General features: G+C 36.0%; 7 protein-coding genes and 1 long non-coding RNA gene across 18 annotated transcripts; 3 read left to right on the forward strand and 5 right to left on the reverse strand.

Moving 5' to 3' along the window:
- Positions 1-34,333: 34,333 nt before the first annotated feature.
- Positions 34,334-39,621, reverse strand: LOC113498977. The gene is made up of 2 exons (XM_026879258.1): positions 38,585-39,621; positions 34,334-38,238 (listed from the first exon to the last, which is right to left on the reverse strand). Exons 1-2 carry the CDS (start codon positions 38,663-38,665, stop codon positions 36,967-36,969), a joined length of 1,353 nt encoding a protein of 450 aa, XP_026735059.1. The 5' UTR covers positions 38,666-39,621; the 3' UTR covers positions 34,334-36,966.
- A 145-nt stretch (positions 39,622-39,766) lies between these two features.
- On the reverse strand, positions 39,767-41,215 carry LOC113498764. Of its 2 annotated transcripts, none has more exons than XM_026878907.1 (3): positions 40,922-41,215; positions 40,492-40,561; positions 39,767-40,204 (listed from the first exon to the last, which is right to left on the reverse strand). In XM_026878907.1, exons 1-3 carry the CDS (start codon positions 41,168-41,170, stop codon positions 39,894-39,896), a joined length of 630 nt encoding a protein of 209 aa, XP_026734708.1. In that variant the 5' UTR covers positions 41,171-41,215; the 3' UTR covers positions 39,767-39,893. The 2 variants fall into 2 exon arrangements, with proteins under 2 accessions (XP_026734708.1, XP_026734709.1); XM_026878908.1 differs by having other exon boundaries at positions 39,767-40,195; positions 40,922-41,210.
- A 646-nt stretch (positions 41,216-41,861) lies between these two features.
- LOC113498765 lies at positions 41,862-42,618 on the forward strand. Its single transcript, XM_026878909.1, has one exon. It carries the CDS (start codon positions 41,979-41,981, stop codon positions 42,429-42,431), a length of 453 nt encoding a protein of 150 aa, XP_026734710.1. The 5' UTR covers positions 41,862-41,978; the 3' UTR covers positions 42,432-42,618.
- Positions 42,619-53,378: 10,760 nt separating this feature from the next.
- On the reverse strand, positions 53,379-55,800 carry LOC113499112 (phosphatidylinositol N-acetylglucosaminyltransferase subunit H-like). The gene is made up of 4 exons (XM_026879475.1): positions 55,422-55,800; positions 55,119-55,243; positions 54,240-54,332; positions 53,379-53,867 (listed from the first exon to the last, which is right to left on the reverse strand). Exons 1-4 carry the CDS (start codon positions 55,723-55,725, stop codon positions 53,760-53,762), a joined length of 630 nt encoding a protein of 209 aa, XP_026735276.1. The 5' UTR covers positions 55,726-55,800; the 3' UTR covers positions 53,379-53,759.
- A 497-nt stretch (positions 55,801-56,297) lies between these two features.
- On the forward strand, positions 56,298-58,376 carry LOC113499111 (cilia- and flagella-associated protein 36). Its single transcript, XM_026879474.1, has 7 exons — positions 56,298-56,525; positions 56,734-56,810; positions 56,930-57,133; positions 57,200-57,336; positions 57,472-57,676; positions 57,873-57,996; positions 58,148-58,376. The coding sequence occupies exons 1-7, from the start codon at positions 56,417-56,419 to the stop codon at positions 58,306-58,308; spliced, it is 1,017 nt and encodes a 338-aa protein (XP_026735275.1). The 5' UTR covers positions 56,298-56,416; the 3' UTR covers positions 58,309-58,376.
- A 54-nt stretch (positions 58,377-58,430) lies between these two features.
- LOC113499109 (serine/threonine-protein phosphatase 4 regulatory subunit 3) lies at positions 58,431-69,923 on the reverse strand. 5 transcript variants are annotated; one of them, XM_026879472.1, is made up of 10 exons: positions 69,685-69,923; positions 68,877-69,291; positions 67,671-68,606; positions 67,401-67,593; positions 66,307-66,449; positions 64,767-64,942; positions 64,319-64,509; positions 63,884-64,078; positions 63,186-63,313; positions 58,431-62,719 (listed from the first exon to the last, which is right to left on the reverse strand). In XM_026879472.1, exons 2-10 carry the CDS (start codon positions 69,171-69,173, stop codon positions 62,615-62,617), a joined length of 2,364 nt encoding a protein of 787 aa, XP_026735273.1. In that variant the 5' UTR covers positions 69,174-69,291; positions 69,685-69,923; the 3' UTR covers positions 58,431-62,614. The 5 variants fall into 5 exon arrangements, with proteins under 5 accessions (XP_026735273.1, XP_026735274.1, XP_026735270.1 ...); XM_026879473.1 differs by having other exon boundaries at positions 63,213-63,322; positions 69,685-69,922; XM_026879469.1 differs by having other exon boundaries at positions 63,186-63,322; positions 69,685-69,922.
- Positions 69,924-70,556: 633 nt separating this feature from the next.
- On the forward strand, positions 70,557-82,597 carry LOC113498629. Of its 6 annotated transcripts, none has more exons than XM_026878711.1 (12): positions 70,557-70,948; positions 71,177-71,293; positions 71,983-72,758; positions 72,902-73,123; positions 74,071-74,240; positions 74,737-74,852; positions 75,217-75,496; positions 75,904-76,072; positions 76,547-76,657; positions 76,761-76,856; positions 77,163-77,374; positions 77,646-82,597. In XM_026878711.1, the coding sequence occupies exons 2-12, from the start codon at positions 71,262-71,264 to the stop codon at positions 77,697-77,699; spliced, it is 2,238 nt and encodes a 745-aa protein (XP_026734512.1). In that variant the 5' UTR covers positions 70,557-70,948; positions 71,177-71,261; the 3' UTR covers positions 77,700-82,597. The 6 variants fall into 6 exon arrangements, with proteins under 6 accessions (XP_026734512.1, XP_026734511.1, XP_026734514.1 ...); XM_026878710.1 differs by having other exon boundaries at positions 70,557-70,880; XM_026878713.1 differs by having other exon boundaries at positions 70,557-70,880; positions 74,074-74,240.
- Positions 82,598-85,906: 3,309 nt separating this feature from the next.
- Positions 85,907-119,771, reverse strand: LOC113498433. Its single transcript, XR_003401022.1, has 2 exons — positions 119,483-119,771; positions 85,907-88,074 (listed from the first exon to the last, which is right to left on the reverse strand). It is a non-coding gene; the product is annotated as an uncharacterized LOC113498433 (long non-coding RNA).
- Positions 119,772-127,824: the final 8,053 nt, after the last annotated feature.

Below are 127,824 nucleotides of genomic sequence, written 5' to 3' on the forward strand. Positions count from 1 at the left end.
CCCCAAAATTTTCACTTTGTTTCATAAAGTAATTATTCATTCTTTTGTTGGTGTCCCCGCTCTACTCTCTCTACTGCAAAATTTTATGACACGAAAAGAAATTACTTAAACAAATTAAAGCGCTTTGTAATCTTAGCCGGCTGATAAAGATTTTAAATAAATCCTCCTTAACCAGGTGCTTTAGGGGGATACGATAAGACGCTTTATGTACGCCGCTAAATAAATTCATTTTGTACGCAAATTAATGTTTATTTTGTTCTCTTTAATACTTCTGTGTATGTGGATTGTGGAACCGGTATTAATGTTTTGTTTAAATATTGGCTTACAAGGAGCGACAAATATCCGTCAACCTAGAGGCATGGAATCAAGGAGGGGGATTAAAGTTCAAAAATAATTTAAGTACCATAATGTCTTCGTGGCAGTTCGTGGTATCTTTCTTTTATAATAATATTACTTTCACAGGTGGAAGACTCTTTAGCTCCCTGTTTTGAGTGATCTTACTACAGTTAAAGAGCAATAGTTTAAATTTATTTTAATCCGTTTTCTAATACAAGTTGTCAAACGAAGATTAACCCAACAACCCGTAGACCCTCAGTTAATCGACAGGCCATTCCTTTAATTTGATGAAAGTAAAGGCCGCGCCCGTGTCAAGTTACATTCTAATCAATTATCTGTCAGCTATTTAAATATTTGTCTCCATGGCTTCGCATCCTCCCTAAGCACACGAGATCTGCCTCCCCGCGATAATTCCCCTACAAATGCAAGCTCCCTCGAACAAATACACCAGTTAGATAATTAATCCTCTAAAATAACAGAGTAACCAGATATCTACAAACCCAGTTCATTATATCTGCACTTTAATTACAAAGTTGCGTCCGAAGTGTTGTCGTCACAATCAGCGTTGCATCTCAAATATTTGTATAACGAAGTATAGCCGAAAATGAAAGCAAACTGTTCTCGGCGCGCGTAGTTGTGAAGTGTGAACCAGTGTTCGGAGTCGAGTTGTAAAGGTAAATGAGATGCGCTTGCCTGGGACATTGTTTTAAGTCATACCTATTCTCTTGTTCTGGAAAGTTCACTTTTAATTTCGGAGGGGAGTTTAGGCGCAGTTCATACTAGGGATAATGAACGACAATACTTGTGTTGACTTGGGTATATTAAACCTCTTTGCGTCGTCGACTTTCTGGAGTGCATTGTCTTTAATAAAATGTTGACAAATTATGAACACAACCCTGCTATTCAAACTTAGAACATTTATTGTCATTTTTTTCTAACCTCAAATTGAATAATATAAGGTCTTACAATAGTGGCTTAGTCGGACAATATAAACAATAGCTAGAACGGTAGTCAGAGGTATTTATATTCGAGTTCCTTTCCTCGACCACTTCACAATGAGCTCCCACTAATTAGACACGCGGACAAATTAATGGCGTGTATTCAAAGCTTTTTGTCGCCATGTGAACTGGTGCTAGGTTGCAGTGCCTCGGAAATGGCCCAGACATTCATTTTTAACAAAGAGGAATAAACGCGTGGAGTACTCATCGGTCAAAGGAAATGTAATCCGACTTATTGTTTTGTATTTAAAGTATTAAAAAGATTAAAGGTATAAGTTATGGAAGAATGACAATAATGGCCTTACCTACTCATCGGGTTACAATGGAAATGTAATCCGACTTATTAATTAATATTCAAGTATTAAAAAGATTAAAGGTAGGTATATGTTATGGAAGAATGACTATAATGGCCTTATTAATTACTAGCTTTTGCCCGCGATTTCGTCCCCGTGGGTAGAAGATATAAGTTATGATTTATACCTGCCCTATTTTTTTCACATTTTCCTTTGTATCTTCGCTCCTATTAGTCGCAGCGTGATGGTTTATAGCCTAAAGCCTTCCTCGATGAATGGTCTATTCAACACAAAAATATTTTTTCAATTTGGACCAGTAGTTCCTGAGATTAGCGCGTTCAAACAAACAAACAAACTCTTCAGTTTTATATATTAGTATAGATGTAAAGCATACGTAATTTATATAACAAAAACCTATACTTTCTGATTTTGGAAGTTATTTGTTGCCGGATGAACATAGTTCGCCTGAAAATAGGCTTTGAGTACTCATCACGTATTCATCTGAATATTCAACTTCACAAAATAGTAACAACAGGCTTTATGTTTAAACGTATAGTTCTATTACAGTTAAAAAAATGAAAATAATCATAAAGGTGGGTAACCACTTTATATTGCCATTGACTTCTTAGTTCTCTTTATTTCTTTGTTGCGAGTCCAATTCGCACTTGCCGATTTTTATTTCTGAATGTAATACAATTGAAGTAACTCCATCTACTACATACTCTGTGTTTCGTAGTGGATGCATTGTCCACTCACACCTCTGTGGATTGTTTCGCGCGGATATTTCTCGTCTCGCAAAGTGTTTGAATAACAAGCAGCGGTATTGTGCTGCGGCTTAATGCTGTCTTATTTTAACGGTTTTATGAGTTCATGTTTATTGTTACACTTAAATTTAATTTACATTTTAGTTTAAATATAGAATTAAATGAAACTCCGTGTTCGAAATTTGAAACATGTTGACAGTAGTTCATAAAAAGATTACAGAATTACATGAAAAGTATTCGAAATTTGAAACATGCTGACACTAGTTCGTAAAAGACTTTTTGAATACAAAAAATCAAAATATTCTGGTTATAATTTTTAAGAAGCTTTTCATAAATCTTAATACGCTAAACAGATCAAAACTTTTTTTTAGTTTTGGCTTAGCAAACAGAATTACATTACAACACAATCAAAACAAAATATTTTAGATAGATTCCCAGAAGAAGGAGGATTCTAAGAAAGAAAGTTATGCTACATTAAGTATAGAACAACAAACATTTTTCTTTTTAAACAACTGCCACACTAAGAAACTTATTTTTTAGGTCTCGGGGTTTCAAAAACATTAAAGCAACTTGTAGTATAAGATAACCAGACTCAGGACAAGCGTTCGTGGATCACAAAATGCATATCCTACGAGGGCGATTGAACTCGCGACACGTCACACACAGTGCATTAAAATTTGGCGTTGATCTATACAACCCCGCTAATTCACTTTTACATTGTTTTGTAAAGACGTTTTCAATACAAAACGTAGGACTACTGTAAATAATCTTAATATGACAGCAACAACCAGTGCCACTCAACTGACGTGGCGATTCTAACGACACGACACACGTCGTCATCTATTTATTATCAACAGTTATGAAGAAATAAAATAACTCACACACATGCATACTACACACACACATATTCGTTATTATACTTAAATACATACTCATAACGCTCACACTCACATTTAGGGATACACTCCTTTTTGGGCAGTCGAAAGCGTAAAACACATACCTACCCACCTATAACATACGTACCAGAATTGCGTACCATTTGCAGCACTTATGTCAACAATCAGTCGACGCGCGCTGTGTTCAGCGGTGCGTGAACAACCTACAGGGCAGAGGTCGGGAGAGGCCGATAGAGGCTAATGTTGGCTGATGTAGGCTGATATAGGCCGATAGAAACGTCACAACGAACTAATGCTGGACTAATCAGTTACCTACCTATGTTTAAGTTGTATATTAAAACCTAGATTTATAAAATAATCAACGTTTTTGCGAAAATACTAGTTTAAAAACCTAAGTTTACCCAAACCGTTAAAAAAAACTTTACTTTTAAGAATATTACACTTTTGAATAAGGAAACAAACTAGTTGCCAGTATTAGTAAAAAGTTGTCTTTAAAATTTAAATATAGAACACAAAATTATTTTATAATTCATTGACACGAAAAAAGTTATCCAATGACTCATCGAAAAATTAACGAATCATTAATTCTAAATGAATGTGTAATACGTAATTATTTTTTGACATGTGATGTGTTTTGATGACGAAGAAAAATTTAAATTGACGTCATGTTCTAAACTGAAATAATTAAAAATAGTTTAGTTGCCGTATAGACGTGCCTCGATTATCAAGTTTATAGCAAAGGCATCAAGTAAAAAAGAAAAATACCTATTAAAATGAGGAAAAAACACAATTCCATCATCAACAAAACACGTCGCGAGCCTTTTACCGTCTGCACCTAAACAGGCCGAGTTAAATGAAAGGGGCCGAGATATTACCTTCCTGTCCCGTCATACGTCATGTGGAAGAGTTTCCACAATGGCCGCGCAGTCAAGCGACTTGGCCCGACGTGCCGCGCCTCTACGCGACTTGGCGCGACTTGGCGCGACTTGGCGCTCTGATTAAGATAACACCTCGCGCTTTGCGAGAAAATGTTCCTACGTCAAAAGACAGGCTTCAAAGCCGGCTGTGCTGACTTTTAAATGGTACGCGTACGACTTCCGCGTCAGCGATCTTCAAGACAAGCGACCGAGAAATACTGCTACAAACAAAACTATGTACTACAGTCTTGGAAAGTACTTTTATAAAACAGTTCCCAGACTTTCATCTAATATTAATTCAACTTTATTATCCTTCTAAAAGAGTCTTATGAATTGTTAAGTGGAGCACAAGGTTACGGTGAGCTTAATTATAAAATTAATTTCACTTCCTGACCGTCGGTTTCATAATATATCACTTAAAAGCTTTTTAAGGAAAAAAATAACACTCATTAATTTGACGTAATTTGAGCATTATTACGTGAAAAAGTAACGGTTACGGGAGCCGGGCGGACGTTCCGGTTCGATTATGGACGGGCTTCATTAAAATCGAGATCTCTATCTAATTTAATTACAAACGCTACATTTTCGTAAGTAATACTTTTCTGGAAAATCAAGTTTATGACGTCAGGGAATCGAGTTTGTGTTAGTTGTTTGGCCACGTTGTACCAGGCTAGCAGGGGAGACAGGGGCCAGCGCCAAGCACCATAACGGTCTTTAACAAGCTCTTGGTGCAGTCAAAGCCGAAGCTCAAAGCTTTGTGGTTCGCTAAGGGGTTCCGTTTGCTTATGATATTTTAGACTCCACGGACCAACTTTTGTACGCACGCTGACTTTCGAGGATAGCGCAGTGCAGCGTTGATTGAATTAATATGTACACTATGTACACTCGACTTACAACGAGGCGTTCGCTAATTAGTGCACGTTTTTGCCACTACATCTTCAGTTTCTGTACGCAATTTTAAACAAACATTAAATACCTAAAATAACTTGGTAACTTAATTCGAATTTCCATTTGAGCTGTGATGTCGCGCCGTTAAATATTTACAAAAGTATTGACACTAGACTTGCTAACTTATATGAAAATCTCTCAACGAATTTTAAGAAGAAATTCCTCTTAAAAATTTCGTTGTAGAGAACCTGTTATAAGGTCAGGCGGGGAGGACAATTTGTTTAACTTTTCAGCTTACATTAGCCTAGATGGGTTTCCTCGGTTCTCTTATGAAAGTCGGCCGGCCACTTAGCAGTACCATAAAAGTTAAATGCCCCATAAATCATAGTGGGTGGGGACAGATGAGAGCCGCCTTACTGCCGCCGTAATGAACTGACTTCTTATTAATAATAACTTGTTGACGGTTGGAGCCTTAGGAGCGGGATAATAACGGACCCCGGCGAAACATCTCACCCGCGACGCATAACCTTATTTCACAGAATTTTCGTCTTTCAATGAATTTTCAATTGGACATTAATTTTGTTTCAGCTTTTATTTATTAACATATGCAGGAAACAATGTAAAGAATAAAACAATATGACAGTGCATTTTTGCGTCACCTGAAACAAACATAATTTGTAGAGAAAGCCACGTCATTATGTTCGTGCAAATAAATATACAATAAATAAAATTATGATTTTAATTTTTGGAAGGAACATAATTTCTTTTTACAAAAATATTTTGTTCATTGCACTATCCATAACTATTTTGGTTTTTACATGCACACAGCTGTTTGATACAAAACCATCGATGGTAAGTGAGCAAAATTTCAATTAATACCCTTCTAGTATCAAGCTCTCGACAAACATTGGATGAAAGCTTCCAATCAGTCAGAAACTGGGGGTCTACTACCACTTCGGCAACTAAGAACGTTGAAAACGTAAGAGCGAGACAGCGCTCTACGCCGTCTAACGCGCCATCCCGTTTCCTCAACTGCACCTGTTTAACTGTAAGAAGTGGTAGTCCCTTTGTTTACCGACAAACTCGGCCGTCCAGTTTCTGCCCACAATCCTAAGTACCTAACTTACTTACCGTCACTTATACTTGAACCACTGAATAAGGGTTCAATTAGTCTAGAACTTAACTGACCTTTGAACTATTTTGAAACTGTTTTACCGAGTAAAGATCACGAAGTTCGATTTGCATTTGAGATTCTATTTAGTTCGTATAGTTCTCTTTTTTCTTGTAAATAACGAGTTTTAGTTATTTGAATGTATTAAGAAAAATATTAATATTTACATCAGATGTGTACAGTGCCGTATTATCCATAAGGCACTTTAGGCCAGTGCCTAGGAGCCCACTATGAGCAGGGGCCCAGCAAACCCGATTAAAAAATTAAATAAAAAAGACAGAGATTGTAAAAATTATTAAATTTCGTTGTCGTGGTATGAAAAAGGGGGGTCCGAAACGAACTGTGCCTAGGGGCCCCGAGATGGTTAATCCGGCCCTGGAGGTGTAGTACCTACTCATAATATAGGTTTTCTAGTTTGAGAATAGATACCGCTGAGAATATTTTTTTTTTACATTCTGGTTAACTACATAATTACTAACGGGGTTGCGATATTGGTCCATGAATAATAGTAAAATGTTCGATTTTATTGTACTTACAATCGGCAGCTTGAAAATATTTTGCCTTTTTAATAACATAGGAATATTTCTCGAGTTAACTGACACAAAAAAAACCATCAAACATTTATTTCAGACTCTCACTTTGCAATTTTTCATCAATACCCATGAGTAACAACAGAAACAACTCAACAGTCTACATAAGAAACGCGTAGATTTGTCCCGACTAATCTACACTATCCATGCAAGCTCGCTCAACAGTACACAGTTTGGAATACACAGTACAGTGTACAAGAGTACATAATACACAAAACCGTGTACATTACTCTCAGGCCCTTTCAAGTAGATAGATGAATTCATAACTCAGAGTTGGCGAGGAGTCGCGACGTCGCTAAGATATCGCGGAATTCAGCCATGTCAGATAAACATGGCTTCCAACCATCCGCGAGGACTGATATATACACTAGGCCAGGGGTGGCCAACTTTATAATTGTATGAACTTTTTAGTTATGTTTGAGATAAAGATCATTAAAATTTGATTCAATCGTATTATTTCAATATAAGTATGCTGAAATATTGACTCTTCCTTTTTTCTTTTTGTCAGACAAATCATAATAATTTATATTTCTTTTTCACATATTATAATTTAAAACATGACGTCTTTTTAAAAAAAAACACCAAGCAGGAAAATAAACAAACAATAACATTAAATTATTTTATAAATGTAGATACTACGTCATTTGCGATCTACGAGTTGGCCACCTCTGCTCTACAAAATGAATGAAAACTAAAAGCATCATAGTTTCATAATGAAACGAGATAGTGCTACCCGTTATCTATCTCCATCCTTGTTTAGAACAATAATTATCGTTCTAACACCATGTGACACGGTTGTTTCCGTTCCAATTATAGTGATATACAGGATATGAGGAATATAACTTTCATATTTCGCTAAATATAGACAGTTCGAATGTCAATAGTACTTTAATTGGTAGACATGGTTTGACTATGAATATAACTCGCCTTGATGGATATAGTTCAGGTAATTTTCAGAAAAATGAAGTAAAACCCTTAACGAATAAAATACTCATATTATAGTTATAGAACACTTGGGAAACGATAAAATTAGTTACATTTTACTGTAAAGTTTTAAAACTGAACTGTCTGAAACTGAGGTCTGGTTTTGATTGCCGAGAATAGTGTGATGTACGGACAGTATGTCTAAATCTATATCTTAATCATTTAAATCAGATCAAATCCCTGCAGAAACATATTTTATATTTATAAAAAATACATATTTAATAATGTAAAGAAATGTGCAATTTATGCATGAATTCACTTAAACTTTTTTATAAATACACTAACCAAACTATTTGAAAAGAAACACAAAATTTAAAGAGTACTTATAGCCAATTAATATTCCTCTATCACAATTCTGTTAAACAATGCCAACTCGCTAAGTAAGTTAAACATGCAGTAGTTAAGTTTTCAAATGCTACTAAAATCGGCTTCACGTTCGCAAAATAAAATACTAAAAAAACGTGACTCGAGTAAGAAAGAGGCCTCGGCGCAATACCCAGTCCATTAGACCAATAAAAAGTAAAATAATCACGTACCTTACTAATGTGCTAACGTCTTAGGTTTCAGCGAAAGGAGGCTATCAAGCAAAAGCTTCGCTAAGGAAACTCTAAAAACTGTTTAAAGCAGAGATAACGGCTACTAAAACAAGGTTTCAGGACAACGGTTGTTTTACCCGTTTACTACCACGTGAGGGTATAATGGAGCCCCTTTAAACCTTCATGGTTTTACACGGAGTGAATGCGGCCCCACTTAGGTGACATGTGTTAAAGTACACTAAAAATGTATTAAAAGCACAAGCGCCCTTTTACGCTGAGATTAAAGTAATGATTGGCAGCCATATTGATGTCATTGTATACTAAAAGGAAGTCTGTTTTAAAATGGGGTGTAAATTAATTATTTGCACAAAAATACAAATTTAAAAAAGTAAAAATGTTTCAACAAAAATCAAGAACACATTACATTATTATCACGCGACTTTACTTGAATATATCTACTATATTTAACTAAGTCGGACTTAAATAAATTGTCAACAATGTGCCCGGATTACACGAAGTCGAATACTTGAATCTATTTAACACGCGACACGATACCAAAAACTGTTCTGTTGTTACAATTGTTATGTAACAAAAAGGCATATAAGTTCTTAAAATTTCGTAAATAATATTCTACTGTATGTTCAAGAATTAAGGTGGAAATTTGAGTGAATGTGTATAAAAGAAGACAGTATTTCAGATTATTAAAAGACTGTAGGAACAGAAGTGTTCTTCGTTAGAAAATAATAGCAGGCTGGAAATTTACCTTGTAAGGCCTCATGGAAGAAGTATGCAGTCGGACGACAACCTTGATTTCATACATATTATGTCTTATGTAATAACACTGTCTTAATTGTGCGACAATCAGCACTTATTTTCAAACAAAAACTCATAGTTGCTAATTCATCAATGTCTGCTTCTAACCTACCCGGATTCAGAACGATGTTTAACAAGGAGCAACTCTATCTGATCTATTTAATACTTACGTACATATGAACCTACAAAAAAAATACTGTCGCGTATTCTGATATTTTTACCACTCTTTTATAATTTTTTACCTACTTCTTCTTATCACATCGCATCACCCTTTGGTCGACTGGTAGGAAATGTATTAATCAATCAATGATATTGAATTTGTTGTACCTGTCTATTATAAATAAATAAAGAATCTAGAAAAGGGAGATAATACTAAGTACCATTCTGAGTATATACAATTACTTTATAAATATAATGACTAGAATTCTCTTAAGGAATAATTTTTGTAGCTCTCCTGGGGTTGGTTAAAGTTGTGTAAATTTTGATGAGCGTAAGTGTTAACACAAGTCGATCTCTGACGCAGCACTCTGTTTTATTACTCACTACCTTTCGCACACGGCTTTGTCTACTATACATACATTTGTCTATGTTGCATCATACATAGTGAATTCTTGAAATTCAATCAATTTTGGCCGGTTTGCTTTATATTAGGATGTTCCCAAAAGCGTAAACGGCAACAAACTATAAAGACTATTAAAATACTCCGAATTACTATTTGCCTAATAAAACCATGACTTATATAAGAGTACTTTTCATAACTGTAATAATAAAATGTAAATATTTCTAACTTTTTATTAACTAAAAATTAAATTTATTGACAACAATCGGATTAAAATGAAGGCTATGAAACGGTACAAATTAAGTCCCCGTTTCGCTCCCACTTGAAGCGGACCGCCGTCTAATGAACTAATCATGAAACCGGCACGAAATATCATTCCGCTCCGACATGAACAAATCTAATCCGTGACGTAAAAACCGTTGACGTCCGTACGTCCGGGGATCTGTGTACCGCAGATCCGTAGATCCGTGCATCTTTGTTGCGACCACGGAATATAGAAAACTAGATGTGGTACTCGCGTTATTAATCTACTTAGTCTATCAATCTCGGTTGAGGCACATAATAAACAAAGTCTTAAAATGAAACTTGAGGGCAGTTTTTTTTCTACCAAAACCAATGAGGACTGAGGATGCATAATTTCTACACTATTTTAAAAACAAAGAAAGGTTGGTGCCACTGTTTTTAGAGCTTTGTTTGTTTACTTCTACATATCCGGACTGTTACGGCTATGTCCATATTATAACAGAAAGACAGCGTGCAGCTTTGGAGTTTAAAGCGCCGTTTCTTCTCTCGCAGTAAAAGCACAAGTAAAGTGGGCAAATCTGGGTGTTGACCAATGTAATTTGACCTTTAAAAAGTGATTCTTTGTAGTGTAATTTGAATTGAATTATATGCTCTATGTCTTCTACTCTGTTGTCTCTCTCGCACAACTGCAAAAATCTTACTCAGAGAGAGAGCAAACCCTCAATACGTCAGTAGAACAATTCTCTTCTTTTCTACATCCAACGTTGCAACGTTGCATATTTTGTATTGCGACCACATGACGGCTGTAAGGATTCACACGAGCGAAGGAATGTAAGTAAGTAGGTTTGCAAACAGGATGCCGACAGATCCGCAAATGGGTGCTCAGCTAAAGTCAACGGCGGTATTTGTTTTGTGAAACTAACAAATGACGTGCTAGGCGACGCGGTTGCGTTTGTTATATTAAATCTTGTTGAATTAAATTAGATGCTGAAAAATTCTTGGTGTAACTAGAATTTGGTTTATGTTGTATGACGATGGGACGAGGTATGGTTTTTTTTGGATAACGAGACTCTATCACATCACACATTTTACGGGATATCGAATACAAATACTGAGCATTTTATACTTCAGTAAAAACAAGCATTTATTCAGCGCACCAATTTAGAAAGCCAGAAAAACTCCCCTATTCGCACACTTCGCGCAATTAAATTATGCACAATATAGGTACCATAAAACTTATTTGAATAAATCGTTTATTTAAAAACCATTTCCACGAAACAATTTTAATAGCCTCCAATCACTAAAAGCCACGAATAACTATTGTGTTTCTCTGTCAATAAATCCCATCACGAACAAGTTTACTCATCTTTATTCCAGTCAAGTTTACACCGTAAAGCACTCAGAGCACCACTGTATAATGGTTGCATCCGTCGTTATGGATTGACGTCTTTATTGCATACTTCTACTATGAGACCAACCACCTCTCAACGACCAAACAAGCCAATTTCAACCTTAACGACACATTAACACGACTGGTTTTGTGTTGGGTGGACGTGTTATCTACGCGTTAGGTCTGCAGTCGCATTCACGTAGGATCTTGCCGATACGGGCTGAAATATGAATATCGTCGCGATACCATTTGTGTAGTCCAGTCACGATTACCCTTATGTTCTAAAGAACTGTCTACATTTTGATGCTGAACTGGGTTGTCGTCGACGTAATTGGGTGTAAGAGCGGTTCAGGTTTTTACGCTTTAAGATTTTAACTAGGACAATAACACCAGCCTTACTCACTATTGCTGGAGGCTAAATTATTTACATGTGTTGTGTGTGTGACTGTGTGTGTGTGTTTATGTGTTATGTACAGAAACAGTGATAGACAAACGGACAGCGGAGCCTCATTTACATCTTTCATAATTATATATTTTAGGACAGAGAACTATACGTATGAAAATGCGGTGGTAAACTAGTTAAATGGGCAAAAACTCATGTATTTTATATGTAGTGATGTGAGCTAGAAGGCACTATAAGTTATAAAGGCATAAAGCAATAGAAGTTACGAAGACAACTAGGTATATAAGGCTTTTCCAGGAAATCGGATTACGCGGACGTACACGTTTTGAAAAGGTTTAAAGGTGGGTGTATACTGGGCACTCATTTTAAATATTGCTTAATGTGCCTATTTAATTATATTCAATTTGCTCAGGTACTAAAAAGAAGTCAAAAATCTTTGTGTCTGTTTATTTTAACAGTTTAAAAATAGAAAGCCGTCGAAGCGCTGTAAAATTATTCGTTCAAGTTCGTTATCTAGAATGAAATTTTATCATGCAACGCAAAAATAGGTGCTATAAGTTTGACGTTCTGTCTGTGGTATCTAACATAGCTCCCGAACCGAACTATTACCTATTTCAATTAAATTTGTTTCGTATAGATAATCAATTATATGCATGTATTTTTAGACACATAAAAATTGATCGAACCATTTAAAAATTGTGACGAGTGTCATTTTCTCTTATATCCTTATTGACGAAATACTAGAATCCGGATAGTTTAGTCAGTACTCTGAATTACTCGATAAGATTTCAGAGTCAGCCTTTAAGAAAAATAAAATTAATGATTGGATTTGTTTTCTTACTGACCATTCTATAGCCTACGTGCTCAGTCAGTTGTCACCTCAACGTGTACAAGTCGAGGTGTAAACAAGGGGTAGGGGACGCAAAGAGGTTTTAAACACCGCACAGAGCGATTAATTTTTCAACAGTTTTGTCCTTCAAAAAGGCTTCGAGCTATTCTTTAAATATTAATATAGCTCTTCAGCACTTTGATATTTGTTTAACATTGACCTATAGCTTTTATGTATTATTTTTTTTAGACCAAGGAAAGCTTGAAATAGTGTAAGAGACGAATTAGAAGCCACTGCTAGCTAGTGCAGGTACATAAATGAACAGACGATTTAGATGATATTGTAGTTATTAAAAGTTGTTATTATTAGTAATGTTAGGTGTCCATTATTAATATAAAAAAAGTTTATAAGTAAAAGTAATAAATATAAGAATAAATAATAGAATTTTTACATTTATTTTATAAGACCAATCTCACAAGGTGAAAAAGAAAAAGAAATTTATATTTTAAAGATTTTAGAATAGAGTCGTTGAATATTTTAAAAAAAATACAGATATTTTTACTATTATTAAATGATGTAACGGTTTACTCACGCGTTTTATCGGGGTAGCCCGACTAGTTTCGAACACAACCGGAGTCCTTAATCATGAGCAGACGCGGCGGGATCGCGAGTCGAACGGTCGGAGTTTTTAATAATGAATCAGTCTCACGATAGTTATTATTAAAAAAGATATTTTTACTACAAGCCGTGTAGCGACGGCTAAAGAATACATATGTCGCTACCCCTTCTTCCAGTGGGTGTCGTAGAAGTCGACTAATGGAGTCAAAATGCACCGAACACCAGTGCGAGAGAAGGAAAACTCGGAAAAAAAAAAACCCTCTATCAACCCGTCTGGCCAGCGTGATAGCAGTAGGCTAAATACCTCTATGGGCAGCACACAAAAGCCACGGCCCCTAGTTCCCGGCAGTCCCGCTATTCCCGGTCACGGTGGCGACCGTGGTTACGGCGGGACAGGGGGTGCGAAGAATCTCCGGGTTACGAGAGGCCACCAAACAAATCTGACTCTTGCGACGTACAACGGCCGCACGCTACGGCTTGACTCGCATCTGGCGCAACTCGAGGTGGAACTTGGGAAGATTAGGTGGCACATATTAGGGTTATGTGAAGTTCGAAGAGAGGGGGAGGACACCATAACCCTCGAATCAGGTCACCTAATGTACTTCCGAGAGGGAGACCAACAATCTCAAGGTGGCGTTGGGTTTCTGGTTAATAAGTCCCTAGCTGATAACGTTGTGGAGGTGTCTAGTGTGTCGAACAGGGTAGCGTACCTTATCATAAAGCTCACCGACAGGTATAGCCTTAAGGTCGTGCAAGTGTACGCACCGACCTCGACACATTCAGACGATGAAGTGGAGGATATGTTTGATGATATATCAAGGGCCCTCCACTTCACTACAAATACCCATTACACCGTTGTCATGGGGGACTTTAACGCTAAAGTGGGAGTACAGATTTGCGGCGAATCGGCAGTAGGATCCCATGGATTTGGAAGCAGGAATCATAGGGGGCAAATGCTCGTCAACTTCCTCGAACGCGAGGGACTCTTTTTGATGAACTCCTTTTTCAAAAAGCAGCCTCAAAGGAAGTGGACGTGGCAAAGCCCCGACACTATGACTAAAAATGAGATTGACTTCATCATGACGAACAAGAAGCACATATTCAGAGACGTCTCCGTGATCAATAGGTTTAATACCGGGAGCGATCACCGACTTGTCCGAGGCTCTCTGAATATCAACTTCAAGGCCGAACGTTTCCGTCTGATGAAGGCCAGGCTCCGACCAACACTGCTCCAAACCATGACAGGATCTGAAACGTTCCAGTCAAATTTGGAGAACCGATTTGCCGCCGTGGAAACCACAACAGACGTTAACCAGAACCACGAATATGTGGTTCGGATCCTCAGGGAGGAAGGTTCGAGATTCTGTAACATGCAGCGTAAGGGCAGGAAATCAAAGCTTTCGGAAGAGACATTAGGGCTTATGAAGAAACGACGTGAAAACCCGCCTGTCACTTCGTCAGCTAAGCGGGCTCTAAACCAAGAGATCAACAAGCACGTACGACGCGACCTCCGGTGCTCCAATACTCTAGACATTGAAAGAGCAATTGAGCTGAATCGGGGGTCAAAGGTGTTCGTACAATCTCTTGGAAGAAGCCACTTGACGAAGCTGACCACAACAAGTGGAGAAGTCGTCTCTTCGGTGCCGGCAGTCCTTACGGAAGTGGAAAATTTCTATGGCCGGTTATACGCATCGCATGCATCTCGACCTGATCCCGGAAATGAGGATCCCAGAGCCACATTAACACGCCATTTCACCGAAGACCTGCCAGAAGTCAGCAGTGGCGAAATCGAGATCGCTCTGAGACAGCTCAAAAATGGAAAAGCCCCTGGCGAGGATGGCATTACAACAGAGCTATTAAAAGCAGGAGGAAACCCCTTACTAGGGGAGCTCCAAAAGCTTTTTAATGCCGTCCTGTTTGAAGGGAGAACTCCAGAGGCGTGGAGTAGGAGTGTTGTCGTCCTGTTCTTCAAAAAGGGAGACAAAACCCAGCTGAAGAACTATCGACCCATTTCCCTCCTAAGCCACGTCTATAAGCTGTTCTCAAGAGTGATCACGAACCGACTTGCGCGAAGACTCGACGAATTCCAACCGCCGGAGCAGGCCGGGTTTCGGAGCGGATACGGCACCATAGACCACATCCACACAGTGCGGCAGATTATACAGAAGACCGAAGAGTATAATCAGCCCCTGTGTCTAGCATTTGTGGACTATGAGAAGGCCTTTGACTCGGTGGAAATCTGGTCTGTTCTGGAGTCCCTGCAGCGTTGTCAAGTAGATTGGCGATACATCCAAGTGATGAGATGTCTTTACGAAGCCGCTACAATGTCCGTCCAAGTACAGAATCAGCAAACAAGGCCCATACCGTTGCATCGAGGAGTGAGACAAGGGGATGTTATTTCCCCGAAATTGTTCACTAATGCAATGGAGGATATGTTCAAGACGCTGAACTGGAAAGGACGCGGCATCAACATCAATGGCGAACACATCTCTCACTTGCGATTTGCTGACGATATTGTCATCATGGCGGAAACGCTGCAGGACCTACAACAGATGCTGAACGGCCTGGCTGAATCTTCTCTACGCATCGGCCTACGGATGAACTTGGACAAAACCAAGGTCATGTTCAATGAACATGTTCTACCGGAACCGATTGCGATACACGGCGCCGTTCTCGAAGTTGTTCAGAAATATGTATACCTCGGGCAGACATTGCAGTTAGGTAGAAACAACTTTGAGGACGAGGTGAATAGGAGAATTCAGTTGGGTTGGACTGCATTTGGGAAGTTACGTCGAGTCCTAACATCGTCGATCCCACAGTGCCTAAAGACAAAAGTCTTCAATCAGTGCGTCCTACCTGTCATGACTTACGGAGCCGAAACGTGGACACTGTCGGTACGGCTGGTTCACAAGTTTAAAGTCGCTCAGCGGGCTATGGAAAGGGCTATGCTCGGTATTTCTCTGAGGGACCGCATCAGAAATGAGGTAATCCGTCAGAGAACCAAAGTCATCGACATAGCCCACCGAATCAGCAAGCTGAAGTGGCAGTGGGCTGGCCATATTAGCCGAAGAACCGATAACCGTTGGGGTAAACGAGTTCTAGAGTGGAGACCACGCCTCGGCAAACGTAGTGTAGGACGTCCTCAGGCACGGTGGAGTGATGACTTGCGCAAGACGGCTGGCAGGAGCTGGATGCGAGAAGCCGAAAATCGATCTCAGTGGCGTGCACTTGGAGAGGCCTATGTCCAGCAGTGGACTTCGATAGGCTGATGATGATATTTTTACTGTAAATTAAAACCTTTTAACATTTAATTTGAGAAATAAAATCACTTCAATATTGATTTTAGACAATATCATTGGTTTTTAATTAAAAAAAACTGTCTGGTTTAAGAAACTTAAACTGTCATTGGCAATTTACTACAATAACAGAATTTAAACATGAAAATTCAATTAGAATGATATTTTTAAAAGGTTATTAGACTAATACAATAAATTATTTAAAGCAATTTTTACTTTAATTACAATATCTAAAAGTAAGAAAGAAAAAAGATCTTAAATATGGTAGTGGGGTCTAAACATCACTACCTAGTCAAAGGCGTGCTTGTAAGTGACGTCACACGAGTGAATTAAAAAAAAATAGTTTTAAATCACTGTAACTCTCACTTTGTTAATGAAATAACAGAAAAAAACGTTTCCAATACTTTTTCTGTCTGATGGACAAAACCGTTTTTCTTGTCAAATACACAATTTAAATCTCATTTTCAAACTCATTTTACAATTATCATGAACCGTTCACGCGCTATTAACAACCCAACAAATTTGCAATCTCAACACAATTCTAAGGTCAAACTCCCAGCTCACACTACAAGCTATATTTAGACTTAGGGACATCGTAAGCTTTTCAAATTCTAGCATTTCTAGCCAGCGTTAAGTACCTCCTAGCATAAGAGTCTTACGTCTTGCTTTGACCACCCACCTAACTTTAAATTTCAATTCTGTTCGCCGAGGTAATCAGATTTACTACGTCTATTCTGAAAGTGAATAAATGTTAGCACGTCGACCAGCTTTGAACTTATGTACTGGTAAATACGCCTTTTAAATTCAATTGATAGATTTTGAATTTTAAATTCGATTTATGAGATAAAAATTCAAAAAGGTTTTTGAAAATAGGTTAGTTACATCAATTACCTATGGAAGTCTTCTTCCTCGCTAGCTTTTTTATAACAAGTCCTATAGACCTTTTATTGCCCCGTAGTCAAAGGGCAAATACAGAACGCTATTACTGCGGCAACATTGTCTTTCCACCTATCCGTCATTTGTCTGTATTTCAATAACCGTTAGACAGTTACATTTTCTATAGATTATGTATTTCTGTTGCCACAACATATGAACTGTGAAAAAGCAACTAATTTTCATTATTTAGCCTATTTATCCGGAACCATGAATGTCGTGATACCGACTTTAACTTGACCGGTAAAACTATTAAGAAGACAGTAAAATAAGACTATGACATCAAAAATATGTTATTGGTCGAGCGTAAATGGCTCTGAAAGTGCTAAGAGATAAAATTTTATGATATAGACTGCATTGGAGCATGCATTTACTCTTAGCAGAAATTACAAACAGCAGTTATTACTATACCAGATCTTCAGCATGATATGCACTGGGCAGATAGGACCTTGGGAACCTAACCTGCAATATAGAGGAGATCGGAACGTTAATCGGTGTGTACTCACAATTTTTGACGGTTGCTCGCCTAAAGGTTAAATAGACCTATTGGACGTTGAAGCAATGTTTATTTAGGTCATGATTTTTTTGTATAACAAATAAATTTATGTGTATATACCCACGATCATAATTTATTCATTACCCTAACGATTTTTAGCCTATTTTTACGAAACCCAGGCACCTAGTCCAACTCACACTAGAAAAAAAATATTTCATTCACGATATCACTTTATATATGACTCTTCATATAAAGTGAATAACCTGGTCCTTTTTAAAAGCGTAAACGTGACACAGGTCCAACATGCGTACGCCTTGTTGAGAACTTTAATGTATAAATGCGTTGGAGCATTTACCAGAACCCTAAAGATAGAGACGAGAATATTTCTTGGAAACGTTTTAGATGTTATAAGTACATTTTCGAATACACCTAGATGATGCTAGACTTGTAAGGTCGTATGTTAGTACACTGACATTTCAAAGTAATTGGATACTCGAGACAGCCTACTAATAAAGAATACCTACATGTAATAATTCCATGAAAAACAACATCAGACGTTAAAATGTCAAGTAATTTCTGGTGAGGACACGTCCACACATTCACCCTTACCTTGTTTTGTTAATAAACAGCCTATGCCTTAAATATTAGAAAGCACTAAACTCACAGAACTGAATAATTCGCTAGAAACCAGATTAACTCACCACACCACAACCAAGCATCAATTTAAAAACATCTAAATTCAGGAAATTATAAAATTCGCTGACCATTAATATTCATCAGATCGAAAGAGTCCAGGTGGAGGCAGGGTGCGCTAGCTGTCGCGGCGCGGGATTGCATTAAGCGCAGTCGTCCCCAGCTCCGGTTAATTTGTTGGTCACCGCTCGTTACCATTTAATTCGAGTCCCTCCAGAGCAGATCGCGGCTCACTTTACCAGATTATCATCCAATTTAGTCCACCCGCTCGGATAAACGAAGTCACTCGATATGAAAAATGTTGGAATAAAAAATCAGGTCACCCTTGAGGCTTTGCGGCTTTCAATTTATAATAGACTTTTGGATTGCGGCTAACGAAATTTGTTATCAATCATTATCTCATTTACATAGACGGAGAGGATATTATTAAGGTAAGTGGTTTTAGAGCGAAAGGTATTTTTGTTCGATATTTTTATGAAGGTTTTCGCTTTAATTATGGAAAACGTTGTTACTACCTTTCAAATTCCTTAGTATAACATTTGCATGCTTGAGTTTCAAAGTTGACAAACAAGTGAGATTCTCTGGCACCTGTAACGCTATCACTCAGCCGACATTGGGCTCATTCACCGCGCGTCTGCTTACAACCGTCTAGATAATTCAACAAAGCGTGCGCTCCAATTTTCTTGCAGCACGAAGTCAAAGTTGTGCGATGTCGGGCACAATGGGGCCATCCCGCTCCTGGGTAATGCGACTCCGTATGAGGGATTTCCCGACTCCCACACACGCGACAAAGCAGCCACTTACAGCGTACCGTTTTGCCGTCTCCGAATGCACCAAGAAATCTTTGCGCTGAAGATACCGCTTCACGACATGCATGTTTGTGTATCCATTTGCTTGCACCGAATACCGCGGTAATGGATTTTTTAAGGTGAACGATATTTAAATTGAAAGGATGTTTGCTTGGGAATAAAAACATGCGACTTCAGTACAAAGGTTTGGATCGATAGGATTTGTGAAAGTTTGGTAGAGATTTTGAATACGAAGTTGTAGAATGGATCCGAACATAGTCTTAAGGGCATATATACGTAGGTAAATAATACTTTGTGCGTGGACTTTTTGAATCGTTTTTGAAGATTCTGATTTAGAATGTCACATTCTCTTCAATCAATCATTTGAATCGGCCTGTCAATGTCTGCTTCTAGACACAGGTCAACCCCACGTTTTCTGCAGCATCACATTGTTTATTAGAAGTACCTCAGCTATGATGTTTTAAATGATTTTGCGGTCTTTGTTTAATATGACTGGCTTGTTGGTCTAGCGGTTAGTTGCCCTGACTGCTATACCGGAGGTCGTGGGTTCGATTCCCACTCAGGACAAATGTGTATGTGTGTTTGTGTAATGTTTGCATGAACATTTATTCTTTATCTGGGTGTAATTTATCTGTAATATGTATGTATTTAGAAATATATACGTATGTTTATCAGTTGTCTAGTACTCATAATACAAGCTTTGCTTAGTTTGAGACTAGGTGGTGTTGTGTGAAAGTTGTGGAATATTTATTTATTTATTTAAAATAAAATCAATCTTGACGAGTAAAATCACGAGAACTCTACATTTTTCGTTACTATCTGCCTAGAGATGGCTACCTGAATTTTTTGGTTAGAAAACCTTTTTCTTTGGGTTAAAATAACAGTAATATACCTAGTATTATTTTTCGTTCTGCTACAAACTTTCCGAACACAAACAGTACTGGCTAGTACTAAGAATTCCCTAATTGCAAAACTTATTTGTTCCTAAATTCTTTGCCTAACTTTAATGGAGCGTAGCCTAGATCAATAGAAGTTACATTTTCGTTGATTATTTTCCAATAGAGTATAGAAACTGTATGAGGCATATTGGGACTAATCACACGAGTTGTATTCCGTCCTTTTTGAGACTCAAGGCGTCGGCAAATTTAAGGACACTTCACGGATAACCGTGTGGTATGTAGGTATAGGTGACCAAGGCAAACCCACTGGGCGTGACGTATCGCGGGTTCAACCCCCGCTTAAGACAAGTATGCACAAAGACACCCAGACTCAGAACAAGCATTCGTGGATCACACAAATGCTTGTCCTACGCGGGATCGAACCCGCGACATGACACGCCCAGTGGGTTTGGTGTGGTACCACCTCCATTTAATTTAAACGCTAACATTCTCGTTTACTTGATGCCAGACGCCAGGTCTACCTAAGTTACACAACTAGTATTAAGACAAACAACATCATCTTTCTCAATGATATCCAATTCTAAGTTCGCTAACTTACTAGACATAAATACAAGTCTGTGCCTACAGCTCTGCTTACACAAATATTAGTCTACTTTATTTATCAAACAATAGAGTTTAAATTGCAATAGCTATCACAAAAATGATAAAATTTGTGCTGTGAATAGATAATTCAAATTCCGATTTTCCCTTATTTTATTTTTTACGATTAAGAATATTTTGTCGATGGATAGAGTTCTATGCTCAATGAATGTTATACGCTATGCCCTTTTAAATCAAAACCTTATCAAGTTTCAGCAATTAAATTAAATACTTAAGAAAACGATATTTTTTTACGTAGATATTAACAGATATTTTTCTAACTTAATTTAAATGAATTGCTACCGTACATACAGTAAGGGATCCTATAACATTGGAAACGTTTCAGGTGCCTGCAATACAAATCGTTCCGCAAAGACATTAAAATGTAAATCCGTTTATACTTAGCTATCTGCTTTGTCTATGTGCGCTACGTATATTGTCTATGCTAAGAGCGATAATAGAATTATTATACAATATACAGGTTATTTCTTTATTTATGCGGTGAGCAAAGATATCTAGATGAGAGCCGTATCGCCTAAGCTATGCTTCAGGTTAAGCTACGCTGGATGAGGTAGGTTCGTGGATGGGTAACCGTTTGTATACAGAATCTAAACTCTCAAAGAGAACGTTAAACTTAATGTTCCATTGAAAGCTAAAAATAATACCAAAATCGTATTGTTTTTACTAACATATACTTACTTTCTATTTAGACCAAGAATAGTCGTAACTTAACTTAGTTACGACTATTCTTGGTTATACAAGTCTTAATATGTCACTGATAGAACAAAACATCGCATTAATTGTAGAAGTAAAATCAGCACTAGCCAGTGTCAAAAAAAAAAATAATTCGGAAAACAAAATAATCCTAATTCAAAAAAACAGGGAGTTCGCCGACTAAATTAGGTAAATGTCCGTATTTGTCTAATGCAATTTCACTGAGCGATACACGCTTGGAACGAAATAAATTGCCGTAAAATAAAATGCAAGTTGCCCGTACATCCGCCGTTTCTCTGCTACCCATGATGGAACTAACCGCATTTTGTTCAATTTACTTGCATGTAAACCGTCTCGCAGATCATAAATAGTTCCAAACGAGTAAAGCTATGTACTAACTCGGATTAAAATATTCAACTGACTTCTCTCACGATGTAGCGTGTATTTATGGAGTTATTGTTTTTGTAACAATGACGTTTTTGTTTTCTTCCTCAGTCTGTCACCAAGCTTCTTGAATCTGTGATAGCTAGTTGAGTCGTTATCGTCATAAATTTTGCTATTGGGCGAGAAATAATTTGAGTTGTGTACCCCTGGATATGTTTTTTTTTTAAGCATAATTCGAAGTTGACCGGTTTTACCAATTTTTAAAAGATGGCAATGTTTCTTGAAATACTGTTGTCAATTATCATAATAACACACAATACACGAGAAACTCAATAGATGTACACGATAATTACTCATTAAATAGCAAAAAATAACCTTAGCTGTCTGTTTTAACGGAACGGACCGGGTTGGCCGGTATCGTGAAATTACAAAAACAAAATTTAATTAAAAGTAAAAAAGCAATACGTATTTAAAATTCAAATGCATCTTTCCAAATTCAAAATTTCACTTCTTAGAATCGTACCATACATTACTAATTTTATAGACTTAATTCAAAACTCGAATACATTCCGTATTTAAAATTATACGACGTTCTTCATGGAGAACTGTCATTTCATACAAAAGCTGTTAACTATAAAATTACGATTTTCACGAGACATAGCGACACAATTTCATAACGCCAGCCAATTGCTGTTCATCGCCGGTTTTATTAGAAAACTTTATATAAAAAGAGACTCCCCCCGTCCCCCCCTCTCCCCTCACCCCCTTTCTCCGCGGGGTAGCGATGCACTTTATTGTTTCACGTGACTGCAGACACAAATAAACTGGGACGCAGGATGAAAGGCGATATAAAATTGTAGGCGTCTAATTTTGTTGCGGGCTTGCGATAAATAGAGGATATTGTAATACTTGCCGTTAATGGATTATTGTTGTTTGTACTTAAAGTGTCGATGGCAGAACTGAAATTAAAGTGTTTCCTTAATTTTTTGCGCTATAATGTATTTTATTTTACTCTGTCCTTATTTTTTTATGGGACTAGCCCGCCACACATGCCCGTCATTGCAACTCCTGTAAGCCAGGATCTACAATGAAACCAACGAAAACCACCGAAACACTTAAGTTCGGTGTGTCCCAGGGGAAACAATTAACTGCCTTGGAACCCGCAACGAAATTAATCAGAAATAGTAAAGAGGAGGAGTAGGAAAAAAAATGTTCCACTTCCCTCCATAGCAAGCGGGAGACAAAAGAAGAAATAGCTAGTTTTAGCAAAGAAAAGAGATCTCTGACCTTATTTATTTACTAGTTTATTATTTACTTTTGCATTGCCGATAATAAGTTTAAAACATTGCAAAATATGAGTCTTTTTGCCGGGAACCTAGTCAAGAATCCAAAGAGTCGCTATTATAGACTACAGGAACCGAGTTAATACTATATTGTCAGAATAGATATACATTTTAAGTAAGTAAATTAACTGAAATATATATTCAAGTACCTACTGCTTGCTTATTCTAATTATCCTTACTACTTGAAATTTCTTTGAGATATCCCTCAATAAGGTATTCAACAAAAAAATCCTGTAGTACGAGAGACAGGTTTCCCACAATATTAAATAAATTACGTCACTTACTAGTAAAAATCATACTGGTAAGTGACGTCACACGAGATTTTATTTTACTGTATCCACTTCATTATGTGTTTACGAGATAAAAGAAAAAATACATAACCAATATTTTTTGTAAATCTGTGTGATGGACTAATCACATTTATTTTTATCAAACACCCGTATTGTAACTTTTATCTAAGACTATGTGTATACTTTACAACATTATTTCCAAGTCCAGCGACGTCCGAGTCTCGGACTTGTTAAACTGTCTTATGTCTGAGTAATATCGGCCGGAGAGCATCGCAAACATCTTTTGAACTGAGTTTTATAGTAATCCAGTGTATTGGAAATATGTGATATCTTACGTTCTTTAACCCGTGTTACATTTACCCTTTTCAGTTTCCGAATGACGTGATCTTACAAAGAGTCATGCAAATATAGGTAGCATCGAGGTCTTATGTGCCTATAGATAAGCTTACGAAATCTTTGGATATTGTGAGTTTTCCCGCTTTTTTATATCGTTTTATTTGAATAGATCTCAAGTACTATTGTATCGGTATTCAATCTGTGAGAGATAATGCTTTAATATTCAGTGATATCTTTATGAAGGTGTTTATTGTAGTGGGAATGTTTCTTCTTTAAGACTGTAAAATGTTTCGTTTTAACAAATCCCGCGGGGGTTTTCTTGAACATTCAAATAACATGCATGTAGACAATTCGACTCGGAACAAACTTTCATAGATCACGCATATGCTTGACCTACGCGGGAATCGAACTGTTGAATTGAAACACTTTGTTCCCCGCCTTCGATTTGGCATTATGGCCAATACTACTGGGCAATGTTTATGTATTATATATTCGAATATCAGAAATCTAAAGTTGATGTAAATCTGTACGCTTAGTCCTGCCATTGTACTAAACCTCTACATTCACCGCGCAGCGTTCGATTCAGCTCCGACTATAAATTAACAATGACTTACGAGCTCTCGTTACTTATTAAAACTCTTTGGAATATATTCAAAACTATGAGCATTAATGCTCCATTTTCAACCCATTAACAAAAAAGGATGAGGTTCCCAATTCATGTGCATTATTTTTGGTGACTCAAAAGACCGAACTTGCTGAACAAATTATTTTGCTTAATCTTTCTTAATTTGACGTAAAATACGTATTATTTGGTCCTATAAAAATAATATAGTGTTTAAACACTTTTTATTTGCAGTCGATGTATACTTAATTTTGTTTTCATAACATTATTATATTATTAGTTAGATATATTAGAATATAGTCCAATTTTTTGTGATTTTGAACAAAAAAATTGTTGTTTCGACCAATTTCGAACAGCAAAACTGCCAGTCAATTGGAGCAGAAGCCTACAGCATCACACAATTCTCACTACAACACTGGACCATGTTTATGTGAAAATGATTGATAATTTCACCCTCATTTCGGGTATTCCATGGCGCACAGTACGCATTTGACATTACACTTTTGCAATTACTGATGCAAATCAATCATTAAATACTGTTGTTTGCAATGCTTGTTTATGTTAAAACAGAAATTTACACTGAGTGTTATTTTACCGAATGTTGTTAACCGTGGAATTGTTACAAAAATAACACGTAGATATTTATTGCTCAAATTTAAAATAATTATGACCAAATCTTATTTTAATTGTACTTTATTCATCAAAGATAGAACTAACGTGCAGTATGTAGAAAGAAAACTCGGTTTCTTGTAATGAAAATTTCGTCTTTACAAGAAATTCAAGCTACAATTTCTCTTCAGTCATAAAGTTAACCGCTCAAAAGAAAAGTATTCACAAGTATTCGCAGTACAGTCATACGTTTGTAACATAAATTTAAATCCCCAGACCGCAGGTCCGATCGACTATTCACGACACAATCTTCACGTAAATTCTTAAGAAAATATCAAGTCGGACGAGCAGCGATTCAAAGCGAAACTGGCCGGAGGAGCGGACTTGTGTAGTATAACACGGGCACACGGCTCGTACACACAGGGGGTTGTATATTACAGGGAGGTCGCGACTTTATCTCAGTTTCCGCCCGAGCTGCGTTCACTGGCGATAGAGTGAAAATAGTGGCACAATAAAACAGGGCTCGCCAACTATCGGGCCGGCGAGAGAGCCCACTCCTTATCGGAAAACGGTTACCGTGATTCATTGCGCCTCTATTTTCTTACAGATCTCTTAGTCGGTTGCAACTTGCAACACTTTTAAGTTTAATTCCCTACGTTGAACACGAGTATTTAATAAAGTCTTTCGTATCCGTTGCTAAGATACGACTCCCGTATGAATGGTGAATACGATCAAGCCTATTCAAACATCTGCGGCCTTAAAAACACTTCTTTATACGCGAACACGTGAGTATCATAACGAGCTTGTTATGTGATGCCGTCTCTAACGTTCCTCCACTTGTGTAGAAATAATTAATTTATAAAACGTATAGAGGTCTGGCATCTTTCATACAATTTGCAAACAAAACTGACGAGACGGCCAAGGTACTTTCTAAATGTTAAGTGAGTAATCAATACATCAAGAGCGACAGAAGCCAAATGAAAATGGAAATGGATTCAGGCCAGGAAATGAAAATAGATTTTGAATTGAACGTGCCGAAATCAAACAGTGCTCAATTTCAGCCCGCTTTGAGTTTCGCAAGCCGACCGAGTGGCCAGAAAATACTTGTGCACAAATAAAATGCATCGTAGGACGGTGTAACTAACTGCGGTTATCCAGGCTTTTCTATAAAGTGAAACTAACTCATTTGGGTACGAGGTTAAGAAGCAAACTACTCAATGTTCTATGTACTTAGAAACACGAAGCGCAGATAACAATGCAAGGTATTATATTACGTTACTAAGTGCCCCTCTAGCCAAGTGAGCCTTCTAGAGTCAAATGTATGGAAATCGCATTTAGATTCGATTAGTCACCTGACTTTGACCTGTCATCTGATACATTCAAGTATCAGCGCTAACAACCATCGCAATGTCACTTGGATGGATCAGCTGATAATATCTATATTACTTTTGTTTCAACTGCTGCGTAGGTATGAAAATCTTTTACTTAACAAGCATTCCAATTATCTTTTTTCTAATAAACACTTGGCAAACACCGATTGTGATCACTTCATCCCCAAGGAGCTGACTCCAAGTATTAATACAGGTTATTACGAAGCTAACTATATAAAATTTGGTCGGAATTCGGCTTCGGAAACATGGCAAAGTCCCGAGTGTCCACAATCGTAGCTGGTTATTGAGTTCGGAGTCAATGAGGCGAGCTCATCTGGTTTGCTGGACTGAAGTAAACGAACCTAACGAAATATTCAATTTCGCGTCCCGAGCGACGATGCTTTTTACATTTTATTAAACTACTGTTTAATGCAAAGCACATCATGGTTTCTACTGCGAGATCTTTAAATAAGACTGTTGCTCTTGTGGAAGCGAGACGGTGCTCTACATTACGAGTATTTTTGTCTTGCTTCTGCAAGATCGAGGGTCTTGCTTTAAGAGTTCGGAGGAGAGGTGCTGAGCTAGGTTCAGTTCATAACGTGGCGTCAACAGTGAGCTGTCGTCTGCTGTCATCTAAGCTGGTGTGTTCTTGTTATAATATTATACAAAGAAAAACTTTCATTATACAGCGTAGTAAAAAACTAAATGATTGTATGGACAGACATTTGAGTGGCCCTTTGTTGCACTTGTTTACTTTCGTAAACAGAATATGAAAAGTTAATTTATTTCGACTTACATAGTATGTATTATAATATATGTACGAGATAAATTGGAATAGTTCCTAATACGTAAGTGGTTATGTAAGTTTATATAATTTATAACGATTTTAGACTAATCTCAGTGTCAAACAGACTGTATCGCATTTCGAAGGCTTTTCGCTTTAATACCATTCCGAAAATAAAATAAAATTTGACCATTTATTCGATTTAATGTGCATAGTGTGCATACTCAGTGAAAAACAATTACACATTACAGGTTAGTAATGAAAATTGGATACACAAGAAGAGGCCTTGACCAATAGTAGGGCAGTTGGATAAAAACGCTGATATTTTTATAACTTATCAAGCAGACTACTAAGTTTATAAGTACTATCTAAATCAAAATCACCGGTGCATCGTAAACCGCATAATAAATCTCATTTTAATCGTCCGTCACAAGCGATGATATAGCATAAATAATCAATTCAAATTAGATTATTTCGATTTAGGAGAGCCCGCATGCGTGCGCGCGCCCAACCGCAGACCGCAGCCCATTTGCAAATAGCTCTCGGATCGTACCAAACACTTGAATTAAATCATTGAGAGCTTGGCAATCATCGATTAGGTGTTATGTGATGTATTGCTATAAAACAATGGGTTACTAGTAAAAAAACAACTTTTAGTGATCAGAATTGACCAGTTATTGTAATATGAGTACTAGTTCGATCCCGATCGAGGACAAACGTTAGTTTGATCCATTAAAGCTTGCCCTGAGTCTGGGTGTCTGTGTGCACGTGGCTTGAATGTTTTTAAAAACCCCCGCGACCCAAAAATTAAATACATTGGTGAGGGGGTCGTACTAAAAATAATTAAGAAAGTATTTTTAGGAGTTTTTTGCTTTATAAATTACTGAATGAGATTGCATCGTTGTATATTTATTCATTTTATTTTCATTTTGAGTTTCGTTGCATCTGATTTGTAGGGTAGTGAAGTTCCCCACACTACTGGAGCAGTTTTTTAAATAATTACTAATGATGCATAGGTACATAACTTTATAAACTCGTGTGTTCTTATACTACTACAGGTTCAAACTCATCAACCTAAAATAAATATTAAATAAGATTGATTACTACTAGTCACAAAATTAAACGATAAAACTTTATCAACTGTAGCAATCAAAATATAAATTGAAGCGATATCGTTACAAAGCAGTGTAAAGGATACTTTGTAACACACAAAATTATCCGCAGTTACAAATGCCATACATACGAGTCACTAAAACAGAAACACATGAAGCCCGTTTGCACTCGCGTATTACTAAAAATCTGAGTACATTGTTGTGTAAGGTCTCAGTCGGAATTCCGTGAAGCCTTTGTTACGTGCAATAAAATATTTCATTACTGTGTGAAACATGCAACTCCGCACATTTCCGCTCGACTCCTCAAAACTCCTCCCAACTCCTCGCAACTCCGCTCGACTCCTTCCCTCCTAGCGGCGACTCTGGAATTCCTTTTTTAAGTGTCGCGCTTGCATTCCGATGTGAGCAGGATATTAATATAAAAAGTTCACTAGTTCAACACTGGAGCACGGTCCACTGTTAAATGTAGTTTTTTGTGGTGTACAACCGCAGGGTTTTGTTTTAAGTTAAATAGATACGACGCAGTTATTTTATTTTCAGAGTTCACGAAACCTAATTTTAAAGTTCCGAATAGTTCTTTTTGGATTTTATTTTGTGTACGCTTTACTTTGAACCGAAATCTAATTTATTATTTAAACCACACGGAGTTATATTGAGATTACGTACTGCGTACCACAGATTAAAAACGAATGGTTTTTAAATTTAAACCAGCTTCAAATTCAGAAATTATAAAAACTTTTTAAGGAAAGCAATAGAACTAAAACGTAACAGTTAAAATTCATCAAGCTAGTAAGCGGTCAAAAGCAAACTTGATAAAGCGAATACCACACGAAACCTTACTGAGAATACGTAAAACAAAGTTAAACTTAATCTGACCGTCACTAAGCACGTAAAAGCCCTAAATTACAGGAGTGCACACTAAACACCCTGTCAGACCCTATTCATACTTTGCCACTAAAACGCTTACCTACAGCACAAAGGGAATTTCTATACAAGTGTACCTTCAGATGTGTGTACTTGTCAGACATTCTGACAGCTGTGTGCGATTGTACGATCGCTATACAATGCTGGTTGTCTTAGAAGTGTACTTGCGAGTTCACAAGTGCTTAATTGTGAGTTCGCCGTCTTCGCCCATCATCATCATCATCTCAGCCTATCGCCGTCCACTGCTGAACGTAGGCCTCCCCCAAAGAGCGCCAACCATCCCGGTCCTGGGCAGCCCGCATCCATCCGCTGCCAGCCACCTTCTTCAAATCATTATAGCGGTCTTCGCCCGCGTCTAGGAAACTTTAACGCTCGGCAAACATGTGTAGTGTTGAAATAAAATGCTTTTAGCATGTAACGTGTTTTTGGGTTATGAGAGCTTCTCAAGCTGTTGTAAACGCCGAGATAGCGCGGGTTTTATTTGTTCTCTCGTTTTATGTTAACTTTCTTAAGTATTTGGTAAACGGGTGTGTGTTTCTTAAATTGAATAACATTGTAATCAAATCTTTTAAATGTTGTTGCATTTTGTAAACATCTTCTCGTTGTTATTATTAGTAAAATACTTAGAAATGTTCAAAATTTGATATGGTATTTGCACATCACTTACTGTAAAAAGTAGGTAGTTTACGTCTATTTTAATAACCGCAATCATTATTTTTTCTTCTTCTAAAACAAAACTAACCAAATTCAATCTCTTCTTTCTTAAACACGAACACTTAAATTATATAAAAAATGTATGAAAATAAGAGTTTCGTTCACGACAGTACCTCCTCCCTTAGTTCTGCAGCAAGCGCGGAATTGCAAATAGCTGATTTGCTCTATATTTTTCATAACATTCTTGCATGGAGATCGAAAATTTATGAATTAATATTAGCATTTACTTGAAATGTTTGATTTAGAAAACCCTGTCTTGGCTCGTCAACAAACGTCTGACTTGACATGGGTTTTTGCCTTTAATGCTTAAATGTAACTATAATAACAATGTTTGGTTGTGGCAGTATGTTAGCATGGATCCCTGATCTCATGAATTTGAATAGTTAAGTTTGCTCGACCGTGGAGCATATGAAAAAAGATTGAAGAAGATACTTACATTACTATTATAATCATTATTTTTTGGTATAATACGGTTTTTCGTCGATTTTCACTTATTTTTGTATTTGATCCTTCCTATATCTCATTTATCACTTTTGGTCCAATTATTGCGACGTGAAGTAATGTCAAACAGCAAAAATTTCACTTATAGCGTAAAAGCTACTTCCTCGATCGGCTTCAAAATAAACCACATATTTATTACGCAATCTTTTTGCACAATAAACAACAAAATCAATCACACTGAAAGACCGGCTTACCCAAAATATCTTATTTATAAGCAAATTTGAGGGTAGTAAATTACTTTAAGTCGAATATCTTATCAGTTCGGCAAAATGCGCGCATCAATCAAACGTATGTGCCAATATACAGGCCAATGATTTTTAAGAAATATTTTGATTTAAAAAGGCAGAATGCGAAAATAACAGATCAAGTTCTATAAGTTGTATAAAACTCTTAAAAAAAAACACTGATATTGAAAAAAAATGTAAAAGGAACATTATTTTAGAAAAAAAGTATTGGTCTCGTCAATTCAAATTTTGATCGTAGATGATAATACTGCGTGGGAGGGAAAATTTCTTTTTTTTAATTCTCTTTTCCTTCTTGCTATTGACAACTTGATTACGTCAATTTAGCTTTCATGGTTATAAAACACTAGCTCTTGCCCGCGTCTCCGTCCGCGTGAACTCCAGTTTACAGAGAGACAGACGGGTGAACAGAGTTACTTCCGCGGTGTTCATATTTTATGGTTTTAAATTAACTATATTTTTCATTACAATCGGTTCAGTAGTTTTCAGTAGACTAACGGACAGAGACACTTTTGCAATTATATTATTATGATGATGGATCATTACTCCAGAGTAGTCCAGAGTAAGTGTAAATTCGGTTTTAGGAGCGCATGCAATAGCTAGTCAATTATAATAATTGAAATTGGGTTCACGATACGATTGGCACATGAACTAAGCACTCGCCTTGATGCTAGCAGCTCGTTGATTTCCCCGCGGATCACGAATCTGTCGACTGTTTATACTATGCTTGCCCATGTGAAAAACAATATAGATAAAAGAATATTCTAGACTTTTTAGCTTGACTTAATAATGGAGTGAAGGAACTTTGTAATACGAGTACAGTTTTGTTCAGAAAATACGAGGTAAGATAAGATGGACGATAAATAGGTTGATAAATGTTTAATAAATGATAATGGTGTAAAAAAAGCGCAAAAGGAACTCGTGGCTACGACTACACAAGTGGATCGATCACAGGTTACGTTACATTTGATACGGTCAGTCCATAGATGGGTAACAATCTATGTCATAACGAATTCATCCCTGTTTCGGAAGGCACGTTAAATTGTGTGTCTAGCTGTTATTACGACATTTTTGACAGTCGTAACAGATAATAAGAAGCCACAAAATCTGACAACAAATCTTACTAAGAAGTGTTTAATTGGGTTCAGGAGATCAGATAGGCAGTCGCGCCTTGTAAAACACTGGTACTTAGCTGCATCCGGTAAGACTGAAAGCCGACTCAAACATATTTGGTAAAAGTCTAAACTAAATCAAATCCCAAAACTATTGCTAACTTTTACACTACAGGCACCTTTCAAACCGACAAAAAACAAACCTAAACGGTTATCATTATCCTAGACCCAAAGACAGACCATTCCGGAACTTAAGTGGGTACATACTACACAGCTAATTGTGCCGCGCGGCTCCTCTCGTGAATGAGGGAGCTGAGGAGATGACAGCCGATGTGACGGAGATAGGTCACGACCCTACGACCAGTCTTGCATGTTATTTACTTATAATTTTATAGAATGCACTTTGGTGTGCTTGCTTCGTTTAGTTAAAAACCTCTTTTGTAAATTTGTGGAACGAAAGGAATTGTTTTTTTTTTTGCTGTGAATTTCGTGTTTTGTTTTCCGATGTGTTGACTAATATAAGTATATTATTTAGGTTTCTTATGGAGCTCAATAGTGATGTAAGCGCAATAGGGATGACGGCAGCCAAAAAAACTATTTAGGCCTCAGCTAGATAATAACAAAATACTTAACATATATTTTTGGATTTTTTGAACGATAAAAATTAACTATGATAAACTGCTTTAAAGTTTTAGCAGACTTTAAAGCTTCAGTAACGATTTCGTAAAATTTATACACAATAGTGACGTCACACGCAAGTTCCATTCCCTGAAACTTCATCAATTTATGTTTGTGGGACAAAATAAAGAATACGTATTCATTATTATGCATTAAACTACAAGATGGACATCAAAAAATAAATAGTTGTCATCATTCTTATTGTCAAGGAGAGAAAAGAAAATTGGTAATTTTTGTCAGCAATATTGGTGTCGCCTTCATTATGAGGCCCGAGACAATTTAATGATTTCTCGCTTTTCTGAAAATATGTTTATTCTATCGCGAAAATAATCTTTATATTTTACAGCACATTAAGTATATGTAGGAAAATCGACAAAAAGAAAATTTTCTACACTTCGATGTTTGAGTAGGGTTATGCAAAATCTTAATTACGATTGTTAATAACTCTTTTATGTAACAGCTGTCTTAAGTATTGATATTTAGAAGACAAACTGAATAATCAAGGGCTACGTCCCTAAAAATAAACTTCGAACATCATTTTATTATAAGTTATGTTCAATAATTTTATAGCTTTAAATTTATTTTATAATTTAAAAGTATGGAAATCTTATTCTTATCTTAATTTCTTATTTTATAAATATAAAAATATTTTTTACGATAATCTTAAATAAATCTAATATTATGTCTTGAACTTGTCACTACGCTCCGATGATTAATTACGGGCCAGACTAAAGTAATTATTTCGTTATTGTTTGTAAAATCAATTTATTTTGAAACGCCAAATAGAAATTGTTAGTTCGTAAAACATTTTCTGTAAAATAATAATTATATTTAGCAATGTTTATTAAAATATCAGTCGCTTACAATTATTTTAAGTTATTATTGGAATGTTATGATTCCATTAAGAAATACATTTTAATATAAATGTTATAATAATTGAGACCTAAACTCTTGATATTCTATCAAGAATTCAGGTTTCTCTAATCTCGCGATCCCGCCGCGTCAGTTCATGATTAAGGACTCCGGTTGGGTCCGAAACTAGTCGGGCTACCCCGATAAATACGCGTGAGTAAACCGTTACATCATTGAATAATGAATCAGTCTCACGATAGTTATTATAAAAATCTGGGCTACAGAATTTGTAAGAAGTAGGAAAATCAACAATATTTTAAGACGTTCTTAATGGTTATCGGTCACTGGTTTATACCGTATCATGACAGATACAGTATGACACTAAATGCAAAGACTCAATACTCAATATTTTTATTGCACTCCATATGTAGAAAAGGAGTAACATAATATTAGTATAGTACACTATACATAATTACCCACAATACCCACGTACCTACGCCTACTGTATGCCGAAATACAACGCAATTACGAGTCTGAAACAATAAGTGTGTTTCTAGTGTTTACGCTGAATAGTGCGCCATCTCACTTTGACAACTGCAACAACTTTTCACACCACTCTTAAGAAAAATAAGATTTGAAATGAGGAATGATAATTTGCTCTGGTACCTAAATTATTCACGATTATTAATAGGTATTTATTTTGTGTTTTTTTATGTCACTTTAGCTATTATGATTTATTATTTGCATGTAAACTACATTGGCTAAACAATGTAATTTACCATATTTTAGGCATATACATGATCAAACAACATCATAATGCGAGGCGTACCTTGCGTACTTCAATATTTAACCTTGAAGGCTCCTTAAAATTGACTCTTCATCATTTTAAACTAATTAAACTCACTCACTCGTTCATTCCAATATAATTGAATCGAGAACTTCTTCAAATGATATTAACCCCTTCCTGCCATTAGTCGATCGACTTAATAAGAATAATACTGTGAAGGATCCCATTATAATAAGGCTGTAGATCGGAAATATAAAAGCCTCTATAACTTCCAGTGGCTTAATTACTCCGGAACTCACAAATCGTATTGAAAACTAATGTGGGAGAATATGGATTTATAAGAATTTAAAGGGATCAAGAATATCTTTTATATGAATTTCGCTAGTTCACGTCACTGTTACTTTTGGTTTTTGTTCAATTTCATTTAGTTTTTAGTTTGGTTTGACTCAAACATCGATTACGTGGCTGCGTAAAAGCTTTGATAAACGGGTGTCAAATGAGATTTAATAATTTTAAATTTTTGTTAGTTATAGGGTGCACCTGCCCTTGCCCTCGTGCCCGCCCGCTTTAAATAAAAAATGATCCTATGGAAACATAAAATAGGGTTAAAAACTATCCTTTGTGTTAATTTTGGTTTCAAACCATCTGTATATAAAGATATATATGCGTATGTATATATCCGTTTATTGGTTTTAGAAATGAAAGCGTGAAGCGTGAAGCGTGAAAGAGGAACAAACATTAATACATACATACGTAGGATTTTTCGTTGCATTGATTCATTTATACAGGCTTCAAATTGTTCCAATACACATTTGACGTGAGACAGGCGTGTTAAGTGACCATAAAATCTTCAGCCTTTCAAAAACATCTTTCTTCTCGACAAAACCACTAAAGAAATAAAACAAATAATAAATAAACAAGCATCTAATAACGCTGTTGGGCTCAGGAGGGTCATTTCAACCGTCATAAAACAAGAAAATAGCGACGATGATCCACATCTGCATAATTAAATAGTATTTAAGGCGTAAGAAGGAAATTTGACGGCCCCACTGCGAGGCGAAGCGAAGATATAAATTATGCACGCGAGAACCGACAAAACTGCGCGATACTCGAAACTTTTTAAAATTAAAGATGAACCTGTTGAAGACTTGGTAACTAGTGAATTCAGATTTAAAAATTTAGCGTTTGGTAACGTGTTGTTTGAGAATTGTGTGTTTTAGAATTAGATTGTGGTAAATAGACTTTTTTTTCTTATCGATTCCGCATGGCTGATGGAGGGACTGTATGAAATTTAATTTTCGATTTATTTACAACCAATCAAAAGACGGAATAATTGTGAATTTGAATACATGAGTATTTTTTACGGACTTAAGAGAAAGACGACATATTTTTTTGGATTATCGACGCAGAATGTCAACAAACTTGATTTTTGGAACTTTCGACATTTTAAATGAAGTTGTTTGTATCATTATATTTTATTCTTGAAGAATTCGTGTCGAAAAGCAGTGAGTTGAGAGTTTCGTGAAGGTTTCGCGTCACCACATAGCGAAACTCTCGCGAAACTTTTGTTCTAGTTTGAATATAGACTCATCTGTCTATGCTTGGGAATTCGGCATGTGATTCAAAATAGGTTTCAAGAAATTCACAGGAATTTTCAGTTAAATTGTATTTTTTATTCACTACTAAAGGAAAGAAATTGTAGTTTGTACTGAAAACTAATAAATATATGAATCATCATGCTAAAACAAAGAGTGAAAGTATTTATTTTGTTTAGAACATTTCTTGATGACATAATTCTAAATAGTAAATCGATTTTGTTTCGTAAACATCCATACTTGTGAACAAACATTACGTAACTGTACCTCCTATGACAAATCGCTCACTCGAAGACACAAATATTTTCGAACAATGTACGGTCCGAGCGAAGTCATCTCCCTGGACAAATAGTGAAAAGTAAAAGACGGAATTAAAGAAACTAGATAGAACCATCAAACTCAAAGAAGGGGCAAATAAAAAAAAACAGTTTGCTTATAAAACAACTTATATCAACAAAATGCGAAGAATTTACAAACACATTATTCGTTTTACACAATTTACTTTTGATTAATGAACAGGAAAAATCTCTAATAGGAATTTGTTTACAATTTAAAACATAACTGTTAATCTTTACCTTCGCTACTGTTAATCTCATATTTCTGAAAAATACGTTTGATAAATTCACTATTTTTAAATCTAACATGAAAGCGTAAAACTTTCACAAATAGTCCCAGACCGCCGTCCCTTCTGGCGACTCTGTATTTCTCTAAAGACTCTATTGGCTATCTGGACATCTGTTGGCGTTCTACAGTGTTTACTTTTCATTTCTCGGAGCAACAAACGCTGGTAAGGGGGATGCGCGCGCAGCGATCTCAATCGCGATAGCTTTGAGCAGTCGCTATCGTGATCTGGACTGCGAGCACTTTCCTGTGGAATAGTTGCTTCAAGAGTTGCGTATTCGTCGACTGTACTTTTAGAATTTTTTATTAAAAACACTGCGAGCCGGTCGACCGCTCGATCATCATTGCATAATTTATTTAAAACTTTGTTAATTGCGATTTATTTATTTGGGAAATTGCTCTAAAGTAATAGTCAAAGAAGTTTCGTTTAGTATGTTAGGCGGTTTGTTCATTTCATTCTCCAATTTATTGCGGTTTGGTTCATCAGCTAACAAGTCTTCGTAGTAACTTAGTTCAGCAGATTGGAGTAACGTGTCGTTGTATTTCCCGTCCTCTCTTAGTGATCTGTCTTTCGCTAGGAATTGATCAAGTTGTTTCATGTTTACTCGTCGACCACATTTACATTCCGGCTTAATGAGTAAACCGTTGTTTGTATATTGTTTAGAAGATTTTAAAACACATTCACGATAGCTGCAGTCAGCTCGATTTACAGTATCATGATTGATTATTTGATCTTCTAACGTATCCTTTAAGTACTTGTCTAACAATTTGTCTTCCTCTTGGTTACTTTCATATGCCATTATTCTATGAGGGTCATCCTCGTTTACGAAGTCACCTTCGAAGTTTATGTCCTCAGCTCTGTGAAGCAGTTCTTTGTTCTGGAAAATGGGATGGTGTGTGTATGGACGACTGAAGCCAATATTTTTCCGCATCTGTATTGGTCGATCATCAATTACTTTCAGCTTTGTTTTTGGTACGTATTGATTTTTGACGTTATACTTCTTATGGTAAAACTCCTTGTAAGGAACGTTAGAGGCCGTGAGCGAAGAAAATTCGTTACGAGACAAAACGCTATTACCTCCTCTGTGCACAGGTCTTAGTATAGGCGGTTTCAAGAGTTCAAAATATTCTCTTCGTTCATCATCTCTATGTGCAGTGAGCGGTTTTGTTTTTTCCTCTTGTTTCTTCTTTGACTCTTCGTTAAAATTGCATCTGAATATGCTTGGCGGTACGAAATATGATGCGATTTCTGGAACTTGTTTGTCTGGTATCTGGTCGTATCCTTGAAAGAAAGGGTTAACTGCCGCCGAAGCCATGGGTCTTGAGTCTTGAGTGGAAGGTTTGCAGGGAACTTGTGGTGCATGAGTTACTGCGAAAGGGGCTGGAGTGGGTCGCCGTGGTGGTACTAATTCTGCCTTTAGCGGGGCTGCTAACCGAAATATATTGTTCCGTACTGGCTTCTTATACCTTTGGTTAATGTAGACGAATGCTCGTGCACTCTGGTTGTTTTGTTTCTCAGTGGCGTGTTCGTATAAGTCTTTTTCATCGATGTTAGTTCTACTCTTTGGTAGCACTGCGAATTTAGCTGCGAAAGTCGTTGATTTTATATCGAACTCGGTGGTTTCCTCTGTGTTTGAAGTGGTAGGAAGTGTTGTCTGTAAAAAATAACAAGATCCGGTAACAACACACTGAAAACGCATTACTCCATATTTTTTGTCATGGTGTGTCTAGAATTTGTGGAAGAGTTACGTTTCCACCCTTAAATTTTTCTATCTTATATAATGCCTTTATTTTCTATGCATATTTTATTCTTCTATTAAGTCTATAATAGTATTTTAGAACTACTAATTCCTGTATTTGAAGCACACCTTAGGTACGTAATAAATCTTTAAAATGAAACCTTACCAGTCAGCAGAGCTGGATGAAATTAATTTTAAACACTAAAATTACGTAATTCCGTCTTATTATTTCATAACACAAGAACGTTCGTTTATTACTCACCTCTGGCTTACTCGAGGGCACAATAAATCCGGAAACAAGGTAAATATATAAGGAAACTAAAACAGCAAATGCATTTCTCATTTTCTACGCTAGAGAAATAATGTACAAATTAATAAAAATAGTCTTGAAGACTATTAATAAAAATTAGCTGAGTGACGACCGTTTGGTACCGCTAACCATGTCCGATTGATAAATTGTTGTTGACAAGACCGATGTATCAACATAAACAAGTGAAGGAATCAATGAAGAATAGTAGTCAAAACAAGGATTGTCTATCAAGAATAAAACAACGTATTTTATATTGTTTGGAGCTATTCTTGTAGCATTAACTATTTATAACGAGTGGTAAATGACTTGTATGTTATTGATGAGCATGTATTGCTGGTGTTGAAGAATATTTATTCTAATTGTATTGAAAACTAGGCCGTCCGTCTAATAATTTGTTCTGATTTTACTCACTGTTATGTTCTAGTTCTATATAGAAAAATGGTACTAGTATGCAAGCACTATCTGAGCACTATTTAATGTCTATATTTAAGCTATAAAACAATTTAGACACTCATTTTAATAATAATACTTCTACAATACTTAATACCGATGACAACAAAACGAAGACACAAGAAAAAAATATTTCAACACAATAATTCTTGTTTGATTAGTTTACTTTATAATGTTAATTTAGTTAATTAGACTTAATCCTGGAATGCACTCTTAATTGTCATTTTATTATTTTGAAACTGCTGGGTGTTACTGAAAACCTCACTATACCTGAAACTTTTTGTTTTTAATTTTATGTAGGTATGTTTAGTGAGTAAGTCCTTGAAGCACCGTTGAATAAATAAATATTAGAAACCTATTGCTTTCTTAGCATTACCTCACATTGAGATGAAAATTGAAGTCATATAGAACAATAACAACTCGTGATTAGTGCAACTAAATGCATAACTTTCTCAAATGTTTCTTCGAGTATTTTCTAGATTAAGCTTAAAATCTCTGAACATTGATATACTAAAAACCCGGTTTTTTTAATATATCAATGCCTCTGAAAGTAAAACTGTTACCATTGTGGAAGCGAGACGTCGTTCTATAGTAATGTGAATGAAATTGAATTATAATACAAAAGGTAATCATTGTTTAAAAACATATGATATTTTCGATAAGTTTCTATTTAAATTAAACAAATTTGTTTGTGACATATATTATTTTATTACCCACATATATACAACATTGTGTCTTCATTATAGATCTTACGACACCCAATAGAAAAAAGATTCTATTTTATTTTTACCCAGTTCAAACAGGGCTTTGTTTACTGTCCAAAAATGGCTTTGAGTTCATCCAGCAGAACTGAGATCTCGATGCCGTTCTCAGAGAGGGTTTTGACCTCAGCTTGGAAGACAGGGCTGTCCCAAAGGGCTCCGAAGACCTGGTCCCACTCGTCGGACTGGAGGTTCTCGATGGCAACCCTGAAAGCCTCGTCCTCGTTCATCTTCTGGTCGAAGAGCGCTGCGAGCTTGGCCTTGGGGAACTCGCTGATGGAGTCCTTGACGAAGGAAGTGAAGTCGCGGCCGCTGAGGGTGTGGCGGGTTTGCTTCGATTTCTTGGAGGACTCTGTGATGAATAAAAAGTATTTACTGTAATTGTTTTTGAAAAATAGGCTAGCAGTCGCTAGCTTTCTTTTTCAGATTATTTCGAATTTCACCTCAGAAAGACCTCAATTAGGGGGTAGTAATTCCCCCACAACTTCTTAAAAATTATGCTTTACTTTATCTACAGCTATTTTTACTCAAGTAGATAGTACAAGTTCAGCAAATAACTTTAGATAGTTGAGGAAAAATACAGTGTTATTAAAACCTTGCTCTATCCAAATATAAGTTGTAGTTAAAAACTAAAGGATTATCACTCACCAAGAAGGTCGTTGAATAGGTCCAGGAAGTAGTGGACATCAATGTTGTCGTTTTCTAAGAAGTCGATCACCTGGAAAAAAAAATAGATTAATAAGATGACAAAAAAAAAACAAAATACGAAAATAACTTTTTTTTTGGAAAAGAGTTTCCAAGTCCCAAATATTTTAAGGCCAATTCCGTTTTTATAGTAACTACGGTTTACTCACGCGTATCATCAAAGTTCATCACATAATCAAAAAAGAAATTATTAGACTAATTAAATAATTAAGCATGAACAAATTCCTACCTAGATGTAGCCGATCTTAACATTAAATCATTTTTTTGAGATCACATATCGTTCTCTCTTTATTAAACGCTATCCTCCAGCAATTCAATAAGTGTTTTAAAATCTATTCTACAAACAAACGAAAAGAATCAGAGAACAACTTACAGCAACAAATTCGGGCAACGATTCCATCTCATAAACGATGTCCTTGAAGTTGTTGGTCCTCATGTAGTTGACGGCAACCCAGAACTCATCGAACTCCTCGTAGTGCTCAAGAAGGTGCTCCAGGTCATGGCCAGCATCCTCCATGATGATGTCAATGAACTCCTGGACATGTTCATGGAAGTCCTTCCTTGGCTGCGGAGCGGAGAAAGCTGATGCCACAAGGGCGAGAACAAGGATTGCCTTCATCATCTTGGTACCGTTTTCCGAGTACTGTGATGCTTTCGGACAGTTAGCAAGACATTTTATACTAGAAGTATAGATAAGATATGGGAGTCATGTGAGATTATGTCTTTATCGGACCACTTGAGATGATTTTTTTGCTTTGACGAGACGGTTGTAGTTAAGGAAATAATTGTGTCGTTATGTTCGTTTTTTCTTTCAATATTTACTACTTTTTTGTCTATTCGTACATTTATTAAACCCCTTTCTAAAACAAAGCCCAGCCTATTGATATTTATTAAACATAAATTAGAACTAAAAAATAGTTTTTAGCTTAGTAGACAGAAATATATCATGTGTATAAAATACATACATTACAATAAAAACACGACAAATGAAAAACAGCAACTGCACTGCTAAAAGATGCAGAACGAATATCAGAAAAAAAAAACAAGTAAAATGAAAAATGGCCTGTCCGTATTGCTCAATGAAATGGTGCCATTTACTTACAAATATTAATACATCATACCCAACGCAGGGATGCAGTGACACGAAAATACTCGACATATGTATCTCATCAATATTTCAGAATTTAATTTTAGAGAACTATTTTTTCCCGGATCACCCGCATTGACTCGTATTTTTTTCATCAGTATTAACATTTATTAATTATGTGGGTATCTTATTATTGAATGCACTAGTGTTATTATACCTACCCTCATAACTTCATTAATCTATTTTACGACTGTCATTGTGATTACAACATAAGAACTAAGTATACACGAAATCAGTGAGAATAGTTTTGAGTATTATTTTGTATAAATTCGGTTGACTAAAAATGAGTGCCAAGAACGATAAAACCTTGGAATCGACGTCAACACAAACAGAAGCTGACAGCTCCAGCTCATCAGACTTCATCGACGATTACTCGCAACTCCGACTGTCATATTACCAACAACGATCTGAATTCGACATATCCACGACAGACAGTTATAGTGACGAGACATTCAATACAGCAGAAACAGACTTGAGTGAAGTTCCCAAAGACCCGAAAGAAACAGAACGACAGAAACTCCGAGATTATTACATTTCTCAAATCCCAGATTTGCCGCATCCGGCTTACACCGTGGCGTCTATAATCTCGGCCGCGTCCCGCAAGATGGGACCCATTCACTTCAGATATAATGATAGAATCGAACAGGGCGACGAAATTCGTGATTCACGTAACGACTTGGAATTTGCTCCTGAACGGAGGTCGACTCTAAAACCCAATCAGTTTCCGAATAACTAAATGTTAGCACCTGATGTTATTGGATGTTGAGCGTCTATTCAAGTGTTTTTGATTTGTGTTGCATGGTTTATTTTGCTATTTTTTTATATTAAATGACAAGTTCCTTTCCTACTCTAAAAGTTTCATTTTCTGTAAAACCCAACTGGAGATATTCATTTGTTTTACTTTCTTTTCTCAGCTCCAAATATCTGAATGATAATTTTCTTCTATTCATTGATTTTACTCGCAATCTGATAATCTATTTCTAATTATTTCCATATTTAAAACGGATATAAAGTTTAGTGATGCGCCATCAAATGCTTCAGAAAAAGCAAGATAAAACATATAATTACTATCGGCAGTGATTTCCCGCGGGGCGGCTCGAGCCAGGGCCGATGTAATGGACTTTCTGCATAACTATTGTCACTTCGATTTTGTATACTGGGCTACCTACTGAAACAAGAATTTCTTAGCCATTATTACTTTTCTAAACAAAAGAATACCTGAGAAAATAGTTCGCGCCTCTCGGGTAATCGAGTCGTGAACTATTTTCATTATTTCAGTTGTAATATAACTGTCGTATATAACCGTTGTTTGTTTTTTTTATTGAGATTTAAAAGAAATAAGTTAGCTGTTTTTGGAAGCTGGGAATACCTATAAAAGAGGAGAAAATTCTTTATAGCACACCACAGAAGTTCATATAAGCACAACCTTTGGATAGACTTCGTTTTGAAGGGGCAACATTTGTGCAGGTAATGCACAGTTTTAAAAAAAGAATTAAGTCCGTAATTAATAATTGTATTATGTAATATTAATAATAATGAAAGCATGACTATTTATACTTACAACCTTATCCCTGTAACCTCAGCTAAGTATTAATACCTACTATGAGGTTTCACCCGTAGATACTGCACATCGAAAGATTATTTAATTTACTTACCTACTTATATTCAAACAATGTTGCGTTTACCAGGCAGCGAATAAATATTTTCCAACCATGTACATACTTACACTGGTTCGTAAACAATATTTAATCAATAATTAATTATAAATGTACTTAGTTATAAAAATTTATAGTGACATATCATTACTGATAGCCAAGTTTGCTAAACATATCAGAGTAAGCCATTGATAACTGGGTTGCACATCCTCATAACAATATAAAAACTACATCAAACTTCTAACCGTAATTAAGTATTACGTTACCGTAATTTGGATGGTCCAGTGCTTAGTTACCCTGACTGCTACACCGAAGGTCGTGGGTTCGATTCCCACCCAGGACAAATTTTGTGAGATGAACAATTAAATTAATTTATAATATCTATGTATTTGGAATAAAATTAGTACCTATGATTATCAGTTGTCTCGTACCTACTCATAAGACAAGCTTTGCTTAGTTTGAGAGTAGATGGCGTTGTGTGACAGTTGTGGAATATCATTATAGTAGGTACACCAGAAAGCAATCCTCCAAAAATCTAGAAACGAATCCAAAGTCTTAACAAAATCGGTAAGGAAATAGAATTACCAAGAAAGCCATATTTATAAATTAGACAAGTCATTTCAACCTGTCCGATGTAAGTCCATTGAGACCATTTACGATCAAAAAGTCTGCGCAATAATGGAATCCTAAAATTCTCTCCGCCTGGGACACTATTTATAAGGTTTTAAGTTAAAACAAACTGTCAAACAACAAACCCTCGGGAACCAAGTTTCGAATGGTGTTAAACTTTTGTAGCGCTGTCTTTATTCCTGATTTTTATCCACTATGGAACGGGAAGGTCGCTTCGACCATTACTGATACACGGACTTGTGTTTCGGACTTTGGTAGTGTTGTATGGGTGTAGTGATGTCTTATCATTTGGGTAGCATTTAGATTTTGAACGTCTTTTTATATGGATTTGATATGTTCTTCTGTCTCCAGGCTGTATTTCATCAATCGTGAAAGCAAGATAGTTGAAATTTTGACCGATGATGTATTTCTGTTGGCGCTATATTACGAGGTGACAAATAAATTTGAGTCTACCTGCCTACCCTCAGATTTATTTTTGTAAAAGTCCTGTCTATGACTGCCGTATATGTGAGAGAAGGGAAGGCCAGAAGGGACCGGATCATGGTATGATACCATGCGGTTTACTCTTTGATAAGATGTAATCGCTTTAAAAATACAGCTATAGGAAGATGAAAATGTAGAAAAGGTCCGCTAAATACAGGGACTGTTGCAGTAGCCAGGATAATTCCTCAATAAAATCATGAACTCCCATGCACTGAAAACATGAAAGGCATCAAGCAATCACAAAAACCAACCTTAAGCCCATTATTATAAGGACGTAGATAATGTCAAAATATTATCATTTTGTAAGGTTTTTAAGTTCATGAATAGTGTATATTCACAGTAACGCACGTAATGGGTTGACAGAGATATAAAGCAAGAGATTTAGATAAAGATTAGAATGATCTGATATCTTTGATTGGGTGAGTCATAAGTCACGCTTGTCTCAAATGAATGTTTTTGTATCTTTATAGTTCATATTCATTTGACATATGATTTCAAGTATATGAGTCATGACATGATTCAGAGGTGTGCTACTGTAAGATAGATTTTAATGCACTAAGTTGACATGCCTCTGACTAAAACGTGAAAGGCGAATTATCGTTGTTAAATGTAGATTTAGAATTGTCGCTAGTTCCCGTAATAAGTGACAGCTAGATATAGCACGATACAAAACGGCGACTAACTTTAAATAACTGGATCATTGGTTACAAAAATAATAAAAGAAACCTCTGGGCCTCTATTCCGCTTTTCTAATTGCCGATGATGAATGGACAATGGATTTAATTTGACACTATTCGTATTCCTAAGTACAATTATTGGAAATTCGTTGTATTAACTGTGAGTGATCCACCCCGTGGCCCGTGCTAAATTTCTAAATATTGTGTCAAACTATACGATTAGTGTCGATTAGTGTCAAATTGATTCCATTTTCCATTCATTCATCAGACATTGTAGATAACGGAATTTTCATCCAGGTTTATTCACTTCCATTTATAGTGAACGGTCCTGAATCTGATGGCCTTCAGGTGTTGAGTATAGCACTCGCACTTGATAGTCAGAATCTGGCTCCGAAAAAGTCACCCAACAAATTAATTACTGTAACAATCATTACTGAACCTCGACCTTTATTTATTCTTTATCGTTATGACGGCATCAGAATAACATTATTTGTGCAAATATAACTGTCTAACTATCTTGGTTTAGAAGATAGGTACCTACAGCCTGATGACGGACCGGCAGACAGATAGTTTTAATCCTGTGGGTACCGAACCATAAAGACAAAATTGCTTCTGATATAATATTGCAAAAATAATGTTTCTACACCTACATAATGATATACTTAATTTTTTTCGTAACTTAACCTTATTCTTTGTCACGAAATAATCAGAGATTTACCTAAATTAGTTTTTTACCTACATTAGTAACACAAAAACTTTGAAGGTAAGATTAAAAATACTTCAACCGTAATAATCAAGTCCTCAATTTGTAAAATGTCTCTCAGACACGAAATTGAGATGAAATTAAAAGCATTTGGAGGCTATTACAGTCTACTTAATAACGTAGGTACATCAAAATGTCATTAATTCCTAATTAAACTTTATTCTTATTATTTTATTTAAAATTCTAAAAACAAAACATTTTTACAGTGATTTTACACACAATCAGTTTTGTGCTTTGACTGTGGGTGAGTCGGATATATCTTTTTCCCTGTCAAAGAGGGGAGACGTGCCCTGTCTGGCAGCATCGTGTTGTTGACTTGTAATGCCAATTCTTCGGGGGCGCAGGCTACCTAAAGCTTGCGAGTTACTTTATAAAGAACTAAGTCATCATTGGCCTAGCCTTTTCCCAACTATGTTGGGGTCGGCTACCAGTCCAACCGGTTTTAGCTAAGCACCAGTGTTTTACAAGGAGCGACTGCCTATCTGACCTCCTTAACCCAGTTACCTGGGCAACACGATACCCCTTGGTTAGACTGGCTGTCAGACTTTTTCAAGCTTCTGACTACCTGTAACGACTGTCAAAGATGTAGGAATAACAGCCGGGACCCACAATTTAACGTGCTTTCCGAAACACGTGTAAAGAACTAAGTGTAGTTTATAATTTATATTGACGTAATAAAGCTGACTACACCAAAATATCTGCTTGTGGTAAAAACATCCAACCACTTCAAACCATTGTACCTAAATTGTGAAAAAAAGGGAGTTGATATGCAAAATTTTGGGCTAGCCAATCAAGATTCGTAAGACAGATCCAATTATCTTTGCCGATATGGACAATCGCTTAGGTACTTGAAGAATAATCATATTATGTTCCTCGGCGTCTCACATCCACAACTACAAACGTCCCAAATTAGACTGACAATTAAAAAGTAACAGAAAAAACCTAATAGCAGTTAAAAAAAAATTATGACAGTAAATTTAACCTTCCATCGCCTCACATTTCCTAAGCTATTATTTGTATAAGCTTCATCTAGGAACACCTTTTTATCTACTATATGTCCCCGATATACAAATTGAAGGGGATTGGGACTAAGGGTCCTACGAGTCTACAATCTTCTTAAGACCCCCTGGAGGGGAAAACATGGCGTCGGCATCCCAGCGTCCGATCATGGATTAAGCAAATTGACCGTTGATATTTACATAATGAGAATGCAACGTTTAGGCTTCTACTGCGATATTATTTGCATATAGATTGTGTACGTGAAGTGGAACGCAATCAATCAAGCCCCTTAGTTTTAGCAATGCTAATCGGTGTTTTCTTTTACACTTCGAATCTTTTTTGAGAAGGCTTTTTTGATCGAATATTTGGGAAATTGAGTAGTTATTGAATGTTAGATTGTGGAATATATTTTAGACATATAAGTGTGATGTCTCGTTCTGTAATGACAATATTTTTGATTTTATATTTTCGAAGAAAACCTGTCAAAACGGAGATCTAAAGTCATTATTTGCAATACAATAAATGCCCAGACATTTCAGTACATGTTACTAAAAAGTAGGTACTAAAGTTAATACATTTCTTATTGGAACCGGCACGGGGTAATATAATCGACTGAAAGTTGCGATGAAATTTAATATTCCCGATACAGCCCCATGGCTCTCATGCATCGAATAACTCGAGTCAGCAGCTAATGCGGCTCCGATGTAAACAGATTAAAGTAAGGCTCAAAAATATACAGAATGATATAAGTCTAGTAAACTAAGGACGGAAGGAGCTAAATCATGCTCTCATAAAAGCTGGTTTGACTGTTAAAAAATCTTAAAGACTACTTCACAAAATTTAAGATTTAGTGAATAATCAAAATCAAAAAGTTTTTATTACAAATAGGCCGATTTAAAGGTACTTTTAAAACGTTACAATACTCTAGTTGCACGGCTCCAAAGGGTAATTTTTAAGGAGAAGAACCGGTAAGAAACTCCATAATACGAGCCTCCTTTTGTCCAGCCTTCCTCTTAGCTGTGCCTCCAGTATGTAGGTATCCTTTTATATAATCCGTTATCAAAACAAATTATATTTTACAGAAAGGCCCATTCATAAGTAATTATCAGGTAACAAATAAAATCACTGCAAAGAATTAACCTAAAGGACCAGAAAGTGTTAAATGTCTATTTAAACTGCTCACAAAGAGCGAATTAATCTTTCCATTCGGCATTCATTAGACGCTCACCTTTCAACGAAGACAATGGAATTACCATAAGAGACCGAAAATAGCATCGGTTCATCCAATTAGTTCACAGGTAGACACTCAGAATCGACGAACTCCCGCCTAAATCTAATTAGGTAATTGAAATCATTGGGCGATGCGTTGCGACGTTGCGAGCTAAGCGAGAGAGCTGGCAACATCGCGCTCGCTGCATCGCCAATTAGTTCACTCGGAGACCGCTTCGTGCGAAGCTGTGCCGTTTCCACGTAGGTACCTAAGCCTTCATTTCCGAGTGACGGAATGCTCAAGCTGAGTTCAGTCGATCACCTAATTTAGCCAAATGTTACCCTGAGAGCGTTCTGTGTCGTTATGAGCGTGAGGCACGCAACACACGTCTCTGTTTTGGCTTTAATGTGCTCGGATTACTGATTACTGACTGCTTAATTCGAATTGAGACGGCTGCTTGTAGTATCGCTAATAGTTGGTTACTTCATATTATGAAAGAAAATGTTCAGCTACTTTTTCTATTACCACTTTCGCCTTTTTTCCATATACTTGATGTTTGGGGTTTTTAAATAAAATCCGTATTTGGATTCAAACCAAGAAAAACTCTAAAATTAACATTTCAATAAATAATTACTCAACTGTGCGGTGCTTTTCAAGCATAGGTATATCTTCTGCCTAGTCCTTTTACCAGAAATTCTAGTACCTGCTGTTACCTTATTATCTGACCTCCATAACCCATTTGACTGGATAATACTGTATGCTGCTAACAACAACATATTACACATTCAGAGGAGAAAACATACAAACATAAAATAATATAGAACTCCCAAAAATTTGCCGAAATGTGTCTTTCAGCGCCCAATACTATTAACAATTAATAATTCATATCAAATATTCACAAATATCAACTACTCTGGAGTATTTCATCTCGAAATGTAGTAACGTGATAATGTGTTCAGTGTGCTCAAACTTCTAGGAATCAGACACCATGTAGTACGCATCTGTGCTAACGAACACTAGCATTCCAGATATCGCAAATATATAGTTACAGCTGAATGACTGAGAAACTTGAAGTAATACAGAGGATACGTGAAGTAGAAAATATATTCTGTGAAAGAAAATATTTCGTCACTCTTGATGTATTTTGTTTTTTAGTCCAGGTTACGAAACAGGCTACTTTGTTTGTCGCAATTGTGGGTCCTACCCAAATGTACCTACCTGCAATTGGATAAAGACGCCAGTCACTTAAGCTTTGTAACTGTCTGTCTGTCACCAGGTCGTATCTCATAAATCGTGATAGTTAAATGGTACAAAAAATACTTTTATAAATCTAGTTAAGCAACGATGGATACAGTCATAAATCTTTCGGTAACCATTTTTTCTATTTCTGCAAGCCATATCGACTGTCGACTGTCGCCAATCCGAATCACACTTGACCGGTTTTTCCGGTTTCCGGTTAAAATTCTCAATGTGACAGAATATTCTCGACAATCAAGACCTTGGTATTATCTATGGCCCGAGCTAGACACGCACAATTATGTGTGTAAACTCAAGATCAACCTATCACTTAATATATTCAACGTAAGTGAGCAAATCAAACGTTTATTAGTATTACAAATTAGTTTATGTAATCAAATATGCAAGTTGATCCCGCTAATTATCTAGTATATCAGTCAGATCGCTGGTCTGTTTAATATTCCTTTTGTCATATCGAGCAACATTTGTCAATACGAATTAAGTTTGACTTAATTAGATTACCTTCAGTTTATCAAAGGGCAGACAAAGTCAATAGGTACTGTTTTATTAGGCTATATTAAAGGAGGCAAGATGGTTATATTAAGGACGAGATTCAACTACACCGTAGACGTGTGATTGAGGATACCACGTCAAACTCACTGTAAGCGACGGGTCAAGTTCGACCCTCGCGTAGGACAAGTTTTTCTTGAATGTTTGCGAGACACTCGCGCTTGCTCGCGACACAAGGATCAAACTCCTTAATTTGAGAATCTTTTCTATAAAAGAGAAAAAAATAAAAAAATGGAAATTTGTGTCATAACATTAGCGAACAACAGTCTATTGGGACCACGAAACTTTGCCAACTAGGTATATTAGGAGCCAATATAAAAACGTCTACTATTCAAAAACTGAGCACTACAGACAATCCGATTAATCTAATCGACAATTGAACCACGAATGTGAAAGCGTAGGTTGAATACAAAATAGATACGTAAACGACATTGTCCAATTCCGTAATGACATGAAAACGCCAATCAGAGAACATTTGTATTCGAAGCTAATTAAACTGATTCTGGGCGATAATGCTTGGCTTGTTCGATATTCGTACGCTAATGTTTGGAACGCGATAGTGCCGCGGTGTCTACAATTAAACAGGTGATAAGTCTCAGCTGTTGCCGATCCCAGTCACAGCACTGACGAACGTCGTACCAACATTTCGAATGAATTAAACGATTAATTCGTGTATGGGCTACGTGTGTAATTACACAGCTGTAAGCTACCGAGGTGTTAATTTGTGCATTCGGGATACACGTGAGCCGACGGATCGTTACCGGGAAGCAATGGAGCGTTCAACGTACCCATTGCCTCGTGTTTTTGGCCTCGTACGACTCGAGGCGAACTACAAATTGCAAACAAATTGGGGAATTCGGGCAGACGTTACTGCATACGTATAAAACGTGTAGTCCCAACTAAAAACGGGATTTGCAGAGCGCGTCGCGCGCGTTGACGTGTTGCACTTTTACAGCGATGGATGTTCTTTTTTTTTATAAAACTGTCAGTTCGAAAACTGAGTGTTTTGTTTCGTTACAATTAGTTTATTGTTCATCGGAGTACAGGAACAAAAATATACCTTCAATGTATCAATAATTTATCTATATGTTAAAATAAAAAAGCTGTCAAGTGCGAGTTAGAATTGTGACACTGAGGATTCCCTGTAATTAGGCTGAAGAAAAACAAACTGGTTGGATGGCAAATCGATTTGTAACTACCTCCCTGCATGCTTTATGTATGTCAGTCAAAAAACGTTCGTCAACAACATTACATTTATTTTCTAAGCTTATTTTCGGGATAAAATATAGCCTATACGGATTCGGAGGAATCCCTCTAATTAATAATAAAAGAAATTTCGAAATCAGTCCAGTAGTTTTTGAGCCTATTCAATACAAACGTACAAAAATACAAAAGTTTCCTCTTTATAATATTAGTATAGATATTTGTTGTTATAGCGAAACAGAAATACCTAGTCAGCACAAAATCTAATGAGACGGACAGATAGCGGAGCCTCAGTACCTAATAAGAATTCGCTTTTACCCTTTGGGTTCGTACTAAAAACGTAGATCAGCAGAATACTTCTTAGTATCCGATATTGATTTAATCTTTGATCAAATAAACTCACAAAAGTCAGACTGTTATCTACAATACCTTATCTAGGAAGGAACCTAGGAAGCTGCCAATCATGTTCATGAAAATCATCGCATACTTACGCCTGATCAGTTCCTATCAAAGGGTTATTGAAACAGATTTAGATTATTCTAAGAATAAGAACTTTCAGAATGATTAGTACCTACGCAATCAATAAAACCACCATGCACGTTTAAAATGGCTATTAATAGCTTTTTAAGCATTCTTCAGGGGCCTACCATCCCATCTAAATTTAGTCTTGACTGTTGCGGCTATGGAAGCAAGCCGTGTAATGTAGATATATCTTACCTGTCGATGCGTGGAAACCTTATGGTTATTATTATCATAGAATCGCATTTGCATAGGCTTCAAAATAAAATATTTTTCTTGCCGGATCAAACAACGTCATGTTTTAACTGCAATCTTATCAATGCGCCGAGTGCAGTGTACCCAAACACGTATAGTTGTATCAGTTGTTTTTAGAACGCTGCACGATCAGCGACAGCGCACACCAAATGCACCGGTCTTGTTACCTCTGTATTACTTCATTATACTTTATTTTTTACTCTTGTGTAGAGAAGAGTATCTTGCAGCTAAAACTCGGTCACTTAATCCACCTGACGACAAGTGAACGGTGTTAATACTGTGACAGAACTGTAAACTTCTATCAGATAAAACTTTTGGCCGTTCGTACCATAAAAAAAATACCTAAGCCCTTAAGCCTAAAAAAACTTGAAATGTCAATTTAAATCACCTGATTTGACGTTGACGTTACTCAGCCAATTTTTCCGTTGCTATCGTTTATATTATCAATCATATTTGGCCGTTAATCTAACGATCACATCGTTACCTTCAACATAGCCGACTTCTAACGGATAGAAGTATTCGTTAGATTACGACGAAGCACGCAACGGGCTGTTGATTTGTTATCTGTAACGACATAACGCAAAAACGCTCTTGTCTTGTATCTATGAATAAAAATAATCATAGATAAAAGAAGATTATGTAGGTACTAAGCCTTTTATATTTGATATCTGTTTATACGTTTGTCTAAGGTTTTTTTTCCGGGAATATGTTATCAATACATACTTCTATTTGGTTTTTAGTCTGTAAAGATTTAGATGCTTGTGTATTTTTGCGTTTCATGAGTTTTCATAGAACTATCTAAAAGACTCCACTCTTAGTAAAAACCGAATAAAAAATGTTTGTTCATAAGTATTAGAAATCAATTAAATAAACATAGCTTAAGTAAGTCTACCTACACGGCATTCTTCACTCAAATTGATGGGACCACTCATGAAAATACTTTCACATTACAGATACAAATAGAATAATTATAAGGCCCCTAACTCACATGAAGACGGATTAAAACCAGCTTCCTTTTAGATGCCGGTTATCGCTGGGGATTTTTGCAAGTCGAGTACATCACCTACATACTACAAGTACCTTCCTACTTGATCAAATCATATACATAAAATCCCTTGTCAATCATTAACAATCCAACATTTATCAGGTAATCTGTAAATACATAAAATCCATGTGTGTTAAATAAATAAAACGTTTTCAAACTTATTCCTTTTATTTTAACAGAACATAGATTTATAACAAATAATGTTAGCCTCAGCATAATAATACACATATCACTTATCCACGATTTTACAAGTAAACGTTAACAGTTATGAACTTAATAACAATGGAATGGCTTAGACCGAGTTCAAACCCAATGGACGACTCCTGCAGTAAGAAATTTAATCCATGTGTCGCGGGGGGTTTGAAAAACATACAAATCACTAGCACAAAGACACCCAGAGCAAGCATTAGTGGATCACACAAATGCTTGTTTTACACGGGGATCGAACGAGCGACACGACGCGCACAGTGGGTTTTGGCGTGGTGGTCTCAACCACTTATCCGTGCAGTCATTGTATGCCCATCAGTTGTAACCAAACTCTCTGTGAGCCCCAGTATGTATACCAAACATGCGGTATTGTTTTTCAGTGAGTAAATGAAGCGTTTTGTGAGGTAAGACTTCAATGTGAACGAAAAAGTGAATGTTTCGAAATACAATACATTGCATATTGAAAACCAATCGTATAACACACGTTTGGCTTTGCTAACAGCCTTAGTTTAGGTTGTACTGGTATGCCCAAAACGAAGTCTGCAAAACTTTTTATATAAAATCTACACTTTTCAGACGTGACGTTCACTTCCATTACTTATTATGTTTGTATTATCCTTTGTCACCAGAGCCCATGACTGTTTCTTTTTGTGCATCCACAAGTAAGGTTTGAAGCTCAGAATAAATTTTCTCCAGCATGACCAGCCTTGGTTTTGTATACTGGAAGAATAAAAAGAAATATTGAAAGAAAACGGAAACATGAATGTATAAACATTCAAAAAGTATTTTAAACATTGCTTATGTTTAAAATACTTATTATTTTTTAATCACATAAATAGCCCTAGGCTGAACAGAGTGGTAAAATCGAAGGCTTGCTCTGCAGTGGGACAGTTATGGCTTAACAAAAATTAAAAATAAAGTGGTAACAATTTATCACTTAATTATCTATCTGGTGTTTAATTTTCCTGTCTGCCTGTTGTAACTTTAGTCTTTAATGTCTTAAAATTGACATTTCAGTATGGTGATTAGCAATTCAGGTTAGTAGAACATACAATTTTTTTCTCTAAAAAAAACAAGGAAAAATGTAGTTACCTTAAACAGAGGCACCAATTTGACTGTCTCAGATTCTTGACTACTGGGATTGTTTTGTTTGATTAATACCGTGAGGAAATACAGCACACGATTCTGAAAAACAGAAAAAATACTTTGGTTTACTTTGTATGAAATTACATAATGCATGTACTATCAGTAAATTTTATAAGAAATTAAATATTGTTAATAATATCAACCAAACAGTTGATATATCTATACTTCTATACTAATATATAAACCTGAAGAGTTTGTTTGTTTGTTTGTTTGTCTGTTTGAACGCGCTAATCTCAGGAACTACTGGTCCAAATTGAAAAATTCTTTTTGTGTTGAGTAGACAATTAATCGAGGAAGGCTTTAGGCTATAAACCATCACGCTGCGACTAATAGGAGCGAAGATACAATGGAAAATGTGAAAAAAAACAGGACGGGTATAAATCATAACTTACATCTTCTTCTACCCACGGGAACGAAGTCGCGGGCAACAGCTAGTATATACATATGTAGGGTTATGAATCAAGTTATACAAAGCTTATTATTGTCTTTATCTTAATAGACATTAATAACTTATTATGTTCTTTGTCGACAATGGCCTCCTAAACCATCCCATTTTAATAAAATTTACATAGAATGTCCAGTTTGATCCATCTAGCAAAATAAAATAGCTTGATATTCTTTTATTTTGTATTTTGTCAGTATTGTTACCATCCACTACTATGTGGTATGGAGGTTTCTGAGTCAGCTAGTTCTAGTATAAACCCTAATTGCACCCTAATAACCAGCCATAAACAATATTGCAATTTCTTCTCCTCATGGAAAAGTCTTTCCACAGCAGTAGGACAGCTATCAACTGGTATTATATTGTGAAATTAATTTCCTTACCATTTTAATGACTTCATTAATAATAACATCATCAATGCTGGACCAGGATATGAAGTTATCTTCTCTGCCGTACACATACTTGACTGAACTCTGCATACACACTGTCGGAATTACTAGTAGCGTTTCTGAAAAGTTAAACAATTAAATTAAATTAACCAAGAGGTATTTAATCATGTTACTCTATTGCAAGCGAGCCAACTAAACTTTAACACATATGAATTTAAGACTTGGCATTAAATTACTAAGTAGGGAATGAAAATAATCATATTTAGAGTTATTTTAGACAAAAAACACAATACGAACCTGATTGCACACTGTGAGTCACCCAAAAGAAGACTAGGAAAGACAACACGATAATTATAACTAAAACTGCTGTTAAACTTATACGAATGTACATGAAAGATAGAATATTGAATATTATGGCTAATACAAGCGATAATCTAGGCCAGAATTTAGATGTTTTCTCAATATTCTTGTAAGTTATTGTGAATTGCCTAGAATTCGGTGAATTTTGTCTTTTCTCAACTTTCAAGGATAGTTTCACGCCATTCACATTATCGTAGTCCAACGTAGTACTTGAGTTAATCATATTTTTATTTAAAAACATAAAATTGTCACAAGTTAATAACTTTGCATAAATATTTACTTTTTCACAATCGTTTACAGCTGCTTGGCCTGCTTGATGTTCCAAACATACCGATCGATTTCTGTCATTGAAGTTACTTTTGTCCCTGTTTCACTTACACGTTTAAAAAGAGATAGCTATCACCGCCATCACCAACAAGCAAGTTGAAGTTACCAAAATATTGTCAGTTGACGCATCGAGTCTCGGGTGAACTTCTAAAATAATGCGTTCATAGATTTCAAAATTAAGTAAGTTGGTACAGCGGCCGGGGTGCGTTCTTAGCATTTGAAATAAGTTAACAAAGAAATAACCAAAATAAAGATAATTCAACGTTGTACTGAATTTAGGCCATGTATTATACGCAGAATGATGTTGACGCCTTGCACGAAAAAGCTTAAATAAACGACTGGTTTCCTACATCCGATGAAATCCCTTGTAGACACAGCAGCTTTAGATCTTAAATTCATGAACTAACAAAAAACATAATGTCAGCTACCGTCTTCTTTAGTATTAGCAGCAGCCAGAAACGAAGAAAACAATACTAATCAGTAACCATAACAACACCTCGTACAAATAGACGTCACAAACGAGTAAAAGCGAATTCAATTAATTAGAATTGTATAAATACAGCAGAGTTACATAATTATTGTAAACTTACAATTGGTGCTCAGGGATGGAAAACCTAGACAGTAATGCTTGGGTGTTTGATTCCCTTGTAGGTTTTCTTCACGGCCCGGTATGGAATGTCCCACTGCAGACCTTTATTGAGGAAAAGTCTCTGCGTAAGTATGCAAGACCAGTGTCGTCTTACATGCTCACCATCATTTTGTTTACTACAAAAAGTATCATTTAGACAATGATCAACAGATGACAACAATACATCAATAAACCTATTTAGTAAAATAGTTGTCAAAAACACAAAGTAAACGGTTGATTTATTGGATCACCGCATTTCATTAGGCTTTTTATCAACTGATGTTGTGTTTACAGCATTTGAGCCAACGGATGATGGAGAGGTGCTCGATCGACCGGAGTATAAAAAGGTTCACGATGAATACCGTAACTTAGTAAGTACAAAATAATTTACTTTTGTAATAAGCCTTAGGTACTGCTTTAATACCACAGGACTCAAATGCTTGTAAATTGAATCACGATAGTTAAATATTATATTTTTTCTTACTACCAGGTAGACGTGATGTTGGGATCTTTCATGGATGATATTGGTATATCTGCTGATCAGTTTGAAGCGGCTTGCAAATTGTCTGCAAGGGACCTTGCCGGTCTCCCAGCTCACTTCCATCGTCGCCTTTTTGAACAAATATGGGCTGCAAACGACTACGAAATGTTCGTCAAAATGATGACGCACAAAAATGTGGAACTGCAGTTACAGGTTTATTTTTTTATACAATATTAATACTTTTATTCTCTTGAAAGATAAGGCAAATTTTTGTTTCAGGCGCTAGAACTGATTGAGAGGAGATATGGGACTATGCCCAATTTATTTTCTACAGAACCTGAAGAGTTGGATTCATCCCGAAGTGATGAAAGCGAGGAATGGCCTGATAATGACGATGTCATGACGGAAATAAAAAAGTAAGTTAAGGCTTTGTTGACAGCCACCCTGGGCTACATTAAAGGGCCTAACTAAATATCTACCATTTTAAGATGAGCTTAGGAATTTTTTATATAATATTAATGCTAATTTCTTGCGATATGTCAAATTTTCAGATTACAGCTGGAAGATTATGAAAGCAAGGATGAAGTTGTTAACGTCCCACCCGAAGAGGTGGTGGCCGAAAAACAGACTTTGCTATCAAAACTTCACAGCTTTGAAAAGAAAGAAGAGAATATAGAGAAGAAAGATCAAGCAGTCGCCGAAGAAAAGAAGATCAGAGTTATTGAACCTCCGAAACCACCACCTAAGAAAGTAGAGGTTTGTGATTTGTTATCTTTACTGCAGGTTCTACATATATCAGGATTGAGGTACTATCGAATGTACTACGTCTGATTTGTAGTGGATCCATATTAACATCACAGATGGATCTTTTAAATTTATTTCCTTGATCACTTTAGGATTCGTAATTATAGTAATTAGTTTACCTCTGAATAATACTTACTTCGGATCCCAGGTAAGTGAGGAAGAGATGCGTGCTCGTCAGGAGTATTTGAAGCAGCAGCGAGACAAGTTACTCGCTCTGAAGAAGCAAGTTCGGGAGCGCAGACTTGGTGCGGCAGACGGAGCCGAAACTGGAGGTACGCCTACGTCACGTACTTACGCCTATGTTATTATTACCCTTTTGCAGTTTACATTTCGTCAGAAGCAATGATAAAATTGAACGATAATTTTCAGTATTATATTTTTCGGAGGTTTATTACTAGTTCATGAGCGCATTCAACCGTGCAGGTGGTGAAGGGTCCCAGGGTAGTGTAGCCAGGCCGCGGTCAGCTCGCGTTGCGCAGGCAGCACTGGCAGGCGTTGCACCGCCGCCTCCGCCGGACGCCATGCAGCTGCGACGGGCACTCGCATCCAAGCTCAAGACTGAAGTCGTCGACATCACTAACTAATGTGAAGTATAACACATTTAAGCAATTGTATCTTCTACTACTCAAATAAAATTATTAAGACTCTAAAATAAAGCCTTGTTTATTTTTATAGATTATGGAATGTATGAAAGAAACAACATCAATTCGTAATTATTACCTTATATTTATATTGCTTACTTAACTAGTGACATCATAATAATAGCATTATCGTAAGCTTATTTATTTTACACAACTTGCCCATAGGTAAATCTATTTTAATCTGTGTATAAATTAATTTATGATGGTCATCCACCTAGACAGATAAAAAATAGTCATTATTACAGTCTACTTTCACCTAAAACTTCGTGTTTTAATTAATGGGGAAGTTATTTCAAGGAATATAAGAATCGTATAAATCTAATTGACTGCTCGATGCTATTAGCCTATTATACACGTGGATGTTGGCAGATTTCAAAATAAAATTATTACATAAAACGTTGTATTTACAATATATTCTGACAAATTCATTCCACGTATGTAATAATTGAATTCGCCTCGTTTTCACTGTAAAAGCCGAAGTCATTTTCCACTGATATAGAAGTGTGACCATCATATTGTTACAATAATGGCGGTAGCGGATTTCTTTGCTAAGATGTATAATCTTATGACAGAGATCAATAATTTGTTTTTCAAATACATATTAAAATTGATATGTATTTTAGAGACGTTACACAAGGTAATTAAAGGTTAGATATTGAAGCTTAAAGATTTCAAGCCGAAAATAATTTGGGGAAAGTATTATTAAGCGGTACTGTGTACACAGTACATTTGTGCTCAGTTCAGTTACTTTTGCAAATGTAACGTATAATATAGGCATCGCAAGTAGAGGGTGGGCTGATCGCATTGCATTCAAGTCTACAGTCAGCCGAGCTTTATAATCACAGTGTCATGCACAAATTGTTTATCATCCATTTGTCAAATAATCATGCCGCCAGGAGTTCGTAACCGAGATACAATAAAGCTAATTATATAAATTATATTATGAACAATGTCTATGACAACTGTTGCACATATTTTTTTATATTTAAATTATACTCCACGAGCATTATTCAATTTAACTAAAAAAATATTAAATGTATTACACCAAGCTATGCTTTTAAAATAATATTCAATATGTTTTGATAATATGGCTCCATCGCATCTTGTGTCACACTATATCAGAAACATTATATTTCCGAAATATACCTTATGTTAAACTTGCAACTACAAAAAACTAGATCTTACGAACGTATCTAAAGTTAGAATTTTGATACATATGGAAGAGCATTATTTTATTACAAAATGATACACTAATACAGAAATAATGAAATTATAAAAACCCTTGACCAGATATAAAATTTGAGCACTGCTACATATTAGGTTCTTTATCGACAAGTTGGAAGCCAGTAAACGACTTGACTGAGATCAGTTCTGATTAATGTTTATTGTGTAATGTTTGGACCACTCTATCTAACTCGTTTCTGGCGACATGTGATTATGCAAAATATTTACTTTATTATAGATAGATGTTTATAATCACCAGATTAAGTGTATTTTACAAAATCTAATATTATTTACAAAATACGAATGATAAAACTAGAGGTTTATAGTAATAAAATAAAATGGATCTTAATCAGATAATTTTATCACATACACATTACTTTCGCAGTGTAAAAAAGCTACAAACGATCGTATATAAGCAAAAAGATAGGAAACATTTTGTTGAAAGTAAAGAAAATTTTAATACTGATTTTACAATTCATTTACATGAAGGCAATGAAGACAGTGGGACAGCAGAGGGATCCATCTCATGACATTACATTAAACAATCAAAGTCTATTCCCCCTAAACATTACCGTGACAGACTAACCAAACTATTTTATTAAAAATATAATGAATTAATAAATAATAGAACGTTAAATTAATTATATTTTTCTTGTCAAGTTGTGTGATGAAATGGATCCACAAATAGCTATTTCGTTCCATCAGGGTCATATAAGATAGTAATTATCTATATTATAGCAATAAAGAGAATCCCTAAAAGTTGCTAATAAGTTTACAATTATAACATCTTAACACGTTTGCTGCAGAACATACGACCTAACCATTACAACCGCCGTGAGTGAAACTTACTGCATGTAAGTTTTTATCTCACATGCGAGGGTCAGGAGGTAATGACCGCAGCGAACGGGTTAAAAACAGGTTGCCTTGAAAATAAAGCATGATAAATCTGGATCCCAAATAAAAAAGAAAATAATTTTTAGGTAAGTAGAAACAAAAATCGAAATAAAACAATACCTATTGCTATACTGGTTTAGCGTTTAATGAAATACTATAAATAGATAATATTATATACAAATCAACTAGTGGATAATTTTAGCTGCCAGTAAACAACAAAATGAATGGTGTAAATATAAGGGGCTGAGTACACTCGATAATCATGATTACGATACTTCTTGTCCTAGTCCTAGTAGTCGTATACTGAATCACTTAGCTTACGATAAAGATTAAGGACACACCATAAAATCTTTATTTCACCTAACTACACTTTAGCGAGTGTACAAAGAGCCTTATATGTAATTAAGACTATCGTATACAAAAATAGTCGGGATCCAGATAAACATGTTATACAAGTTGACTTTCCAATGTTGTTCGAATGTAGAAGGCAGATTCCGTTACATTTACTGGGTCAAAATAACGGTTGAATTCAGTTACGATTTTTCTACCCGAAATGATGTCTTATAGGCAGTCGAAGTTGTGTAAGCCCAGAAATGTAGAAACAGTAAAATATTAAACGAAAAATCGCCTCATAAAACTTTTATATTCTTTTGTTAGATATTTTTCGTGTTTCGAAAGCTACGCAGGTATTTTTCCTATCGGAAATAGCATCTTATATGACAGATAATCAAAAGGCTAGTCAAAATGTCGACAAACACAACTCTTTACTAAAAATATAATTCTAATTTTGGCTAAATTTTTATAGGCAATATATTAAACAAAAATAGCTAGTCACACTTTGGGAATTCAGTTCAAATAAAATATTTATTACCCTTAAACTATTAACATTCTAACCAATCACAGCATGCCATAAACGTCCGTGTTTTATAAATAGGGCGACTTTACAGCAAGTGGTTATAATGTTAATCTTAATTAAAAACATTGTTAAGGGCCGTGCATGTCACCAAATTAAATATGAGATACAAAACTGTTCTCTACTCTCAACAAAGTGGGAGCTGTTATGAGACTTGTTACAATACAAACAATTAGATAACTATCTCAAATATACTGCTTAAAACAAGGTTGTAATGATTACTGCAAAAAAAATATTGGAAAAGTACAAAATGTATTCTCCACAAAGCTCAACTGAAGGAATGCAAATAAATTGAGAAATAAATAATTCGTATATGTGAAACCACGTCAAATATGTTCACGACCGACTCGTCTCTAACGCTGGCCTAGACATCTTCACCATGAATACCAGGCTGAATGATGTAGTTCAGGCAACAGATTATGTTTGATGGAAATCTGTTTGTGATACAATAACGCACTAGTGAGTAACAATTCCACAGCACAGATTATGATTTTAAATGTCTCTAAAAAAAGATTGGTCTTGTGATCCTCCATAAACTAAGATTTTTATAAATACGTACATTTTTACATTTTCATATCGCATTCAGGGTGTTTTTTCTTTTTCTATTATTATTTATTATTAGACATTTAATTCCCACTCATATTTTCTTTGTACTTTTTGTGATTACAATCCATGACAAAAGTAACCTAATCGTTAAAATTAGTTCACATTAAATACACCTTGTAACCAATATTTGTTCTACTTTCTGATGCCATCTGAAGTATATTATTACACTACAAAGTATGAAGAACTTCATACACTAACTAACTAAAGTCGAACACTCGAGTGTCAGCACTTCATATTTACAAATAATGGACATAACCCAGCTGCTAGGGGTACTTCACTGTCTAGCGGTTCCGACTAACGATAGCAATTATAAACGACCGATTGTGTCGATTGTAAATGCGATCAGCTGGACGTGACGCGGGCGAGGTGTCTGGGGACGCGAGATGGAAGAGCTAGGGATGGCAGTGACGGTGAGTGCTTAGAATCTAGGAATCACAATAACGCGGCCTGAGCGCTAGCGCCCAGACCGCGACATACACAGCCGCACGGCCGGCGCCCGGCCCGGCCCTCAACAGTCGCGCGTGGAACCGCGGACAGGTGGGTACCCCCGCGTACAGTATGCATATCTTACGCCATGCTCCATGGAGTCCCGGCGGGCGCGGCGGGCGGGCACTACGCGAGTCGCGGCCGCTTGGCGTCGCGCTCGTCGCCCGCCGCCGCCGCGCCCGCCGCGCCTTCCTCTTCCTCGTCCGAGTCGCCGTCGTAATCCACCAGGCCCTGATGACACAATTCTTATATAGACATCGCACCATAACACTCCACCTAAGGTAATATATCTAGGCTAAGCAATCCTAATGCACATGGTATGGGTTGATAACCTCGAGTGTAAGCGCGATCTCACTATTGTGATAATGAAGTGAAAGCAAGATTACAATGTACACTAGACGGTGTCTGAAATTTATCGAAAATTATTCTATTACTTTAATCAACTGATTGAAACACTTTTGCTCGATACTAATATTAAACGTGAATATTATGTAGTTTTATGATTGTATAAATTATTATAAATAGCTTTATACATCAGTATCTTCTTGTAAGCTAAGCTAAGCACACCATATTAGTGTGATGTCCAAACCAACACCATGCAATTCCTAGCAGGTAGTCTATGAGAGTTTATATACACATTGCTTAGATTCCCCAGCAAAGCAAGTAGAGAAGAGGTGTGAGGGAACTAAAAGTTTACCTTATTGAGTAATCTGGGCGAGGATACCTGAACATCAGTGTGCGTCGGCTTGCTGGTCGCTGTGGTGCTGAGAAGTACTCTGCTGGGTCCATTCACTGTCTCTGTATTCGAGCATACCTTCTTTTCGACTATTTTTCCTAAAACAAATACCATTATTGTAGAACCACTTTGTTCACAAGTTACATCAAGTACATATGTATGAAAAAATTTCAAAAAGATTGACCTTGAAACTGAGTGAGTTATTATAGTTAGGAAAACAGAGTTAGCTTAGTTACCCTGTGCTCAAAATACATATACAGATATGGATATGCCATATTACATGGTTGCATAAAATTTTACAGGTACATATCAATTCTTAATTATTTAAATTTATCCTCACGCCGATATGCGACGATGCACCTTACTACTAAAATTAACATTATAAACATGACATGCAGGAAATTTCAAGTGTAATTGTTAAGCGATGACTAAGGTCGTTTTTGTTGTTTTTATATTATCTTGTATTATGTGTTATGTATGGAATTCAGATACAACGAATGTACCACAAACACCCAGACCCGAGACAATGTAGAAATGTGAATTTTTGAATTGACCCGACCGGAGATCGAACCCTGGACCTCAGAGCTAGCGACATCTTGAAACCGGTGCGTACGCCACTCAACCACGGAGGTCGTCAAATAAATAGTGTTGATATTCACCGATAGCGTCGAGCGCATGATGCGCGTGTGGGTGCGGGTGCGGCTGCTGCGCGTCGAGCGGCGCGTCGTCGTCGAGCTCGTCGTCGTCGTTGAACCACATCTCCTCCTCGTCGTCGGGCGCGCGCGCCTCGCGCCGGTAGCGCGTGCGCAGCAGCGACGGAACCACCGCCTCCGCCACGCCCACGCTGCCGCTCACTACAAACACAATGACAAATACCAACATGTTCAGAAGGCTCTCTTCGCGAAAATAGTCATGATAGCTCTAGTTGTTAAACAAGAAAGTACAATTCAACTCACGAGGCGTGAAATGAAAGATATAACTATGTCAAAATAGCATGTCATAGTAGTATTGCAAAATAAGGAAACTGAAGTGAAAATGGGATGCAAAATTCAAGATCAACTTTCACTTATATAATAAATAAAATATAATCTAACCTCTGTCTCTCTCCTTCAGCTTGTCTTGATGTTGATCATACCGTGTTTTTAAAGCTTTGAAAGTCTGTACATATTCAACGTCCTCTAAGATCTTTCCGTAGTTTTCGACGACATGTGAACAAAGCGACTTGATGTCTTCAAGTTTGATGAACTCAAATAATTCTAATATTGCCGAGTCTAGTAAGTTATACCTGTAAATTGTATTAAATAAATATTTCAAATTATTGCAAGCAGTATATTATAAAATCGTTTCCTAAGATGATTCAAGCATTTTGCGTATCAACTAAATTTTAGATAAGACATGAAGTCAAACGAGAACAATAGGTCATTCAAAGTGTTAAACAGCTAGAACATTATAAAATAATATATTGCAAAACTCATAAAACAGTAAAAATGCAGAAAATCCTATACTGAATAAAAATACATACTACAAAGTTCAATGACATACCTGCCATTATTCCTAAGGAAAGCATCTATAACTGGTGCAAAGAGGTTTCCTTTTATAATGTATCGGTTGTAGTATTCGTCCTTGAGTGCGATGATCTTTCTCATAAATCTGAGTGCTCCAAGCACTAGGAACGTATGTGTCGACCTCATCAGCACCAGTATGCGACGAAGAAGGTCCTGGAAATAGAACAGAATGTTAATCAAGCTTAAAGTGTTGAGATGTTATTTATAAAAGCACTCTTACAAGAAAGATGAAGTTGACAGAATGCGTAACTTAGTTAGGACAGGAATTATAGATAATAGCCCATATGAGAATGAGCTTGCCTAGATAGCCATAGGACAATCATTTTCAACAGGAAACACAGAAGAGAAACTGATTTAGGTGACAATAGGAGACAAGATTTAAATAATTGATAGCAAAATGATATTCCTATTTACACGTATTACGTGAAGTATGTCGCAAATCTAGGAATAAAAATACGAAGAAAGGTAGGGAAAAAGAAAAACGATTTTCGTAAACAATGTTTGAAAAGGAATCATTAAACAAGAGGTGACCTTCAACATCAATCAAGGTGTGAATAAAAACGGTTGATTCGTCGAGCGGTTTTATTTACTGGAACACCCATTGTTCATTCACAGTGAAATTAATTTGTTACAAGCCGACAAAGGCTTACTTTGTCCTGTTAAACAAGTGCTACTCAGGGAAAATCCTTTAACAGCAAATATAAGGCTTTTTACAGCATTATGTAAAGTTAAACTGAAAGGTAAATTATTTCTACCTAAGAGAATAAATTAAAAGTGATTAATATTATGTAACTGACATTCTCAAAACAAGTATTAACAAAATATAGTAATTTGATGTGATTTTTGTTAATAAATAATGCTTAGCTGACTTTTAGACACATTTTATGGGTATTGTACAGCTTCATTACGGTAAGTTAATACATCAGCATTTAACATTACTTGCTCCTCTCAAAATGTAAACATCACAACTCATACTTTGTGTCAACTTCTAGTTTATATTTTCTTATATCATTATTATAATAAAGATCAATCCTGAACAGTTGGTATTGCCAGCTTTAAATATTAGATTATTTACAGACATTCAAGAGCAAGGTCAAGCATCATGTGAAATTATTGTCATAGGTCATGACATGTTATGGCAATGTTGTAAAATTATGATTGGTTTTGGAATTTAATCTATGAATCAGAAAACCTAATTTTCCTTATCAGATAAGATCAAGGTGTTTGTTTGTTATACTCTACTGAATTTGTTCATTCACAAATGAAATGTGAACTGTTATGTAACAAAATTATCAGATGTTATGAATCTCTTGTATCTTATATAATTAATAAAATATCAACTAGATGTGGCAAGTGAAATTACAATAAATATCATAAGAAAAAAAAATTCTAACAAGTGTTTGTGTTATCCACAAATTCTTGTCCTGAAGGGGGTCTTGAATGTTTGTAAAGGCCCCTCTGACACAAGGATTAAATTCCATAGCATGGCGATGCTTTTTTTATAATAGTCATCTTACCTTATTCAATATACAGGTCTTGATATGGTATGTGTGATGCTCTACACAGAAGGAGAGTAGTTCCAGTACAAGTCCGAGTAGCTGCACTGTGTGGTAGTCTTCCTTTAGGGGCTTTTCACCAGTGGTATTCTCTAAGAGAGGGGCTGAAATGTGTCAAATATTAGCCAAGCAAACATAACACACAATGACTTAGTAATAAAAATCTGTTGTTAAAGATGAAAACCGAAAATCAAAAAATGCATAATCATATTTTCTAGTCTTGATATACTGATGATAGGAATTACCAAATTAGAATTACGGCTGATTATTAATGACATATTATCATTGATATAAATCAGGATCTTTCTGTAGTAATATTTGTCCAGGTGATTAAAACAATGATCTTTCCATTTTAAACAAAAAATAAAATCGTATGGAAGATGACTGCTTACTCCAAGGAAAAATGGTCTATTTTCCAAATGGGTAAAAAAAACATGATGATGAAAATGAAAATTTGACCGTTTCTTTGGTCAGAGGCTGTAATTAAATGACCAAGGTCACAAGTTTACATGATTTTGATTAATGCAATAGATAATTTTTAGTATTAAATGATTAATTGATAGTAAGATTATGCTTATCAAAAGAGTTGTTAAAGTCTAATCACAAAAAAAAAACATGTGCCTAGTTTGCATAATGTTATCAATGTTGTTATTATTATAATAGAGGTATTCACCTTTTATTTACATAAAGCAACAATGTAAGTAAAAGCTATTATTAAGTAATAAACATTTTATGTTGAATGTTAACTTGTTCTGCCTTCATTATAAATGTTTACTGGTATAGTTTGATTGACAAGTATAATTATAAAATTCCTTATTCTCAGTAGAATTAACAGACTAACTAACATTCATAACAAGTTATCATTGACATGTTTATAAGACTAGAAATTAAAATCTAGTGCTTATGTTTATTTATTAGAATTGCTAATAGGCTTTTGATAGACTGACAACAAAATCTACAGATTACACAAAACATAGACATAGCTACATCTACATGTTTTCTAGGAAACTGTTTAGATTGTTGTGTACACATGAGTCATAGAAATTGTACTTTACCTATTAATGTTTGTATACTGTGCTTGTAGAAGAAATTTAAGAAATCTGCCTTTTCACTTTTGTTGACTGATGCAAGCATGCTCTCTGGGTCTAGGAGAATGCGAAGGACACCCATGAGCTGCACTGCACCACCCAATTCTGGGTCTCTGTCTCGAAGCATCTGCTCTATAACTATATTCAGTAGCATTTGCTCCTAAAAATAAATAAAACATACATTTTAATTTTATAGGGACTTTTTAAGTAAGGTACATGTATTCTGTCTACACTTACCTCTTCTGTGTTGTTTGCTTGCTGTAGTGTGTGATCCCTTACTACCGAAGGTGAAAACTCTACAATGTAAGTTAAAATGTCTATAGATGCAGTCTTAGTTTTCTGATCATCTATACTTAGAGTAATTTCTAAAGCTGGCAAAATCCCGAGAGATACTAAAGTTTTATAAAAAGCATCCTTATCCTGTGGTTGCAAGTTTTGTGAAAAATTACAAAATTCCTTTAAAAACAGGACTAGGTCCCGTCTTTTCTGATCTGGAGTCTTATCATCCATAAGAAGTTTAAATAAATCTGTCAAAAATTTCTCATCATCTTCTATCAGTTTCACTATTTCTACTTTGTTGAAAAATATAAAACTGGACAAAGTGCTTAGCAAGTTGTCCTCAAAAACCGTAGGTGTAGGCAAAACAATGTCTTGAATATACTGTACTCTGTATGTTTGATGTATTTTAGCTAGCAAATCTTTGTTCTTTATAGGAATGGCCTCACGAAACTTTGCTAGCTCTCGTAGATACTCTCTGTGTTTCTTAGGCTGTGACAAACTTGGATCATACTCCAGACAGCCCACAACATCAAATATAGTGTCATCAGCAAACATTGTGTCAAACAGTGTGTTCTTGTTGAGAAGGAATATACTTTTGAATATTTCATAAAGATGATGCAATCCTTCAATGTTTTCAATGTCTTCACACATGTGGAAGAGGTTCAATAGTTTTTTGATGTAATGTTGTGTTTCCAGGGCTGCAGCAAGTTTGTCTTTGCGAGCTGGTGACACCAAACAACTGTTCACGAGTTCACTGATATCTTCAAGGCGGCCCATTTCACAAGCAGGTAGTTCCACAGGCTGCACACTATCTGACATCTCATCAAACCTCTCATCTTCAGACTCTTCAACAATATCTTGTGTAATTTCAACTGATGGATCTTTTCCTTGTACCTGTAATCACAGTAATATTTTATACCCCTGACTTAATACAAATCAACCATCAGAATATCATAGCAACAAATGTAAATAAACTAACATTTATACTCAATGTTTAAAAGGAATTAAAAGAATAATCCACAACATCTCAGTTAATATTTAGTTATCACTTATTCAATGAACTTGAACTTTTTTCACTTGTTTACCTAACTTTTCCTATTGGATTTTATGTTATGTACATGAGTTTACAGTTATGTATACAATTATATAAACATTTGTATTTACCTGACAAATCTTTTCCCATATTTCATCGCAGCCAGCTTTTTCTTGAAAACTTAATGCTAAATCAAAGTTGTCACCTTCAGACCACACTATCAAGGTGTCCTGTTGCTTCTGGTACGCTGTGTCGGGCTGTATCTTACTTTCTAGAAGTAGCGAGCCGTCTGATTCTGCGCGCACCAGTAACGAGGTGCCTTTCAACCTCTCCACGTAACATGACGACACATGCCCTGTTCCTCTGTCATCCCACTGCCTGTCTGCGTTCAGAGCGTAAAGCTTAACTCTTCGTCTCGTGTCTGTCATGATAGTCAGCGCTCTAAACACTATGTACTCAAGTAATGAATCAATTATTGTGGCGCTAATCTAATGCACCTGAACAGTAAATTACTTAACTCCCATTTGTATAAAAACATGTGCACTTCTGTAACAAAAATAACACATTTTGTAAAGAAATCAGTACGTAATTTTCGCGATTGTAATTACCGTAATTACATTCCATCTTGTTCTTCAATTTGTGTGAAACACACCTAACTACAATAAGACTTAACACAAATACTGTTTTCACATACGGATTCGACACATAGTTAAAGTATCCACTTAAAAACGCTTTTTAATAATTTTGTAAAACAATGGAATAATCATTAAAATATCGGAAATCACAAACAAAACAATACAAATTGTAAGCTTTCTCTTACACTGTAAAAACACAAATTATCAATCAATCGATACGATAACTCTTCTTTAGATGTCGAAAACTCTTTATTAATACGATATTTACCGGAATTATCATTATAGAATCGTCAATTTGACGTACCTTCAAAATAGTACAACATCAAATATCGCCATATTGGATTCACAACAACGCTTCAAAAATGGGGTTCTCAAATCGAAATACAAAAGGCGCGGACTTTGAATTGCAATTTTTTTCACTTACATAATAATCTTATTTATATATTCAGTATCATTGAATCTTGTACTATTGAATAATTGTTTTAAGATGAATTTACTATTTTTTACAGGTTTAGATGGGTAATTTTTACATGAAGTGGTAATTTGTAATAAAAACATTGTTTTTATTTTTTGATATATTTTTTAAAATGTACAACACTGTCAGTCACGGACATAATGCTTTTAGCTCATTTTTAAACGTAATTTATAAATAACTTAAAATGTGAATAAAATCGTTTTAAAAATATATGTTGTTAGAATAGTCTTACGTATGTACTTAAACTTTTGAAATAAAACTTATAGTCAGCATTATGAAGTACCCTCAGTAGAGACAAAAATAAATATTTAAAGCATTGTTTTTGCTATAATATAAAACATAAAAATGGCAATGAAACCTTAGTTAAGATGGTTATTAGTTACATTACAAAATGTGTAATAGTTCAAGTTTAAGAATCTCTTAATTTCTCACACCCTACAGTAGCGAGATTTGCTACTTTAATTACGGTTTTCATTGGAAAAAAATATAAGGAGGATCTTTAAACTTAAACTAGTTGGAGAGGACGCACTAATATATATTATGTCCAAAAAAGAAGCAAAAAAGTCGCCCGCGCCGTGTCATGAATGGCTGCTGACCGCTTTTTCGCATGAGCTCATCATGATTTTTAGGATAAGATTATTTTTTACCCGAATTGGAGAAAAAATTATTCATCTTATTATATGGACTAAATTAAGTCCACGGATTTTAATTGACATCCTGATTTTAACCGGAAACTTCTGAGCCACGAGCGACGTTAGCTAATAAAATGATTATTTCAGAACTAACCTGCTTTAGTAAGTAGGTAGGAGCACCTCTATATTTTTTTACCTGTGGCTTTTTGGCTGCCATTTGCTGTGTTCTGTCAGTCATTCTTGATGTTATTGAATAAAGATTGAGTTTTATTTATTTTATGCCACAAACAATTACTTTACTTACTAATAAATTATAGACGTGAATGTTATGTGAATACTTTTTTCTTTTCAAATTATAGATAAATATGAGCCGGTTATTCAACAAGCTAACGTGTGAGATTTGATTTTCATAATCTTGGTTTATCAACATTTGCTACCTATTCCGTTTTGGATAAGAATGTGTAAATACTTTTGCATTATTGCTCACCTGAAGAATAATCTATAGAATAAGGAAAAATGCTGTGAAAATTTGGTTAATTACTATCTTGACATATGTCAGTTTGATGTCAATTCAAAGAAACTTTACAATAATAGAGATAGTATTTATTTGTGTTTTTGATATGAATAACATTGATTAAACTGCGTATGTGTATGCTTACTTTGTAATTCAAACTTCTCTTCCATTGCAGGATGAAGCAGAGGGACCAAACTTACTTGTGCACATTTCATAGCAATAAAATTGTTTATATCATTAAGTTGTAAAATGAACCCACTATGTCTTATTTGAGTGCATCAGAAAATGTGGGGTAAGTTTACTGGGCTTTTCTCAACTAAACTAGCTGTATTCTTTTGATTTCTTGGCTTCTTAATTTATTTTAGGTTAAATTGAGTAGTAGAAGAAAACCATGGTTTGTTAGACATGAGCATGATATCAAAAACAGTACAGCTGTTAGTATGTATGTGCTTCTTGTATTCAAAACAGATGTTGCTTGTTTTTGTTGGCTTAGCTGTTAAACTCTGCTATTGAATAACTGATGCATATAAACAGAATCTTTGAATGTAGATATTTGCATGTTTTGTTATTATAAACAAAGTACTGAGTATCTCTGAAACATAATATTTTTACATTACATTAAAATTTAACTATCCTCTTATAATTAAAAAAGAAATAGTGTGATTATATCTACTGAATGTATTAACATAAACCTTTTTTTAAATGTGTCATTTCCAAAAGATTGTTTAGTGTTTATATGAAATCATGCATTCTGTAAGGATTCTAATTCTATGTAAGACATTGATAATGACTGATCTTATAATTTATTTAAAGTTGAAATCAAATCTCTAAGCCAGCTAGTCACTCACATACTTATCTTGAGTAATGCAGTTGAATTAGATATATTCCATATTATTATAATTAAATACTGAATTTGAATACTGCTACAATGTGTGACCCTTTGTATTATTATACTCATGACAGTGTATTCCATTCTTTCAGCTTCAGTGGTATTCCACAGAATATATCAGAGGCGAGTTGTGCCACACAGTATAAAATGGCAGTTGAGGGAGTGTCGTCCGGGAGCTGTGGTGAAGTAAACATGTTCCTACATGACAACTCAGGGGATGAGCAGGCGTATATACATCTAAACGATAATTTCTACTCCAAGTTTAAAATTGATCCCAACGAATTATACACATTTCATGACTCAGATGTCATCGCAGGGGAAATTACTGTTAGTCACACTGAAGATAATTTTATGTTTTCTGATAATGTTGATATTAAGGGTAAGCTATTAGAGAGTCCAAGTAAAGAGCTTGATCTCATAAGCGCCTTCACTAATGGCGACGTTAAAGAGGAAATTAAAAAGGAAGTGGTCTCTAATGGCCATTACCCACCTGCTGCAAAGCAGAATGCAAACTATAAAGACAGTAAGACTACTCATACCAAAGTTTTGAAAGTCAAAAGTCAAACTCAGGTTAAAGAGCCTGCAAGATCGGAATCGTTTAGTGAAGCTCGAAGATTAAGTGTTCATAGCCCTAAGGCCCAAAGCACTGCCACTGCCCCCTCCCTGAGTGCGAAAACCAGTATTAATAGTGTTACAAACAATGCTAAGGCTGCATCGAAACAAGCAGGTGTGGAGACATTTTTAGATGTATTTAAGAGAGAACAAGGCCTGGTCGAGAACTCGACTGCTCACGCCCCATCTGAGACTCCTGCACCGCCGACTAAAGTTCCAGTGACACCCCCCAAGAAAGCGTCAACGGGTAAGTCTGGTTAGTTCACAGCATTTTCTTATTTTTATACTTAAATAGTAATTAACTATAACAAATTGTCAATGACCATACAAAAAAATGAACTTGATTAAATAACTCATATATTTTTCCAATCAAGTAAAATGAAACATTATAATAATCAGGTAAAACTCCATCGCAAGCGAAGTGTCGGCGCGGCCGTGGGCCTGCCGTGCACGAGGCGTTACAACGGATACCGGCGTCGAGGCGAGCCATACCGCTGTCCAACGACGCGTGGCATGCGCCGGGCGACACGCTGTTCCAGTGCGGGCCTCTAGGCGACAGGCCGCTCGCATTCCGTCAGATCGAGAGCAGCAGCAGTGATGATGATAATATGCCTGATTTTGGTAAAACATTTGCTTCTAAATTACTTCTTTTACTCTTTACAATGTTCATACAACGTAAGTAGATTTAATGAACATAACATTAGGCAGCATTATTTATTATGTTTATGCATAAGACTTGTATAAGGTTTGCCTAGGCCTTGTAAATTTTTGTATCAATGTTTTTATTAGATTTCTAGATTAGCCATTGAGATGAGATTCAAGAGATTAATTATGTTGAGATTGTCGTACTGAAAAGCGTATGATTATTTTATATGTATATTCTTATCATGAGATAAATATCATCCGTTACAATATATTGGACCTATGTATGATGTTAAAAAAAGGACTTATTACCCATAAGAGTATTTCGAAATCGACAAGAATCCTTCGGCCTCATATTCAAATAAGGAATAATGTGAAATGACAAAAAGTATTCGCTTTTTTATCAGAGTTTTAAATCTGAATGTTTTGCATACTTCTTTTATTCATTTCAGATCTACATAACAATGATAAATGTAGCATTGTGAGAGGGATTGACTAACCGTTTCTTTATACGTGACTCAACAAAGCCTTAATAATGTTAACATCTACAATAGTATAATCAAATTATAAGAGAATGAGTGTATTATTCTTTGTACTATATTTTTTTTTATATATAGACTTGTCAATTTGATTATGATTTGATTAGTTGTTTATCTAACAATTTATTATTCGTAACCGTTGTTGTGAGTACGTAGTACCTAGTCTTGAGATCCGCGGTCGGTGTGTGATGGATTACAATGTGTTCAAACTTTACTTTTCACCACGCAGCGCCCAAAACCGGGAGACAGTTTAGTCAGTAAGAATCTGACCCTACCCGCCTCCCACTACCCAGAAGATTCCTTTTAATCCGTTAAGACCACTCAATAATTGTTGAAAATATTTAACCATATTGTTGAAAAGTCCTTTCAATTGAAGTACATGTTTAGCAGAAGCTGGTTGCGGCGCAGCCTGCGTTGAGGAAAGTGCAGCGGAGTCCCGCGGCGCCCGACTCGCGCTACGCCGCGCGGCGCTACGCCGGCACGTAGCACGAGCGCACCACTCGCTCGCGCTCGCCTCCCACCACCGCGACCATCGCGCGCTCGCTACGCTACTCAAGGTAGCGTCTCCTTAATGCTACGCAATGGATTGCGTCTAGACTCTTTATTTTTTGGTACGTGTTGATCTCAAACCGATGTCGGCTGTGGGAGCCTACGTAAGTCATTACAATAAGATACGATTTTCACGTTTTTTTTTTGTATTTGAAGATGCGGCTAATTTTTCTATTTAAATGAAACTGTCAAGAAGCTGACTACCTTCTTTTTTGGAAGCCAGTTTAATCACAAAGTCTTAGCAACTGGAATTCAACTATAACGGAAGAGGAACTATTATATATGTTCATTAAGCGGCAGTTTAATCATATAAATGAGGTTTTATCCATAAACGCGGATGGTACATGCAATAGCTCTCTGATGCATGTCGGATTTCCGTAGCTGTTGTCGCGGAACTAATACATTGCTATCGAGTTCGCATAAATATTTTTATTTATGTTCTCTATTCGGTATTTCCGTGTAAAGTTTTTGTGTGATAGTCTGTAATGGATGTATGTTTTGCAGAAACAACTGAACGCACCGGGCTCCTCGGGTCGTCTTCCAACGCAGACGGTTAATCATTTGCTTGCTTTACGCGGCATGCCCGCCGTGCTGACGTCACAAGAACGCAGAAAACTCAGGTTTGTGTGAGAATATTGTATTTTCGGGTCTCATAAAAAAATGCATTACAATATTATTCTTACCTTATGTTTGCTACATACTACTCCAAGATTTTAGAAAGAAAATCTTGATGTTATTGTTGAAACAAATCGAGCCTACTAAGCATGATTTTCGCAATGCACCATATTCAGTTACATATCAGGAGGGTATCAAATCAAGGCTAACGGTAATTTCCTATAAAGGGTGACTAACGTCAATTTCAACGTTTTTTTAACTGTAAAGGTTACAGAGTTACAATAACTAATGTGTATATAAGTCACCAGTCATCAAACCACCATAACTTCTAAAAAAAGTATCAGTTTTTCATCCGGCCTATATTTAAAGGGAAACCGGCTGGTCGGGTGGTGAGAGCATAAGCCTCCCCATCCCCACCCCCAGCAGCAACTCCAGCCTCCCCGGGTCGGGCACCCTCTGCAGTACGGAGCGTTGCGGGCGCTGCGCGTTGCCGTGCTCCCGCTACTGCCTGGCGCACGTGACCCGCGCGCCCGACCAGCGCCTGTACGCGGCCTGCGCAGCCGTGTTCGCGGGCGGGGCCAGGTGCAACCAGCCGCTACTGCCGCTCACTGATCATACGCCTTTATGTGCGGAACATGCGTGGAAGAGGGTATGTGTGATTTTGATTCGCTTTAATTTGGTATTTTATGTATTTATATCATGATTTCTAGCAGAGACAATAACTGGGAAAAGGCAAATCGTTTGATATTTGGTAAGTAATCTACTGGTATAGTGTACAGTAGGAACAGACTATCAGGAGGTCAATAGTTTTGGGGCTTAAGACGCTGGTATCGAAGTATAAAAGTACACCGTTATTGTTTTAGTATTGGCCATTTAATTTTGTAGTTAAATGACTTGATATTTTCATATAATTGTCCAAAAAAAATATTTTCTTGTAAATGTTGATTGTAGATTTTAAGACGGTAAAATCGGCTTTTAATTAAATGGACATTTCTAAAAATATAAATACACAATTTAAATTCAACAATGAAAGATACCTATTATATGTAACATCAGGACAACTACGACAAGTTGTCCCGCGACTGCCGGCCGAAGAAGGCGGCCTGCCGCAAGCGCGCGTGCCCCGCGGCCCCGCGCGCCCCGCGCCGCGCCAAGCGCCGCCGCCGCCCGCCCGCCCGCCTGCGCCCGCTCACTGACGCGCATGGACACGAACAGGCACTGTCGGGTATGTAGTCACACATTAGAACGAAGACCTAACAAGATAGTACATATTCAAACTTCATATATTTATTGCGATCATGAGGATACAGAGGTTATAAAACAATTATCATAAGTTACCAATTTGCATTTAAAAAAATGCTTGTTTTTCATTAAATCCGTTCGCTATACGTTAGTTTTTAATAAGTTCTAAAGATGGCAGTCTGAATGAATACTTAAACGATTCATGAAATCTATGAAAAAATATAAGTTAGGTAATTGTTTACCAAATTATTGGTACTAAAGATTCCCACTGAGGGATATTATTTACATAGTATGACAAAGTGCACAGGAAAATGAATGCACTAATGCACAGCAGTTCTGTTTAATTTCACTAAAATAGCTAAAGGTAAATAATTCTAGACATAAAATTATCCCTAACTAACAAAGCTTCTGTACCAAACATATCACATACAAGTACTCATAATTGAATTCCTTACAGAGCTAAACGTGGGATCGAACTCTTCAACGTATGACAGTTCGGAAGACGCAGGAATGGGTGCGCTAAGCGAGAGCGAATACGTCACGGTTGCAAGTGATTCACACGATTTGGGTAAGGAAAAAACATTAAAACCTCTTTTCCTTTAGCAAAAAGTAAATTATGTATAAAAGTAATCTATGTGTAAAAAATGATTTTAATATGGTTGTCTTTGCAGAAGTAGAAGTTGGTCAAGTTCCACCTGACGACATATTGGATCCTGCAGTGCTCAGTCAAATACCTGATGAAGCATTCACGGAGTTTTTCAATCAAGGTATGTCCATTTTCAATCAAAGAAAAATGATAGAATTATTCCATCTTTTTAGGACCTTTTTAATGCACTTGATTGACTATTAGTGATCATTAATATGAAAATGATGTAAAACTTGATAGTTTGAGATTTGCATTTAATGGTTTTATATGGCTTTACCACACATAAGGAATTCCCAATACATTATTATATTTTGCGGTAGCTACCTCTTATTTTATAATAAGATTACCCCTGGGCACAAATTTAGGGCCCCTTTACTTTTCTGTAAAGTTTTACAACCTCAGTATAAAAATATATGTTCTCTCATAGCGGAAGGCGGCGCATCGTTTGCTGAGAGTTCAGAACTAGCAGCAGCGTTGGAAGCGGTGTTAGACGAGCGCGTGTTGGACGAGCGCGGGCTTGACGAGCGCGGGTTAGACGAGCGCGGGTTGGACGAGCGCGTGTTGGACGAGCGCGCACTCGACTCTATCGCCGACTGTGTGTTCACACACTCGCCGCATACGCATTTTGCTAAGAACAAGGTATGTGGCTCCTTACCCTTGGTATATATTCAGGCCTTCACGATTTTATACCTACGATATAAAGGAGTTTCTAAATGGTTGTAACCCACAATATAAAGGAGTTTCTACATGGTTTTAAGGAGTTTTGAAAGTTAGTTTGTCTTGTGTTTTTTTATGGTTATTCTTACTTCCAATAATGTACAGTTTATAAGCAAGTCCTACAGTATGCACTGACATTTAATGTTTTTTATTATTTGTTGTTTTTTGTTATGATCTATAATATGTTTTCCAGATGCAAGTGTCCACTTCGATGCCGATGGAGATGTCGTCGCGCGTGCCCTCATAACACAGTAACTTTATACTTATTTTAAGCTATAATAAACTCTATGTACTATAAAACTTAGGAACAAATTCGATATTCATAGTCTCAAGAGAGGTGGAAATATTTTTCTTCATGCTTTAATTTTTGTATGTGTGCATGTTTAGAGACGTGTATGTGCATGTAAGATGTTTGTGTGAGTTTTTGATTCGGATCGATGTTTTGAGTGCTATGATTGGTTTATTTAAAATTAATTTTATAGCCAATGGTGGCTTAGGAACTTATTTATCGAACTTTGACATTTTCTTTCACCCGATTGGCCAGTCGTTAGCTATGATATTAATTTTAATGTTTATTATGTACGAAACAGTTTTGTGTTCAAACAAATGAATAGTTATGGATATAATGATGGCGTAACAATGCTTAGAGGTCATATTTGGATTTTGAAAGCTCACAAAGTTTGAAATACCCCATAAATTGAGAGCGCTTAAATAAATTTTCGTAGTTTTACAAATTGACTTGGTTACGGTTATCTTGAGGCTTCCTTTTAGCCACATCAGATTCAGCTAAAAACCTGCACCCGTGGATAAACGCCTTACCTGAACTCCACAACCCGAAAAAAGAAATTTTATAAAAAGAAACGGCCAAAACTCTTAAGTATCTAAATTCCAAAAGACCTCTAAGTATTATCACATCGTAGTAACAACAATTATTTCCCTTAATGAAAACCTTCCAAATTGATATTTTTACAGACGTTTATCAATCACATGAGTAATACTCGATTTAGTTTTATTCAAAGTTTCATGACGAAGCAAGCTGGCTGAATAGATTTATTTTTATATAACCGTTTATTGAATTTAAGAGTAAATTCATCCTCCATTTTTAAATAATAGGGAAACATGTAACTTTATATCCGAAGTCCTATTAATTGGGGGAAATATCAATGTTCTTTTGTATTTAAACACTTTTTACTACTTACAGTATTTTGTGAGAACTAAATTACAAATTTCACTTATTTCTTTCACTATACAAGGTTATTAAAGAGTGTTGCTGTTGTGTGAGCAAGATGGCGCATAACCTTTAGAGGCGTCTTGCTCACACCACGACCACAAAACTCTGGGCAAACACTAACCCCCTTGTCATAATAAAATCAAGACATCAAGGTTATTTTCTAACTTTACGATTGCTCTGAAGTGGGCTGTATGCGTTGTATCCCACCTTTAATTACTGCGTGACTGGTCTCAAGTCCAGAGCGATCTTAAAGTTTAGAACATACTGTATAAAGTAGTACAAACTTATGTTTACCGGTGACAGTGGCGCTAGTGGCGCAGTTACTTCAAAAACAGTCTAATAGCTTGATAAAATTTTAGTTCCGATTTCTGCCACCGGTAAATATAAATTTGTTTTACTTTCATGATTAGGGGGCAAGGTCATAATTCTACTGTAACGGAATTTAGTAACAATTAATATTGTGTTATCACTACATTTGTTTGAAACAAAATCTCGTGGTATCGCCACGTTTGCTGGCAATAATAAGCCTTCCTTAGTAGTTGTCCTAGACTAGTTTAGGTGAATTGTTATGACGTAGAGATGTATGCAAGGATTTAGAATGACTTCCGTACGGTGGATCATACAACAGTGGTAATTACGCTAATTACACAAAAAACAATCTTACTAGTTTCGAAATAAAGACACTTTTCCTGTGTAACCAGTGATGTAAGGTCCATCGCACGTGAGAACTTGTTTTATGATTCGGTAACTTAAGGCTCGTTTACATTATACTCGAATAAGTAACTGAAATTTATCGTTTGAGGGCTAATTTATATTCTTACGAGTGTCTGACTAGAGAGTATGTGATATGAAAGTTATGCAATCACATTTTATATAGATGTGTTATTTCGTCGTGCATAAAAAAATATAAATTATACTATACGTATTATCTGTCGTAAACGTCTATTTACTCGGTAGTTGGTATCGTAAATAACTATATATAACTTCAGGGCAATTACGTTTGCAATATCAAAATTTAGCAATCATAAGGAGGTCGCTAGACGATTTTAAGCATTTACAATTAGTATATTATAAAAGCCGCCTTTATCTGCGCTTAGTACAAATTTAATTACTAGTGATCGTTTAGACAATGGTTAAGCGTGCCTGTGTGTCACGGCCCCAGTGTATAATGTAAACTGAGCAACCGTAGTGAAGTTAGGTGGTCGTTAAACGGAGTGAAGTTAGCTAAATGGTTAGGTGTTGTAACTTACGTGTGTGCGAACGTCAGAGGGTTTACCACTAACTTTCAAAGTAGTCCCAATTCTGTTTGTGGAAGCGAGACAACATACTACATTGTTTAGTGTTTTCTCTCTTCTATAATTACTTTAAGTGGTGGTTGCCCCCCATGTACCCTACGTGTCGCTAAAGTAAACGTACGTGATACATAACAAACGAAATCGATGTCATATATTAAAAAAAATAGTCATAACGCTAGTTAACATATATCTGCGATATACCGACAAGTGCCCACAATTCAATTAATCAATGTCTGCTATAATACTAATTAATATAATAATAACTGATAGAGCCTAACGCCTGCTCTTGAAGTTATATTATGGCTGTTGCAGGAGTGGGACAGCGTACTACTCTGTAGAGCGCTGTCTCTTTCCTACAATTGCATAGTATAACTTCAAGAGACGGCAATAGATCCACAGTTCATAAAGTGCCGATCAGTGTTGTCTATACCGCATGTCCTAAAAGCCTTGTTATAAAATAGTGTATATAAAAAAAGCAATAAACTTAGATTGGAACTATTACACGGTCGATGGAATGCTAGATGTAACACAGAGAGGGTATCACACTATTCTGGTTTAGAGGGGTTAATAAGAAAAGTGACGTAAGAGTAAGTAAGGGCCCCTAATTAGGGCGTTAGAGGCGATATTGTATACTCTGTGATGACAGAGTTAGGGTTTACCATCGGTGTAGTAATGGGCGTCTCTAATTAGGGGCCACACCCACCCGTCTTTCAGGGCTCTGATCCAGTGCAGTGTAGCACCCCTTTAGCAATCGCTACGCCGTCATATCATATTAGGACATTAAAAAAATGTGTTGTACCGTCAAAAGTAATAATAGCGCTAGAAACAGAACCAAATAAAGTAATATTTTTGTAAAGTTATGTTCCTATATAAAATCTTATGTGATTGTATATGGCTGAGAAGCGATTGAGTTAAAAATTATTTGCTAGTAACGGAATCAATTGGAGTTAAATAAGTTTTAATTTCTATTTATCTCGATGTTTGAGATGTGCGTTTATTTAAAACTATTTTTTTGTCAGTTCCAAATATCATTTCAGCTTCTTTAAGTGTTTAAAAATAATAATGTAACGATATAAGCCAGATTATTATTCCAATCGATAAATAGACAGTGCCCGTAAGATGTATATTTTTTAATATGTAGATCCAAAATAAATTTACCTTTCGCTAGTTTAGTTATGCGAGAGCCGCGGCCGGCCATCCATGCACATTGGTATTGTAGAATTGTTAACGGGAAAAGATTTTCTACATATGAGGGTACAAACGAAAATAAATTTTGTTAATACCCATCGAAGTTTAACTTGGTCATGAGTGTACTGCGATTTTTATAAGGCATTTAGCACGCTTGCATAATTTACTAATGATTCTGAATGTTAGAAGCCTATGGTTTTTTTTTATTTTTGAGCTCTAACTATAGTTCGATGAATTTTGATTTTTGAGCAGTCAAAATTACCACGCAGGTCTTCCACCGTTATCCATAATTTACATAACGCAGTGCATTTCTGTCTCAATGATATTTAAAGACAATAAACTTGGACTGTGTGACGAGGTGCGCCGGCGCAGGTGACGCATGTATAAGTAGTATAATGTATCGGATACGCTTATCTCTCCATATGCAGTACCTGCACTTTCGTTTTATAACAATTTACAAATTACAATAGATTTAGGAACTTGTACTAAATGTATCTATGTATTTTTACGTGCTAGTTTTATTTATTGTTTGTACTTTTTGTAGATCAATTCGAATTGACTGCTCTTAGGGAGATTAACGTAATGTAAGTAAATATTTTGCACCTTTAGTTTAAGGGTTATAATGTAGATACGGAACATAATGTCGAAGTTCTTAGCGAAGCATAAACACATGGCAATCGCCTACCATGTGATATGTAAGTAGGTTTTATTAGTATCGTTTATAAGTTTAACATCGTCAGTTCGTCATTGGCAGTTCACATTGGAATCTGGTATGTAACGAATAGTTGGCGTCGCGTTCGTACGTCGTTTGTGTAAGTCGGTGTTGTTTGCTTCGAGTGCATCGATAAGATTTGGATTCCTTGGATTTGTGAACGGGCAGACATCGAACCGTGATCTTGAACCAGTTCAATAATGTAATTCCCTTGATTAAAGAAAAATCTTTATAATATTGCTGCAGTATACGATTCTAGTTAGAATGTTAGAAAAAGAGGTTTGAGATCACGGTCGAGATGACAGCCCGAGAGATGTTGCGACTAAGAGTGATTGTATTGATATTTGAAATGGTTCTGACTGTTAGAGTGTAGAGATGGCTAAAAATTATTAGTATCGGTGTTTAGCAGTTCGCGAAATGTGGTTAATAGTAGTGTTCGTCACAGCAAAGGTAGATTCGGGCATTTGAAGTAATAACAAGTTGTAGGGACCCTCTCTACTTAGCATTTATTAATAATAATGTGAGGTGTTAGATCTGTTGAGGATTATAGTACCTATTTTAAATGTCCGAGGGTGTCTTTTTGCCTGTAACGTAACAATTAAGTTAGATAAACGCTACCTCTTTGAATGCCTGAAATTGTTCACAGTTTATTGTCCAATGTGTGTAACATGATGATGTTTAAAAAAATGAAATAAACATGAAGAAATTTTGACTCTTAATTTATCTTTGTTAACCCTTACCCTCGTCTAACAATTGTGAAGTAGAAGTAACCAATTACCACGAAATAACGGTTTGCATATCTTATAATACCGGCCCCAGATACCTCCCTAGGGGAACTCCTTTTCTAACTTCCGCTTTTATAGGCTTTTGATATTTATCCGCAATAAATAAACAATGTAACTTTAACATTCGTAGAAATTAAAATATAAACCTAAAAGTAGAAGTGAAAAAGGACTTGTAGCTAATTGTGACGCAATCACAAAACATTTCGAAAGAATCACACAAGTGTATTTTTTAATATGAAATGTTACCATAAATGTAACTAATATCCAAAATTACCTAAAAACCATAGTGGTTTCTTAGGTTTACGCGAATGTTAGACATTGAAATGAAACGAATTTTACGGATTTTATCGCGGTTTAATTTTTGGTTTTAGTTCCCGACGTTTCGACACCTTTGCAGGTATCATGGTCACGGGCAGACTGAGATGGTGTTCGTCTTGACAGAAGATGTTGCTCGTTCTACCTTCATATTTTTAAATAATTATTTATGGTCCGACCTACGCAGTATGAGCTCACTGTGTCGTGATGTCTTGCAGCGCTGCTCTTGGGTTTAGCCTTGAGTTTTTGTATTATTGGGTCCCAAGTAGGTGATATCTTCCAGCCATCTTCTCTATTGAAATTAGGGTGTTTTTTTTAATTAAACCGCGATAAAATCCGTAAAATTCGTTTCATTTCAATTACCTAAAAACCAATTTAGTTTTATACATGTTATAAATCAAAGCGTCTTATTAAGTGATTCTTTAAATATTCCATACCTGGATAAGTACCACTATTAGAAAGTAAGACTTAATTGTCGAAGAGAGACGACACACTGCACGGTAGTGTCCTCTCTCTTTTACACATCTGCTACTGCCACTATCAATGAATATAGGTAATAAGTCCCTTAGTACAGGTATGCAATTATTAATTTACTAGCCTTTCAAGCAATTTAAAACGATTTGCTTGCAATGCAGTACATATTACGTAAATATGAACGTGCAATAGTGATCTGATTTAAACCCAAGCCGCCTCTTTGTCTACCTACATTGCAACGTGCCATACATAATTTATGCACAAGACCGATACAATAGTATTGTTCAGTTGATCGATTGAAAGAATTCTGATGCAATAAAAACGTGGACTCAATGCTAGAGCCTTCACAATGTCTTGGGGTAAATAACCTGTTATGTAAGTTTAGGGTAGTCCAATGTACTCAATACATTCACTATCTATTATCTTAAATTCTCGTGTCAGTGTATGAAATTGAATTCCTCTGAAACTGCTCGATCGAGTCTCATGAAATTTTCTTTGCACACTTTGCAAACTTTTTTCATTCGTACCTATATAATGTTTTATTATGCACCATGGCTAAACAACGTTTCTTGGGTCTGAAAGTAGTCATTTCTTAAGAAATAAGCAGCACCCTAGTATCTAATTTCTTGTAATGTTGTGTTTTTTACTATTTTCTGTGTAGGTACCTACATACAGTACATACATTATTGGGTAAATTAATAAATAAATTTTGTTTTTAGATTGGGGATGAGGACAAATGAAGATGTGACTTCATGAACTAATTTATTTTTGTGTGGAACATTTAATACTAGATATGTGTTTTAATTCTCTTTGAATAGAGACGCGATAGTGAACTGTGACTGTGTTATTTAGCCACTTAGGTGAGACGGATATGTGTTTGGTACATGCGGAAACTGTCAGACTTTAATAATTTTTAGTTTATAGTGAGATGGCACTTGAATAAAGATGGCTAACTTTTGGCAAATTAGGTTCAGAGTAGAAGGCGACAGCTAATAAGCATAATAGTGCAAGATGTCTCCCAAGTCGAAAATAACCCACCCGTGACAGTTTGACACCCTTTTCCAAGCATAGCACCTGGCTCAGGAGTAAATACGTGTATTTAAATACAGCACCTTGCCGAAATCCAGAAAGCTGTATTTCGATGATGACAAAATATTGTGAAAGCCGGTATGAGGTCCAACGAAATGTCAGAGCGATGAAACTGGACACAAATACGCACAAAAAAGGTTTGCTTTCTCCTGCATAAGTTCGGACAGTCAACTCACGTAACATATTTATACAGGTAGCTACACCAGAATATAAATGGTCATTGAGATCTTGCCATTTTCAAGTTTTAGGACAGCATGCATCATATAGTTTAGATACTTAATTATTCTCATATATTATGTATTGATTTTAAAACATAAAGAATCCACTGTTACAGTTATTGATATGGCACGTATTATAACCACATTTTTTAAAGAAAGAGCACATTTCGTAAAGAAAACTACAATGTTTTTACTTGTTTGCATTAGATTATCATAGGTATGATGCGGTAGCATCTTTTAAGTCCATAAAAAACCATAGCTCTTTATTATCACCTTAATGTCTATACAACTTTGACCGATCGTCAAATCTTTATCATTCGAGTCCATCTCATGCCAAATTCACGCAATAAACTGCACATACTTAAATGCCATTCAAAAGGATGAAAAAGAAAGTGGGCATACGTGAGCAGTAACAGTAGGTACACAGGATTTGATCACTTTCATCTTCCTTTACTTATATACGCACCTGTTCCGAATGCATATCACGCAGGCGACGCAGGTGATACCATACAATCTATTTGTAACACGTTCGAGTGTTTGTTTACTTGATAAGTTACGCCACTCTCAGTAGCTACCTTCATATTTATTCAGATTGCAACTGCATGCAGTATTATGTCGACAGCTATGCCAATAGGTATTCATTTTAATCATAGACCGCCGTTTGATTATAGTTTTTGTTCCTATTTTAATAGTCTAGATTTATTGCAAGGAATTGTTTCGGATCATTATTTTAGCTCTGGTATATGGTCGAAATCCACATTAAATGAGAATTAGATATTCTGCAGTCATTGTAGCTAATGTTAATGAGTAATTGGAAAACTATTTGTCATACATGCTCATTGAATTGTGTACCTACGTTTTGGTATAACGAAATAATTTAAGTAGACTTTATAGAAAAGCAGATACAAATTAATTGTTTATTTGTGACTTGTCTCTTGAACGGAGGGTTCAAGGGACACAAAGACTAAAGGAATACTTTTAAAGAAATTATATATTTCTTTTAATATAACCCAGCTAAGAGTAAGTGGACGCTAAAATAGTTTCTCCTCTTCAGCTTAGCTTTTTTTGTCTTTGTTTGCGTCACGTATCGGCTGCCACCTTGATAGTGTGAATCGATCGTAAGGGGATATAAAGAAATGAAAAGCAATTTACAATGTTATTGTTTATTAAATTGTCAAATATTTCAGTTTAACAACGTAGTTCTTGCCAATTTTAAAGATTTAATTTTATAAACATAAAGCTGGCGCAGTACCTACTATTTTTCGGAAGCCAAAAATCGATTATTCGATTATTTTGAAAAGAGTAATTTGAAATAGAAAAGATGATTCCATGTTTTATTTACGGATACATTTTTAAAAGATGTCAATTTATAGGGGCGTACTCTATTTCTTCTTTCGCTGGTTTGAGTTCAGCTTCTAAGCACGATGCGCAAGCGCAGTTTCAGCACGCCGTCGCAAGAGACACCATCAGTTACTAAAACACTCAATACAAAATTTACAAACTTCATGACAACCCAAGACGATTCACAAAATGAAATAAACAGATACTTCAAAACAAAAAACACCTAAACAACAGAATTACAGAAACAACACTATTTATTAATAATATAATTACATAAAACACAGCTAGACGCGCAGTTACAAAAATAAAGTCATCGCGTCGCATTATATGTGCAGCGTGACGCTCCTTACACGTGCAGCTAAGACTTGGCAAGACTCCCGTCGGTACCTGGAGGTGCATATTTATTTCCATCGCTCTAATAGGTGACATAAAAGATAATATAATAATAATAACATAATACAATTTGCAGTAGTTTTTAGTATCCTTGGGCCATCCATGTTTATTCTTTTGTAGAGCAGGGGTAGGTGGCTCCTGGTAGATACCCCATCACATTTTAGATTAAAGTTCTCAACAAGGCCTATACATGTTGGACCTGTGTCCCCGTGTACGCTTTTAAAAAAGACCGGGTCTCTGCCCATGAAGTTATCCCGTGACGATATAAGACGGCGTTTTTATTTGAAAATTTTTTTAGAGCTCCAGCTATTACTAGGTCATTGTTTTGTTAACATTTGTATAAGAATACGTATTATTGTGTATCGTACCTATGTATTTTGCTATGAAGTTTTTTTGCGCAATTTCTTCTTCTCAACAGAGCGCTTAGGTACCGGTGAACGGTGGGTAATACGGGGTGTTTTTGCATTAATGTGATCCACGAATGCCAATCTGAGTCTGGGTGCCTTTATGCATGTTACTTAAGCAGACATTAGGCAGCAGGGGTAGCCTTTTAAATAAAGGAAACAAAGAGAAGAAGAAATATTAAACAGGTTTCTAAGTGAAAACAAAAGTCATTTATGAGCAAAATTTTACCATTATGTGCCCTATTCTTTCGAAAGTCCATTAATCTAAGAAAAAAACAATCAAATTATAAACAATAAATAAACAAAGATTGTCAATTAATCTTAGCACTACAATCAAATAAAGTTGTCAACAACAATCACAAAATATTTTCTGCATAACTTCTCTTCTTTTTCTGCAGGTTATCTTCTTTCTTCTGCCTTCTGTCAGTCGATATGTAGGATCAGGGTGTACGCAGAAGCAGTGTCGTTAGTGGCTGTTGTCATATAATAAACAACCAGCTAACCACACTGCCAACGCGGTCTAACCCATTTTCTTCTCTTCTCTTCTATGTTGTTTGACTGCTTGTCTTTTCTTCTGTGTAACTTCAGTTCGGGAGGTATCTAAAGTATAATGTGCTAAGCATAAAAAATGACTTGTAATACCTATTTCTGCATCGGATACGGTAGTGTTTGCGTATACTTTGATGTTCTGTATCATAAACTTAGAATAAAATAATACCTACTCTATTCTATTATATTGATATTTTTGTGGTCGCAAAATGACAATGTCTCTCATTTCATGAATGAAAGTTATTGTGTGAGAAATGATTACAGGTTTCATAAAATACCTCAATATTCTAATTGTGATTTCATTAACTTCTTATTTAATCATCCTGTAATGCCTCTTTACATAGGGAAAACGCCTGTGTCTTATATTCTAGGTTTTATTTCTATGCTTTATTAAAAAATCAATCCTTTTTCTCAGGAGTTCTGAAAAAGGAACGAAATAACACAGGGTTTCGAGCCCCATTTAGAATTGAAAATACTTTAGGCAGAGATTATGAAGTTAACCCCTTAAACTATTCCTAGTGCCGTTGATAGTTTCTATTGGCGTGCATAGATGTCGCCTGCGTCGGTTCTGCGCAAGTCCACGATGAACTATTCCCCTTCACAGCATACTCTTCGCTGCGATCGAAACCTGTAAACAAAAATATAGGGTATTTTGTGTTTCTTTGCTATAACTTTGAAACGTAAAAACCAAATTGCCTATTATTTTGCTCATTAGTATCACTCTTTCATTTCCAAAGTGTTTTACAAAAGTGCTACAACGTTCAACAGTCGACTTTCTCAACAGTAAGTGTACCTTAGTTACGTATGAAGTCGTGTAGGCGTGCACATACAGCCAAACAATCTAAGTGCATCAGACTTATATTCTACACTGCGATCAAACTACGGTTTTCCTTCCCATTGGTTTCTCCGACGTCATGTTACGTCAATTTAGGTAACTTTTAACTAAGGCAAAGGATGGATTCTGGGCGAATTTTAGTCAGTAGTCTGACACTACCTTCCTCTCAGTTAAAATAAGTAGCTACTTGATGATTTTCGACCCGAAAGGAAGATACCTTTTAACTTCAGTAGACAATTCTTCTATGAAATGAAAATGCTTTAATCAAATGTTACTTCTGTTTTCGGATATTTTAATATCAAGACGAAACACCTTCACTTTATTATAGAACTACAGATTTTTAATGGGGATTTTTATTTAATTGGGTTAAGAAAGCAAGGTGTGCAACATCGTCGTGGTTTTCCTTAAAAAAACTGTTTCCTCACGCTCCACACGTATTGTTCATAATTTCTCGGAATCAAACCGGATTTTCCCATAAATGTTACATATACCATCTACGGTTTTTTTTCTGTTACTCAATTGATGTCATGTCATTTATTCAGAATGATTTGGTGTAGTCGATTTCATCATGACAGAATTAAGTGTGACATTTTGAGAGAATAGAAAATTTGTTCAAATTCAATATTTTTATAATAACTATCGTGAGACTGATTCATTATTAAATGATAGTACTAGATAGTAGTTTACTAGTTTCGCGCCGCGTCTGCTCATGATTAAGGACTCCGGTTGGGTCCGAAACTAGTCGGGCTACCCCGATAAATACGCGTGAGTAAACCGTTACATCATTTAATAAATTTAATATTGTTTGAAATCGCGTTTATTTTAAGCTTTTATAATCCGTTGGATTTCACTGCAATTAATATTACCTTTCAGCCGATTATATCCATCTAAATTTTCTTTTCAGATACATGTTTTTTTTTTATAATTTCTGTTCACATAGTTTGTTATACGAGTAAAAACTAAGGATAATTTAATCTTAGTTTTATTATCTGCTAGGGTTTTTCAACTAATACACTTAAATTTTTAACCTATTATCGTCATTTTGGGCGATTCAACATCTATGGACCAGATTAGCTAAATAATTTTGTGGAACCATCATAAGGTATGTTGCTTACATACCATCGACCTTTAAGCCTCCATTTAAATTTCATTACACGCAAAGTATTATCGCAATGCATCTAATTAAATGACATGCAAGGAAAACTGGTTGTGAATATCATATCTATCGATTGAATATTCGATTATGTTTTACTACGTATGAGAGCGAATTGAGAAAGTCAAGACAGTTGTTTTTGCGGAAGAGAGACACCGCTATGCGTATGTAGTGTGCTATCTCGCTCACACTACTACAACCTTACCAAGAGATGGTGGATGGCTAATGTTCGGCAACCCATTCGGGGCAGGGTTCAATTAGTCTTGCATCTTTTATGTACCAATATATGTGTATTTAACTCCTTTAAAATCGCAAGTACTAGCAATAGGTAATATTAACGTCCCTATGCAGGTTTAACGATTCTCATACGTTTGTTTTGTTCAAAATATTACTTCACAGTTTTGACGTCTTGTGTGAAGCTGAGTTGACTTTTGTCAGAACTCAGTACCTAATCAATTCCAACTGGGCCCCGATTCTGCTATTTACAATTGCCGATAAATGAATGGAAATTGGATTAAAATGGCACTATTCGTATTCTCCTAAGTATTTTGCCAAAAAAAATATTCGAAAGCTTTGTATTGATCGTGATTGTTCTTAGTGAAAAATCATCATTCATCATTCATCGGCCATTGTAAATACCCGAATCGGGGCCCTGGTATCTAACTCTATATAAAACGTAGTTATCTAAACACCACTTCGAATGAGTCCACGCGTTGGTTTCAATGACATGCAACATGAGGCACTCATTGAGTTTTCTAAATTATTTAATGACTTGATACTGATGCGAGTCTGTTCTGTATGTACTTGTGCGACTTTATCTATAATTAGATATTAATAACCATTAGCTTATCAGTGGCACAACCTTTTGAATCACAGCGTGCTAGTACTTCACTTGTGTATCAAGATTTCTTTGACTAGGGTTATTCTGCAATGCTGGGCATTGAAGTTTGAATTATGTTTTCTATTTTGATTTTTTTTAGAATAGCTCATATTTTAGTACCGTTTCGGGGATTTACCCATTTGAATATAATGATTATATTTATGGATAGAAAAAAGGAACTATTTCTCATAGAAATGTCGTGAAATTTTGTCGTGTGTTTTCTCAACATCACAGAATTCGAAAAAGTTATGTAAGTGACGATATCTCCTTCTTTATGAATAATTTAATTTTAATAGTGGGTAATACATTATTTCTGTAAACATTCGATATGGATACAAATTACTTTCGTGCGGCATTTGTTTTCTCGTGTAGACCAGCTATGCTTCGCGACAGTGAAACGCGAAAGCAACCGCGTTCGTCTTGTCATCTGCGCTGCTTTAGATCTCATCGTAGCTATTTATATCAATCTTGAAATATGTCTATTGTTCTTTGTGTAAGGTCGCGGTGAGGGAAAATCATCTCATAATATCAGCATAGATGAAGAATAATTTTATTTCCAGTAGGTTGAAATGGGGCTTTATAAGCGTTACATCCAGTGATTCTCGTTAGGTAATTGGTTCAGAAATGTCATTATGTAGCGGCAAGAAAATTCGGAGATCGAATTTGAAAATGATCCTGCCAATTTTGACTACTATTGTACTGAGTTTATGACAAGTTATTTGAAGAGGTATTTCTATTATTCTAAGTTTACTTTACACTTGATGGTACATAAGTAATTCTAAGGCCAAGATATTATGGACGCTTTTGATGCTGACAAGTTAAGTAAAGTATTCCATGTAAAGGTTCGATCTATAGGCCTAAGTTGACCTATTCGCAAAGGCAGCGTTGCAACCTTATCCAATTTATTACTAATCTCAGTGTAACCCAGAATGTGAATGTCTTGACATTATGAGCATACGAGTAATTCACACGTAGGGTGTATCATACAGCAATAGCAACGAATTTTGAATGTATACCTTATACATTTGAAATAAGGACGAGTTTAATGAAAAACATGTGTACTTGTGTCGCAAATTGTGCGTGGCCCTTTGCACGCATGTCATATTTTTGGTTTGGCATTTGTTTTATTTAAAGTCAGATGAGTATCTTTATACATTCATGTTTTCAAATTAATGGTTGATGACCCTACCGTAAAATATTCAAAGTGTATTGATGTATGTTGCATCTAATTACTATGGTGAGAATGCAAACTGTCACATATATTGATGAATTAACCAAAAATACGAGGCAGTTTAGAGTGAAAATATACTTCAAGAAGAAGTCCAAAGAAAATAATAGTAAAGATTATATTAAGGGTAGTAAAAATATAAAATAAAACAAACTCAAAACAAAAATAATTTATTTAAATCAAATGAAACGAAAACACAACAAGATCGCATAAACCTCTCGTAAAATGTATTTCTTAAAGCTATAAAATAAAATAATTTGTCATCATGCTCGGAATGCGATTTATATCTTAATAACAACCATATTAATTACTTGGATATTACATACTAAGTTTAAAGCACGTTTACGTTCTAAAGGATCAACAATTCATATTTCGTCTTTAAAGATTAAATCTATCCTCTTCCCGAAATATATCTTGCTTAGCAACAGTCTTCTATTTTGTATATAAATGTTTCGTATTCCTCGGTGATTGCATTATGTTATAAGGTGTGTACAGTGAAATGAGATTACAGACAATGCAAGGCTACGCGTACGGCTTCCCTGGGCAGCGTGTGGTCACCCCCTCGACTCTTGACCTACTGCCACCGTTTAAACGATTCCATACTCAAATACAATTAGAACGTCATGTACAAATTGTCACCGTCATTTTTTTTTCTGGATGTTAACCTCTTTGTTGAGGTATGCCTGATTCTTACCGGCCAAGAGGTATCTACTTTTTTATTATTTCTTCCCAGTTTGACATATATAATTTTAAACGTAATCCTAAAAGTAGGTTACAATCCTGTTTAGAGCTGCACTTGTTTCATGCTAGTATTATGTATCATACAGTACCTACATAAAAAATACTTCCATTTTTTCAAGTATCAAGTGAAATTGCAAACAAATCCCCAAAACAGATGATAAAAGACTTTCATATCATTTTGCTCTCTCTCAAATGTTAAAAGGTACTTATTATTTTAACGAGTAGAAAGTTTTCAGAAAGCTGTATTTTTTACACTCCATATTAGGAGAAATTATACATTATTTTTTGGTCATGCAACTGTTTAGATGACTCTACTGTATGATGTCATCACTTTCTTTACGTCTACTTTATTAGCGCAAATTGAAATAATGTTTTTTATTTATAAAAAAAAAACACTTTAGTCAATAAGATAGAGAGAACAGTAAATTTTAAACAAATTACTGAACGGATTTTCAAATAGAGAATGCAAGCTCGATTCAATAAAATTTGCGCACGCGCACATAATAACGGTAGTAAAAAAACAAAGTACGATCAATCTTATTTGTCTGTTACGTGTTTAGTTTTCTCTGAAACGCTAGTCTATAGTATTTTTTTCATGCTTGTTAGTTTATACGATTTCTTCAATCTTAATATCAAAGGAAATATTTGTTCAATAGATCTATTTATTCCAATATGTTTATTTGCAAATTGATGGTTTTGTGAAATATATAAGAGAGCTGACCTTTGCTCTCCATTTCCGAAATGAGAATATCAATAGTAAAGTACGACATCGAAGTATCTCCTAATAAAGTCGTTAGGAAATAATTCAGACCTCAAAAGATCTGGACACAGCGTGCGCATCTGAGCCTAGCTACCAATAGCTGGAACTCTCACCTGATACTGATATGAGTCTATATGAAGTTTCTATATCTATTTGGACTCTATTTTAGTAATGGAAATACGAAATACAAGCGTTTAATATTAATCAGAAACCCTGTATGCTTATTGTAGAGATAGCCATGAGCTGGCAATTGTGCTAGCCTCGCTAAGATTACCAAGGCCAAGCGAGTGTAGTGCATATCAGAATCTATGAATATGAACGCAACATTGTTTGCTATTTCAACGTGCTGCTAATTATACCGCGTGGCCAATATTTTGTTGTTGCCGTGGGCAAACAGCTGACAGCTCTCAAACTCACACCAGACAACTAAAATTCTACAATTATTTTCAATACTCTCTATCCCAACGCAGTAAGGTTGAAATTCGTGTGCTTTTGTTTTGTAATGCTCACTCATAATTGTGTCAGTTGAGACTTGATTTATGTTGGCCTTCTCTCAATCTGAATATGTTTTACTAGATTTTGCGAATGACTTAGATCACCTGAATTTGAGAATTCTGGTTTTATACTTCGATATGTTATTTTAAAGCTGATTTATTACGGGTCATGCGAGTCATGTACAGGTTAATTTATACTAACGAACCTAAACGTTTTATGCATTAAATACTTTTCATACTTGAACTCTTTGTTAATTTGGAACTTAACTGTATACTATAACTGTATGTAGAGTTCTTCATTTTATGGTTAATAATGCCATTAACCTTGAAAAATATTAGCATCGATTAATAATTCTGACTATAAAGCAGAATATTAAAATAATCTCAACTTTCATTTTCGGTGTTATTTCTCGTTTCCTAAGCATCATTTATGAGACATTTTCATTACTTTACTCGTCGACCTTTGACTACTTTAACCCTATTCACGTAGTAAAATTTTCTATTTAAGTACTTGTGTCTGTAAACTCGGCTTAAACAAACATACATACATACATAAACCTACTTACGTGAACGATCGTATTTACATTTAAATAAGTCTTTATCAGCAGTCGTAATTTCATATCCAGTTTCTTGTTTCCAATATTGCTTGTAGTCCTAAAAGATTTCTATTATTAGAAATCTACTACAGAATAATCCCAGTCTTAGCGTCGTGAATCGTGGAGTTATGTGACGGTAAAGAATTGTTATCCCTTGCGTACAACTCCGTACAAGTGACTGCAATATTGCGGCGAGTGCCGACGGTAATTATCGGTGAAGGCTGACCGAGGGAACCGCGGCCACAATGGCTTCCTACCATTACAACCGTCAGTGTTCTAAACTATATGTAGGTACTACAGCTCCTACTACCACGTAACATGCAGGAACTAGAACATGTACCGCATCACATATGTCTCAGGCACGAATGGAATGAGAAAAGAAATAAAACAAAAATAAACCGTAGAAAGCTGTAATAAAACCCACAAAAATAATAATCAAAATACAACAAAATCAACAATTCGTAATTCTGTTATGGAAAAAAAATAACTAATTTACATAAGTGCTTACATATTATAAATAATAATTTGTATACAAAATACTATTAAAAGGAAAAGCCAAATAAGACAATGACTACACATAATACATAAAGCGGACAATGAACTCGGAGATTTCTTTGACACAATTTACGAAATAATTAAAAAGCGTAAAGATAACATAAAACTAAACAAAATAAAATAGGAAAAAAAATATAAATAAGGTGCAGCATTTGTAAATAGTAAAAACGTTCACTAGAGTTCATAACAGTTCATGGAACTGGTCGGTGGATACGTCGCGTCGGGACCGTCGCTACACGCGCCGGGGTGTCGTACCAGATAGTGCATTTACAGTGTCAACTTTGCCTTAACGCAAAACTGTAGCGTGCTTTGCAAACGCACTCCTGGCACGAACTCCGGAGCGTAAAACTTGTGAGCCGCACTACACAGTCTATGCACTATACGGAACGTCTTTGCCGTTTAACACGAAAACTTGGTGTCCCAATCTATCTAGGTACTAGGCACATGACATGATGCAGGTCTCATTTCTCAAAGCGGTTAGTGCAAGCGACGAAATAGTTAGTATTGCGTGCATACAGAAATACATGCTAATTTCTCATGCTGTCAGTCGTGTCGTGTATCCGATGCCGTAATTATTTTTCAATTTACGTCAAGTGTTATTCGAGTGCTTTCACATTGAAATTTTGACTTGCAAAGAAAGCTGAATGATTGATGACTATGACGTAATGATTCATGTATGTAATTATTATTCATTTAATTTGCGTTTATGGTTTGTGTTGATTGTTATTCTACGTAGACGATGTTCCATCATACGATTGACACCGACGGTTATGGATGTGTTGAATGACAAGGCCGTGGATGACAGCACGCGGGGGAAATCATGGATTATCATAATTGTAATTCATTACGTATGTATTGACGCATCACCTATACAAAGGAAACTTAATTATTAGTGACGGAGTTAGTGTTGTTGGCGTTGTTGCCATGAAAGTGAGTGTAATCCTGAATATATAAAATGAAGTAATTAAAGTTTTGTTACACAAGCTCTAAGTGGATATTATTAAATGACTTTCAATAATGTTCTAAGGAAATTGTTAATATAAACGCCTGCTTTAAGAAGCGGACATGCAAAAGTTTTCACCAGCGTAATTTTCCTTTTTACGACCATATAACTATTCATGAGAGTAAATAAAAATACTGGTTCGCACATTGCCCGATTTTATAGCTATGACTAATCATGCTGTACGAGGAAAATGACATTGCCGAGGTTAACATTATAAAGGCTTATTTAGACGAGAAATATCGTACAAGTTGTATTACGATGAAATATCACTTTTGATACCGCGTCTCCGCAGTGTATTGCAACTCGCAAGACGTTTCTCGCACCGTCTAAATGTGCCTTTATGCTCATAACACGAACGTGGCGAGTTCTCCCACAGATTCGAAAGCCTTGTGTTTTTAAAATATTCAAAAATGAAAGTGTGGAGTGAAAGCGTGACATATAAATAATGAGTTGTGATAACGCAGACGCGTCTTAGTGATGCTGAGAAAGAATTTTATATGAATGCATTAATTACAGACGCCATCTTTGCTTAGTGAGAGTAATTATATTAGGCATCTGTAATTAAAACTTTTGGACGAAGTGAGTGTCGCGGTGAAGCGAAAAATATTTTACACATTTTTAGACGCACGTGAGATTAATTACGTTTCTAGTTTCATGAAATATTTGGACAGTTATATTTCAGTTTTAGAACTCTGTTACGCTTAATAAATCATAGTTGGAATTGTGTTCCGTTTATTGTCCATTGATTTTCATACGCGTGATTTCTAAACATAGAAAAAAATATTTAAATGTTTTCTGACTATTAATAATTATGTAATAGACCCACTGTTAATGCTTATGACAGTATTTATTGCAGTACTGTTTATTTTCATTGCATGCTAGATAACTACATTATTTACAAAGACTAGGTACTCTTTTGATTTCACTGACAACCGGAACTTGATTCATCCGAAGTTTTATTGATATGATAAAAGCTGATAAACCGTGTTTATTTTGATTTTTAATCGTAACTTTGATACAATACAACTGACTTTTCCGATCAGTCTTTTAAGTAGGAAAACTTTATTCAAGACTGTATTAGCTGGAATTATTGCTACATTATTATATGAAACGAACTAAGCAAATGCTATGTTAATGATTCAATGGCCGCATAACCATGATGTGCCTGTATGTACTTGCATCGCCTCATCAACGCGGTACAGATCAAGGCAATCATTTGTTGTGCCTCCGTTCTCATACAAATTGTTCATCAAGCGATGACAATGACAAACTAACTATGATATTGCGTAAATAACAACATGGCCGACATTTTTTATTATTTAAATTGCGTGAAAAGAACACGGTCGTTCTATTTTATGAATTTTAATTTTCGAACATGTCAACATTGTTCCTTTTTAATATAAATGGCATCGTTTTTTTTTTCTTAAATGGTGAGCCATTTTTTTGTTCTTTTTTATTTTGGATATTGGGTTTTTAATCCAGACATTTTATGCTTTAGGTAAAAACCTTATGCAATAAAGATACTTGCATCGTAGGCGGAGCGATGCAAGATAAGTTTTTCCGTCATGACGTAATATAGCAATGGAGACGAGACCTTGTGTTACTTGACACGTGTGGCAATTATAATAGCTAAGTTTATTTGTATACGTAATAATGCGAAGTGAGCTGCACTTGCCTGCAAACTGCGCTAATTCATGCATGTGACGATAGCGCTGCGGCGTAGGGAATGACTGTGTGCAACTCAAGTTTTACATTCTAATCTAATGCTAACTAGACCAACTTATTCTATGACAGTTAAATGCAATCTTATTTTATTGATTAGATATGAATTTATTGCATTGTTAGCGCAAATTATAGCATTTACGGTACTTAAGTCTTGTAGAATTTAGGTACAAATTAATGAAAATGATTTTGAAATAGCCATTAAATATGGAATCTCAGCCAAGTATGTAATTATGTTGAAGTTTTTACGTCGATTCTCGGTATAATGACTTTTTTGTCGATAGGGTGCAGTTTGGCTTGGCAATGTATGAAACAAAGGTGAGCTAGCGCAATCGGGTCATAGAGTCGGCCTTGCGAATAAACCGACCTAGTCCACCATCCGCGGGAGCGAACACAGACAATTTAATTGTATTATGTACCATGTCCCCTCTATTTTATGTCAGTCTTTGCTGTACTATAATTTCATTGTATTCGTAATGTAATTCATGTACACATTCAATTGATATTATTTGTTCCGATCCCTTTTTTTGATATATTTTATTTTAGTACTTCATGTATCTCAGAGCCTCAATGATACGGAGGTTAATTTATCAGCATTTGAAAACTTGAGTATTTAATGTTTATGCATTATGCATTAACATGTAGTAAAGGTTTAATGAATAGCAGGACATAAAGCTAAATAGGAGGCTGGTGGGCGTCTGAGCTGTTAGTGCTGAGTGCCCTCGCGCCGCCGCGCCAGCGCGCATGCGCGGGGCCCAGCACTGCACCACTGACGTAACAACTGCACATTCGTTACTGGACATACCGTCATTCCTTTATTTATAAACGCAAATTTTACGAGTGTGAAAGAGATGAATGGATGTCGGGTTATACCGATTGAACTTTATTCAATCCGTGTTCTAGGGTATGCAGTCTTTCTATCCGACCTAGGTATGCAATGAATAAAACATTGGTTGAAATCGTTTCTGCAGCGAGTGAATGTAACATGAATACCGAGTGTACAGGCGTGCTGGCATTATGTCACGACAATCAATCCGCTTGAAAGTGCTCAGATGTAATCGCGAGATCGGCTGAACATGAACGCTCTAAGAAAGTAGGACAAATAATTGTTAGCTCTCATGCGCTAGATAAGCTGCATTGTGCAATTGTGCCGCTCATGGGACTCGGTACATGATAAATGTGTCCGCTCATTGGCGGCATTAATATGTCCTTGAACGCATGGCGGCGAGGAACCGCATCATATGGCATTTGAAACGCGATTATTATATGTTATGAATCGCAAAAGAGTTCGTGGACGTGTGAGAATGTGCTCATAGATAAGTAGTTACTTTTACTGACGGCAGTTCGCGCGCTAAGCCCCGCGCAGTCGCGAGGAAGCCGCCGCGCTCCACCGAACACTTTCCCTCTCGGACCGACATCGCATCCGACACTAATTGCAATTACAAACATTTTATAATTAACTGCTATCCATACTTGGGTATTTTCGCAACAAGAAACTGGCGTCGTGACGTATCGATGGCCAGCGTTTGGTTTCTCAACGACGGCACTTTTCAATCGGTTTGATCGTAATCGGTAAAACCCGGCCTTTACCAACAGCTTGTCTATTGACGTGCACAACTATTTACTTTTGCAATGCGAATCGATCTCAACCAGTATACTTAGCCGTCTAGTCCTTTATTTTACGACATGCAGGCATTGCGATATACCTGCGGTATGGTAAAGTTTCAGGCGCAGTACAAGCTAGCAAAGCGTTTAGTTTAGAAATAAGATATGTAAGTGTATAAACATATAAATACATACATTCCAATTAAGTATGTATGTAATAAGGTTAGCATGCACAGCGATATGAGTTATTGGATTATGTATGTTGAACACGTGATCAGCACCGTGATGATGCACGTGCCGGCGGACACATGTGAGACCGGGACCGGGGTGCAGCCTCTCCCGACCGGCGGAACGAGGTCGTGGCCCCTGTAATTATCTAGTTTAAAATAATCCCGCTGTAGGCGTAGGACTTGCGCAACACAATTCCAACGTTCTAGAAGCGACACTGTCACGACACTGGGAGGCACTTCACTGGAGTCCGCGGGGCGTGTAGAGGCGGCGCGCGCGCCCGCACCACTGCGCCGCGTTCCACTTTTCCTTCCGGCGGTACGCGAGCAGCGCGAGTTGGCAGCGGCACGCCTTGCATAACCGACGGTTTCGCAAAGCGGTCGGTGCAGCGCGCGGCCCGGCTTGAAATACGCGCCCGCTCTGCCAACGGGGCCGCGGGCCGGTTGACGCAACCACCGCCGGCGGGCTCCCACCTCGCCACCTCTCCGGCGGCGTCACCTGCGCCCCCACCACTTCGCGGTGGTTTCACAGACACCACTTTCGCCTGTTTGCGTACTCGCTTTCATCGTCGGCGCATCCACGCTCCACTTTGTCTGATCCATTGTTGTTGGCGGAGCACGTATCGGCCGCGACCGGGCTGGAGTCGCTCGCGCGGCGCGAGGAGCGCGGATCACACGAGCGCTGCAGATAAGCGCGCGCGCGCCAGATGCATCGGTAACTAGGTCACCACGCACTCTGCCATCTGTTTGCATGATTGCACTCTATTTAAACTGTAGCATCGACTTTTCGAATTTAATATACATGAGATATTTATAAATAAACCCATCGGTTTAAAATAAAAACTGTAGTATCCTAACGGTAAGTAGCTGTTAACTGTCGCGGGTAAGGCTCGTATGTCGGCTACAATATTGTCGCGAGCGGGCCTCGAGCTCCACAAATAGACGCTCCATTTCGACGGCCAACTCACGGCGATACGCGAAAACATTGCAGACAGGTTTTATTACATTATAGCAATGTTAAAAACAGCTCTTTATTTGCCTCTCAAGGCTGATGAATTTACAACTTGATAAAGGACAAGTCAGGTCAACGCCTTTGAGACAATTTGTTTATGTCATGTTTACCGAATTGAAACTATTTGTCTGGATGTTATTTCACCAGGCGCAGGCTATCGCAACATAAAACCAGTAAAAAGATAGGTAACGCTCTGTCATCGTCGCGGCCTCGGCTCGCTGTCATTCTGGCTGGTACCGGCGGACCAATAAATAATATTTCAGCGTTTAGCGGGTTTACGCTTATAGTATGCGCGCCAAGGCCGCCTGACTCACGCGCCGGTCTAAACCGCGAGCTACGAAACTGACTCACTGACACGTGTGCACAGATATTAGCGCTCTATGCACCCACTGCATGCGATCAGCTGTTGCCGACGCAAATATAGGGAGACGACCGGACTTCATTTAATGGCCGCTACTAATAAGTTGTATGACTAAAATAAATGTTGAACAGGTATATTTAACGACGACTATTTTCGTATTTGCCAATATTTCTAGCTATTGTCGACTAAAATCGTATTTTTCTCTTTAACATATTTACTACTTTACATGTGATTCGTGAAAATGTTAGTAGAGAAACTTTTGTAAAAATAATAAAAATCGCCCAACGTTCCCTGACTACCGTTAAAGGGTTGACAGATTTAAATTCTCATATTGTGATAAAACTATTTACAGAGCTAATACTAAACTAAATTATGATTTCCTACTCTGCAATGATCTTATCCTTCAGATTATATTAAAGTTAGAACACCGCGGAATATTCCCAATAAGCCAAATAGGTACACAAAACAAAACTCTTCAAGACAATTTTTCCTTGCAATTCAATTGTTTTTCTTACATGCCATTTATTACAGACTCTATATTGCACTGTTGGCTCTACCTCAGATAAACGCAGTCATTAATTAGTCCGTAATGCATCGGCCTACAAACCTAAGGTGCGATAATTTAGTTTGGGCTCGGGGGGGAAGGTGTATTTTCGTCTGCTGGGCCAGAGCTTAAGACACCGTGTGTCATTCTCACGTCGAGTTTACGAGCAGTTCTCTTTAGCACTCAAACACGAATAAAGATCGTAAAGGCAAAGAAACTATTTCAATTTTGAATCAACATGTTTTTGTTCCACATATTGTAAATAAGTTTTATTTAGTTATTTGTTTACTTGCTTACATGTCAGAATTTTTAATGGAAGTCGTTTTATAATAGTCTCATTTCAAGTTATTGTTTGCCTACTAAATATTAATTAGACGCAATTAAAACTGCAAGACGTTACGATTAATTAACACTACAACAAACTGAAGTGTACAGGAAAAGAAATCCAAACGCGATGCCAAAGTAAGAGGCGAATCGTTTCGATTCTAATCGAGAATTACTCGATAATTGAGTATCGAATTGGCAATATCGATTGTTTCCTGTATGCACGGCGCACGTCCCGGTTTGAGGGGGGGTGTTGGGGAGGGGGGCTGGCATTCGGCCCAAGGACGTGTTCTAGGCTCCCTAGGACAGCTCGGCCAAGGTCAGGTCACACACAGGGCCAATCGACTCAAGGCTACGCGGTATTGCCATTACTTACTAATATATAGTTTACGCAATGAAAATAAAGACGATTTCGCGTGAGAACTAGGAATGTTGCTAGACAATAAAATAAGTCTGCAATTGTAATTTAAAGAAAGTTGTGAGTGTTTTGTGCGTTTTATTTTTATTGATTGCGGATTTATCTATTATATCTTATTTTTTTTGTAAGAAGTACTAAATTATATAATTAAAGCCAGACAGTAACGTAGCTTTATGTTATTCATCGTCCTTCGTTTGTTTTGGTTACGGATCCAAAAGCTCTACGACACCTACGGCGTAGCAAGGAAATCAAAACTTTACCAATTTGATCGTAACTTGAAAATGTTTCATCAAAACTTAATGTTTTCTGTTTTTTTTTGTCATTAAGATAAAATAATGAATGCATTACTTTTTGAAATGTTTTATCTCTAATGAAAAAAGGTTTTTATTGCAAGGAAATTGGGATATTGGTACATATTCCTAAATGTACATTATTTATTAAATAAATTCTCTTATTTCACCTTTACTTTTACTGCCTCAAAACGTACAGTTATCAATGTTTTCATTGCAGACTTTCTACAGATTTGTAAAATCTTAACAAAAAAAAACATGTACCTACTAATGACATTGCGTGTTTCGTCGAGGCGTATCGTGAACAGCCGGCTGGGGCGATCACCGACGTTACGACATGGTTTAGAAAGTCAAACCACGGTCAACGGTCCCGTGAGCGAAAGTTACCGCGTGTGTGCCTGCCTTAACATGCGTACCGCGTACCGAACTCAGCGCGGACTAGCCGAATGTTTCGCAACACCTACGACAACACGAATTCGGAAACGAGTTAATCATTTCACTTTATAAACGATACTAGTTTGTTGAAACTCCCCTTCTATAATGTTAGATGGTAGAGCCCATCGCGAAAAGCACATATTTTTATGCAAAGTTTTTCATGACCTTCACTTTTAAAATGTTTTCATGGCTAAGTGAAGTTTGAACTTAATTGGAAAGCTTAAAAGAAAATCGATATTTATTTTTAATGAAATTTATTTTAAGCCATTTCACTTTAATATTCGTTGATGAAATAGGTCAAGTGTTATACAATTATTTTATTGCATAATTTTTCATATGAATGAATAAACACAATGCGAACATGCTCCATTGTTTTCAAGAACATTATGGTAATATTTTGTTTACTTTAATTTTCTCTACTACAGGTACCTTAATAAATCACTCCATAATCGCTTTTGACACAAGCAAACGAAAACAAAGGCGTATCTCCACTAAGTCATGGCTTCAAACGTTATAAAGTATATCAGAGAACTGTAAATATGTTTATGTAATTAACTTGTCTTCATAATGAATGAAGATCACCTTGTGGTATCACTGATAACACTGGTGTCACTAGGTCTGTTTCACATAGGTGAGGCCGCGGCAGAGGTTCGGGATAAACTGGGCGAGTCCCAGATATGCTCGGGTACCTGAGTATCGCGAGGTTCCGGATGCACCTGCGCTGTACACTCGTGAATTATTGCATTACCCCCCGCGCCCTTCGCTCCGACCTCCCGCCCCCTCCCCCCTCGACCTCGCCCGAGCCTCACCCCCTTCCTCCACCCGCCACTTTCCCACCTCGCGTGCGACCTTCGCGGCTGCATCCCTGGCCAAATGCCAGCCGCTGCATATCTCGATATGACTGTCATCCCGACGTCCTAGATATGTTAAAAACAATGATACACAGCTCTCCATGTCAGCTCGTAGCTGCGATCATTTGTCATGATCTGTGATCCGACTTGTATCGTAATTATCTAGATTCTAGAACGTATCGAGTATTGATTTTATGTGAACATTGTCCGGCCTCCAATAAAGAGCTATTTCATCTTCATATCAAAGAGCTACATGTTAATATATGGCCATACTTTTATATTTGGGCTCAAATATACATAAATATTCAAACATAGATGAACTTTCACTGAACAGTTCCATTACAATAACATAAGGCCGTAATAACTATCTGACCTATATTCATAAGTAAAGTTAAATTGTACATTACCATATAGTATAACAATTACATGTCGGTCTTATCAGTGATCTGATATCGCACACTAGTTAAACCCAATTTTGACACGTGACAAACATCAAAACTTATTACGATGACTGGTTTAGTGCAATAGCCTGGCGTAGCGACGGAATGTGAACGGTGAAAGTAGACGCGTCCGCTACCGAGAAAAAGAGTTTTCCACGCAGTTTCACCTTGCGAGAGCGCGACCAGTGCAACAGGTGCGATGGCAGAGACGCGGGCAAACACAACTACGAAGTAAATACTGAACGCACAACGTTAATGTAGCCGATTTGTTAAATGACGGAGCACAGTGGTTTATGTCGATGCAAGAGGTAACGAGGCGCGCGCGCTAGCGGAGGCGCGGCAAGCGACTGCGGCCCACCAGCTGCACCGAAATAACTGCTCGATGCAGCCGGGCGGCTCGATGCAAGCCTCCCCTCCCCGCCCCGCCGCGGCACGCCCCCCCCGCGCCCGCGCTCTCCCCCGCGCCCCACACCCTCCAGGTCACGGCTGCAGGTCGCCATGACAATGCGAGAGCGGAGCTGCAGCCCCCGATCGATCCAGCTGTTGCTTCTAGGCTCCAGATGGCCGTGAACTTGAAACCGGTTTGGGAGGGGGTGGTAATGACGCAATAATGAGGAAAACCAAATAGCTCGCGGAAAAATAACTTACTTGGTTACATTAGGAAGTAAAATAATGTGTAGCATAGATGATGATTGACTTGGTACAATTGACTTATTAAACATAGAATATGCGAGATACAAAACCGAACACTTATAAATTGACACAATTTCATAATTTGCAGAATTTAACACTGGCATGATTTCCTACATTACAAAGTAGTTGGGAGGACAAAGCGAGACTCTTCAAGGTTCGACAATACATCTAGCGCATTCTGGTGTCAAGGCTGGGCCAGTCCAGGTCTATGCTGCACTGTTTGGCAAGCTGCCAAGGTCTTTCCTGGTATTTTATTCTCCAGTTGAAGTTTCTCAATAATTTTGCACATTAAGATCATGTGTTGTATTTTCTTGTCAAATTATTACCAAGTTTACGTACCTACCTAATAAAATAAGTCAACAAAGTTTCAAATGGGTTAAGAATAAAATTGATCGAGTTACTAAATTAAATTACATAATGGAATAGCTTTCAGATTGTTTTCGACATAAATAAATTGGTTGCTAGCATTTGAGTGTGCTAATGCATCCTTCTGATGACGAGTTTTTTCATTTTCCAACACATGAACTTCGGCCTTGTCGTTCGATTGTTTAATAATAAAACTTCTGCGTAAGATTACAGAAAGTCATAGATCAATGTGAGCATTATTACGACACTATCAGTCTGCCCTTGCTCGTTATACGCGTGTTTGTGCAATGTAGGGATGTGCCAGGGGCAGTTGGCACGCCTGTTGGCTTTGATCTGCTACTCGTAAGCCAACGATATTTAGACACGAAGACGCCAAGACTTTATCTTATTAAGGTAATGTGATGTGTGCTAAATAATTGTAATTTATAACATTACTGAATACAATTTAGTGGCGACAGTTCTGATTTATGTCTCTTTAATTTGAAGTAGCTTCATTAGTGTGGCTTCATTAGCTGATGTCATCAAAACAAATTGGAGATCGTTACATGCTCCCATCCCTAAACTGTACTAATTATACATATACGACTTTCCACGTGTAAACATTAACTCAGGGACAGAAAAACAAATGTACATCTCGAAAATAGAGGTATTATAGAAAGTATGCGGAACATTCCCGAGTTTCCCCGGGCGAGCTCGCTGGCTCCCAATATAGAGCCACCCACGCTTCAGACCTCCGCAAAGCCTGAAGGCCTAGCCTCCCGATGGCCTGTATCGATCGTCGACGATGTCCGCGCATAAATAAACGAGACGGATGGAACTGTAGCACTTGTATGTTATCTGTTCAAGTTATGATTGGTTTTTATGGTTCGGTTTTGAAGTACTGTCATTATTACGATTTACAGGTGTAGGTAATCGTAACTTTAGCAGTTTTAAGAAATACCGGTTTGGTTTGTTCAAATTTTTATTTAACAACTGTAATAAAAAAATGTAGACATTTTTGAGGACCGTTGTGGTTTCTCATGGATTATTCTAACTAAAGTACCACTTTGACATGGGTAGTTTAGCCTTTACAAAACCACCAAACAGCTTCGAAAACTTGTTCAACATTAGCAATAAAAACGTACCTGTTCCGCAATCGTAGCTTAAGGCTTTGTATCTAGAATACATACCTCTACTTACAATACAGCTCTAAACTATAACACTTCACTTTTAACCTACACTCAGCTCTGTAAAGCACAGCTGCCTACAATATTATATGACGTAGTGCGCAGTTGCGTCCAAGGCTAGTGGAGGCCCGGGCGGATCCTAGCTCCCACTCTCTCCCCCCTCGCTACCCCCTGGTGCATCCCACGCTTAGACCTTCAGATTCTCGGAAGCCTAGCTCTCCCTGATGTAGCTCTATTGATCGTTGCTGTTCTGTAATGTCTAGTTATGTTTGTATTTTGATGTGTGGAAAATCTGTTGTTGAAGGTGACATTTATGTTTGGAATTGAATTATATTTTTGTTTCCTCTTAGGTTTTTAGGTTGTCTCTAGAAATAGAGAGGAAATAGCGATCTCTGATGTAGATTAAAAAAGCCTAAATTTATTACAAATTAAAAGGAGGGAAGGAAACTAACCCTCTATAATTCTCAGAAATAGCAGAAAAAATAAATAAATAGGCAATATTTTCAGTCAATTTAAGAAATTGCAGTATAAGAATCGGATCAATCGAAATTCTCTAAAACAAAACTTTAGTAAAAAGACTTAACTCGATTTGCATATTGATTTTTTTTCTTACACCCCAAATAACCATATGAGTGATTAATTAAAGGTTATAAAACGTCCAACATTCCCAGAACATCAATTAGGTCATCCAGCCCTCGCTATTTGCTGTAGCGGGGTAAGGGGTACCACCCACACAGGCCTCGCCATATAAAAGGTTCCTAGAAGTCCTGGCGCATCCCCTCGGGACGGATCGATGCAGCCGAAGTACTAAATGCCAAAGGTGAAACTGTTACGCAATTCATATTCTATAGATGGTTACATGTTGTGTTGAGTATGGATGTGGATATAGGGGAAGAGGAAGACCAAGGAAACGATGGATGGATTGTGTGAAAGACGATATGGCTGCAAAGAGTGTTTCTTGTGAGATGGCGTCGACCCCAAATACTGATACCCCCGAATAATGATGATGTTTACATGTTTAGTAGGTTTAGGACAGAACCTGTAATTACATCGTCAAATCAAATCGGTATGGTTTTTTGGGATTAAAAAAAGTAAATAACATTGACTATGCGTTCACAGCCACATTATTTGAAAGAGTGGACACAATGGAAACAAAAAAAAATTAGAGCCAATTTAAGTTCCTAGGAAGATGTTTTTCGACTGTTTTACATTAGGCATAACAGAGTTACACTTTTTTCAAAGAATTTCCTCTGGAAGTCTAGTTTGTATCGGCAGTAGGTTGGCGACTACAATTACCAGATGTTGAGGCTTGTTTTGCCTCACCTACGACTTGCTTTAGCGGCTTTGATGTTTTATAGTGCTATATCTGAAAAGGTACATCTACATACATATAAGGAATATTGCAAAACGCAATAGAATTCACGGTCCAAAAGCTCTATATTTATATTTTATAGGATCGTTACTCCAATACAAATTATATTACAGTTATAATAATGAAATTATCTTTGTAGTGAACAGACAGTTATCTTATTTAACCGCACAATGTGATTGTGATTATTGGCATACAATGCGTCCTCCAAACCGGCTCGATTCAAGCCATTGGTTTTTAGAGGCGATTTCCACGCCTTGTTAATTGTATTGGGCGACTTTGTGGTATTACTGACGCTTCCTGTGACGTCACCTTAATGGTGAGCGGAAAAAATGGGATAGAACCTTGTCATAATACCAAGAAACTAAATTGAAGAGGTCATATTAGTTGCAATTGCATCTTGTGAGTACGAGTATAACTGGAGGTCACATTATGTACGAATGCTGATCTTACGAACATAATAAATTATAAACGGTTTTTATAATTTTTAGATTGTTTTTTTACCAATACTAATAACAATTTTGTATCTACCTGTCTGTTTTATTCCTAATAATATTATAAACGCGATAGTTTATGTATGGATGTTTGATCCTCTTTCACGCAAAAAACACTGAACGGTTTTAGATAAAACTTGGTAGACAGGAAGTTTATAACCACAGAATAATTATGTTCCTATTTTGTTCTTGTGGTATCATTTTAGATTTTTAGGGGGCGAGCCCTCGAACAACAGCTAGTAGGTATACGATAATTTCAGAAATGAAAACATTGAAACTCAGATCTTACAGTAAATTCACATAACATATCGTATGACGCAAGAAGTCCAAAGCTCTGACTAACAACACTAACCAATAACTAGTATTAGAGAATCCTTTGTCTTCCAAACAGAACTGTACATAGATTTTCACACAACAATGTATTTAATAATGTTATTACCGCAGTAAATAATAATCGCGACAGCCATTCTGTAAGCCCACGTAGGACAAACCGGTTTCTAAGAAGGCCTACTAAACTGGTTTTCAGATAAGATCTATTGAATTGTTCAATCATTCGCGAATAAGGGTTTTGATTGAAATCTATTTGACTTGCCAGAGTCAATAGATTTTGAGAAGCCTTCAAAACCAACTTAAATTTATTTTATAGATAAAATTTTATATTGGCTGCTCTACTGGTTAAAATATTCCTAAGTGAAAAAATAAAAATACACAAAATATTTTTTTATAACAAAACTACTTTAAATCTGGGGGCACGGCCGTGCCCCCACCAAGTCGAGCAAAAAAGCGTCACGGCCGTACCATCCTTTTCTCGAAGCAATTCAGACCATTTTCGACCCCCTGTAACTTCGTTGTGGATACAACTAGAAGACTGAAATTTTCAGTAACCAAGGCATTGTAAAGACACGTATATTTCATTGGCCATCGCACTAAATAACTGAATTTACCTGTGTTTTAATGAAAAAAGAATCAACAACATTGGTTCATTTGTTTAAGGTTCTGAGGTAAGAAACATAAAAAAATAGACGACTTGAGAGCCTTCTCCTTATTGAAGTCGTCGAAATATTAAAAAAAGATGGTAGACATCACAATTTTGTGAGGACTCTTGATTTATTATATGGATTACCTTTAATAATACATATGTTTTCAATTACAAGATTTTGTAAAAAAGTTAACTACAAAATCACGTTGACCGCAAGGAGTCAAATTCAATGTCAATTTGCATACTTAATCATATTTACTTATCTACTTTAAGAATTTGACGCAAAGAATAAGCAAAAAAAGAAATCATTACTTATTTATACTAGCGGATCTGACAGACGTTGTTCTTCATTATATTATAAGCGATTATTATTTTTCCCATTTTTTTGGAAATGTAAACCAGGATGTCACTCATACGCACACAAATATTATTCAAATTGGTCCAGCCTTTTAGGAGGAGTTTAGTGACATATACATACGTGAATAATTCTTGATAAAAAAAAATGTTTAAAAACGAGATAGTCATTGAAAGATAATAATAATTTTCCGGCTAATCCTTTCTCCAAAATTCTTCTCAGATAACAAGATACAACTTTTTTTATTGCTTTTTAACTATGCTGTCATTACGTAATTCGGGCCTATTAGCTAAATGTGTCTTCCCAGGAGTTTGCAAATGATTTCTCATCCTCTGAAAAACCGTAGCAAGAGCAGTCCAACATTTATAATTTATCGAATAGCTCGGCTTACATTTAGCCCCGAACCTCTGCAATATTTAAAGGTTATAGGAATATAAATCTAGGTCGGCAAACATGACCTGACCTATTTCAGATGTTCAGGGTCCCATATTTCATTTCAGTGAATTAGGTCGCATCAGGCTTTGGATCTGTGTCGTGAGGGGTCGAGCCTCATCGAAGGTCGGAGTACGGCACCCGGGAGGTCAGTGGAGGACCTACATTTCCTGGCCTTTCCCGGATAGCTTGAGGTCAATTTTAATATTGTAATACAGTTTTCCCTGTATTGAAGTAGGTCATGTTTATAGGTTAGTAATGGTAATTTCTGAGATTTTCTGGTTTGGTTTGTTTATCTAAATATTGTAATAAGGAATGAAGAAGACTGCACGGTACATAGTCGATTGGTTGAGGTCACCACGCTAAAGCCACTTGAGCGTGACGTGTTCGATCTCCGCGTAGGACAAAGGACTAGCTTTGTGTGATCCACGAATGCTTGTCCTGAGTATGGGTGTCTTTGTGCTTGTGACTTGAATGTTTGTGATACTCCTCACTACTCCAGAATTGTACCTTAGTCAGGAGTCGATCTATAAAAGAAAAATAGCTATGGAAACACTGATGACACATATGATGCAATTATTGAGCATATTTTTATTTGCAAAGTAATATGGTGAATATTATGTTAAAATATCTTAACAAGTTCTATTTAAATAATCACCGTGCAGAATGTTCTAGATATGTAAAGATAGGATAAATTCAAAGGAATTCGCACAAGTGCTCGTTATTTTCGTAAAAGTTAAGTTTCAAACAGGCATTTAATTTATTTAATGCTATATATTTAATACGTATCATTCATTAAATTACAAGAGGGAGTATAAAAAAACATCGTCATCGTTCGTATCGAGATTGACGAATACCGAGACCCTGATATTAACGCTAATTATTGCAGTGGGGGAAGTTGGAACTACGCTTGTTATCTTGACAGAAGTTACAGATCTTGGCCTGATTCGATATTACCATTTCAAGACAAAGTTATAAAAAAAAAACAGTACCAGAACCTTTTTTTAATTTTTTTTTGGTTTGGATATTTTCGTAGTTTAATGTATGAAACGTTAAGCGATGTATGAGTGGAAAAACTGTTTAACGATCAGGAGGAAATTGGCACACATGTTTCAAATAACCTAGGTCAGTATATCGACTACTTTTAACGTGTAGTTTTATTTATTTTAATTTTATGGCGAGTGCTTTTTTATACCTCCCATTATAGTTTTATTATTTATTTATGATAAAGTTTATTTCTTTGGTAAGTCTTGTAATGGAAATATAACGATTTATACTATTATTTATTCAGACATAATGAAAGTGTTTCGTTAATTAGTAGTGATACAAGAGTCAATTATTCTATTGCTTTAATATTCTTTTTATAAACAAATGACATTTTTCTAATCTCATGATTATTACACCTTTAAGTAACGTTTCTAAACGACTTAACTTTTTTTAACTAGAAGAAACTATTAAATACAATTTTGCTTCTTTCAATTTTTATGTTAGGTATACGTAGAAACCATAGTGTTGAATAGAACGATCATTAATTTATATCAACGTTTTTATGTTATAGTTACATACAACAATAATTGCAATTAATTAAAATCAATTACATTAACAGACAATATAAAATCAATATACATTACAATACACCCAAATTAAAATGCGAACATAAAATTAATATAAGTACATAAAAAGCAATTAGTCTTAACAATTTCTTAAAATTGGTGGAGAGATTTCTCGAACCAAGTAAAAAGTATTTCATTAAAAGTCAGGCACTTGTGGCTTCGTACTTAAAACGTGTTTATATAACAAGAAAGAAATGTATTACTTCCATGTACGGTCGACCGCATTTATATCACGGTATTGAAAATTGCACCTTTTAGTGTTAAAAATAAAGTTGTAATTGATGTTGTGAGTGGACTGTGTGAGTGACTGTTCACGGCGGAGAGAATGATGTACGGTATTATTTTTTATAATTGTGTAGTGTTTGTTTAGAGTCAGTTCTCTATCATATTTTATCATAGATACTAAAGTTTATTTTTGTTTAATTTGATTGATTTAATTGATTTGAATGAAAGTAATATATTTTTCTCTGAGTTTTTAAAGCGATAAATACTTTGATGAATTTACTTAGGCATCACTGTAAAAATGAGGCAAATTAAATATCTTATAAAAAGAGTTACAAAAACACTTGTACATTGAACGTTGTGCGTTAATTTAATTGTACAATTAAACATAATTACGAAAGCGCCGCAATAATAGCGCACTAAAACAACAATTATATCGAACGTGTACAATTTCAAGAAAAACATTCGTACGACGGAATCAACAAACATTTTATCATACAACTTTCCCTCACGCTAAATAAGAGTGGCACGCACGGTGTGACGTCACGCGAGACCTGCGCGTACGCACATCTGTGGGACATCATCATTCGCGCTAATCGTAGAATCGAATGGTAAATACAGGCCAATGGTCAAAATTATAAATCTATATCGGTGACCGCCGGTAACCGCAAGGGACGGACCACATGTGCTCAGTTTTGACAGGTTAAAAATAACCAGATGAAAATTTAGGTTACGCATTCTTCTAGGTAGGTGTTATGTGTGGGATATATTGGGTATTTTAGTATGGATATGGCTCACATCAAATTACAAAGGAAAGTTGTATGATCAGACAAAGATTTTATGTACAAAATTTCCCATTGCGATTAAGTTTCAAAATATTTTACATACAGTTTTATATTTATCTAAGTAAAAAAAGGAAAATATAATTAAATTATCCAAAGAATTACTTCTGTAAAGTGCTATAATGAGAAATAAACATTCACACGTGATAACTAATTATTAACTTTCTATGCGCTACATTTCTTCGTCCGGTGTTGCCGCTCTTGTGTCTTTATCTGAAGAGTGAAGAGTTGTTGATTTTTTCTCGGTCTAAATGCTTGTTCTTCGGTTGATTGTGGGAATGAGGAAGAACTAGGGAACAACTGAGATACCACCAGCTGTGTTCACTCCGCACTAATACCCGAGAGAGCACAGCGTGGCACCCGGTCGTTCGATAGCCCGGTGATCTTCAAGCTCCATTGTAATTCTAAACTCGCATGTTCTTATATTTTTCTTGTCTTTATTGCCAGTCAGTACTACAAAAAGTAGCTAGCTCGTACTTGCCTTCATGGATACTCCAGTTGCCAGTATTCTTCCGTAATACAAACTTTTCAATATTCTGTAACAGAGCCACCTGTGGGCGAACGTTTGAAACTCTCAACTTGGTGAAACGGCTTGGACGCAGCACCGCTTTGAAAATGGCGACCCAACTTTGTTTTGCAAACTGATCACAGATGGCTCTGATACAGATTGTACGATGAAATTTTAGTGAAGTTTAAAAATAATAATATAATAATTTTACACACTGGGCTTTAAAAATGATTTTATTTTTGAATTTATTCTGACATTAACACATTTTTTAAATTACCTTAACTAGGGAATTAGAAAATCATAAACATGAAATAGAGAATTATAATCTTAGTATTAGCAATCATAGCATATACTTAAGTAATTCAAATCAAGGAAAATTACAACGCATTCTCACATTAAGCTGTCAAAACAAACCTATCTTAAACAGAATACCAAGCAACAGACGAAAATTAAATTGAAATCTGTAGACTGTGAATGTACGATAATTCTAATTAAAATCCTGCCACATTCCATCCACCGATTTTCATAATCTCGACGATTCTAAAGCGTCAGAATTCTCGACGTTGAATATAGTCAGCCTTGAAAGGGTGAGTTGAGGTAGAGTGACTAATAATACGGTGGGGAAGTCGGCTCGACGACGGGACCCACCGACCCGCGCCTCCTCAGGGGGCCGCCATTGCTAACACGTGCCGCCCTTGACCTTGAGACGCGCAACTCACATATTTCAAGTGCACTTGCACAGTTTTGTTCGATTTTGTTACGAAAACTTGGGACTACGGCTTTTTTTGTCGTGGGATGTCGTGTAGGGGGTAATATGGTATAGGAAGCAGTTAATAATTCTGTCCTCAAGCGGTAAGCTTAAAAATTATAAGAATGCGTTCTGTAGATATTTATCTGCTGTGCATTGGGAATGCATGAAATTATAGTTCTCGAAAAATAATTCGATATCCTTAATGAAGATTTCTTGTTGCCCAAGCAGATCTCCAAACAAAATCCTAATAGATTAATCCGATGGGTCTGGGGACAAATTGGGGTCAATCACCTCAAGGGAAGACAGTTGTTACTAAGCTACTCCGAAATAACGTTCAATTGTTTTAACTTTGGATAATTGGGTGAGTATATTTTTATTCGGCAAACAATATATTTTTGTAAGTCTTCTCAAAGAAAAAGTACTGAAGTTTCAAATCAAAATCTATCATTAATTCATGATCCAATAGGTATTTAAATTATCATATTTTTTTCAAATCTGATACATAAATCAAACAACTTAAATCTCATAGCAGTCGGTCCACTAAAGTCCACTTCTTCCGCCAGAAAGGTGTTTTCATATAAACTATGTGACTATAGGTACTCAATATTGTCCAAAAAAAAAGCCAAAACTTGCACATAGTATACACACTCTCGACTCTTGTAAAGTGGTATTAATATATAAGTACTCATACAATACACGTTAATAACATTATATTTAGGCATAATTTCGATTGCCTCCAAACATATTATGTTATTCAAATGTATAAGTTCTGTGACATTAAGCAATGAGAACCATTTTTTTACGTTTGTATTTTTTGCGGCCATATTATAAAAACCAGTATGTCATCCGGTTGTATTTGTCAAGTTTATTAAAGGCTTTTTTAGACGATAGGGGAAATATTGAGTGCGATACATTGTTGGCCATGATATATTACAAAGGACTTGATGGGCAATTGGCTCGAGAGTAATTACCACAGGGCATGCCATATGCATCACAACTTTATATATAATTGAAACGTACGTGTGTATGACACTAAACCCCTCTTAAACGGCTGGACCGATTTGAACGCTTTTTTTGTAAGCGTTTGGGTAGATGATTTATATACACAAATGAGTTCTAGCGCAGCAGAATGAAGTTCGCCGAAAACATCGAATATACTGAAATGTTATTCCATTTTTCACAACTGACGTTACTTTGACTTGTCAGTTCAGTGCGTTTGAGCATTTAATGTCAGCATTTGGAGAAATACTGTCAACAACGTATTGTCGCGCGATATTCCTCGCGTCGTCTGAACGAGCCTTTACGGCAGTGATTCATAAATCGATTCTTTAAAATAAATACAAAACCAGTATAACCTATTCAAGGTTAATTAAGTTTGCAACATAATTAAAGGCAATGCTTTATTTAATGTCCTCTTTAGTGCAATACTGCAATATATCAATATTTAATCAGGCTAATAGGTTTTTTTTTGCAAAAATGGCAGGTAAAGCCTTTTCCCATATATTGTGAAAAAGTGGTGCATTTTTTTTAAACCAGTACAGTATAAAATATAGTAGATGCTGTAATAGAAGATATATATATAGAGTATAACTTTAGATGTATCAAATTTGTAAGGTAGAGATGGCACTATCTGTTTGTATATTTCCATCCTTATCTCATGATTCATACACCATCCACAAATTAATAAATTAATAAAACTATTGACGGTTATTCTATTAGTCCTAAGTTCCCACATATAGTAGTATAACCTATTTACTTTGCGCATGCGTCGTGTATATAGTTTTATCTATTATCTGCACGTGTAGGTGTAAATATTATCATATCGCGCCGCGATAACGCGATACTTTAACCCTTGAATGGAACGTACATTATAATGCTTTTTAAAACGAACTCGTTAGTTCCTAGTTCACTGAGATAATTGGTTATACTGTGGTTTTCAGAATATAGGAAGTTACTAGCCAGAAAAACCCAGCAAACACAATATTAACATTGTTTGAATAGACTCTTCGATCGGAATCTAAACTTCAAATTGTGAACAAGCAAGCACTTGCACTTAAAAATACTGATACATTTACATTACTAAATTTCAAAATTACACAATATATGTAAAACAACTAAACATTGTTAAGTATAAGGTAACATTTGTATAGCAAAGCTTATGTATACCGACCAATAAATAAAAGGCGTAACATTTTATATGTCTAGAATTACGTTCACCTAGACAGAGGACGGTGTCTCTTTGTTTACTTAAACGTAACATCATGATAGCTATCATTTATCAGTCTGTCTATATAGTGTTAATTACGTATAATGTCACCTGCCCCCGCGACATGTGATAGACAAGTTATGATAGACAAAACAAAAGAAATCTTGAGTATGGAGGTTGGTTATCAATAAATAAGGCTATTTTTATTCTTTATTCTATTTTCGCCCACGCTGGCGCCTATTGCAAAACAATAGGAGAGATTTTCAGAATAAAGTCAGAAAAAATGGTACCTACTAACATTCGGTCGTTTCATGGGCGTATAATAATATCTTGTACCCTTAGACTGATGTTGGATTCCTTTTAAACATATCTTATATGATTATTTTTGTACTAAAACATCTTAAAGGTAATTTTAAATTATACAGTTAACTAATTTTTGCAGAATTTCATACTTGCCATTTATTGGCTTTGATCAATAAACTTAACCTTTTCGTACGTCTCGATTGGCAAAGGAAAAATAAGTCTACAAACCCCTACGGCGTAGTACCTACTGCTACGGTGAATGGAATGGGCCCTGTAGGGTGTAAAATCTATACATCAAAACTACTTTCTTGTGTTCTTTTTCATTTTGTATCTTATTCTATACTAATATATAAAGCTGAAGAGTGTGTTTGTTTGTTTGTTTGTTTGAACGCGCTAATCTCAGGAACTACTAGTTCGAATTGAAAAATTCTTTTTGTGTTGAATAGACCATTTATCAAGGAAGGCTATAGGCTATATAACATCACGCTGCGACTAATAGGAGCGAAGATACAATCGATCGTGTGGACGAAGTCGCGGGCAACAGCTAGAAGTTGATATACAAACATGGTATTGTTTTAAGTTAAGTTTGTTCATCGTATGGTTTGCAGCGAAATATGGTACTATGTAGCAGGCACAAGTACTAGAACGACTAGTAAGCCATTTAAATGTTTAGTGGGTGTGTTAAAAAATCTGATAACATATGAATCACACATATTCAGATATTTTTTTTATGTCATATCATTTATTTGTAGTTAAAAGCCACTGATAAATTGTGAGCAAGATAATGGGAATGTCATCAGCAACGTACTAAAGGAATACTAATTTTTTTAAGTATTAAGTGGAATTTAAGACCTAAATCTAAAAGTGTTTTGTATTTAAAGACCGGAGGATTTAAAAACCTATCAATTCAATTGCACAGGACACCATCATTGCTTGTCCTACAGACCAATATTTGTCTTAGATCAAAACTGCGTCACGTCGCGTACAGTGGGTTTGGCGTGGAGACCATTATCATTACCATATATCATTTAGCTATCCGTGAAGTGTACAAGCGTATAGTGAAATTTTGGTCCTTACCAATTTCAATTCAGATGCAACCCTCGACAAACTTAGCGCTTCTCTCGCTTGCATAACCTAGAATCGTTTTATTTATGACATTATTAAAGCCAGTTTGTTTTTCCTGTCGATTCTGTTTTTAATTAAATCTCAAAAATACTAATAGTATTTTCTAAAGGACCGTTTATAATTTAATTTATTAGAAGAAAAAAGAGCAATCTTTTAATATCAACGCTTTAACTTCAAGAGACCTACTCCAATCGATATTACACATACTCATACCACGCACGGATAGGAAGAATACCTCTTTATCGGCATCATTATCAATGTTGTGTACAGTTTTAATCTCTTTCATATTTCGGGGAATGCTCGTAGGAATGTTATCACTCCCCTTTAAATAAATAAATATGACGCAATGTTTTTATTAACTGTTTCTTTACTGAGTATAAATAAACATTCAAGTATTTTTTGTAAGATTTCTTATCTATTTAGTTTTTATAGTTCTTTAGTTATTTCTTTCCTTATCTGTCTCCACTCTGTGAAAGTTTTAAGCGGCTGTTTTTTTTTTCAATAAATAGTACCTAATCATTTTACTTTTAAGGTTTTGACTAAGTGTTCACTATTAAAAAAATGTCAATGACTCCCATTTTACTACGCTTTATGATTATTTGGACCGACTCCTTTGGACATGAATTTTACCCATTTCACTAGTGAAGTTTTTTAGTTTTTCTCTGAAAATTATACACGTATGTTGTAGTACAGATGCTTCTAGCATCGATATCCTAAACACAAGTTCATAGCTATGTTTTCACAGCTACAAACATTAAACTTATAAATGCGATACTTAAGATCATATTAAACATTTTATGTATATTTTATGCTAGGTACATATACACTGGGTACATAATATATGTAGTGCCAGCGCGTGTTATAATGACTCACAGGCGTCGCATCTAATCTGCAATCATACCAGAACATCTTATAGTTATATTATTGTAGTTACGGAAGAGGGACAGCGCTCTACGTGTGTTAGCTGCATCTCTGTCCCACAACGTGGTGGTAGTCCTTTAGTCAGCGTGGTATAGACGACAGGTTTTAATATACGTTTGTTAATATATTATCTGTGTGAGTAGTAATTATTGTAGTTTTTCTTTTGTTTATACGTTCAGTTATCTTGTCATTCTTTTGATTTTGTATTTGCTGTAATCTATTCAGAGTTATTGAGAGTATTATTTTGATGTCAGTTGTTTGCAGTTGCTGAAAGTTTTACTGAGATGCCCTGAGTCTCATTTAGAATTACATGTTAAACTGTTGTGTATGGCTACTGTAAGATGGCCGGTTGTTATTCAAATGAATAGTAGAATCATGTTTTACAGAAATTTAACACTGAAATTAATAAATTTAAAAAATCGAATAACCTACGTTATTTTATCATTATTAGTTTAAAGTCTTTCAAATTTTAACGAAATCGGTAAAATCTCTAACAACAACTTATATGTCAAAACACCGTATGAGCTAGCTAGTATTATTATATACAATACCGTTTTATTCCGCTTTTGTACATATGCATACCTCCCACAGAAATCAGATCATTAATAATGTATCTACATGTACGATTACTTTATGCCAATAAACAATAATGTAATATGTGACTTCTCAAATAACCTTTTACGATAAGGGAGAAGAGGGATGTATATTTATTTCTGGATTGATAAAACGTGGTTATTTCTGAAACCGCAAGATATTAAATCACTATATTTCTATTTATATTTACCGAAGTGTAAACATAACTCGCCTTGAAAGACGAAATGAAATTTCTTTAAGTCATAGCTGTGAAATACATTATTTAAATTAAATTAGATTTAATTTGATTTTGGTTTAATGTTGGAATATAATTGACGTTTTTGCTTCAAATAGTTTGATTAAAATTATAATTAACACATGTTTACTAGAAGTTTTCATTGCCGCAGTGTTGCTTTAACGATTTACTTAATCATTATATTCCGCTTTGAAACCATTAAAGTCTCTTTGCCTAAGTACAATGGCTTTAACAAGTACCTTTTTACTTTCCCAAATAAGAATAATTTTAATAGGTTTAGATATTTAAGCCCATCTCTTACTTAGTCTTCTGGAGTACCTACTTGTCAAATGTTGAACGTTGTAAATAAATAAACGTCGTAATAATAAAAAAGTATAAATAATCTTACCTGCATATGGCCAGCTACTCATAGTGAAGTCATTCAGGAGAATCAGGGTGGCCCTTCATCTGAAAACAATAAAATAATAGAATAAATAAGAGGCATTACACGCGACGCTAATTTTTTTTAGAAATAAAATTAGATATATATTTTTAAACAAAACCAGGTGTACTCGGCTTCCTCTTTCCATGGGCTATCCTTGGTCTATGTACTATCATAACAGTAAGCAGTAAGATAAAGAATTATTGTGAAAAAATATTTTTGTATTTTATGAAACACTTTGTTTATGTATATTGTTTTATTTTATTTTATATATTGTTTACTTTGGGTATGTTGTTTTATTTATGTGTATTATCAAAAATAAAAGGTAATTTAAATGCATAAAATAAAGTCATAAATTACGTAATGATTGAGCGTATTTAATTTGTTAAGTCATAATGATTCTGTAGATACGAAAAAACTTGCTCTATCTTTAATTGTTCTATGACGAAACGGGATTCCCCAATGATTACGATTTGAAACTTTAATTTAACCATACTAACATGACTTTTTGCAACATCACTCTTTTAAACCTAGTTAGGTTTTAACCAATTTTTATGTCAGTATTGGATGGAGCACTAACAGGTCAATACATTTCATTTCGTTGGCAGTCCTTGGTTGGAATGAATAGAACCATTGTCCAGGATATCTAGAAGCACGATCTATCCTTAACCATAAATGCACAATTATTTGAATTAATATACTAGTGCTAACACAATTTACCTTGTAGTACCTCGCTTGTCTTTTTAACGCTAATTCTGTAAAAGACTGCCATACAATTCCTTACGATTCCTGTTCATAAATACTTGTATATAAGTATCTAATGAGGTATAATAATACATGTTATACAGTACTATTGGTCGTTTAAACCTTGAAGATCATTTCGTCAACGTTAAGATCCTTGAGGCAATATGTACCGTGGAAAACTAATATGACTCATGAGTTGTGACGTACGTACAACTCGGGGCTCTTATTGCTTCAAAATAATGCGTGGTGACTGCACGGAGATAATGTTTTATTGTGATTTATATACACGTGTCTTGCTGATAAGAAAATCATCTGATTGGTTGTTGTATTTTTGTTTTATTTTTTAGTTCTCTGGTTTACGGGTATAGGTGCAGTTTTCATGATTAATTTTAGGGGTTTTCGAGATGGTTAGTTCTTTTTAGGACTCGAACTTTTTTGGTCTTTATCACAGCACAGGTTTGACAAATATTCCTGAACTAGCTGTTGCCCGCGACTTCGTCCACGTGATTAGAATTTTCCTCGTGTTCCACATTTTTCATTGTATCTTTGCTCCCATTAGTCGCAGCGTGATGTTATATAATAGCCCATAGCCTTCCTTGATAAAAGGTCTATTCAACAAAAAAAATTATTTCAATTCGAACCAGTAGTTCCTGAGATTAGCGCGTTCAAACAAACAAACAAACAATCTCTTCAGCTTTATATATTAGTATAGATATAGATTAGTATAGATTTAAAACACATTCTACCGGAACGGATTCTATTCTAACAGAATTAAAAAAGAAGATGGTTCTCAATTCGTCTTTATTTTGTTTTATTTATAAATCTGCTACCTCAGAACTTCGGACTGGATTAACCGATTATGTTTATTCTTTTTTCATTTAACGTAAAATACCTGTCATTTGGAACCATAAAAGTTGAGAATCCATCAATTTGAGTTCAGTAGTTTTATTTAAAGTTGCTTCTGCTGTGAGTTCTTAAAAAATATTATTATTTTGAGAAGTAATTGTTTATTTAGAGTTTTTATTTTAAAGGCTACTGTGAAGGTTCCTTAGAGGGTTAAAACAATTTCAACAACGACCTAGACTATTCAAGATATTATTAGGTATAATAACAATATCCATGTGTTTGTGTTAGGCCACTTCCTCGTCAAGTATTCTGAGAACTAACAGAAGCAACGTCACGCGAATTTACAAAAACAAAGATTGTTGTCATAAATACATCCTCATTTGTAGATTCTGGGTAATTTAATTTTAGTTGTTAACCATCTGTTCACTTCTAAACACGAAATAGAGCCTCTGAAAGATGAATAGCACGTATGTAAGAAAATCTTTGTTAAAGTAAAGGTATATATTTTGGTTATAATAGTTAAGTTGTGAATGAAGCCAGATTTGCCTTGAAAATGTTATGTATTTCAAGAATAGTCGGCTGTAACGTTCTTAAATGTTGTTTTATATCTAGATTCCTCTGGGTACAGCATAAAACAGGGTTTTTTTTTTCTAAGTGTCGTTTGAAATCCATCGATATTAAAGTCAAGACAAGGCAACTCGAGACAGTTTTAGAAAAAGGGACTCCGGAAGTTAATGTGAATTACTATTTCTAAACTGTAAGCAAATTCTTCACTAAAAATAGATCTTGTGATCGGCACGGGCTAGGTTTTGCGTCATCAGCCCACGCTAGGGGAGGCTTGTGGCAGGCAGGGAGGGGGGGAGGGGTGACGCGGAGGGGAAGCTTGGCTCTAACGCATGCGCGGCAACGGCGCCTACACTAAATAATGTCAAAGGTCCCCAGGGCTGCCTGGATACCTAGGGAGAACAGGCTAAATTGATTTCAACACTAAAAGTAGGTTAACTTTTTCATGTCGTGAACAATTTGTACCACACGTGTAACGATGACACGTGTAAATTCGACTTTTGTTTCGTTGCCATGGTTACGGAATATTGAATGGATCTGAGGTCAAATTAGGCCTGACAACGGTAAGTAATATGATATAAGGAAGAATAACAGCAGGTTATTATAATTAGCTAATTATCTCTTTGTTCGTATATGTGGAAGTTACTGACATTTGACAGACTGATCAATATCAAGACGTTCCGAATTATTTACCTTTTTATCTTATATTCGTTACCTATGTTCTACTTGGGTAAATGATTTCTTAGTGTACGATTTGTTGAAGATTGTGGTCCTCGACTGAACGACTCCTGCAGTTAGGAATTTTCTCCTTGTGTCGCGGGGGGTTTCGCAAACATAGAATTCACATGCACAAAGACACCCAGACCACAGATTACTAAATAGTTACTACGTAACAAAGAGTCAAGACAAGCATTCGTGGATCACACATATGCTTGTCCTACGCGAAGATCGAAACCGCGACACGACGCGTACAGTGGGTTTGGTGCTGTGACCACAACCACTCGGTTATCCATTCAGACATCACTTAGTGCTTACAAATCTGTACATAAAACAGCAGAATCGCTAATAATTTAAAGTATTTTATTATATTTATAACAAACAAGTAGGCAACATGATACTGAACATTAGTGCCACGAAAAAGCCAGTCAGCGTGTTTAATTGTTAGTCGAGTCAATTGCGGTAATTAATAACACAAGACACTTCGCGACCCTGAATCGAAATCTGATACACCAGAGCTGCGGTCTTTATCTAAGGACGGACTGACTTCCATGATTATTACATACTTTACTAACATTATAATGTTGATATCGATGTGCATAAAATTATTGTCCACAACTTGTTGCCTACCGCGCCATTAGAAAGAAGTAAAACAATGGCAATGTTTGGACATAACAGAGAAATTCGGTTACGAAAGGTTGTATTAATTTTTAAGGAATGCATTTTTCGTCTAGTGTAACTTAAAATCGTCCAAAAGTTGATGCCTTCAAAGGAAAATTTCATGTTAGATTTAAAAACTTCAGGTTGCATTGCTTTTTATTAACGAAAGGTTAGATGTAATTTAAACACTACAAAGTTTAAAAACGGACTCTACAAAATTTACATTTAAATAAAAGCCTTTTCGAACTTCATAATTGGTACTCATAAAGTTATTCTTGGCTGAAAAATCAAGGACTTAAGCCAAAGTACCCCTATATAGGTAAATTTGAGTAAAAACCAATAAGACTGCCGATTGTTTCAATAAAAAACTGCAATTTTTCTTTATACGCCACTATTTCGACATCGTTATAAACTTAAGAATCCGATGCTTAAAGAATTTTTCTATTTCAAACAACAATTTAGTGCATAACTCTACCGTTATAAATATAACGCGTGCACGAGTATTTATAACGATCGAATGCTACGTGCTTCTCGATTGTATGGCCACTACATCTTCCAACTATTTAAATATACTGTTAATAATTGCATAAGTAGAGTTGTTAGTCGTTGCCCATTAAATAAATATCCAACGAAACACGAACACGTTGGTGTGGACATGTCGATTTAGCGTGATCGTGGAACGATGTTAATCTTAATTGGACAATACATCTTAATCTGATGGTACTGCTCCCCAGGATGCACTGCAATGAATTTAAATGTTGTGACCATATTGAAATATACAAGTATGCGTCATGCGGATGGCATACAGCTCGGTCGCTGCATCAAAAATTGCAGTTCTACAAAAATAACCCGATGAAACACTCCTCATTCCTTATACAGGCAAAAATCTCAAGCCGTATAGATAAACGAGAATGATAAAACAAATTAGCATTCTCATCCTATGATATGCCGGCTCCGGTGCCTAGGGGAACATCTGACAAATGCACACAAAGGTCACATTCCCGTCGGTTGCCATTACGACTCCATAAAACGTTCTGTTTTAAATTGCAAGCAAACGTGCAGACGAGTAAAACAGAAATAAATAAGCAAGTCTGCGTTGGCAGCGCTGTTGCTAGGCGCGCTCAAGGCCTGCCCGGCCCTGGCCGTGCCCCCCGCATACCCTCTGCCCTGCCCCCCGCGCATGTGCATCGCGCAAGCTGCATTCGCCAGTTCGCCAGGCGCACACACGCCAACGGACACGCACACAAGCACACCGTGACACACACAATCCGTATCGACACGGAGCACGTGTAAGCTTAGGAAGGGTTCGCGTTAGTGAGCGTGTCGTACACACACGATGTCTGATTAATGATGGTGGATATTCTTAGTTTTGTATACAACACACATGTACATTGCTTCCATGTGTTTGTGTACATTTGAACTAAATGTGGAAATTGCCTGCTAACGTGACATCCATGGAATGTATCTTCAATCATACGAGTACACGTGATTTAACCATAACCGAACCTATCCCAAAATGTCGAAAGTATTAAATTAATCTCCAGTAGCGTTGCATGTATTAAAAACTGTAAGATAAAATTTTTCACCTGCATCAATTTAATTTGCAGCTTGTTTTTCGATAAAGTACAATAGACAAGACACCCATAATACATAAGTAAATAAATCATTGATTAGAAATAATTATAAAAGTGTAACAGGTAAACGATTACACGTTCCAAAGATGTTCTTTTTTCTGCAAATTCCGAAGTTATTTTAATAAGTTTCCATTGAAGAATTTTTCATGGAAACGCGGAAGTAATGTTTTAAATATTCCAAGTATGTTGACGTGCGAACGTTGTAGATGATTTAATGGAGTTGTGCCAGCATTAAGTGACGACACAAGTTTTTCATATCATCTTTATCATATAATTTGACGAACACCACATGCAACTTCTGCAAATGATTATTTTGGGTGTATTTGACAGAGCCGTTTCATCCGTCTATTGGAGCTTACCTTGTAGAAAGATAATGTATTATTATATCTTTTTGGTCTAGTGGTTAGGTCCCCTGACTGTCATACCGGATGTCCTGAGTTTGATTCCTACCCAGGACAAATGTTTGCGTGATGAGCACCATGATTAGTTGTGATTTTTCGAAAAATATAAGTGTCTTTTTTAGTTGTTTAGTACTCATAATACAAGCTTTGCTTAGTTTGAGACTAGATGGCGTTGTGTGAAAAACTTCGAAAAATTACAGGAACAGTAAAAGTAAGGCCACTTATGTACGTAATCTTCAACTGCAATAAAGTCCTCATGAACGGTAGCTATACAAATAGCCGTACAACTACGTCAGAATACTAAACTCTCATTGCAGAAGGTCTTCAAAATCAGAAGTGACACAATGTTTATTTAAAATCATTACAAATAGCGCTATAAAAGTTTTAACTGCTCCCATATTCTCAGTTACCAAGTAAGTAATAAGTTTGGAAGATTTCCAAATATTTTAGAACGAATAGTAACATTTAAGTGGGATGCAACAACAGGAACAATTATTATCTCCGCGAACATTGAATGTTTTATGTTACGATAATTTACTGTGTTATATATAGGTAGTCAGAAGGGACTGCACGGATAGCCGTGCCGTAAAGGCCCCCACGCTAAATTCGTTGAGTGTGACGTTTCGTCAGTCATGGTTTCGATCCTCGCGTAGATCTAGCATTTGTGTTATCCACGAACTCTTGTTCCGAGTCTAGGTATCTTTGTGCATGTGACTTGAATGTTTGTAAACCCCCCCGCGATCAAAACCTTTTTTCCCTTAGTGCGGGAGTGTTTTTTTTAAGTGAGGAAAATGTAGATGGGCACGTGTCTACTCATCCATATACACGCTTTGGCAAACCTCGATGTTTATTTATTGTATGATTATGTATCACACCGTCCCCACGTGTTGGGGACATAATCTGTCTTTCAGCATGTAATACAATGTGCAACCTTTAAAGATTTATTTCTTATCAACGATTTGCAATGCAATTTCTCTGTACTAAAAGGTTACGCATTGCATAATTATTATACTATGCTAATGTATCACCAAAGCCGGCAGTTAGAAGTTTAACCCCAAATGATCGTTAAAATGATTAAAAAAGGTGTGAAAATTCAACAATTACGCATGCTTTAATTAATAAGTATTTAAAATAATACTACACGTTGGTATAAAACCTGTTTCGTAACGTTTAGAACTGAACATAAGAACTACTCTTGTTTTTGTAAATAAACAAATGGTCGGCCATCTTGGCGGCCATGTTGTTGACTAGACGTCAATGTGACGCGCGCGCGTCAGCTGATAGACATACGTGGTTGGTACCGAGCTCTCGCTAATGCAAGTAAATAACGATCTGAGTATTGTTCAGCTAAGTATCGCGATATACGTATGCATACAATAAGTATGTACGTAATGTACTACATAAAATAATCAATATAAAAACTTCATCATACACTCCATTTGCATGATCGATAGCTATAGAGCACGGCTTGATCCGGTTTTAGATTCACAATACTGAACAATAAAATAGGTTTCGTATTGAATAGCACGTTTGTTTTGGAATTCAAATTCCGAAGCCAACCTGAAGGTTTCCTTGAATACCAAGAGTGCTGATTAGTCATTCTTTGCGTTGCTGACTTTTATTTTGGAAGTCAGAAATGTTACACCATTTCTTGTAAAATCCATGGTTATAAAATAAAATAGGTTGTAAATAAAAATGTCGAATTAGGAGACAGGCAGTATTATTATTTGCTTTGTATCTCATTATTGTTATTCAGGCTTAGCGAGCGCGGGTTCAAGGCGAAGCCGCCATCGCCATGTGGGAGGCCCCTGAGTTTTGTATTTTAATGTAGGTAATTCTAATGTATAACTTCAATCGTGAACAAACTTCTTTACTCATCATTATGAATAGGCAACTCCGTATTCATTGGTTAATCTAAATTAAGCAAGTACATATCAATAACTAAAATTAACAGGAAACATTTTAAATATAGGACCTTTTTATATGTAATTCTAGGCACTGGCATTTTTTTGTCATGCCAAGATGACGTCACGCGGTTTTTGCTTGCTCCTGTTTCGTTCGCTCGGATTTTTTGCCTTCTACATACAGCCAATACCATTAAAGACTTCCCAACAATTATTCAAATAACAAATTGAGTGTAATTTGATTAAGTGGTTTTAATAACATATGAAATGTAATACGAATTAAGGAGAACCTGCAATTATTTGTTCTTCATGAGGGCAGGAAATTGAGAATAATCAAGAGTATATAAAGTGCATAAGAATCGATACATAACCAATGACGTCATCATTGTCTAATAGCAGCAAAATTTTGTGAAACTGGAAATAAAGCCCAGAATAGCTTGAAGAAGGACTAGCCTGAAGAATATCCGCATTGAAATGTTATGTAATTATTTATACAATGTATGTTAACTCGGCACTTATTACCTACGGCATTCTGTCTCAAAGAGTCCATTGAGGAAAACAGCTTCAATAAATTAAAACAATTGGACATTATCGTTAAACAGATAAACATGACGTTATTGGCCCTACTTCTAAATTTGAAAACTTTGAAATTGTTAAAATACCAGCAAAAACGGATCTTGAAGATAAAACCTTTAATGAACAAATAGCTATCACTTTTGCAGGATCTGGGAGGAGAGATAATTCGTCAATTCTTTCGACCTTTCATGCCTTTGCTTGTCTTATAATCTTAAAAGTAAATATAAATGGACGAAAATAGACTGACCGTGAAGGACCGTTGA

The sequence above is a fragment of the Trichoplusia ni genome, chromosome 11 (genome assembly GCF_003590095.1).
Source record: "Trichoplusia ni isolate ovarian cell line Hi5 chromosome 11, tn1, whole genome shotgun sequence".
NCBI lineage: Eukaryota > Metazoa > Arthropoda > Insecta > Lepidoptera > Noctuidae > Trichoplusia > Trichoplusia ni.

Bases quoted from the DNA above. Each gene is read 5' to 3' on its own strand.
- LOC113498977 (XM_026879258.1), bottom strand. From the start codon at position 38,665: ATGAGAAATGCATTTGCTGTTTTAGTTTCCTTATATATTTACCTTGTT. The intron at 38,239-38,584 runs GTGAGTAATAAA...TATTTTTTACAG, and splicing joins TGCCCTCGAGTAAGCCAGAG to ACAACACTTCCTACCACTTC.
- LOC113498764 (XM_026878907.1), bottom strand. From the start codon at position 41,170: ATGATGAAGGCAATCCTTGTTCTCGCCCTTGTGGCATCAGCTTTCTCC. The intron at 40,562-40,921 runs GTAAGTTGTTCT...TTTTTTTTCCAG, and splicing joins CGTTGCCCGAATTTGTTGCT to GTGATCGACTTCTTAGAAAA. The intron at 40,205-40,491 runs GTGAGTGATAAT...AATACTTTTTAT, and splicing joins CCTATTCAACGACCTTCTTG to TCATCACAGAGTCCTCCAAG.
- LOC113498765 (XM_026878909.1), top strand. From the start codon at position 41,979: ATGAGTGCCAAGAACGATAAAACCTTGGAATCGACGTCAACACAAACA.
- LOC113499112 (XM_026879475.1), bottom strand. From the start codon at position 55,725: ATGTTTTTAAATAAAAATATGATTAACTCAAGTACTACGTTGGACTAC. The intron at 55,244-55,421 runs GTTCGTATTGTG...TTAACTTTTCAG, and splicing joins GACTCACAGTGTGCAATCAG to AAACGCTACTAGTAATTCCG. The intron at 54,333-55,118 runs GTAAGGAAATTA...TCTGTTTTTCAG, and splicing joins TTAATGAAGTCATTAAAATG to AATCGTGTGCTGTATTTCCT.
- LOC113499111 (XM_026879474.1), top strand. From the start codon at position 56,417: ATGGAAAACCTAGACAGTAATGCTTGGGTGTTTGATTCCCTTGTAGGT. The intron at 57,337-57,471 runs GTAAGTTAAGGC...TCAAATTTTCAG, and splicing joins GTCATGACGGAAATAAAAAA to ATTACAGCTGGAAGATTATG. The intron at 57,677-57,872 runs GTTTGTGATTTG...TTCGGATCCCAG, and splicing joins CACCACCTAAGAAAGTAGAG to GTAAGTGAGGAAGAGATGCG.
- LOC113499109 (XM_026879469.1), bottom strand. From the start codon at position 69,173: ATGACAGACACGAGACGAAGAGTTAAGCTTTACGCTCTGAACGCAGAC. The intron at 67,594-67,670 runs GTAAGTGTAGAC...ATTTATTTTTAG, and splicing joins AAGCAAACAACACAGAAGAG to GAGCAAATGCTACTGAATAT. The intron at 64,943-66,306 runs GTAAGATGACTA...TTCTATTTCCAG, and splicing joins AGACCTGTATATTGAATAAG to GACCTTCTTCGTCGCATACT.
- LOC113498629 (XM_026878711.1), top strand. From the start codon at position 71,262: ATGTCTTATTTGAGTGCATCAGAAAATGTGGG. The intron at 74,241-74,736 runs GTAGCGTCTCCT...TATGTTTTGCAG, and splicing joins CGCTCGCTACGCTACTCAAG to AAACAACTGAACGCACCGGG. The intron at 76,073-76,546 runs GTATGTAGTCAC...AATTCCTTACAG, and splicing joins ACACGAACAGGCACTGTCGG to AGCTAAACGTGGGATCGAAC.